The 144,179-nt window shown below is 41.7% G+C and overlaps 1 protein-coding gene and 1 pseudogene across 2 annotated transcripts; both read left to right on the top strand.

Annotated features, from left to right (window-relative positions):
• Positions 1 to 43,474: 43,474 nt before the first annotated feature.
• On the top strand, positions 43,475 to 106,012 carry CDH17 (cadherin 17). Of its 2 annotated transcripts, XM_042973061.1 has the most exons (18): positions 43,475 to 43,513; positions 47,700 to 47,770; positions 53,533 to 53,631; positions 68,138 to 68,272; positions 69,201 to 69,339; positions 71,762 to 71,920; positions 72,024 to 72,223; positions 74,752 to 74,883; positions 75,192 to 75,342; positions 81,225 to 81,440; positions 85,191 to 85,267; positions 87,175 to 87,366; positions 92,303 to 92,547; positions 96,046 to 96,176; positions 98,807 to 99,046; positions 102,903 to 103,019; positions 103,157 to 103,270; positions 105,429 to 106,012. In XM_042973061.1, the coding sequence occupies exons 2-18, from the start codon at positions 47,723 to 47,725 to the stop codon at positions 105,527 to 105,529; spliced, it is 2,496 nt and encodes an 831-aa protein (XP_042828995.1). In that variant the 5' UTR covers positions 43,475 to 43,513; positions 47,700 to 47,722; the 3' UTR covers positions 105,530 to 106,012. The 2 variants fall into 2 exon arrangements, with proteins under 2 accessions (XP_042828995.1, XP_042828994.1); XM_042973060.1 differs by lacking the exon at positions 105,429 to 106,012 and having other exon boundaries at positions 103,157 to 103,377.
• On the top strand, positions 58,847 to 58,943 carry LOC122235210 (annotated as a pseudogene).
• Positions 106,013 to 144,179: the final 38,167 nt, after the last annotated feature.

Below are 144,179 nucleotides of genomic sequence, written 5' to 3'. Positions count from 1 at the left end.
CTTCAGTATATGCCCCAAATGCCGCTGCGGTCAGTGGTCTTATTTATTTTAATGTCTTTCAGGGAAATGAAGTATTCAAGAAGTGCACGTCTTTTCTAAAAGTCAAGACAAGTTGTAATAAAGAAATTTTTGTTTCAATGTTTATTTCTGAGAGAGAGAGCACAAGCGGAGGAGGGGCAGAGAGCGAAAGAGACACAGAAACCCAAGCGGGCTCCAGGCTCTGAGCTGTCAGCGCAGAGCCGGAAGCACGGTTCAATCTCACCAACCATGAGATCATGACCTGAGCTGAAGTCAGACACTTAATCGACTGAACCACCCTGGCGCCCCAAGACGAGTTGTAATTTAAGTTTGCTGGGATGGTGGTCAAGTAAGTCATGACAAAAATGTGCCTGTGTCTTCTGTTGTGCTGGAGTTTTTAACTACTTGAATCAAAGCAGAGAAGCTCTCCTTTACTGTCAGGCTTTTAGAAAAATGGAAACACAGGGGGACTGAGAATTGCTCTTCCTGGTATCACCGGAGGCCCTAGGGCAGCTGTTTGGGAGAAATCTGGCTGCCTTGTGCAGAATTTGAAAGTTTTGGAAGGCGCTTTCTTGAAAGGTGTGTGAAATTTTACATGCATATTCATACACACACATATACATGCATGTATACATATATATGTGTTTATACATGTTTATACATGTATACCTGTGCATATGTATGTGTTCAACACACACACATCCACGTTTACAGCAGCCTTGTTTAAAGGCAGGGAGTTGATGTGGTCCAGACGGCAGATACTCTGAAATAAATATCTGATGAGGGAATTACAGCCTTTTGACGAGTGTTGGCAAAGGGTACCTTACCAGGAGCACCCCGAGACACAAAGCGAGCGCAAGTGTGCAAACATCAGAAAATGGGCGAGGCACAGGGTTGCGAGGAGTGCAACTCAAGCAGTCAGTCAACTTTTATTTGACAAACAACAACAACAAACGCCATCGGGTGTACTTGAAAGCAGTAATTTCTTTTTTTTTTTGTGAACGTCAGGCTGGACAAGGCCATGAGGTAGGAGTGGAAATCTTATTTTTAAAAAAGCCAAAGGAAGTCGCCTTGCGATTCATCTATTTGATTAAAGATGGAACTGGTGGCCTGCCATGATGTGTTTCACTATTTGGAAACAGCAGTGTGAGGAGCTTGGGTTATCTGAGCAATGGTTGGGCAAAAGCCTTTCTGAGCCTCGGTTGAAAAAAAGTGAAACCAGGCCCTCCAGGTGTCTTTTGGGTAAGAATTGCAAGACCATGAATAAGCAACCCTGGCCAGCAGGCTGGTGGCCCCGTGTATACCTTCTCTTAGCACCAGGTGAAGGGCACATTTGAATGGTCACTATTAACCGTAAATTCTGCAAGTCACAGCCAAGATTATTATTGATAAGGATAGTAGTGCTAATTGTTACAACCGTTTAAGTTAGCATTTCTTAGGTGAAGTACAGGGGGCCAGATAGGGAGCCACGGTTCAAAAACAGACCACAAGAGAAATTGAAATTGAGTTTTGCACAAGTCCTGGACAAAATACCAACCAGGCATTCCTCGGGGGGCCGCATGGGGAGGTCAAGGCAGGGTGCAGGCAGAAAGAGAAGCAGGCCCTGGGGCATGTGCCTTTATTAGAGTTCGTGCTTTGGGGTTCCCAGGCTAAGGCCGGATTGGTCAATTCCAACCAGAGTTGGCTTGTCTTAGTACAGCTACTGAAACTTACCTGTCTTAGGCTCAGGCTTCTGGCAGATGAAGGAATTGTGCAAGAAGTGTTGATGAGTGAAAATATCTTACATCCAGAGAACATTGGTCTTGGAGTTAAAAAAAAAGAAGCCTTAGATACTAGCCCTGGCTTTGCTAGTTACTAGTGAGCTCGAAAATCCTCATATAAAATAGGAAAAGCGATATGAACCTCGCAGCGTTTTTAAGATGACAAAATGTGATAAGTAAAAGTGTTTTGGAACCTCAGAATATTCAAACCTCTACAGGGTTATTAAAGTGTTATACACATATGAGGTGGTATTAGGGCCTGTTGGCACATCACTTACTTCAACAGTGTTTGAGGGAGAATTACAGTTACGCGTGTGACTGGCAAGTGGGAAAGATCTTTTGAAATAGGTGGGTGTCTCAGTGCCCTCCCCCAGCTTACCCTTTGGACCCCAGAATGTAGACATTCGCCTACTTTGCTGATATATTGGACTGGCCCTGATCGCTGTCTCTTGGAATGTGTAAAGCCAGCTGAAAAACATTAGCAGCTGGGAAAATGCCAATGCTATCTCTTGCGGCAGCAGAAGAAAGGAACTCTTCATTTGATTTCCTTAATTGTGTCTTTGAGAGTCTCTGTACAGACAATGGGCAATGAGAAATGCTATTTTAGGTGTTGAAGATGAGGACTTTTGACTCATAAAAAATCAGGTTGATAGTGACCTTGTCCATTCCCTTGCTTTTATGCAGACAAGTGCTCCATGCAACAGATAAATGGGACGTGAGGGTTTCACAGGTGCTTTCAGTTATAATTGTGCATATGAGAAAGAAGACGGAAATGGACATAAAGAATCCACTTCCTTTGTGACTGAGAAGGAAGATGCAGACTGTGAGGCTCTGTACACGAGCGGCTGGAAAGAGGGGATGAAGTGGCCGAGAAAAGGGTCCGTTCTGGGGTCCAGTTGCCTGGGTTTGATCCTGGCTCCCAGCTGGGAAACCTGGACAAATAACTTAATCTTTCTTAGGCTCAGGTTTTTCATCTGAATGAAGAAATCGAGGAAATGAGTTACAAAGTTATCTACTTCTTAGTTCTTTACAGGAAATGGGAAAATGCATACAAAGCCAACTGCTGGCACATGATGAAAAGCTCAACGTTTTTAATTATGTTTTATTACTTTCTTTATGCAAATGAAAACTAAGAGCCTTCAGAGATTAGTCTTAGGAGGAAGCCTGCAATGAGGGAGGGGCTACTTAACAAAAGACTTCTACACTATTATCCTAAATTGTCATCTTTCCCTTGGGCAATCTCAATGCCATTCTGGCCCGAATGCCCTGGCCAAGGGGTGGATCAAACTCCCTGCCAAAGGAGTTCCGCTCAGTGGCTGAGAACCGCTAAACATTTCAAAAAGCCTTTTTTAAGTTCTGAGATTGCTAAGCAACTTGTGTTCTGCGTGTAAACAGTACAGTCTATAATGGTGGAGGTAATTAGCCCCCAGTCCCTGGGGATGCATATTGGGGTGCATTGTCTCAGTCCTCTTGCCTGAGTCTCTTATTTCCAACCTTGCAAACCTGCTTCCAGAAGAAGGATCCTTAGGTTCTCCCACTTGGGAGCTACCTCATCGATATCTTGATATGAAGGCCCAGAGAAGCAGGTGTCTCCTCTGCGCTCTGCTATTGCGTGCTTTCTCTCTGAATCCTCGTTTACTGACTGACACGAAGCCCTCTTCCTTCCCTAGATAACTGGCCCAGTGTTTCTTCCCTGCATTAGATGAGACCCTTGCTCTCTTCCACCCTGGGATTTTATCCTTGAAGGTTCAGCCACAACATGACATACTGGCCTTTCCCAAAGGATATTCTCTGGGATCCTTGCTTTGTGTGTTATTCATGTGCAGTTCTGGTGAAAGGGAGAAGTCCGTGGTCAGATGCATCCAGGGAAATTTTGGTTATAGAAAGTGAAATAGGCTTCTTTTTTATTGTGATAAAATATGCATAAGATGAAACTTACCATTCACTGTGTAGTTCAGTGGCATTAAGTCTCTTCACATTGTTGTGCAACCATCACAGCCACCCCTCCTCAGAACTTTTCCATGTACCCCAACTGAATCCCTGTGTGCATTAAGCAATAACATCCCATGCCCCTTCTCCCGAGCCCTTGGCAACCACCCTCTACTTTCTGTCTCTGTGAATTTGACTATTCCAGGTACGTTGTATAAGAGGAATCATATGATATTTCCTTTTGTGACTGGCTTGTTTCATATAGCATAATGTCTTCAAGATTCATCCATGTAGTAGCATGTGCCTGAATTTCATTCCTTTTTAAGGCTGAATAATGTTCTATTGTATGTATGCACAAATGTATTCTACCTTTTGTTTATCCATTCATCCATCAATGGACACCTGGGTTTCTTCTACCTTTTTAAAATAAAAATATTGTTCTTCTTTTTTTTTTTTATTTTGAAAGAGAGAGACAGAGAAGAGCATGCCTGAGTGGGGGGGAGGCAGAGAGGGAGATCATGACCTGAGCTGAAACCAACAGTCTGAGGCTCAACCAACTGAGCCACCCAGGTGCCCTTCAATTCTTCTGAGAATATACCCAGAAGCAGAATTGCTGGATCATTTGGTTAATTCTGTCTTTAATTTTTTGAGAACTCTCCATGCCATTTTCCACAGTGACTGTACCATTTTATATTCCCACCAGTGAAGTGCAGGCCTTCACTTTCCCCGCATTCTTGCCAGCACTTCCTATTTTTTTTTCTTTTTTATGAGAGCCATCCTGAGTGTGAAGTAATGTCTCATTGTGGTTTTGATTTGCATTTCCCTAATGGTTAGTAACATTGAACACCTTTCCATGTGCTTATTGGTCATTTATATGCTATTTTTGGAGGAATGTCTGGTAAAGTCCTTCGCCCATTTTTAAATTGGGTTATGTATTTTTTGCTGTTGTTGAATTATAGGAGTTCTTTATATATTCTGGATATTAATCCCTCATTAGACATATGATTTGCAAATATTTTCTCCCGTTCTGTGGGGTTTCACTCGGCTTATAGTGTTCTCTACTGAACAAACATTTTTAATTTTGATAAGTCTAATTTTTTCCCGTGTTGCTTGTGTTTTTGGTGTTATGGCTAAGAAATCGTTGCTGAATCCCATGTTATTAAAGTGTTTTCTTCTAGGGTTTCATAGTCTTAACTTTTATGTTTAGGTCTTTGATCTATTTTGAATGAATTTTTGTATAAGGTGTAGGGTAAGGGTCCAACTTCATGTTTTTTGCCTGTGGAAAATAGGTCTCTTGCTTCATCTAGAGTTTTTGGGTTGCAAGCAACAGAAACAGACAGAGGCTAATAAATGGAATAATTCTAGATAGTTTGTAAGAATTAAGGGAAAACATGAATGGTAAAATCTCTGGAGGTACAAAATATGACTCAGCTCCAATAATCTTGTGCGTGTGTACTTCTGTGCTGGATATTGTGTTTGGCTGTGTACCTGTAAGGGAAGTATGTGTGTGTGTGTGTGTGTGTGTGTGTGTGTGTGTGTTGAGGATGAGGCAGCATTGTCACTGAATGGTTTCAATAAGCAAAGCCACATGAACTTCATGGTTGAGTGGGGCGAGGGGGAGGGAGGGAGTATTTCCCTAAAGGAAAGCTAGAATGCTGTTATAAAAGTGGGGACAGATGGGGAGGGGTACTGAGCAGGCCAAACAGTAAATGCTTCACCGAAAAACTTTCTCAGAGCTGCGGTACTACATCGTGAATCCCTGGTAGGGAGGAACAGAGTATGCAATGTTTCTCGCATCTATTGGCCCGAGACACCCTTTAGTACGTCTTTCAGAATTAATGTTCCATGGGACGTGTTTTGGGAAATGATCTCACATGCTAATAAAAAGAACTCTGTACTTGTACAAGAGCGAATTCAGTCCTGCTTGGCTTTTTTCTTCAGTGTGTAAATCAGACCCATCTTACATAAAAGGCGAGGACACATGTCGCACACGTGCAAGTGCTGAGCAGCAGTGGGTTAGGACTTTCCAAGGTCATGCTGGGAAGCTGAGAGTCAGACTTGAGGAATTCTTTCATAAACTCACAGCTTGAATGATGACCTCACATAAGCCAAGCAGAAATATGGTTCATGAATTTTTTTGGTGGGCATATTATCTATGTGATGAGTACAAATTTCTCTGTGACACTGAGACGTGAAGAATGACACATTTCTTTATTTTTTAAAGGAAAATTACATCTAAGCCGTTCCTCAGCAGGCTGGTCTTTTTGGAAGACCTCCACTCCTTTGGACTATTCATGAAACCAGGGGATTTGAGGCCAAAATAACTGGTCTTTAGGGAATGGTTACCTTTATCCCTACTGTTCTTTCTGATACTCATTCCCCACCCTGGGTGCTGGTCCCCAGCATGTATTGGGCACCCACACTCTGGGTGGGTTCCTAAGATGCCCTCTACTGTATGCTTCTTCCCTGACTTCAGGCTTGGCACAGGACTCTTAGTGTGGCTTCCCAAATCTCTTAGCATCCTGCCTCTGCAGGTGCCCAGGAAGCCACACCCCAACTGAAGTCCGCTAGCCCATGGGGGTGGCATAGTGCGAGCCTGGGACAGCCCTGCAGGAACCCCATCTCCTCCACAAGCTCTGGGACTCCCATTTCGTTTGACATCGAGTAATTTCTGTTTCTTACCTCAAAGCATCAATGCCTCTATTCCCTCCTCTGGAACACAGTGATCCAGCACTAACCCTTGGGGTAAGGGGATTGCAGACTGGTAGTCAAATTCAGTGCCCCAGGGGTTTTTTAAGATCCATGGCCCTGTCTCCAGAGGTTCTGCTCCAGTACCAGAATGGGGCCCAGAGCAAGCTCCCCAGGAGAGTCTGATACAGCAGGTCTTCTGACCATACTTTGATGAGCATTGGTCTAGACCTTGGGACAAAGGGCTGACAAGTCTCCAGCGGGTAGAAAGAGCTCAGTCTTTGAAACTCTATAGTTGGTCTCCCAGCTTCCAAAAATGGACAGCATACTTCTAAAGTAGCAACAGGGTTCAATAGGGTTCAGTGTTCCTATCCTGATTAAATTCGCCATGACAAACCTGTGTAGAGCTGTGTTCTGGAAGTCCTTGTAAATACAGAGGAGTCTGGCAATTGTGGCCTGACAGGTATTGGCATGACCTTGGCCAAGTGCCTGGTTTGCTAAGTCTTAGTGTCTGACAGGCTTGTGGCTTGACGTGATTAGGAGCAGATAGATGTGGGGGCTGGGCAAGGGCTTGTCTTCCCCAGGGCACAGCTGGGAATCCAGTCACTGATTTGGGAACCTTCTGTGACTTTCAGAACCAGTGCCTTTTATTTTCTGTTGCTTCTCTAAATTCCATGTCGGCACCCATATTTCTCTTTTTTCACAAATCCTGGAGTTCGAGAAATCAGTGGCTGTCCACCAGGACTGGTCAGGTGGAAATGACTGGTTTTTAATTCCAAAACGTAGGGCCAATTGGCGGGCTGATTTGGGACTCTCTGAAGACAGGTTTTGGAAGGGAGCAACTGGGGTTTTTGTAGGAGCCCTTTAAGGCTCTGAGGGTCAGGGTTGGGATGAAGGACCGGCTGAGTACAATAAGCTAGGACCAACGAGAATGGGCAGTGGGAATATTCCTGGTGCTCAGAATGGTGTTTTCTAGAATGTGAACCAGCAGGCAGGAAATTGGACACATGGCACCTGCCTCAGCCCTTCCTCGAATGTCTGGTCACCTCTGTGCTTCAGGGTTTTTTCTTTGGTAAAGTGAAGTGTGTTGGGATAAATCTATTAACTCGAAAATAAACATTTACTGAGCTTTGGTTAGGCACCAGGCTCTGTGCTAGAGGGATGTGACATTAAATACAGCAAGGTACACGCCCTTGTGAAGATGATTTCCAAGGTCTCTTGTCTGAGTCTGTAAAGTAACGCCTCCCCTACGGTAGTCCTTAAACGCTGCACTTTCACATGCATAATCATGCCTGCACTGTGAAATGTGTTGTCCTTCCCACGGTGTGGGTGTCAGATGACTTGTCTAAGGCCACACGGCTACTAAACAGTGCAACTGGATTTGAATCCAGATTTTCTGATTGTCAGTCCTGTGCTCTCTGCCCTGTAGCTTGCTGTCTATGACTCTCCTCCTTAGTATCTATGATGCTCCCTCCTTCCAGATTTTTTCCACCCGGTGGAAAAATAGCTATCATTTTCCAAGCACTTACTTTAGGTCCTGCTACATGCATTCTCAGGGAAATCTCGCAGCAACCTCAATAGGTACAATTATTATTGTCATCTCACAGAGGAGGAAACTGGGGCTCAGAGAGGCTGAGGGTCTTGCACAGAGTTGTGCAGCTTATCAGGGGCATTTGATGCTAGGTCTGCTCTGGGGCTGTTTTGCTATACTGTCCTCTGGAATCTTTGAGACAGATGACTGGGGGCGCAGTGGACTCAGTTCTGTCCTGCAGAGATGAAGTTTGGTATGGTCTTTCCTGGGCCCCTTGTGAAGAGGCCTTGGCCAGGGCCCGCTTTTGGGTTGAAGGCCCTGAGACCGGAGTCATCATGGGGGAAACTTCATGTCAGACATCCGAGGCTCCTGAGACACCCCCAGGTCCCATAGATCTAGATGTCCCAATCGAAGTCAGCTGAAAGGTGGGAGCACCCTGTCGTTTTCCAGAAGAGATGATGTGTGCTGGCTGGGGAAGCTGCTTCTGGGGACGGAGGCCCTCCCTTTCTCCCTGTGCCCGCCATCCTGGGCTCCCTGCTCCCACACTCAGGCCAACCAAGAGGACTTTCCTCTTCCTAAAGCCTGCCCGTGATGCTCTCTTTATCCAGCACTTGAAAGCTCTGAGAACGAATTAACCTCTGGCGGGGGAGCACCCTTGCCTTGGGGCTTCTGCTTAGCCTCACGCCATTGTGGGAAGGCTGAACAGTAGTGGGGTGCACCCCTAATATGCATATGGGGAATGTATGTTTAAAGGGACTACATCTTGGTCATCTCACTAATCACTGACAGAGGGAGCCAGGCTTCAAAGCCCTGACCTTAGTTTCTGAAGGCAGGATGCCGAGCTGGCCCAGCAACGTGGGTAAGCATCATTCACTCACACCTGTGGTTTGCTGATAGGAACTTTATCTCGTCCACGACAACCCTGTGAGGCAGGGAGTAGTGTCCCCATTCTACAAATGAGGAGCCTCACACTTGGAGAGGTTCACTAACCTGCCCAAGGCTGCTCGGCCAGAGGGCCGAAGGGCAGGATTCAAACTCAGGACCTTCTCATTCCCTTCACTGTGTCCTGCTCTATCTTCCTGTGACTTTCCACACTTGTAGGGTTCAGAGTAAGGTTGAGTTCACCGGATATGAGTGAAGCACAGATGGTCCTTTATGGTGGGTGGCTGGTAATTGGGGTCCTAATTGCCCATCAATGGCTGACCCTCCAGGCCCTGGATTTTAATTATCTTGCAAGCTGCTGTGATCAGCTTAGACTCACTTGTTAGCAACAGGAAGTGTGTGGGCTATGCAGAGGCTCCAAAGGGACCTTCTAAGGTAGCCAGCAGCTCGGGGACAGTTATGGATAGAGTAAGCAGAGCAGTCCGGAGATGAATCCACAAGCCGTAGGTCTCCGGGAAAGGAGGCTCTGAAGGCTGGTGAAGTCACCCTCAGGTGACAGATGCTAACGGAGGAAAGTCATGGCCTTCGTAGAGATGGGTGTGAGGCATGCATGTGTGAGTCACCGCAGGAGAGACTCACAGGCATGATCTGAAACCCAGAGACCAGAACCAAGATGTCTCCACAGCTGCCCTCCCATAAAATACATGATTAATTATAAGAAAACTTCCTTACAAATGTGAAGCTTGAAACTAGTTTTGCAATTAGGAAGAGGAAAAGGTGCTTCACATTCAACTAATTTTTATCTGACCTGTCTGGTCTCCTAAGGCAAGGCTCTGCTCGTGCTGTAAGGATTACATTCTCCGCCAGGGCCTAAGGGGGATTGCAGCTCTGGGTCTTTCCAGACTGCAGAGTGTGTTTGTGAGATGTGCAAACCGAGCAGATGGGCATCTAATGAGCTTAATTGTCCTCTTTCCCACCCTCTGGAGATCCGGGGAGGTAAAATCAAGCCTGTACTTTTGGAATCTGAAAGAGAAATCAGATGGCACAGTTTTTTTTTTTCTCAAGAAAGCATCATTCATATATGTGTGTGTGTGTGTATACACGTGTATATATATGTGTGTGTGTTTTAATGAAGAAAGTGTAATTCTTAAACGGGGAAATTTCACGTGTACACAGATGATTTTGACCTTGCACTGGCAGAGAGAGAGAGAGAGAGAGAGAGAGAAACACAAGACATGAATGGGGCTCCTTCTGGGTGCCTGATATTCCCTGTGATCCCCCCTCTTTAGCATGCCCATGTCTTGGTTTCATGTCCCAGACAAGGCGGAGGATCAGTGAACATCCTGGAGTGCTTGAGGCTTGCTCTCAGTGTCACAGACAGGTGCAGTCTCTGGGGAAGAAGTGCCACATCTTGGATGGAATTAGATCACTGGAGTGAGGGGGCAGGGGGGCGATGCTAATGCGACCCCAGGCCGGTCCCAGCTCCTGACCTGAGGGCCTGATCCCACCAGGTCCGGGAGGGCAGGGTGGTCACAGGGACCCTGAAGCACTGGCTTTTGCTGGAATTAGGGTGGACGGGATGAGGGAGGCCAATGGAACCGTCCACTAGAGTGAAACGGTCCCCATTTGAGTGGGACGGGACGATTTAAATCCGGTGGTTTGGGGGTCACTTTACCTAGCCTTCAAATAAGGCCAGCATGCTGTGAATCACCACATCCTGGAAGGCCTGGGGGTTTGGAGTTTCAAGAATAGGTGGTCAGAGCTCTCGCCACCTAATTAGATTTATCCAGAGAGCCCTCAAGGCAGAGAGGCCTGGTTCCACTTCCTTCCTGATGAGTCATCCTGGGGAAGTTATTTAACCTTGTAATCCTTACCCTTATAATATGAAGGTCATAAACATCTCCCAGTTAGGGCTGATGTGACGAATAATACCAACAGACCCTTGGGGCTGCTGCAGGTGTGTTCCTGAGCCCTCCAGCCTAACAGACTCACCTTTTCCTTTGATATCCTGGAAGGCTCACTTGAGACCTGTTCCACATTGTCCTCTGAGTTCTTGGGGGGATTTGTTTTCCTCCTAATGGCCCCCACTTTGATTTCCTGCTTCTGCAAGATTTTCAAGCCCCTCTGCACCTCTCCTGCTGTGACTGTGCTCCTGTTACTCATCACCTGGATCCCCTTTATTCAGTGGGAAATGTCATCTACCAAGGTGGTTGTGTCTGCAGATTTGGGCCCCATTGTGGGTGGTGCAAGAGGGTTTACAGCACAGACCAGACAACCTAAAACAGGATTAGATGTCAACCTTCTTGTGATCCTCCACTGTTCTACAGGCCATCCCCCTAGTCATCTGTATTGGTTAGCTACTGCTACATAACAAATCATCCCAAAACGCAGTGGTCACAATTCTGTGCATTAGCAGTTGAGGGTCAACAATGTGGTTCTTCTGGTTTCAGCTGGACTCTCACGTGGGTCTTGAGTTAGTTGTGGGTCCCTTTGCTGATCTCGGCTGAACTCTCACATGTCTGGTAGCTGGACTGGGATGCGTAGGGTCTGTTTCATGCGGTCTCTCAACTTGTAGCAGATTAACCCAGGCTCACACACATGGAAGTGAGTGGAAGCATGCAAGGTCTCTGAGATCTAGGCTTAGAACAGGCATTGCGTCACTCCCGCTGCATCTGCTGGTCAATGCAAGCCACGGGACTAGCCCAGGTTCAAGACTAGGAGAAGAGGACTCTAGTTTTGGATGAGGGGAGTTGCAAATCATATTGCAAAGGGTGCGCATTCGGGAAAGAGTGAAGTGTTGTATCCGTGTTTTGTAACCCAGCATACCACCTTTTCTGTCAGGGTCTCGCCTTCTGTCCTGTTTGTGGATCTTTAGTCTTTCCTCCTGGACTGTCTAGATCTCTTTCCAAATATTCTCTTCTCCCTGTTCTAGGGTTCCCAACTCTTCTTCCTACTTGAAGAAGACTCCAAAGTCTCCTAACGTTATGATGTAGGATATATGACTTTTTTTTTCTTCCCAATCATGTTCACACACACAAAAAAATGGTCTTAAGTGTGTTGATTAAAGTAAACCAGTCGTTCTCAACCTGCTTGGGCATCAGAGTCACTGGCAAAGATCTTAAAATTACTGATGCCTGAATGTGAGGGTGATCTGGCTGTGACATCTGTCACCCCATCGATCGCCATGGTTGATTTGGTTGTTCTGGCTGTCTAGGCGGATGTCCTCTTTCTCCCTCGCTGCTCCTTGTGCGTCCCTCCCGAAGCTGCGTGCTTGGTCTAAGAGGACGACCTTCCCCAATAGAAGAGGATCTTTCTTTGGTCAAGGATATACAAGTAGCTGCACTACCCTGCTATAAACTCCAAATAAGCTCTCAAGGTCCATTAGTAGGAGAACATAGGGTAGTCAAGCCTCCAAGACTCCAGACACAACCAAATGAAGTATTAATATGGTAGTCTACCTTTCTTTTTTTTTTTTTTAATTAAAAATTATTTTTTTAAAATTTTTGAGAGAGATACAGAGCACAAGCAGGGGAGGGGTAGAGAGAGAGGAGACACACAATCCAAAACAGCTCCAGGCTCTGAGCTGTTAGGATAGAGCCCGATGTGAGGCTCAAACTCACAGACTGTGAGATCATGACCTGAGCCAAAGTCAGAGGCTCAACCAACTGAGCCACCAGGCGCCCCGGTAGTCTACCTTTCTTTAAAACAACAACAACCACCAAAGATGGATGCTTGGGTCCCACCCCCAGGACTGGGAGTAGGTTTTGGATACTGGTATATATATATATATATATATATATATATATATATATATACACACACACACTGGTATATATATATGTATATATATATATATATATATATATATATATATATATATAAAATTTTAACTAGGCTCCATGCCCATTGTGGGACTTGAACTCACAACCCTGAGGTCAAGAGTCATATACTTTATGAGCCAGCCAGGTGCCTCTGGATGTTGGTATTTTTATTTTTATTTTATTCATTATTTCTTAAATTTTTTAATGTTTATTTATTTTTGAGAGAGAAAGACAGAGTGTGAGAAGGGCAGGGGGCAGAAAGAGAGGGAGACACAGAATCTGAAGCAGGCTCCAGGCTCTGAGCTATCAGCAGAGCCTGACATGGGGCTCAAACTCACAAATAGCTCATGACCTGAGCTGAAGTTGGACACTCAACCAGTTGAACCAGCCAGGTGTCTCTGGATGTTGGGTTTTTTTTTTCGGGGGGGGGGGATGTTGGTATTTTTAAAAACTACAAAGTGGTTCTAATATGTAAGTAGGATAGAAAACCACTGAAATAAACAAAAACACCATGTATCTCTGAGATAAATTTTGCTCCTTCCTTAAAGTGTGGACATTTTAGAAGCTGTTTTTTTTTTTTTTCCTAATCAGTGAATTCCCTCTTTGTATTACATTTGTAAAGTGTCCAGTGTCGTGCACATGCTCACTAAGTATGAGCGATCATCACTATGACTGGTGCTATCATGGGCAACATAGTGTGGTGGTAAGGAATGTGGGCTTTCGGTCAGCCAACTTGGTCTCCGCCTCAGTTTTCTCATCTGTAAAATGAGGGTAATTAAAATTCCTACTTCACAAATAAATACTATGATAAGTAATATAGTATTATGGTGGGTATTATTTAATACGTCTTAATGATTGTGCTTAGACCCAAAGTAAATGTTCAATGAATGCCGGGTAATGTAATTATCAGTGTGTTCATTCAGCACCCCAGAGTTTATTAAGCTTAGTTTGCTTTCTTTTGGATCCAGTTTCCAAATCAAATGTGATGACAATGGATAGAGAGAGGTAGCAATAACATAGAGAGCACAGTCGTGTTGGAAGAAGGCAGAAGAGAGATATTTCTATTGCTCGGGGGAGCCCTCAGCTCTGGCAGCTCCAGATTATTAAAAGCACTAAGAAAATTCTCTGGCAAACTTGGGTATCTTTCTTCTTTTCCAAGTTGACTTTTCTTCAGCCCAAACATTTATTTTAACGGAGGCAGCCTCAAACTTGTGCAATTACTTGAGTAGAGCCTAATTGGCACATTTAGCTCCATTTGAATGTCCTGGAGATAATAGATGTGAGCAGGGATGCAAAGATCTGGCAGGGGCCCGGGCCCTGGGCCAAGTGCCAGCATGGATGTGGCAGTGGACAGACAGCATAATGAGGGGTGTGGGCGGGACAGAGGACACCTTGGAATCACAGAGTCACTGGGACCCTTTGGTATCTAGACCCACACGTAAGGAAATAGAATTCTGGAAGAATTAAGCATCTCGAAAGTCACATGAATGGTGACGGGTAGAGCTCAGACCAGGGAGAACCATGGAGATTTTAACTGTCATTGTGTCCCTCCTTGTGCTAGGCTTGTGTTGGGTCTTTATCTTTACTGCTTAGTTATACCTCATAACTCCAAGAAGCGGGGATCATTGGTTCCTTTTTGCAGTTGAGAGAATGAAGGGTTCTAGAAGGTATGATGTCACAGCAACTAACAACCTAGGTCACAGCACAACCTGTGACACCACAAGAACTGTTGAAGGCATTGGAATGACATTAAAAAAACCTCCCATACGATTTTTATTCGCTTTGAAACAGATTGCTCACCTGTCTCCAGATGCCAAATGAGATTATCTCCATGGTATGGTTTTAGGAAGACCATAAGTGAAAAACAAAAAACAAAAAACACCCCAAATCCTTTCCAAAAAATGAAAATCAGAAAACCCAAATCTCACTTCAGTTTCCTGTCATCGTACTCATGGATATGTGGAAAGAAATTAGAGCTCAGTTTAAGGTTTTAATTTCTGATAAAATAGAATCATTCTTGAAAGAAGCTAAAATTTAATGTGACCCGAAGGAAACCATGAAGTATAGGAGAATGATCTCATATTTTAAATAACGAATTTGGGTTAAAAGTTGGCCCAGCCAGTACAAGTCACATATATAGGAAAGTGCCAGAAGAATGGCATGGACAAAATCTTATTTTGGTGGGAAAAAAGTCCAAATTATGAAATATTTAGGAAATACACAATGTTATTATGGTCTCTTTTATAAACCAATGCATGTGATATTATTGTGAAAAATACGATGTGAGAATTAAAAACTAATAAATCTCAACAGTCCTGATAACTGTCTCATAAGCAGAAAGCAATTACAAAGTTAGAATGTAATTTACCAACTTGGGAGTCAGACCTCCTGGTTTCAAATCCTGATGGGGCCACTTTACTAGTTGTGTTACTTTGTACAAGTTTACTTAACTTTTCTGGGCCCATTTCCTTATCTAGAAGAATAGTCCTAATGCGTATGTAGGTGCCTCATAATGTCATTTTGATATCTGAATGTGTTCATGTGTTATTTTCTTCTCCTTACAGGAATCCTCCCCTATTATTGCCTTGTTACAAGTATATGTCTTTGAATTATGGCAACCACTTTCCTGGCTTCTGGTCATTGTCTTTGCCTAGGACGGTCTGGCAATACTTCTCTTCGACTCTAATTTACTACTTGCACATGGCTGCCCTGGCTTGGACTAATAGCTCTTGCACTGTTTTTCAGATTCGCCGTGATTTTCAGAGCTTTGGCAAATGTGCACAGACTGGCTCACTGCTTGCTGCAAGAGGCACCGCGGAAGGGAACGCAGATTCTCCTGGTCGCTCTCACCAGAAGTTGGCCATGGTAGATGTGGCTTGCCCCACACGTGCCTGTTGAGTGGTGCCCCATACACTGGTGCGTTATTTTCATGTCTGCACCTGGCGGGCATGCCTGTGGCTCTGCTGAGCACTCAGCCTCTTGCCCACTCTCCAGGCCCCTGGTCCTACTTGAGATCAGGCACTGATCTCCTACTGAGATCAGGCACTGAGAGTAGGGTTATCGGGGGGGGGGGGGGGGAGGCACAGGAAGAAGAAGAGACAGACTGTTTTCCTAGCCCAAATACCAACACAAACTTTAAAAGCAAATAGCACGAAGATTCTACTACAATCTTCTTCTTATGTCTCTCCTACTCAATATTTCCACCCTTGAAACATGAACCACAAACAAGGGTAGATCTTAGCATAAACTAAAGACATGGTTTCTGGGGGCGGTGGAGGGGGGCCCTGGAGCAGGTCACCCGGGGTGCTAGAAGGGTCAGTTAGAGATCAAAGCGCAGCCTTGCCACTGGCTGCTTGCCTTTCAACGGCTCTTTGGAACAGCTTCGCCACAAACTATGAGCCACCGTTAGTCTAAGTTTGGGGTTGGCGGAGATAAGACACCTGGCAGATGGCCTGGTGAGAGCCTTTCCAGGGCCTCCTTAAGAATCTGTGACAAATGATGATTGTCAGGAGGGTGTGACAGATTGGGAGATATGGGCGTGCCCTGCTACCAAGAGCTTCCCTAAATCTCTTTCGAAGAGAGGGTATAGTTTGCAGTCTACTGCCATCTGCATGAGGATTGCTCCCCACAGTTACCCTAATTGCAGATGAAACAATCGTTTCACAGATGAAATCATGAAATCATTACATGTTACAGGAAATAGAACATGTAATATTGCACACTTACCATCACAAGTTCCTTCTGTTATAGGCATTTTGTTGGGACTTCATGTTTTCCGTACTTCTGACACAGCATAAAGAGAAATCACAAGTAATATGGAATTTGAAGACCTGTGTTCATATTTAGATTCTTCCATTAGTTGATCGATGCTAAGGCAAATCACTTAACTGAAAAGAGTTCCTCCATCTGTAAATGAGAATACAACAATATTTAGCTCACGGGTTTTAAAAATAGCATCTTAGATACATAATGCTTATTTTCTCAATCAATGGATTGTTTTTCTCATTAGAGAAGAAGAGATAAAATCATACCTTGGAATCAATGCGGTGATGCTCTCATCAGGCATGTGGCCTCTTGGGAAGGTTCCACAATAACTCCGGTTCCTTCTAGATGCTTCCTTCCTCACTTTGTGATGAAACTTGCTCAAGTGTGTATGTGTATGAGAGAGAAAGAGAGAGAGTGAGGGTTAATTTTATTTGTCAACTTAGCTGGGCATGATGCTCAGATATATGGTTAAACAATATTCTGGATATTTCTGTGGGGATGTTTTTGGGTGAAATGAACATTTAGATTGGTGAACTTAAATAAAGCAGATTGCTTTCCCTAATATGGGTGGGTCTCACTCAATCAGTCAAAGGCCTGGATACAACAAAAGATTGATTCCCTCTTATTCCTCTCTCCCCTTCAGCCAGAGTAAATTCTCTTAGCAGATGGTCTTTGGAACTTCAACGTTGGTTCTTTCTCATTTTCAGCCTGTTGGCCCACCTTGCAGATTTTAGATATGTCAGCCTTCATAATTGCATGAACCAGTGCTTTAAAATAAACCTCTTTTCTTTTTCCTTTTCTTTTCTCCTTTTCTTTCTTTTCTTCTTTCTTTTCTTCTTTCTTTTCTTCTTTCTTTCTTTCTTTCTTTCTTTCTCTTTCATCTGTCTGTCTTTCAATATCTTTCTATATAGATATACATTTTATTGGTTCTGCTTCTCTGGAGAACCCAGACTAACACAGGGGTAGTGAGACAATGAAAGCATCAGTATTCTCTGCTGCTTTGTATCAGCTGAAGGACTTCACTTGAAAACCCAGCTCCTAGCATATTTCACTGAAGATTTTGCATTTTAGGAATAGTCTTTTTGTCTTGTGCCTGCTTTTTATGTATTTGCTTATTTGGGATAAATTAAAAGCAGTACATGAGGAATAGTTTGGTGGTTATTAGATTGCACTATGTTCAAGTGAATCTTAGCTCAAGCTAAGACCAAAGACACACACCCACTCCTCTTCTGAGGACACAAGCCCATTCCTCCCAATGTAGTTCTATTTTCAGGACCTACAAGGCAAGGATTATGATGTTAATAATTATAATATGACAATAATAACAATAGTGGCAACCTAGGATCCCTTACCGATTGTGGGCATATATAGGACTTTACATATATTATTTCCTTAAACATGAGAGCAGATTTGGGAGGTCTCCCCAAATGTACCGAGCAATCATTTTCTGCCATATTCTTTCCAACTCGGTTTTAAGGCTCTTTTCTCCAAAATCTTCCAGTGATGGAGTAAATATTTTGGCAGAGGTCATATTTATCTAGATGCAATGGCAGAAAACCCAGTGTGGTCAGAGAATGTGCTATTCTGGGTAAGGAAGTATTCTGGTTGTATAGATTTCACATAGCCATATGCAGCTGAACATTTATCAGATAAATTTAATTCAATAAGAGATATTTAGAGCTCTGCCTCTCTGGAGTATAATTGCAGTTTGATGAGTCATAAACTTTTTTAGGATATTTCGCTGCCTCTGGGTATCTTTACGGCCATCAATACTCATTGTATTGTATCACTGCTTTCTAATCAATAGGATGCTAAATAAATGAGCTCTTATTGCATTACTTGCCACAGGGGAAAGGGCCTGGATTTGTCTATAAAAATATCATTCATGATCTATTTAAAAGTGATATAAGGTGACGGGAAAAGGAGATGTGAAATATGCTTCCATTGCCCACCAGCACCTGCCAGGCTTTCTGAAAGCTTTGCTCCTGGATTTGCTGCCAGATAAATGACCAAGGCATGAGTTGTCTTCTGAACTCTCTTGCCTTGTGTAACAAGGTATTCATCCTGTCCATCACGGTGCTGTTGGCCTTTACTTTAAGGATTTGGACTTTCACCCGGGAAATGTTCTGTGAATTACCCCTGCAGTGACATTGACCATCAGTGTCCACAAAGTGCTGCTCTGGGGCCTGCCAGAGTAGAGAGTGGAGAAAGGGTTTTGTAGGCAGACTTCCCTAGGTTAGAAGATGAGCTAAGTCACTTACCAGCTCTGTGACCCTGAGAAAATTATTCGACCTCTCTGAACCTCCTCCGATTTCCCTGACCACTGGAAATATAGAACCCCAAGTCATGCTGTGAGAGGCTAAAGACATCCCCACAATGGCTGAAAATTCGTGGGGCTTAGTCACAAGTGGGACCATCTGCCCCTTCGCCCCCTACATCCTCCTTACTCCCAGGTCACCGGCTCCTGTGTCTGCACGCGCTCTGTTTCACTCTGTGGCCGCCTGGCCATGAATCCTAGCTTTACATTTAGATGCTGACACAGGAGAACAGTTTTTGTGTTTCAATACTAATATTTTAGGACTTTGATCTTCAAATTTACTGTCTAATTCAGGAGCTTTCATTTAAATTTTCTGAAAGGCCAGACCGAGAAGGCAAACCAAGAGGATTCAGCACATGGTATTATGGTTGAATAGTCAGGCAGCTTTCCAATTGGAATGTGCTCATGACTGTCTTTAAAATTTTTTTTAAATTTTTTTAATGTTTATTTATTTTTGAGAGACAGAGACAGAGAGAGAGGGAGAGAGGGAGACACACACACACACACACACACACACACGGAGCATGAGTGGGGGAGGGGCGGAGAGAGAGAGGGAGACACAGAATCTGAAACAGCCTCCAGGCTCTGAGCTGTCAGCACAAAGTCTGACGCGGGCTTGAACTCACAGACAGTGAGATCATGACCTGAGCCGAAGTAGGACGCTTACCCGATTGAGTCACCCAGGCTCATGACTCTTTTTAAAGAAGTAAATGCCCTGATTATTTAAACAAACAAACAAACAACCCCACCACTTAGCCATTATTGACCCAGATCCTTGCTCAAGAACAAGAAGTTAGAGAGAAGATCAGGATGTGTGTGTGTGTATGTGTGTGACCTGATTTTTCTCATCTTAACATTTTCTAATAGAAGAATTCAAATGCAAACAAAAGTAGAGAGAATGACGTAATGAATTCCCATGTACTATCACCCAGCTCCCCCCTGTCACCAGCTCACGTCTGATTTTATTTCACCTCTGTTCCCCTGCATCTCACAACCCACCCTCACAGCCCAAATGGGTTCTTCTGAAGCAAGTTCAAGACAGCAAACCACTTAATCCATAACTTTCGATATGTATCTCTACATGGTAAGGACTCTTTAAGAACTGAAACCACATAACTGTTATCACACCTAAAAATGGACAACATTGGACTTTTCCTAGTTGTGTCATTTCCCTACCCCCACACTTTAGAAAGAATTGGTTGTTTCCATCAGGTCCAAAAATTCTCTTAAATTTGTTTTAATCTACAGGTTTCTGCTCCCTCTTCCCTGACCCCTTTCAATTTATATATGGAAGAAACATTTGTCCTGTAGTTTTTCATATTTTGTGTTTTGCAACCTGAGGTGTCATTTCATCCATAACCTGTTCCTCTGACCAGCATTTCCTATAAACTAGCTGTTAGACTCACATTCTAGAATTGGAAATTTGATCTGATGCAGGTACAAATTTTCATCGAGAATTCCTCCTAAGCTGACTTGTATAACATCTCTCAGGAGGCACATAGTGACCAGTTGTCTGTTCTAGTTCGTCATCTCTGTGTAGATCCATTATTTCAAGTAGGGGTTGCAAAATGATAATATGCTAATTCTATCATTCCTTCATTTATTAGCTGGAAGACTTTTATAAAGAGAAACTTTTCCTTAAAAATTTATTTTTTATTATTTTATTTTTTATTATTTGATTCCCCTGAAATTCAGCGTGTATAGGAAGGGCAGGTTAAATCCTTGATTCTTGCCCTGGATTTACACCTTTCCAGAATAGTAAATTGGTTCTTTAGCACCCTCCAAAGGTGATCAGCGAGTTCTTGTTGTGCAGTATAATTACTACCACCTGGATCTTACATATTTCATGTGTTTCGTATTGGAGTCATTATTCTTACTGGTTCTCAAAATTTTCCATCGTTTGCCTGTGAGAGCCTCTTTCCTGTTGGCTTCTGAATCTTTGATACAACTCCAGTAGTTTTTGAGAACTTCTTTGCTGTCCAGTATGACAAATGTTCAAGCCACATTCTGTGGATTTCCTACTGCAGACCTGAAATCAGCAATTTCTCCAAGGAGGCTTAGCTCCTTTTGTGAAAAATGATATTTAAAGATCACGAACTGGTTTTAGGCTGCCCATTGCTTACAAGTTGGTCATTGTTTCTAGGTTGTTTTGGCGGACAGAATGACAAAAAAATATTTAGCAGAAAATACATCATGAGTTTCTGCTAATATTTTGAATTTGGATTTAGTAATGCAAGGTTTTTTTTTAATTTAACTTCTTCGATTTTGTATTTGCATATTTTCACTCTTCTGCCTAAAATCCTGGTTCCAAACAATATTAACATAATTACTTTCTGCTTTATGATGTTTCAGAATCATAATATTAATATCATTACTAACAGTATGGTATTTGAAAACAGTGTAAGATTCTTTAAAGTTATTTTTGTCCTTAGGAACTATCCCACTAGGGATACGCAGTCAAATTACTGTTTTAAAATTACTTGGATTAATTCCTCTCAGTAGTCATGTTGCCAACTCCATACATAGTGAAGTTCACTTGTTTTATTTGCTTTCAATTTTTAGGAATTGCTCTCCTTTCATTTTGATTTAAGACTGTTTTATAACTATGTAAAGAATTTATGTGGTTCCAATGTCGAATCTATAACACTAAGTTTTATCAAGAGAAGTTCTAACTTCCCTTCTTCTCTCCACTTTGGTCCCTCTCTTCCCCTACGGTAACAATTAAACAAATGTGGTTTATTCTTCTATTTTCTAAAGTACAGATGGTTCCAGACTTATGGTGGTTCAACTTACTGCTTTTTCAGCTTTACGATGGTGCAAAAGTGATCCACATTCAGTAGACGCCGTATTTCAAAATTTGAATTTGGCTCTTTCCCCGGGCTAACGATACGCCAGACGATCATGTCTCACGATGCCAGACAGGGACACCCACAGCTCCTGGTCAGCCAGGAGGCCATGAGAGTCAATAACTGATATACTCACAACCATTCTGCACCCATACAACCATTTTGGTTTTCATTTTCAGTATAACATTCAATAAATTACATGAGATATTAACACTGTTATAAAACAGACTTTGTGTGAGATGATTTTGCCCAACTCTAGGCTAATGTAAGCGTTCTGAGCAAGTTTCAGGTCGGCTGGGTTAAGCTCTGATGTTGGGTGGGTTATGTGTATTAAATACATTTTCCACTTACGATGTTTTCAATTTATGATGGGTTTATCATAAATCAAGGACATTCCATAAATCAAGGAATATACGAATAAGCAAATGCCTACAAATGTGTTTTTATATGTGTACATAGTTTTACATACATACAAATATACATATTTGTATCTTCCCCTTCTTAGATATAACGTAAATGGTATACTATATATACTTTTTAAAAATGTTGTTTCTTTCACTTAGTGTATCCTAGAGCTTGCTCCATAATTGTGTATAGAAATTATCCCGATTCCTTTTAACAGCTGAAAAGTGTTTAATAGATATACCACATTGTATTCAACAGAACCTTATTGGTTGACATTTTGATTGCTTTCAGTTTTTACTAGTAACTAATGCTGCAATGAATAACCTTATACATAGATCTTAGGAAATTTTTTCCAGTGTCTCAACGGGATATTTTCCTAGAAATGAGATTTCTAAGACAGAGGGTAAATGTAATTCTGTTAATATTGCCAAATTCCCATCCACAGGGTTGTATCATTATGCATTCCCCATAGCTCTTCAACAGGCCTTGTATTTGGGTTTTTGTTAATATGATAAATAATTGTTTTTAATTTACATTTTTCTCATTATTAGTGAGGTACAGAATTTTCTTCTTCATATGTTTTAGGGCCATTTGCATTCCTTTCTTATGAACTATTGTTCATATTGCTTGTCCATTCGTCTACTTTCGTGGGGGATCTTTTTTGCTTCTATTTTTAGCAGCTCTTATACATTAAACATATCAACCCTCTCTCTATTATGCAGTGCCTGTATTTTCCATAGTTTATCTTTTCTTTTTACTTTGTTCTTGGTGTTTGTGCCCACGCAGATTGTTTTTAAAAATTAATATTATTGTGTTTATCAATGTTTTCATTGTTTTTTGAGGTTTTGAGTTAGGAAAGTTTTTTCCATTTCCTGGCTGTAGAGGAATTCACCTTCTGGTACTTGTATGGTTTTCTTAACTTTTTTTTTTTTTTTTTTAAATTTCTGATCGACTTGAAACATATTCTGGTGTGTGGTGTGAGGAATGGATCTTTCCCACATTCATGCCGGTTTTTGGCCAGAGCTGAGTAGCAGCAGCCAGGCAGACTTAGCTGTTTGGTTAGGGCCTGGAAGGTGGTTGACTGAAAGATAAAGTCTTTTCAACCGCAAAATTCTGTGGTTCAGAGTCAGAACTCATGAACTCCTGTAGTTAAGAGTCAGAACTCACCAATATCTGCAGCTAAGAAAGCAAAAATCCCTCAAAATTGTCTACCACAAACAAAAAAATGTTAAAAGTAATTTGTATGACGTCTCTTCAGAATTGAGCACAAATAGAGTTGGAAAAAGCCTCTAAGAATCCGATCTGTCTGTAAGTAGAAGAGCTTCTATACTTCAGATACCAGTCAGGCAGAGAGCAAAGCTGACACGATTTTATGAATTAATAAGCCTGGCCTGTATTCCAGGTAAGGGAGGACCATTCTACCCTTATCAGAGTTGACCAGAGGGCTGCTTCCAGAGTAAGATCATCATCTTCTTTTTCTAAGAAGCAATTTGGATGCTCTGGGGTGGGGGATGGTGTGCTTCAAGGGAGGCATAGATGAAACAAGGTTGGACATGAGCTGATAATTGCTGTACATGGGGTTCATTACATTATTCTCTCTACTTCTGTTTATGTTTGAACTTTTCTATCACAAAATGTTAAAATGAGAAAATTCAAGTCACACACACACACATACACACACAGCCTGGATGAAACATTTGGTGTGACTATAGACTACAGATACTTCTGTGGGCCTTCTGCCTATCTGTGAATCAAATTAATCACTAGCAGAAAGATTATCCTAGATGGATTTCCTTAATTTAAACCCCTGTAGAAAAGCCTTTATTAAGTTACACTTTAATGATATATCCTTTGATTTTACCAATGGTGGATGTAAAAAATGTCCTTCTAGAGAATGTTTCTGCATCTTTTATACTCTCAATGCAGAGAGATCTTACACTGTTGGATCTACTCTCTAAAGTTGGAGGTTTGATCTGATTCAGGTACTTTTTTTTTTTTTTTCAACATTAGTCCTGCATACACAGCATTACATGCTTTTATTGGGAGGCATATGGTGACCGGTTCGTCTATTTGTGATGTGGCAGCCATTGCTGGTCTTTGCCTAGACTTATCATTTCAGTAGGGTTTGAAAAATGATAACATTCAAATTCTATCATTCTCACTTCGTTTATTTATTGAAAGACATCTTTAAGAGAAACTTTTCCTTGTGACCCTAGAGTTCTTTCTCATAGAGCATGGCAGACATGACTTCAGCTTGGAAAATGCTAAGGGAAGCAACAACCAATTGCTACCATCTCAGGAAAATCTCAGTGAGCCCAGGAGTCTTCGGAAATGGAGAGCTTGGAATTTGAACAGAGCACTCTGGATGAATTTATATAAATATGTCCTGGAGGGAATATAGGAGCACACAAATACATAGGACTGGTTAACATTGCCTACTTAAACATTAGAGAGTTTGCCCAAAGCAGCAATTCTAGTTTTGATATAAATTCTCCAGAGCTGTTTTTGAGATTGTTATAAAACAGAGTTGGCCTTTAAAAACACTTTTTAATTGAGGTATAAACAACATACAACATTGTGTTTGTTTCAGGTGTGCAAAATAAATGATTTGCTGTTTGTATATATTGCAAAATGATCACCACGATAAATTTTTTTTTTAATTTTTTTTTTTTAACATTTATTTATTTATGAGACAGAGAGAGACAGAGCATGAACGGGGGAGGGGCAGAGAGAGAGAGGGAGACACAGAATCGGAAGCAGGCTCCAGGCTCTGAGCCATCAGCCCAGAGCCCGACGCGGGGCTCGAACTCATGGACCGTGAGATCGTGACCTGAGCTGAAATCGGACGCTTAACCGACTGAGCCACCCAGGTGCCCCAATCACCACGATAAATTTAGTTATCATTTGTCACACACACACACACACACACACACACACACACACACACGAGTTGGCTATATACTAAGTCCCCTTCTGGTTGGTGGCAGTAAAGCCATGGCAAGGCCAAGTGATAATAGAAAAGGAATGGTCGTGGTGTCCTGAGCAGGAGCTGTAACTAGGACATCCCTATAAACCAGGAGCGGTGTACAGAGTGGCAAAGATCTTGGGTCACTGCATCTGAGTTCAAATCCTCTCTCAGTGATCTACCAGCTAAGTGCCTTTGAGCAAGATAGTTGACTTCCCTGAGCTTCAGTTTCCTCAGTTGTAAATGGGGCTTGGAGGTTGTGATCTGCTTTTCAGACTTGTGCACATTAGAGATAAAGTAAGCCAAGCACTTTTCCCAATGCCCAGCACAGAACAAACATTCGCTAAACAGAGAAAATCGAAGTAACTGTTTATTTCTTAGAGTAAACAGTTGAATGAGAATCAGGGCTCATCCTGAAATCCAGTAGACGAACACTTCAGGTGGCAAACTAACTTTTGGAGTAATCAGATGGGTTACATTTGAAAATTGTTCAAAGTTTCTGATGGGGAGTATTGCCGGCTCCACAAAAGATGAACACATTGCTGTAGGGCTGTAGAGTCAGGACAACCCCCTAGTCAGCTACCAAGAGAAATCAGAGTCCTCACCATGCTTCCAGAAGCCATTTGGTGAGAAATGCCATGTCCAGATTATGTCCACTACAATGCCTCATGATTCATCTCAAGCTTTCTCACTGATGCTTGCTGTAGTTTGTTTTTTTGTTTGTTTTTTTTAGTTTAGCTTTTAAAATAGAAACTTACATGAGGATTTGAACTTAACTTTCTGTGGCTTCCTTTGTATCTGGTTTGGTGTGGTAAAGACACCAGGTTTTAATTTTAATTTTCTAGCAGCCTTTGTAATATCATGACATAGGGTGACTCTCTTCTTAGTTACTTACTTAGGCTTGTGACAGATAAGGCTGATTGCTGTTGGTTTCTGGTCTGAGTGTGGTTGGGAGGAGCAAATGGGAAAATATGCTTAAGGCAGGTGGAGTAGAGTTGAAACCTCTTTAGAAAAATAATTAACGGAAAATGTTAGGAATCTCCTCTTTCCACCTTCGATATATATTTAAAATATATCGGTCCCATTTTTAGACGGTGTTCAGAGCTCCCTACAAAAACCCCTAATACACCTTGGGTTTTTACCCCCTTGACTGGGCTATTGAAGTAACGAGCACAGAGTGGAGGGTGCATTATTGAGGGTCTAGTCTAAGATTTCCCAATCCATGCTGGTGATACATATCGAGGTCAAAGAATAGCATTAGAATTGGGATTCAGATCCCAATTTGCTAGTCTCTAAAGTCTGTAGTCTTAAACACTCTGCTTAAAGAATAGTACACTGGAAAAAAAAAAAAGAATAGTACACTAATTTGTCATGGAGCTGGATAAAGACAGGGAGAAATAAGTTCCCACTGCCTGTGTCAGGCTCGGGGGAATGTGCCACTGGCACTGTGACCCCCAGACCGGCTCCCTGGTAATTCTCCCCACACTCTTTTGCTTCATGACCAAAAAAGAAAAGGACCAAAGAATTTTGTATGCCAAAGAGAGAAGAAAATTAATTTTCAAAGTCCAAGGTCCCTGTAGACTAATGTTAAATTCTAGAACGAAGATCCTCAAGTCAGAATTGTTATGTGGGGAGCCACATGATAGCCTAGTAATGGAGAGGATATTCAGTCATTGAGAGCAGGGTACATTTTATTTTATTTGTTATTCTTTATTTAAATTCAAGTTAATTAACATACAGTGTATGTATGTTGAGTGTAGTATTGGTTTCAGAAGTAGAACCAAGTTATTCATCACTTACATACAATCCCCAGGGCTCATCCCAACAAGTGACCTCCTTATTGCCCATCATCCATTTAGCTCATTTCCTGCCCATCTTACTTCCAGCAACCTTCAGTTTGTTTTCTGTATTTAACAGTCCCTTAGGGCGCCTGGGTGGCTCAGTCGTTGAGCGCCCAACTTCGGCTCAGGTCAGGATCTCACAGTTTGTGAGTTCAAGCCCTGCGTCAGGCTCTGTGCTGACAGCTCAGAGCCTGGATCCTGCTTCCAATTCTGTGTCTCCCTCTCTCTGCCCCTTCCCCGCTCATGCTCTGTCTCGCTCTGTCTCGCTCTGTTTCCCTGTCTCTCAAAAATGAATAAACGTTAAAAAAAAATAAAAAAAGAGTCTCTTATGGTTTGCTCCCTCTCTGTTTTTATCTTTTTTTTTTCTTAATGTTTTTATTTATTTTTGAGAGGGAGAGAGACAGAGTACAAGCAGGGGGAAGGGCAGAGAGAGAGAGGGAGACACAGAATCCACAGAAGGGTTCAGGCTCTGAGCTGTCAACACAGAACCTGACGCGGGGCTCAAACTAGTGAAACTGCGAGATCATGACCTATGCTGAAGTCGGACACTTAACCGACTGAGCCACCCAGGAGCCCCATATCTCTGTTTTTATCTTATTTTTCCTTTCCTTCCTCTATGTTCATCTGTTGTGTTTCTTAAATTCCACATATGAGTGAATGCATATATTTGTCTTTCTCTGACTGACTTATTTTGTTATGGAAACTCGTCTGGATCACCAGGCAGAAGAACCAAGTGGCAATTGAGATCTTGGATGGAAGGAGGTTTATTTTACACCTGTGGGCCCAGAGGAGATCATTCTCCAGAGATCTGAGCCCAGAGCATCAACAGAGGGGACAATTTATAGTCTGTTTCTTCCACATTCCTCATTAGCAGTAATTTGGCATCTGAGACAAGCAGGGTGGGAACAAGTACCCGGAAGGGAAGTTTTCAGGCAGGAACTGAAATTCCCTTATCAGTCCTGTTGGGCATCATATAACAGATTTTTCCCTAACAATTTCACTTAGCATAACACATTCTAGTTCCATCCATGTTGTTGCAAATGGCAAGATTTCATTCTTTTTGATCAGTGAGTAGCATTCCAGTATATACATATATATATATATATATACACACATATATATGTATATGTATATATATATATATATATTCCAGTACACACACACACACACACATATATATATATATATATATATATATATACCACATCTTCTTTATCCATTCACCAATCAATGGACATTTGGGCTCTTTCCATGATTTGGCTATTGTTGATAGCGCTGCTAAACATTGGGGTGCATATGCCCCTTCAAAACAACATTTTTGTGTCCTTTGGGTAAATACCTAGCAGTGTGATTGCTGGATTATAAAGTAGTTCTATTTTTAATTTTTTTGAGGATGCTCCACACAGTTTTCCAGAGTAGTTGTATCAGTTTGCCTTTCTACCAGCCGTGCAAAAGGGTTCCCCTTTCTTTGCATCCTCGCCAACATCTGTTGTTTCCTGAGTTGCTAATTTTAGCCATTCTGACAGGTGTAAGTTGGTATATCTTTGTGGTTTTGATGTGTATTTTGAGGGGAGGGTACATTTTAGAAAGCCCCCTGAGCCAGGGATAATTCAGTTACTGCTAGGGGCAAGGCGTGCCCAGTGTTTACGTAGAACTCCTTGAGCAATATTGGTCATTAGGCCTGACTTGTCTGAGCTGAGCTACAGCAAAGCTAACCACTTCCTAATTAGCTCTGAGAGAGGGTGACCTTCCTCCAGAGCAATTGAAAGACAGCAACCGAATCTGAAGCGGCCAGGTGATGCTTTTTTGCTCCATGACAAGGGAGGGCAGGAGGAACCCTGGGAGGCTATCAGCAGGGAGAAAATTTGGGTGGGATATGCTCAACGGGATAAAGTGGTTGGTGTTGCTGTTCATGGAGATGGTACCCCGGGAAAGTTGCTCAGCTGGGATAGAATTCCCAGGGAAGTAAGTCAGGAAATGTGGCGTGGGAGGGAGAGCTGGTGGGAATGGTATTGGGGTGAAAGTATTGCTCATTTGGCTGTGGATCTGTGAGCTGATCAAGCTGCTTGGTGAACTGGAGCCACCCTGTTTCCAGGGTGTTCGTAGGTAAGTAGGGCCGGGTGGGAGATGGGGTGGCAGGGTCTGTAGGCTGTAACTTGAGCTCAGCGATGGCAAGCTCTTAAGTGCTTGGATTTTTTTCTCCCCTACTCTTACCTGGATTCAAACCGTGGAGCGTCTATTTTTACCTTTTTTGTCCCTCAAAAAAAATTTTTGTTTTTTTTGTAGAGTAATAATAGTAGCTACCTCACAGGGTTGCTGCAAAGATGAAATGATATCATATAGAGAGCAATTAGAAATGGGCCCGGGCAATTAGAAATGGGCCCGGTTCTTCACCTCAGCTGTGCCTGGGCACCAAGGAGAACTTTAAAAAGGATTGCTGTCGGGTTTCACCAAAGACCAACAGATCAGAATCCCTGTGATAGAGTGTAGCCATGTTTGAGAACCCCTGCACTAATTATTTGTATTTAGAAAACTCTTTCAGGGGGTTAAAAAAAAGTGGTGGGTTTGGTTAACTTTTTGTCAAGCCCTGTGTTGTTAACTGTTACTGGTTTTCTTTCATATTAAGTGGTAACTTAGGGAAGGTATTGCCACTTCTTGTATTGCCATACAAGTGGTATTGCCACTTGTAAATCTGCTTGGAAACAGTCCCGGTTTCAGGCAATTCCCTGTGTCTCTTGATTAGGGAGCAGCACTGGGAAGAGGGGCCGCCTCTGTGAGAGGCTGGTCAAGAAAATCGGATTTAAACAAGGGGCCGAGGGGCCGGTGGGTAAGCGGGACTCCAGCCATTTAGTTAAGGATGCTCTGCTGGGCCTTCTGCATGCTTTGCTAGAAGGGAGATCTGGTGCCCTGAGCACTTGCTGATGAGGCCAGAGATTCGGTCTCCAGGAGATTCCATCCTCCTCCCTCTGCACTGTGGGCTGCTCCCATGGACTGGGCTTCAGCAGGGGAATTCAGTGAAGATTGATTTCAGTTCCTGTATTTCTCATAGATGTGAGATTTCAGTTCCTGTATTTTCTCATATAGCACCTGGAAAATTCCAGACTTAAGATAACAAGGCTTTTCCAGAAATTCTCCTGGGTTTTTACTGAGGCTAAGCTTAATGTTATCCCGAGCGGGAACACCAAGGAGAAGAAAATTTTCTCCTCTTTATTTCTCAAGTAACTAGGTTTAGGCACCTAGAAAGGCAGGCGGTGAGATCAGAGGTTTATCCAGTGTTGAACTGGCTGAGCTGAAACACTAAGAAACAGACCCAAGGGCTCTGTGGGCACATGGTTGTTTCCTCCTTTCTTCTTTGCTCAGGGCAAAGATAATCTTCAAGTAGGGAAATGCTTTTATTCACATTATAAAAAGGAAAACCTATAAGAAGAGATAAACTAATAAGTAAAACAAATATATTTAAGCAAAAATAAAATGATTAAAACATCCCAAAATACCTGTGATGATAGAACACAAATGATCTGTTTCAAAGGGACTGGATTGAGGTGACTGAAAGTATTTAGCCTAAGTCTTGAATAGGGTGGGATTGGTTGCAGGGAAAACTTCCTTTTTTTGGTAACACATTTATTGAGATAAAATTCATATGCCATAAAATTCAGCATAGAGTTCAACAGTTTTTAGTATATTTATAGAATTGTGAAGCCATCATTGCAATGAATTTTATTTTATTTTATTTTTTTGTTTATTTATTTATTTTAAATTTCTTTCTTTCTTTTTTTAAAATATAATTTATTGTCAAGTTAGCCAACATACAGTATATACTGTGTGCTCTCGGCTTCGGGAGTAGATTCCCATGATTCATTGCTTACATACAACACGCAGTACTCATCCCAACAAGTGCCCGCCTCACTTCCCATCACCCATTCCCTGCCCCCCCACCCATCAACCCTCAGTCTGTTCTCTGTATTTAAGAGTCTCTTATGGTTTGCCTCCCTCTCTGTTTGTAACTATTTTTTCCCTTTTCCTTCCCCCATAGTCCTCTGTTAAGTTTCTCACATTCCACATATGAGTGAAAGCATATGATTTCTGTCTTTGACTTATTTCACTTAGCATAATACCCTCCAGTTCCATCCACATTGTTGCAAATGGCAAGATTTCATTCTTTCTCATTGCCAAGTAGTATTCCATTGTATATATAAACCACATCTTTATCCATTCATTAGTTAATGGAGATTTGGGCTCTTTCCATAATTTGGCTATTGTCAATAGAGCTTCTATAAACACTGGGATACATGTGCTCCTATGCATCAGCACTCCTGTATCCTTTGGATAAACACCTAGTAGTGCAATTGCTGGGTCATAGGGTAATTTTTAACTATTTTTAACTTCTTAAGGAACTTCCATACTGTTTTCCACAGTGGCTGCACCAGTTTGCATTCCCACCAACAGGGCAAGAGGGTTCCTGTTTCTCCACATCCTCGTCAACATCTGCTGTTTCCTGTGTTGTTAATTTTAGCGATTCTGACCGGTGTGGGGTGATATCTTAATGTGGTTTTGATTTGTATTTCCCTTAAGATGAGCAACATTGAGCATGTTTTCGCGTGTCTATTAGCCATCTGGATGTCTTCTTTGGAGAAGCGTCTATTCATGTCTTCTGCCCATTTCTTCACTGGATTATTTGTTTTTCGGGTTTTGAGTTTGGTAAATTCTTTATAGATTTTGGATACTCACCCTTTATCTGATATGTCATTTGCAAATATCTTCTCCCATTCTGTCAGTTGCCTTTTAGTTTTGTTGATTGTTTCCTTTGCTGCGCAGAGCCTTTTATCTCCATGAGGTCTCAATAGTTCATTTTTGCTTTTATTTCCTTTGTCTTTGGAGAGATGTTGAGTAAGAAGTTGCTGCAGCCGAGGTCAGAGAGGTTGTTGCCTATTTTCTCCCCTAGGGTTCTGATGGTTTCCTGTCTCACACTTAGGTCTTTCATGAATTTTGAGTTTATTTTTGTGTATGGTATAAGAAAGTGGTCCAGTTTCATTCTTCTGCATGTTGCTGTCCAGTTCTCCCAGCACCATTTGCTAAAGAGACCATCTTTTTTCCATTGGATACTCTTTCCTGCGTTGTCAAAGATTAATTGGCCATACATTTGTGGGTCAAATTCTGTGTCCTCCATTCTATTCCATTGGTCTATGTGTCTGTTTTTGTGGCAATACCATACTGTCTTGATGATTACAACTTTGTAGTAGAGGGTAAAGTCCAGGATTGTGATGCCTCCAGATTTGGTTTTCTTTTTTAACATTACTTTGGCTATTTGGGATCTTTTGCGGTTCCATACATATTTTAGGATCGTTTTTTCTAGCTCTGAGAAGAATGCTGGTGCTACATTGCAATGGATTTTAGAACATTTTTATCACCAGTAAAAGAAACCCCGTACCCTTTTGTTATAACTCTCTAGCCTCATGCCCCATGCCCTGGCCCCAGGCAACCATTAATTGTACTTGACCTCAAAGGTCTGGATTCTTTTACATAGCATAATGTTTTCAGTGTTCATCCATGTTATACCACATGTCAGTACTTCATTCCTTTTTAGGGATGAATAATATTCAATTATCTGGATGTACCACACTTTGTTTATCCAGTCATCAGTCAATGGACATTTGGGTTGTTTTCACTTTTGACTATTATGAAAAATACTGCTGTGGACATTCATGTGCTTTTGTCTGCTTTTGTGTGGACATACATTTTCATCTCTCTTGGATAGATACGTAGGAATGAAACTGCTGGGTCGAATGGTAGCTCTATGTTTAACTTTTTGAGAAAATATCCATCATTGTTTTCCAAAGTTGCTGTATCATTTTACATTCCCCCTAGAAGTGGAAGATTCTGACTCCTCTCCCTCCTTTCCAATACTTGTTGCGATCTGCCTTTTTATTGTTTTAAGTTTATTTATTCCGAGAGAGAGAAAGAAAGAGAGAGAGACAAAAGAGAGAGGGAGAGAGAGACTCTCAAGCAGGCTCTTCACTGTCAGCTTGGAGTCTGATGGGGGGCTCAAACTCATGAAACTTGAGGTCATGACCTGAGCCGAAACCAAGAGTCAGATGCTTAACCAACTGAGCCACCTGGGTGCCCCGCCCCTGCCTTTTTTAGTACAGCTGTCCTACTGGGTGCGAAGTAGCATCTTGTGGTTTTGATTTACATTTTGCATATGTGTAATGATGGTGAGCTTCAGTTCATGTTCATGTTGGCTATTTGTGTACCTTCTTTAAAACAATTTCTGTTCAAATCCTTTGTCCACTTTTGATTGAGTTTTGATTGTAAGGTGTTTTTTTTAGTGTATTCTACATACAATTCCCTTCTTAAATATGAGATTTGCAGTATTTTCTCCCATTATGTGAGTTCTTTTCACTTTCTTTTCTTTTTAAAAATTTTGTTTGTTTATTTATTTATTTTTGAGGAAGAGAGACAGAGAGTGAGTGGGGGCGGGGCAGAGAGAGAGTGAGAGAGAGAATCCCAAGCAGGCTCTGCTCTGTGAGCATGAAGCCCAACATGGGGCTCAAACCCACAAAGCATGAGATCATGACTTGAGCCAAAACCGAGTTGGTCATTTAACCGACTGAGCTACCCAGGTGCCCCTCTTTTCACTTTCTTAATACTGTTCTTTGAAGCAAAAAGTCTTAATTTTGAAAAAGTCTAATTTGCTTTTTTCTATTGTTACTTGTGTTTTTGATGTCATATCTGAGAAGCCATTGACAAATCCAAGGTCATGAAGATTTACCACTGTTTTCTCCTAAGACTTTTATAATTATAATTTTAGCTCTTACATTTAAATCTTTGATCCAGGGGCGCCTGGGTGGCTCAGTCGGTTGAGCGTCCGACTTCGGCTCAGGTCATGATCTTGTAGTCTGTGAGTTCAAGCCCCGCGTCGGGCTCTGTGCTGACAGCTCAGAGCCTGGAGCCTGTTTTGGATTCTGTGTCTCCCTCTCTCTCTGCCCCTCCCCTGCTCATGCTCTATCTCTCTCTGTCTCAGAAATAAATAAAACATTAAAAAAATTAAAAAAAATCTTTGATCCATTTTGAGTTAATTTTTCTGAGGTACGGGTCTGACTTCATTCTTCTGCATGTGGGTAACCAGTTGTTTCATTACCATTTGTTGAAAAGACTATTCCTCCCCCCCCACCAGGAAATACTTAAGGACAAAATTTTCAGAGGCAATCCGATGTTTCTAATCTAATCTCATCTAATGAGAGATCCACAAACAGAGAATGGAAACTGATATTTACTGAGCTCCTAGTATCCAGGCTACCGAGTCCTCCTAGGAAAGATTGGTGAATCCCAGGCATATCCATTGCCAGTCTCTTATTTATACCTATGATAGAGATTACTAATCAATCACAGCACTGTCTGGCTGAGACTTGATGACTGCCAGGGCTGACACGAAGGAGTGGTGTCCCAGGAAGATCAGTTTGGGAGGAATTAATATAGTGAGGTTAATTTTGACTGTGTTGAGTTTGTTGTGCATATGGGTGGTAATAGGTGGTTGGATATAAAAGACTGAAGCCCAGGCCAAGGGAGAGGTATGGGCAGAGAGAGACACTTGAGTCTTTGGCATGTAGATGGGAGCAGATCCAATCTCTTAGAGTGAGTGACAAGGCAAGATAAACTGGGAGTCTGATGAGCCTACAAATGGGGTCAGAAGGGACTGGCTTGAGAGGTAGAAGAAAAACCAGGAAAGAGTACTGGCGAGGAAACCATGGAGAAAGGGCGATTTAGGGAAAACATATGATAGCATCAAATGTTGGGAGAAGTTTGGTAAGGTGCAGATTGGAGAGTATCTCTGATTATTATGAAGTTTTTCAATTATTTTTTAAAACTTTGTTTTGAGAGAGAGAGAGAGAGAGAGAGAGAGAGAGAGAATGAATCCCAACCAGGCTCCACACTGTCATCGTGTGGAGCCTGATGTGGGGCTTGAACCCATGAACCATGAGATCATGAGCTGAGCCGAAATCAAGAGTTGGACCCTTACCTGACTGAGCCACCCAGGCACCCCTGATTTTTCTGATGGCTGACTTTGGCCTTTTAAAGTTTAGTCAATCTGATTCTCTGACTTGGAAGCTAGAGGCTGGAAGTAGCATAAAATGCACAGGGAAGCCTTGTTTGGGAACTTGGCTATCTTCTATCAGGAATGGTGTCACACAGGGAGCTTTCTTCCTATGGATATTCTTATTACTCACATGGAACTAGAAGGAAAATAATTTGACAGATTCTATAGTTGTGGTGAATAGGTTGGGCTTTGAATCAGACCAGGTTTGGAGTCCTAATTCTATAATCAAGCTGTGTGATTTGGATAAAAGGTAAAACTTTTGTTTTCTACCTATAAAATGGAATCTACTTTGTAGACATGTTGTAAAGATTAAGTGAGAAAACATTTTTTAACTGATAAGCTGATATGCGATGAACATAGTCATATAATATTGCTGAGAAAGAATGACTAAAAGTTATACATATATACTTTTAAAAAAGACTTTATAGATTTAAGAGGACCTTTTACATACATTATTTCAAAATTTCTAAAGAAGCAAACTCCTTTTAGAGCCATGCTAGTGGAATCTTGTCATTGATTTCAGGAAGTAAAACATACAAGCGGGAGCTATTTGATTTTGTAGAACAAGGTCATTTTATTTAACTAATGGGAGGGCAGAGGTGTTAAGAATTTCGCTTAGCCTCACTGACCTCATTGCCTTAAACATAGTTATGTTGGCTGTGAGACAAAGGAGAAGGATTTTTCCTAGACCTGCTGATCCACTGAATATGCTAACCATTGGCATGTGACGAGATGGTTTCACTTTCAAGGTCCTCAAGATAAATAAGGCTTACAGCAACCATGGGCTTCCTAAGGGATCTGAGAAGGAGGAAGTCCATCTAGACAGTGGGTTGTACTGGATGCACACCTAGAGACAAATGGAAAGCATAACACAGCTCAAGAGAAGCCCAGAAATGAATATCAGAAAGTCAACAGAAACCGGATAAAGTGTGACACATTTGACACAAAAGTGACGTTGCTTCTCCTCTTCAGTGTGGATTCCCAGAGTGACTGAAGGATGGGAATCAGAAATCAGCCTAAAAGATGACTTGACTTAAGAAATCTTGGGCTATTGGCTTTTATTGTTTAATTGGAAACCTCATTTTGAGTGGAAGAAGTAACCTGATTTTTAGGTAAATCTATTCAATTGTGGAGAAAAAAATAAGGACTTGTTTGTGTTTGGAGGGAAGGCTACTACTGGTTGTTTCATGTCGACTTTGAAGAGGACCCTTGAATTGTAGAAGCAGGTACTGCCAGATTGCATCTTTGGTCACACCTTCTGAGTTATTTCTTAATGTCTCCTGAGGCTGGTTATCCGTGAACTGTGTCATTGCTCAGACGTGGATCCCTGTGGTCTGTCTGTGTTTGCGATGGAATTGACAAAAATTTGTCGATTGAGCCTTCTGTACAGACACTATGCTAGATGTTGGGTGTACAAAATATGGACAAACAGTCTTGATGTCATGGAGCCCACACTCTAGAAGCAGTTGAATACATAGAGTGTTTCCCCTTTTTGGCTTCTGTTTGTCTTCTAATTTACTTCTCTACATTCAAAAGTTCAGATACTTGTTTGGAGATGTATTGAGTATGAATTAACTTCTTTTGGTACAAGCCCACTTCTTTTCTGGAGTGAATACAATGATACCTTTTATGACATCTGATGGCTTCTGCGGTCAATAAAACCTACCTAATAGGATGGTTAATGTTTGACTGAAGTCTGAAGGGAGAGGCTGGGGAAGCAGAACAGTGCGGAGGGAGTGTTCTCCAGGGAGATTCTCAAGCCCCAGCAAGAGTCTCAACAGCTGAATGGAAGAAAATAACTTTTAACGGCCATTTTGTTATTTACTTACAGAAAGGTAAGGGTTGACATGTCTTAACTATGTTGATAATGTACTTCTTCAAGAATGACAAAACAGATGGTGGAGGGAGAGTACTTAAGTTGCTGGACAAATTTATTCCTTGAAGAGTGCTACGTAGCTAGGAAGGGAAGGGAAGCTTATTTCTGGTGTGACAAGTTTTGCTTAGGGAGCATAATTTCTTTCTCAGTTTCTTTTAATTAGTCTCTATTTTATAAATTTAATGAAATATCTTTGGTTGAATCAAGCTTGGCAGTGTAAACAAAGAAAATATGGAGTTTTGGGATGTTTAAATGAGTATTATACCCATTCTTTCTGATTAAAATATAAGAGCGCCTAGACCTAAGATGCTCTGGAGCTCTTGTATTCCAGAAATTAGAATTGGAATCTCATTCTTACAAAGTGTTCTCTCTCAGATGTGGTCTTCAAAAAATGAGCATTCTATCTACTTCTCAGAGACTGAGATTAAACTTAGGATTCTTGGGACTGTCTGGGACACAATGGGGGAGGGGAAATGCATAGGAGAAAAGAAACCCTTTTCTTAAAAAGTATTGGATATAAGAATTGAAAACAACCAAAAAACAAAACAAAAACAAACAAATAAACAAACAAAGAGTTGGAAACAGACAGACCTGCAAGCAAGCCTTGGGAAAGCAAGACTTATTGTATGTGTTGGTCAGCTTTTGGTATTTCTTTCCACCTCATTGGTAGATGTACCATCTGCTAACAAGTGATTATTTTGAGATGTCAAGTTGTGTACAGCCTATTGTGTCTTCAAAGGTCCGGTCTCTGCCTCTGTCTTGTTTTTTTCTTTATTATGGGTGACTTCTGCGGGACAGATGCTGTCTCTGATGTGGGATGCTGAACAGGAGATTAGAAGAGCAATACATTCTCTGATATTTTCTTGTTTTTATTTTTCTTCAAAAACTTAGATAGCAAGTGAAAAATCATTTCAAAGAGAAAGAAAGCACATGTTTAGGTGACAAGAAAAATGGATGACATTTAGCTCTCACCAGGAAAAAAAAGAATCACTGAGTAAGGGTTTATCGCAGATTGCAGGGTATATAGTTTATGAGTCTTCAGGGTTGGGCAGATGGGTTAGGCCAGTTTCATCATTTACCAGCCAGCAGGCATTGAGCAGATTGCTTAAGCTCCCTGGACCTTAATTTTCTCATCTATAAAATGGAGATACTTGCCTAACCAAGCAGTTGTGAGAATAAATTAGATAAGCTTGTAAAGAATTTGGTACATGGCTTGCCATGTGGTAGCTGTTCAATGAGAGTTGGCTCTCCTGTCCATTAAAAAGGTCAAGTAGATGATTCAGGTCAAGCTGAAAAGTTGTTGTTTCATTTCCTAGGGAAAAACAACAGTAATGTTACAGTAATGGCATTTTGGGCAAGAGAGCAACAGATTCTATTCTAAGGACATGAAATCCAAAGATATAACAGAATGATGAAACAATTGGGCTTTGTTTTTTTGTTGGTATGTTTTTATGAGAGGCATTTAAAAGCCCCTCTGATGTTTTGTATATAGTTGATGCTTGAACAACATAGGTTTGAACTCTGTGGGTTCTCTTAGGAACAAATATTTTCAATAAATACAGCACAGTCCTATAAATGTATTTTCTCTTCTTTATAATTTTCTTTATATTTTCTTTCCCCAACTTATTTTGCTATAAGAGTACAGTATCTAATAAAACATAGAAAATATGTATTAATTGACTGGTTTTGTTATCATAAGGCTTCCAGTCAACAGTAGGCTATTAGTAGTTAAGGTTTTGGGGAGTCAGAAGTTGTATGCAGATTTTTGACTGCACGGGGGTTTAGTGCCCCTAACCCCTGAGTTGTTTAAGGGTCAACTGTGTAAGTTTTTCAGTGGGTGTGGCATCCTTTGAAACTTGCCTCAGTGACCCCTGGGAAAAGTCATTGTTGTTCAAGATGAAGGTTACCTTTCCTGTGCCTCCTCCCTTCTTTTATGAAAAGCAAAATATATGCTGGCAGGAACTCAACTTAGAAGTCCCTGGAAAGGAGAATGCACCCCCACTTTTCTTCCATGTTAAGAGAGGTGACTCAGAGAAGGAAAGCTGAGCACGAATCATCCTGCTTCTTTTTCCAAAGGCTCACAGATAAGTGCTTTTATGGATGTTAGTTTACATGGATAAAAATCTATAGATTTAACTGTTGGCATAAAATTGCATTCATTCAGAAATCCTTGGTCTCCAGCCTAGACTGGGGCTCATTCTGTGGTCTACTCAATGATTCAACACGGAAAAAGTACTTCAGTTTGTTACGGGAGTATCTATCTACCTATTTGTTACTTGTGACAACAAATAGCCATGTTTACTGAGGTACAGTAAATATAAATGTAATAAAAACAGATATTTACTTAGTGGTTGAAGTAATAAAAAAAAAGTTGATTTTTCACTTAAGCTTATATAGCAGCCCAAGCTATGCTCGGTTAGTGTATGTGGCACAAAGAAAACTTAATTTTTCTTAAAAGATTCTCTAAGACTGACATATTGAATTTTCTCATCCATGATATTCTGACTCAATAATTTCTTACCATATTTTAATTATTTTTAAATATTAAGACTTGTGTTCTTGACAAAGAGATAAAGAGAAGTCAAAATGGTAGATTTGTAGTTTTAAAGAATGTTTAAACTAAGGATGAACACCTCTTCTGTTCATCCTAAGGAGGGTTCTGTGCTTGATCTGTGCAGTCAGATTGGTGCCCCTTCCTCAACCTCTCTGAGCTTAGTTTCCTTCCCCATAGGATGACAACAGGACCTACCTTATAGGATTGTTGTGCTATTTATTTTTTAAATTTATTATTACTATTTTTTAATATTTATTTATTTTTGAGAGACAGAGAACAAGTGGGGGAGGGGCAGAGAGAGAGAGGGAGACCCAGAATCAGAAGCAGCCTCCAGGCTCTGAGCTGTCAGCACAGAGCCTGACGTGGGGCTTGAACCTGTGAACCGTGAGATCACGACCTGAGCCAAAGTCCAACGCTTAACTGACCGAGCCACCCAGGTGCCCTGGATTGTTGTGCTATTTAAATGAAATAAGTTATCCAAAGCGTTTGACTTAGTAAATGCTCATAAAATGCTAGCTGATTAGAAAAAAATTTTTTTTCAACTATAAATAAACTAACTCACGAGAGATTTCATAGTGGCATGGTATTCTTTGTTAAGATAGAATTAAATTCATTTTTCTTTTACTCTCTGACTCATCCCAGCCGCCAATTATGATTTAATTCAGGGATTGGAAAGTGAACCTGCTATAGTTAAGCATGTCTGTACATTTTTGTCATGAGAACCCCTGCCTCGGGGCTACTTTATAAATGAGCTAGTATTACAACAAGTGTTTTAGGGATTTTTGTTTTGTTTTGTTTTGTTTTAATCTCTGTGTCCAAACCCATTGGGATGAAATCTAATTTAGATTTACCTCACAAGGAATTTCTAAGACCAGAATGTGTGATTTTATTATACTGGCAAATGCTTGTCTGTGTCCTTAATAATACACAAGTCACTGTTGTATCATGAGAAAGCACTTTGTCAAAAGCAATTCAGCCATCTTTTATGAGAAATAATGATTCCTAGCCTCCTCTTTAGGCCAGGGAAGGCCCTTACGATGTTCTGACAGATACGGAGGAAAGCACATCTTTCCCTTGTGGCCTCCCGGGGTTTCTGAGGTGTCAACCTGCACATCGCAGGGAAAGCAACACTGACGTCTTACGGCCAACCTGCCTGACATGTCAGGCAAGCACCATGACTAGGCATCCATCTATGCCCATTGGGGCCCTCCCTTCCCTTTGACCTCCCCTGACAACCTTCTCATTCAGGGATGGGGCATCCTGTGCGACTCTGAGGAGAGGGCTCCTCACTCCCGCTGCCCTTCCCTTACTCCCTTCCTGGGAGTGTTGGGTGGAATAAAGCTAGGCAGGAATAGGCATAAGCACATGTCTCAAAATGTTTCTTAGAGCTCATTTCTTCTTTAATATGACTGATTCCAGTAGTCATTTGTATTTAAATTGATCACATAAATTGAAAACATTTTAAGTCCTGGGGGAGGCCGTCTATCTTTCGTGAGCCCATTTATCTTGACCACGAACCTATTGATACAAATAATCACTCTCAGTTTTGCAGACATGTAAATCCAGATTTTCATACACTGAAATATTGGCATATCTACGTTACAAAGCTTAGCGAGAGAACAAAGTGCTTCTATTTGTGTGCCTGGGGGTGGGCGTCCATCCCTCATTTTCTTTTTTTTTAAAAAAAAAATTTTTTTTTCAACGTTTTTTATTTATTTTTGGGACAGAGAGAGACAGAGCATGAACGGGGGAGGGGCAGAGAGAGAGGGAGACACAGAATCGGAAACAGGCTCCAGGCTCTGAGCCATCAGCCCAGAGCCTGACGCGGGGCTCGAACTCACGGACCGCGAGATCGTGACCTGGCTGAAGTCGGACGCTTAACCGACTGCACCACCCAGGCGCCCCCATCCCTCATTTTCTTCTTTCCTTCCTCCTAAATCAGTCTGAAGGATGAGGCAGCGGCCCTGCTTTTATGCCTGCCTGTTTCCTTCTAGCTTATTAATGGCCGCTTTAATTGGGTCCCTAATTTGTCAAGAGTGCAAATTGGTCAGATCTTCCTGTGATTTTTCTAGACCTTTAGAGATGTAATTGGTGCCAGGGATTTGTGAGCAAGACCGACAAGGTGGGCATGATTGATCTGAACATCACTTGATGAACAATGGTGTGAGCAGGCTTTTAATCTGATCTTTATTCATATCTGGCCTTGCTTTATAATTTATGGGGCTCTTAGCAATATACAGTGCAGAGATGAAAGAAATGGTACACAGGATATATGGTGCTGTTGGGTCCTGGCAGTATTATGAAGTCCAGTCACATCCTTTCCTGCCCACATCACCTATGAAAACAAATTTTCTAGTCCTTCCCTCCTGCACCTCCTTTGTTCTTTAGAAATGCATAGTTCAACCTTTGAGCAGGGTAAATTATTTGAATTCAAAGCCCTTAATGCTTCATTTTTTTTTTTTTTTTCTGTTAAGGATGAGCGATGACTAACTCTATTTGAGGGTTGCCTTTCTAGCTTTTTGCAAGGGGGAGAAAATCAATGCTTGTGTGTTGAGTTACTTGAAGGTTTGGAGACTTGGGATCTAGAAATTCCACGTCCTTACTCAGATAAAGGGGGAAATGACAAGAGTGTCTAAAAATGCCTCTTGGAGGAATTGGCGCCCAGCAGGAGAATCAATCAAGCTTCGAACGGAGCCCTGAGAGGCCTGCCATGGGCGCTGCATGTATAATAACTGAAGACAGCCCTTTCTGAGGCCACCTCTGTCCTGGAATGGCAGTGTCTTTCTTAGTCAAAATCAGAGTTCCTTGGTATATTAGTTTGATAGGGCTGCCAAAGCAAAGCACCACGGATGGGGTGGCTTAAACAACAGACATTTATTATCTCACAGTTCTGGAGTCTGGACATCCAAAATCAAGGTGTCAGCAGGGGTTGGTTCCTTCAGAGGGCCATGAGGGTCTGTTTTTGGCCCCTCCTTTCTGCTTCTGGAGGCTCATCTTCTTCTTATGTCTCTTCACATTGTCTTCCCTCTCTGTGTGTCTGTGTGTCCAAATTTCCCCTTTTTATGAGGACACCAGTCAGATTGGATGAAGGCCTACCCTAATGACCTCATTTTAAGTGCATTACCTCTGTAAAGACCTTGTCTCCACATAACATCACATTCTGAGGTCCTTGGGAGATAGGACTCCAACATACGAATTGGGTGTGGGCACTATCCAACACATAACACCTGGCTTGGTTAAAAAATGGGAGACCGCTGGGGCACCGGGTCAGTTAAGTGCCGACTTTGACTCAGGTCATGATCTCGCAGTTTGTGGGTTCAAGCCCGGCGTCAGGGTCTGTGCTGACAGCTCGGAGCCTGCAGCCTGCTTCAGATTGTCTCCCTCTCTCTGCCCCTCCCCTGCTCTTGCTCTGTCTCTCAAAAATAAATGTTAAAAAAAATTTTAAAAAGGAGACTGCTAAGGTGAAGGTCAGCGGGGAAATGAGGAGAGATGGTACCATACGTGAATACGTGTTCTGTAGGAACTAGATCTCCTAGGCTAATGTTCCTCTGAGCAGGGGGCGTCATATCAGTTTCTGACGAGGAAGAGCAGCAGAGTTTTAAAAAAAAAGGAAAAAGAAAAAGTTTTTTGAATTTTTGGGAAGATGTGTAATGGATTAAGTGATACTAGATGTCTCATTATGTTTATGAAAAGAACATGGGGGTAGAATTAGCCAGGCAGTGTGATCTCGGGCACGTCTCTTAACCTCTTTAACCCTCACCTTTAGATTTTTGATCTTTAAGAGGCAGATTTTAACAGTACCTGCTTCAGAGGGTTCTTACGAGAAATCAATAAGGTAACGCATACAGAAGTCTTAGCATGTGCATGGCAAATGGTTTTCAGTAAGTGTTAGCTGCCTTCGTGCTATTCTTCCGGCTGGACACAGATTCAGGACGCAGAGGGATTTGTGTTTTGTGGGCTGTGGTGAATCAAGGCATTGGCCGTAAACAGCAAGGCCAGCAGCCCTGATTCTGTATTTGCCGATGGTCCATGGTTAAAGCAAGTGGTGGTGGCTTTTCAAAATCCCCCTTTCCCACAAAACCTTTGACCTGTGTTGCTAAGGATGTGCTTGGCCTCACAGATAGTTGCCATAGAAACTGTCTGAATTTAGTCTTTGTGCCTGAGGGGAACCCCAACAAATAGCAAAAATTCTAAGCAGATCTTTGGATCAACCATTTCAGGTAGGGCAGCTAAAATGTCACTGAATTATCTAGAAATACACTCCAATCCTTTTCTAAGCGGTGTTTGTGAGGAAATCTATCAAGTGTGTGTGGCGTGGTGGTTTTAGGCAGTTGCGGTTATAAACTATGGTTTTCCTCCAGCAATATTATGATCCAGCATGTGATATTCATTAGTGGAATTACGTCCATGCACAGAGGAAATATAGGCAAGATTTGTTTGAGGGGCTAAAGTCCTCCTCTGGCATAATCCCAGCATTAGTGCCTTTTGCCTTGATGCATTCAGATAAAGGCTTTGTCTCACGGCGTCGCTTGGTTGTGAAGGCTGCTTCTTGAGTATTATGGGGGCCTCCAAACGCCAGGGATGATGAAAGGAGACGTTCTCCAGGACAGTGCTGAAAGCTCTGACTAAGGGAACGAGGTGGCAGAATGAATTTTTATGTGATGAACGCTGTTCAAACTAGTAACTCATTGAACCCCATAAATCTCAAAGGTAAGTACTATGATCATCCCTGATTTACAGAGGAATACAGACAGGTTGCTGGAGGAGCCAGGATCCACACCAACCAGTCTAACTCTGGGGTCCGTGTTCCCAACAACCGCACTGTGGGGTATATTTGTCTGCAGATAAATCATGGAACCCTAGGCACGGCAGCAGAGAGCAATTACTTCTCTTGCTCACTGGAAACCTTTCTGTGAGGGATAAGACTAGCTGTGACTGACAAAATAAGGGATAAGTGCATTGCTACTTTTACATTTTAGATTCCTTAAAGCATCCCAGATGGTGGCCTGTCTGAGCATCTGACTAAAATAAGGCATTTATTTTATTTTCATTTGCTTTTCTATCATTCGACTTATATGTCTTTGGGAGATTAAAGGCACTAAAGAAATCAGTTCAAGGAAGAGGTGATGTGTATCTGCCAGTCCTTAACCTATTTACTGAGCAGAAATCTGTTAGTGTATTTAAAAGAGAAGCAAACCTTTTCACCAACAATAAAAATGTATTACTTTGCATCAAAACAAATCTTTAAATTCCAAATTAACTTCCTTTAACAATTTATGTTTATTCTGAAAGCTCTTATAGATTGGACAAAATTCATAGGATATCAGTGTTAGACAATTAAAATGTTTTAGAATTTAACAAACATCTGTTGAGGGCTTAATATATGCAAGGCATAGTATGACAAGCTGTGAGAGGTAAAAAAAAAAAATTTTTTTTAATTAGGCCTCATGGCGCCTGGGTGACTCAGTTGGTTGAGTGTCAGACTTTGGCTCAGGTCATGATCTCGCCGCTTGTGGGTTCGAGCCCCGCCTCGGGCTATATGCCAACAGCTCAGAGCCTGGAGCCTGCTTTGGATCTGTGTCTCCCTCTCTCTCTGCCCCTCCCCCGCTTGTGCGCACTTTCTCTCTCTCTCTCTCTCTCAAAATAAATAAACATAATAAAAGAATTTTTTAAATAAAAAAATAAAATTAGGCCTCTGTCTTGAAGGATTGTGCTTCCTAGTAGAGGAAATAACACGGATATATAAATAAATGATTAAAAAACAAAATGCAGGAGGGGTTTCAAGAGGAAGATACATCTGGCTGAAAATCACTGACCATTTCATTAAGGAAGTAGGATTTTGGTTCTAGCTCTGTGAGCTACCCCTTATTTGCATATCCCAGTTCTTAGCATGGTATCTGGCATATGAGAAGCTTTTTATAATAATTCAATGCTTTTGAAATAAATGAACAAGTTGGAACTAGAGATGAGGTATGACAAGTAGTATGAGTAGAGGTCAGGAAGGACAATCTTAATCCAACTTCCTGATGCAAATATTATCTGTCCCTTTATTGCAGCTGGCCTTGTGCTGGGTGGGGAGGACAGCAATCCCCGAAGCATGGAGACAGGAAATCTCGGGTGCAGAGTCCATCCTGGTAGACAGCTTTACTGAGGGTGGGAAGGGAGTTGGAGATAAGGCTGGAAGAGTAAGTTGGGACCAGTATTTGAAAGCTCTTGAATGCTGTGGAGCTTGAGGTGAATGATCCCCAAGTGTGCCATCATCATGTATATTTTCGCTTCTCTTACAAGTATTTTTTATAATAATAATTATTTTTTGTTACTTTTTTTTGAGAGAGAGAGAGAGAGAGAGAGAGAGAGCATGCACGCACAAGTGGGAAAGGAGCAGAGAAAAAGGAAAAGAGAGAGAATCTCAAGCAGGCTCCACACTGTCAGTCTGGAGTGCAACGTGGGGCTTGAACCGACAAACCATGAGATCATGACCTGAGCTGAAACCAAGAGTTGGACACTCAACTGAATGAGTCACCCAGGCACCCCTTCTCTTAAAAACATTGGTGACAGCTGATCATGTGAATTTTTCCAATGTGAAAAAAACAAACCTAGTTAGATTTAATCATTGATTCATTTATATATATATATATATATATATATATATATATATATATATATATTTAATATTGCAATATACTTCAGTCTGGCATTGTTATTTATTTCCATATGTTTCCAAACCACATAAGCAGTCTAAAGCAGTAGAAAAATGTCTTGTTTGTGTTTAAGATAATGAGCCAATTCTAAAATGATGTTTGAACACAACGACCAAATTAATTCTGTTGCAAAAGCTCATTTCTAAACATTCATAGAATTTATGAATCTGATTTTCCTGAAGGGTTTTGATTCTAGCTCTTCCTTAACATAGCTGTAGAACCTTGGGAATAGTTGCTTCATTGATTTAGCATGTAGAAACAATATATACATTTTATATATCTCCATACCTCTATTCCTATATCTGTATCTCTGCAGCTCCCACATTATATACAGTACAGTAGAAAGAGTTGAAAGAGGTTTAGGTCTTTGGGATCTGACAGATCTGGCTGGAAGCAATGCAATGTCCCTTTCTAGCTATGTGTTAGGCAAATCACTTAACTTTGAACTTCCATTTCCTCATATATAAAACAAGTATAACATTTCCTAACTCATTATGTCTGTGAGAAACTCACAGGCTTTCTGACTCAGAATCCACTGTCTACATCACTGTTACACTGTTTGTAAAGGCTCCTCCCAAATCTACCTCCTAGATGTTGCTTAATAAATGCTTATTTCCATCTTTATCTCCTAAGGCATTTGCGAGGCTAAAATTGTGTAGTACATTTACCTTTTTAAAGTTCAAATATGGGAGCTCCAGTGGCACAATCGGTTAGTGTGTGGTACTTATAAAGTTCAACTATAAGCTATCCAAATGTAAGAAATTTAAAATGTCAGGGACTACATTTTTAGAGTGGTTAGAATTTCAATAACCATATTTTCATGGTGACTATATTAGTGATATAAGTTCATTGGAATTTTGGTGAAATGGGTACATGTTCCATTTTACCAATTTTTTTGGTTTTGTTTTAGCAGTCCAGTATTATGATAGGCAACAACTCTGCTTTATAGTCCATGTGGAAAATTTATATCAGATCTTAAAAATCAGTTCGTCATGATGTGTCTCAGAGTGAAAGTTATAATGTTGAAAAAATGTGAAGCCACAAGAAAGAAAGGAATAATGCTGAACAGAAGAGAGTAAGGACAGAGTTTGGATTCTTATTTGGTTGCTTTTGGAGTATTAAGAAATACACTTAGGCATATTGCCTTAGGCATATATACTTAGGCGTAGGAAATATACTTAGGCATATTCCCTTAGGCATATTGCCTAGTTAGCAACAGTGTTTAGAAGACCGAAGTGTGGCTGGTGAAGTCTTTGAATGAAGGATGATGAACGTTCTTGGGTTCTTTCTGCTCGAGGAAGCTCATGTCTTTGCAACTTTGAATCAGAATCACTAAAATTTTAGTATCTGTTATCCTGGCATTTGCCAAAACATATCTTTCCCATGCATACAATAAAAGTGAAAACTATACTTATTTTCTACCATTTAAGACCCTTAAATGGAGAAGATTATAATAAAGTGAAACAGGTAAAGAAATGGAATAACTATGAGCTTCTTTGGGGATTTTGACTTGTGTGTTGCTATGGATGAGGCATCATAAAGCTTCTGGAAGGCTGGGTGGTTCCAAAACGAGAAGAAGTTGGCCTTTAGAAATCCCATTCTACTAGGTTTATAACTGGATATTGTTCAATGATCCTTTCTGGTTGGAAATATGTGATTTTAACCGACTGGTAACTAATCACTTTTATCTCTGGTTTATTCACAGAAGTTTCAATACAGAAAACCACAATGATGCGAGCCCAACTCCATTGCTTGTGTCTCCTTACACTTTATTTGGTAAGAGAAGAGGATGCTCTTTATTTATTTGCCAGAATATTTTCTGCCATTTTCTACCTCATACCAAGGAAACGATGATTATCATCACCTAAAAAAAAATCTATCAAAATTAAATTGTATACAAAGGACACGTAGTTTGCCCCACTGTGATATTTTTGATGAAATGGCTACAAGTCAAATGTCTACTCTTCAACCAGGGAGGTATTTTCTCCTCAGCTCTTAAGAACCAATACCACTTAATGGGCAAGGTTTAAAACAAATCTGTCTATTCATGTTTAGATCTTCATGTATAGCTCAGGGACTCTGGAAAGAAAAGTATACTGTACATATATTAATGTCTATATATACTAAATATATTTATGTGTATGTAGTGTATATATATATACTTTAGTCTATGTCCCTTAATCTTGACTTTTTTTTTTTTTACTTTGACCATGAAAAATTACCATGGGAATATTAAGAAAAACATTTTCTCTATTTTCAACCCTGCTCTGTTTTGTACTTTTATCCCCTATATATGGTTTGGAGTTTTCTGGTCAAAGTTGTCTTCAGCCATTTGTTGAGTCAACCCTGTTGACTAACAGGCTTCTAGAAATTAGAGCTGGATGGACTCTGGAGAGACCCAGCCCTCAATCTTGGGTAGATAGTGGGGTGTCATTGTTGTTTTATTCATGAGTCTCATAAAGGTCATACACTTGCCCAACAGTCTGTTGTATTAGGGGGCAAGATTATGGGGAAGCATCTGCTTTCTCTTTAGAAGGAAGTTGCTAGACCCTCACATTTCAAATCTTGTTTTTTTCTTCTGGAACCCAAAAATAGCATCAAATTCTAAGTTCCTGGGAGCCTCCTAGAGTCCTCAAAGTTCAGAATATTGACATAATGAAACAGAGCCAAACTTGTAAACCTACCAGAGCCTTCCTCCTGGGGGAGGGAAGGAAGCTGTGGTTCCAACTTTATGAGCGATGTGCCTCCTCACAGACTGGGGGCTCAAAGCCAGACACAAGAGCTGCTTGGAGTATGTCAAACATCCCCTCTTAACCTGTCTCCTCTTCTTACCCTATTGAATGCCCTTTGCTATCTGTCTTATCACAGGTGGTAGTGAAGTCAGACCTAGGTACAAAAGTGGCAGTGCCACTTACTAGTGATAGGAGCTTGGGTGAGATAGTTAAGTTCTGAACCTCAGTTTTCTGCCCCATGAAATGGGTCTCAAAAGAGTACTTGCCTTGGGGCACCTGGGTGGCTCAGTCAGTTAAGCGGTTAAGCGTCCGACTTCGGCTCAGGTCACGATCTCACTGTCCGTGAGTTCGAGCCCCATGTCGGGCTCTGTGCTTACTGCTCAGAACCTGGAGCCTGTTTCAGATTCTGTGTCTCCCTCTCTCTCTGACCCTCCCCCGTTCATGCTCTGTCTCTCCCTGTCTCAAAAATAAATAAAACGTTAAAAAAATTTTTTTTTTTTAAAAAAAGAGTACTTGCCTTATTGGTTGTTGTGGCCATTAAATGAGCTAGTGCATTTATATAAAGCCCTTTGGTCAGTGACCGGCCCAGTCTAAGTACTAGATAAATATTGCCTATTATTATTACTGCAGCATTTTAAATATTCAGTGTCTACATTCATATGGACCTTGACTTCCATGAGGAGAACTATCTTTTAGTCATCTTTGCAGCCTCAGCACGCAGCACTATGCCAGGAACAGGGTAGAAATTAAGTACATAATCATGGACTTCTATTAGGAGACAGCAAGATCTAAGACAAGATTCTATCATGATAATTTGATAATAGTGGGCTTATCTTGTCTGAGAAGGCGATATGCATTTTTTTTTTTCCTGGATAAAACGTTGGATATAAGTTTTCCTTCTCTCTACTCTCAGGCCAGTGGGATTTCTACCTAGAGTAAGAAATAGTGCCCAAACCATTGCTGGCAGCAAGAGCCTTGCCCAGGAGATAGCCACATGCACAGCCGTGTCAGGTGAAGGAAGGGAGTTGCTACCATCCACCCCACCACCCCCTGTCATTTAAAAAATTTTTTTTAATGCTTATTTATTTTATTGAAAGAGAGAGAGAGAGAATGAACAAGTGGGGGAAGAACAGAGAGAGAGAAAAAAAAAAGAGAATCCTAAGCAGGCTTCATGTTCAGCCTGAGGTGGGGCTTGATCTCCCAACTGTGAGATCATGACCTGAGCCAAAATCAAGAATCAGACACTTGACTGACTCAGCCCCCCAGGCGCCCCTCACCCTCAGTCATTTGTTCAGCAAGTGGCTTTCCTGTTCTCTCCTGAGCACTGGTTTCCGTCAGCGGAATGAAACATTGCATGAATATATTGCAAGGGCCCTGAAGAGAAAGCAAGTAAGTGACCAGGGTTTGGGAAGGGGTGCTGAATAGTTAGGTAGGGAAATCAAGGAGAAGCCACCTGTTTTAGAGTTTTGCCTGGGATTGTACTTCTTCTAGAAGTAAGGAGGGTTTGGCATAAATACTATGTAATTACTGCAGAGAACTCTTGATGGGAAGTACAAGGAGGGTGGCTACAAGGTAGGCAGACCTAGCAGTCCCATGTATCCTTTGCTGGTCTGGAAGGGTGTGGCAACGTGGCTCAGAGTTGGGGCTCGGTGGTGCCACAGAGCTGGCTTCATCCCACATTCTCTGTGTCTCCACTGTGGCACTTTTCTGGACATACTTTCCTGATCTTGTTGAGGAGCAGAAGAAATGATACGTGTGGAGGGTCTAGTCCCACAGCTGCTGCACAGGAAACATTTAAAAAATGACAGTTCTATTCTCTTCCCTTCCTTTTACTTCGTGCAGGATGGTAGGTGTTACCTCTCCAACTCCTGCATGAACCCTCTTTTCTTTCTTGTTTCCCCCACACCACCTTTCCCAGTTCGGGCAATGTGGCTTGATGACTCAGAACACGCACACGCATTTTGAAATCTTTATAGCCCAAATAGAAATGTTAATGGGCATGTAGGGAGATTTGCTGCCCTGTTACGAGAATGCAACTTTGAACCTTGCAACTGAGATATACCCTCCTGTCCCGAAAGGTGAGCCAGCTTGTCCTCGCAGGAAGAACACAGCCCTGTTTGTGAGGTTTGCTCGACTAATGGGAGTTTCTTCTGGATGCCATTACTAGTGTGAGCTGCTGAAAGACTGGCCGCTTGCTGATATGAGCAGAAAGTTGATGAAGGCAGTTTGCTGTTAAATCATGATCCCACAGAAACCACTGCTCTTATCTTGTACAAACCATGGTGGTGCCTGGACATCTGCACCCAGTTCTTGTGTCCTGCCCTCCAGAGGATATGTGGAAAAGGAGTGCAGGGGAGAAAGAGCCCCCAGAGGAAGATATTCCTTTAAAGGAATTGATGAGCTAGAAGTCTATAACGTTATTGTGTCAGTTAAGGATGCTTTTAGTATAGGCAATAGAAAGTTCAACTTTGGAGTGGCTCTAGTAAGTCGAAGTTTATTTCCTCAGATAACGAGAAGCCTGGAGTGGACAGCCCAAGGCAGGTTTTGCATTTCTGTGATATTATCAGAGACTTGGGCATCATTCTCTTCGCTCCACCATTATTTGAGCTGATTTGTTCCCTTGTGGTTTCATGATGGCCACCACAGCCATAGACATGCGGTCCATGGTCTGAGCAAGAACAACGGGGAAGGGGGGTGACAATGCTGGCCACATCTGTCCTTTTTCATTGGAAAATAAAAGCTGGACCAGAAACCCTCCAGTAGACTTCACCTTTTGTTTCAGGAGCCAGAACTAAGTCACTCAGCTCCCTGCTAGCTGCAGGGGAGTCTGGGAAAGAGACCTCTTGGCTTCCCGAGAGAGAGAGGTTGGTGATGGCTGGGGGCAGCTAGTCCACAGGCCTTCCACAATCTGAGGGAGTGGAGACCAAATTCCAAAACCCTCTGTGTTTTCATCTGACAGACAACCAGTATCAAGTTAATCGAAATTCAGTGAACCAAGGGATATAGTGGAAGGCCTTCCCCCAAACTCTCATACTGATTGTTCTTGGTTTATTCTCAGCATGTCCATCCCAAGAGTGTACTTGCTCTCCCTGAAGAAGTGGCAAACAGTTCTCTTCCCCCGAGTTCTTCACACTTCTTTTTTATTTATTTATTTATTTATTTATTTATTTATTTATTTATTTATTTTTTAATTTTTTTTTCCCAACGTTTTTTATTTATTTTTGGGACAGAGAGAGACAGAGCATGAACGGGGGAGGGGCAGAGAGAGAGGGAGACACAGAATCAGAAACAGGCTCCAGGCTCCGAGCCATCAGCCCAGAGCCTGACGCGGGGCTCGAACTCACGGACCGCGAGATCGTGACCTGGCTGAAGTCGGACGCTTAACCGACTGCGCCACCCAGGCGCCCCTCTTCACACTTTCTTGACTTTACCTCTCCAGCTCCCCAACCATCAACTCCTCATATTATACTTCTGATCCTAACCTATCCCACCCATGATTTCTACACAAGTAGACCTGAAGAACCACAGAAGAAGCATTGGGTACGGGTGCTAAATCCCTCATTCCAGAGGGCGCCCTCTGTGGGTGGGTTGATGGCTGGCTGTCCCCCTGTGTGCCACCTGTCATGCTCTGTCTCACTTTAGAAGGATAGTTGTGGTGGGACATGGAGGGATGGCAGGGGTTGCCGCTGGATGCTCCCCATCCTCCTGGGTTGGGAATGGTGGGAGTCATACCCTCCTGTACATCCTTGATGTCACCTGTTTTCCTGTCAGATTGTCTTGGTCCTTTTTTGTTCCCTCTGGTAGGTAGTGGGGCATAGCAGCTGAGGGCAGCCATTGCAGAGTTGCAATGGGTTAGAATCCTGCTTCCTGTCAGCACCTGGGCAAACTGCTTACCCTCTCAGCAACTTAGTCTCATTGCCTGTAGAATGGAGCTGGCAGTAATAATTTGTCCCCAGGTGGTTGTCAGGATTAACTGTTTTTAGGACTGAGTTCAGCACATAACTAATTTCTCTTCTTACTGTCCCAGCCACCGCATACTGCTATTCCAGCCTGAATTTGGGTGCCTGCAGAGGTTTCTTGCCTGTCAAATTCAAGGTCTTTTGGCTTTAGAAATGTCGTAGTTACTTGAAGTAAACATTTTGTTCTTTTTTTTTTTTTCCTGTATGAGCATGGATTGCTAATCAAACGTTAAAATAGTAAGCTTTTCTTGAAGTTACAGTTGTACCAAGTAAGCACTGTACTCAACACATCTAAATATTTTTTTCCCTTATAAATTTAGTTGTCCTTGAAGTGACCATGAACTCTAGGGTGCTGGGAATCTTCCATAAACATCCTTCTAAATGAATAGGAGTGGAGGAAAGGTGTTTTAAGAAGCTGATTTAACACCGTGTTGTATTTAGAAGACAGAGTGGCATTGTGGGCAGATAGAAGCTTTTGTTCAGTTAGATCTTAGTGTGTGTGCCCTGACAACCACTTAAGGCATTTACTCTGGGCAAGTAGCTTCACCTCTGTGAGCCTCATTTGTAACATGGGAGTGTTAATATTCTCTCTACAGGGGGATTGCTTGAATGGTTAAAGGAGAAAAATAGCACAAGACTCATGGCAAGCCATCTTGATATAGTGAAACTCAACAATATCAGATCTCTTTCTATCTGTTTTGACTATACTTTGCATTGTTTTGACTAGGTTAGAATGTTATGTCTTCTATATCAGTCCTAGAAGCCATAATAAAATTAGCAAGTGGCATGTATATATTCATAATGATGGGTATGCTAATTTTCTTTTTTTTATTTCCTTTTTTAACAGACAGCTGGATATGGCCAGGAGAGGAAGTTTAGTGGACCCCTGAAACCCATGACATTTTCTATTTTTGAAGGCCAAGAACCAAGTCAAGTCATATTCCAGGTAATGGCTACTCTTGATCACTGTCACCTTCATTTTACAGGCTCTCACAGTGGACTTTACTCCTTAATCTACTGTACAGCAGGAAATAAAATAGAGGCATGGCAGATCTCATTATCAAGAATGATTTCAGAAGCTAAGTTAAACAGAGAGATGGGTGGCCTCAGTATTGTAAGGGGTTGTACGTGACATTCTCATTCAGACTTCTTCAACCATGTCTGGGGAAAATGCTCCCATCCCTGGGGGTGCGGAGCTTGGTGCCTATAGGCACTGCCTCTTCCTCAGGGTGGGAAGGGAACAAGTCCCTGGAGTGGGATGGCCATCTGACTATCCATCCAATGAGCATGCTGCTTGAAGCATTTAAAGATGCAGATTCTCTGGAGTAGCACTGGCATGGTGTGCTTTTCCTTACTATCTTCTCTGAACCCATCCCTGGGCCCTGGCCGGTGGGTTGGCCATGCTGGGAGGCGGTCATCTCATGTAGATAGATAACTGAGAAAAGCATCAGATTGAGGGTGGACTGTAGATGGAAGTAAGAGACTCCAGCTATAAAGGGGACCGAAAAAAGGCAGCAGCATGGACACCTGCCCTGTGCTGCCAGAGGAAAAAGCGTGTACCGAGGACTGGCAGTATAGAGTAGGTATTCCGTGAGCATCTATTGAACTTTCTATTGAACAGAATCAGGACCCCAGAGAGGCAATCTCCAACTTACAAACTTCACAGAACTGGAAACTGGCTTGGTAAGATGATTCTAGTCTCTGAGTATCCCAGTCAGTGCAATCATTTCTTGGGTTGCTCCACGTCTTTTTCGGTTCTTTTTCCATTAGCCAGCCACCCTACAAAGCCCATCTCTTCTTGGCCAGAAATGATAGTCCAGTTGTCATGGCTGAATGTTTCTTACTTATGGGTGAGTGTGTTGGAGGAGAGGAGTAGGAGACGAAGGGGATTTCCTTCCTGGGATCTCAGAATCTTTGTGTTAGAAAAGACCTTGGAGACTTTTGGTACCAACCACTTGTTTTACAGATAAGGAAACTGAGGCTTAAATAAGTTATTGGCAGAGTTGAGATTAGAACACAGATCTCCTGATACCTGTTTGGAGATGGAGATACCATACTCTCTCCATCTTTGTATATGGAGAGAATGCAGCAAACCCAGTTATGGTAGGATGTGCTTTGAACTCTTTATTGCAATGGTGCGGAGGTGTTGCACAGATACTTTTATTTGGTACCACTGGAAATATTCTTGCCTGGAGTTTGGGAGACACAAAGCAAGCTCAGTGCCGCACGAGGCTGATCCTTGGGTTGGTAACATATCTTAAAACAAAAAAGAACTAAACAGCCACAGACTTCTTTCACTGAGGATTTTCAACTAGCTCCAGTTCAGTACTCTAGGGGCTTCTAGATCATAAGATAATATAATACAAATCTAAGATAGGTCATTTTTTTCCTTGTAATGAGATTTAGCTTACACACCATAAAGCCTACCATTTAAAATGTGCAAATCATTGATTTTTAATATATCACAGAGATGTGCAACCATCACCACTAATTCCAGAACATTTTCATCAGCCTCAAAATGAACCCTGTACTCATTTGTAGTCCTCATTCTCTTCTCTTCCAAGCTCCTGGCAAACACAAATCTACTTGCAGTCTCTATTTGCCTATGTAGACATTTAATATAAATAGAATCATACATGTGAACTTTTGTGTATGGTTTCTTTTACTTAGCATGTTTTCCAAATTTATCCATACTCTAGCAGATATTAATACTTATTCCCTTTTTATAGCTGATTAATATTCCACTGTATGGATATATACCACATTTTGAATGTCCATTTTTCAACTGATGGACATTTATGCCTATTATGAATAATGCTATTATGGACAGTCATATACAACTTTTTGTGAGGACATATATTTTCAATTTTCTTGGATATATACCTAGGAGTAGAATTGCTGGATCATAGTTAATTCAATGTTTAACTTCTGAGGAACTGTAAAACTGTTCTCAAACCAACTGAACTATTTTACATTCTTACCAGCATTGCTTATAGGTTCTGATTTCTCCACATCCTTGCCAATGCATGTATTTATCTGTTTTTATTACAGCTATCCTTATGGGGGTGGAATGGTACTTTTTGTGGTGTGGGTTTACATTTCCATAATGACTAATGATGTTGAATATCTTCTCATGTGCTTATTGGCTGTTTGTATATCTTCTTTTTTTTTAAATGTTTTTTTTTTTTTTTTTTCCCCTGGGAGAGAGAGAGACAAAGAGAGAGAGAGAGAGAAACAGAGCACGTGTGGGGGAGGGGCAGAGAGAGAGGGAGACAGAATCCAAAGCAGGCTCTGGGCTCTAAGCTGTCAGCACAGAGCCTGATGCGGGGCTCAAACTCATAAGCCGTGAGATCATGAACTGAGCCAAAGTCGGACGCTTAACTGACTGAGCCACCCAGGCGCCCCTGTATATCTTCCTTGGAGAAATATTTTGCCTATTTTTAAACTGGGTTATCTTGTATTGTTCTAAGAGCTCTTTATATATTCTATATTACAAGTTCCTTATCAGATATATGATTTGCAAATATTTTCTCACATTCTATGGGTTATTGTCTCACTTTTTGATAGTGTCATTTGAAGCACAAAAGCCTTTAATTTGATGGGATGTTTTCCATTTATTCAGATCTTCTTTAATTTCTTTCAACCATGTTTTATAGTTTTCACTTTACCAATATTGTATTTATTTTTTAAATTTATCTTGAAGTATGTTATTCTTTTTGCTCCTATTGTAGATGTAATTATTTTCTTAATATCATTTTCAGATTATGCTTTGCTAGCATGTAGATATACAATTGATTTTTTTATACTGATATTTTATTCGGCAACCTTATTGGACTTGTTTATTAGCTGTATAAGTTTTTCAGATTCCGTATGATTTTTCATATATAAGATCATGCCGTCTTTGATTAGTTTTACTTCTTTCTTTCCAATCTGGATGTTTTTTTATTTCTTTTTCTTGCCTAGACCTTGAATAAAGCCTAAATAGAAGTGGCAAGATTGGGCTTTTTTTTTTCTTGTTTCTAATCTTTTGGGGAAAGCTTTTAGTCTTTCATCATTAGTTATAAGGTTAGCTGTGGGTTTTTCTTAGATGGCCTTTATCAGGTTGAGGAAATTACCTTCTATTCCTGGTTTGTTGAGTATTTTTTTTTCATGAAAGAATATTGGATTTTGTCAAATGATTTTCTGCCTCTGTTGAGATATTAATTTGGATTTGTCCTTTATTCTATGGACAAATCCATAGAATTTGTCCTTTATTCTATGGGGTATTAAATTAATACCCCCAAATCTATGGGTATGTCCATAGATTTGTCCTTTATTCTATGGGGTATTAAATTAATTGATTTTCATATATTGAACTAGTCTTATATTCTGGTATAAATTCCACTTGATCATGGTATATAATCATGTCAGGATGATACTATCCTCTTAGAATGAGTTGGGAAGTATTCCTTACTCTACTTTTGGGCTGCATTTGTGAAGATTTGGTTTTATTTTTTCTTTATGGGTTAGGTAGAATTTACCAGTGAAGTCAACTGGTCCTGGGGTTTCCTTTGTGGGAAGTTTTTTGATTACTAATTCAGTCTCTTTACTTGCTATAGTTTTATTCAGATTTCCTGTTTATTTTTTAGTCAGTTTTGATAGTTTTCATCTAAGAATTCATCCATTTCACCAAGGTTGTCTAACTGATGGGTAAATAATTACTTATCATATTCTCATTAATCCTTGTTATCTCTGAAGGTTGGTAGTGATGTCTGCTTTTACATTCCTGATTTCAGTTATTTGAATCTTGTTTTTGTTTTTTTTTTCTTGATAAGCCCAGCTAAAGATTTCCCAATTTTGTTGATCTTTAAAAAAAAAACAAATTCCAATTTTGTTGCTTTTTTTTCTCCTTTGCTTTGGTATTCTCCATTTTATTAATTTCCATTCTAAAAAAAATTTTTTTTAATGCTTATTTATTTTTGAGAGAGAGATAGACAGAGGACAAGCAGGGAAGGTGAAGAGAGAGTGGGAGACACAGAATCCAAAGCAGACTCCAGGCTCTGAGCTATCAGCACAGAGCTCAACGCGTGGCTCGAACCCATGAACTGTGAGATCATGACCTGAGCTAAAGTTGGATGCCCAACTGACTGAGCCACTCAGGTGCCCCTCACTAATTTCCATTCTAATCTTTATTTTCTTCTGCTTGCTTTGGGGTTAGTTTATTTATCTTTTCCTAGTTTCCCTTTATTCATCTGTTTCTAGTTTCTCAAAGTAAAAGATGACTGACTTGAGATCTTTCTTCTTTTATAAACATTTACAGCTAAAGATTTAGCTCGAAGTACTGCTTAATCTGCATCTCATGAGGTTTGGTCAGCTGTGTCTTCATTTTAATTCATCTAAAAGTATTTTATAATTTCCTTAAATTTTTTTTTATGTTTTTATTTTATTTTATTTAGTTTAGTTTATTTTTTAACTTTACATTCAAGTTAGTTATCATATAGTGCAACAATGATTTTAGGAGTAGATTCCTTAATGCCCTTTACCCATTTAACCCATCCCCCCTCCCACAACCCCTCCAGTAACCCTTTGTTTGTTCTCCATATTTAAGAGTCTCTTATGTTTCTGTCCCCCTCCCTGTTTTTATATTATTTTTGTTTCCCTTCCCTTATGTTCATCTGTTTTGTATATTAAAGTTCTCATATGAGTGAAGACATATGATATTTGTCTTTCTCTGACTAATTTCGCTTAGCATAATACCCTCTAGTTCCATCCACGTAGTTGCAAATGGCAAGATGTCATTCTCTTTGATTGCCGAGTAATACTCCATTGTATATATATACCACATCTTCTTTATCCATTCATCCATCGATGGACATTTGGGCTCTTTCCATACTTTGGCTATTGTTGATAGTGCTGCTGTAAACATTGGGGGTGCCTGTGTCCCTTCGAAACAGCACACCTGTATCCCTTGGATAAATACGTAGTAGTGCAATGGCTGGGTTGGGGGGTATTTATAATTTCCTTTTTGATTTCCTCTTTGACCTGTTGGTTATAGGGTGTGTTATTTCCACATATTTGTGATTTCCCCAAATTTCCTACTGTTTGGTTTCTAATTTTCTTCTGTTGTGGTCAGAGAATATATTTTGTATGATTTCAGTGTTTAAAAATGTATTGAGATGTGGTTGCTTCAGCAGCACATATACTAAAATTGGAACGATACAGAGAAGATTGGCCCCTGCACAAGATGGCATGCAAATCCACAAAGCGTTCCATACTTAAAAATAAAAAAATAAAAAAATAAAAATGTATTGAGACTTGTTTTATGGCCTAACATATAATCTATCCTGGAGAATTTCCATGTGCATTTGAGAAGAATGTGTATTAGGGTTTTGTTGTATGGAGTGTATTTTGAGTGCATTTTGGGGTCTGTCGGTAGGTGATCTTTGTCTGTAATTGTTATAGTTTCTTGATGGATTGGCCCTTTATAGAATGTCCTCCTTTGTCTCAATTAACAATTTATGTTTTAAAGTCTGTTTTTCTTCTAAAAGCAGTCAGGCTTAATTTCACTCTCATTTTGAAATGTAGTTTTGTTGGATATACAATTTTAATTGGCAGGTTTTTTTCTTTCAGCATAGTCTCCATGAGAAACCAGGTGTTCATTTCATTGAGGATGCCCTTATGTAATGAGTCTTTGCATTTTCAGCATTCTCCCTTTGTCTTTCACATGTTTGATGATGTGTCTAATTTTGAGTCTCTTTGAGTTTGCTATAGTTGGATTTAATCCAACTTCGTGGATGTATCATATTTTTCTTGAACTTGGGAGGCTTTTGGTCATTCTTTCTTCAAATAATCTTTTGGCCTCTTTTGTTCTTTCATTTCCTTTTTTGACTTTCACTACGCATGTGTTTGCTTGATGGTTCTTCATTGGTCTCTAGGATTCTGTTAATATTTCTTCATTCTTTTTTTTCTCTCTGTTCTTCACATTAGATAATCTCAATTGATCGAATATCAAGTTCACTTATTTTTTCTTCTGCTATGTCAGATCTACTGTTGAACTTTCTATGAATTTTTTTATTTTAGTTCTTATACTTGTCAACTCCAGAATTCCTATTTTTAAAAAATAATTTCTATGGGGTGCCTGGGTGGCTCAGTCAGTTAAGCATCTGACTTCAGCTCAGGTCATGATCTCACAGTCCGTGAGTTTGAGTCCCACATTGGGCTCTGTGCTGACAGCTTGGAGCCTGGAGCCTACTTTGGATTCTGTGTCTCCCTCTCTCTGCCCGTCCCCTGCTCATGCTTTGTCTCTCTCTGTCTCAAAAATAAGCAAAACATTAAAAAAAATTTTTAAAAATAATCTCTATGTCTTTACTGATATTCTCTCTTTGGTGAGATATCATTTTAATACTTCCCTTCAGTTCTTTAGAAATAGTTTTATTTAGTTTTTGAGCCTATTTAAAATAATTTAAAATCTTTATCTAGTAAATGTAACATCTAGCCTTCCTCAGAGGCTATTTCTACTGATTGCTTCTTTTCCTGTATATGGGCCTTACATTCTTTTTATTAGCATGTCTCATAATCATTTGTTGAAAATTAGACATTTTAAAGAATATGATATGGAAATTCTAGAAATCGTATATCCTCCTCTTTCCAGTGTTTGTTGCTGTTTGTTTGTTTAATGACTTTACTGAATTAATTTTGTAAAGTGTATGTTTTTTGTCATGTGTGGCCATTGATATCACCAAATGATTGAACTGAGATTTCATTTGCCAGGGAGTTCTGTGTGCACGTTGGACACACCTTCAAGAATGTGGTAAATAGTTTACAACTCTGCGTTAGCCTTCACTTTTTGCTTGCACAAAGTCTCAAGGTCAGCCAGAGGTGAGATATTAGGGCCTTCTCTGGTCTTTCTTGAGTAGGTACACAGCCCTACTTGTGAATGTGGCTTTCTACACTCCCAGGAATATATGGAAGATTTTCAATGCCCCCTAGGGTCATCTTATTTCCCAGATTAACCTTTTAAGTATTTTGGTCAGCTTCTTGTTTATATTAAATATTATCACTGCCTCAGGTAGCTGCAAAGTTGAATAATTGCTGATAATTATTTTTGACACATTCCCCAAGAGAAAAATTGTTTGCAGTGAGTGAACTCCCAAATTCCTCACACTGTATTTCCAGGAAACTTCCAGATAGGTCAGATAACAGCATTTCTCTGGGAGTGGGGCTTTGGGAAACTCAAAACCCTTTCTCCCTTCTCCATGGTACTGTGGTTGTGAGGCTGTTGGATTTCAAGACTACTGTATACCTTTTTTTTTAATTTTATTTTTTTAAATTTACATCCAAACTAGTTAGCATATAGTGCAACAATGATTTTAGGAGTAGATTCCTTAGTGCCCCTTACCCATTTAACCCATCCCCCCCCACAACCCCTCCAGTAACCCTCAGTTTGTTCTCCATATTTATGAGTCTCTTCTGTTTTGTCCCCCTCCCTGTTTTTCTTGAATAAGGGACAATGGAATTTGGGCAATTCAATGTAATCACAAAGCTTGGTTCTTATTGACAGTAATTTTCTTAAATAAACGCTCCTTGGATTTTGCAAGTTTTTGGTTAATTTCCAAGGTTCTGATAAAGTTTATATTTATTTATTTGCATTTTATTTCTATATTTATTTACATTTTTTTTTCCAGTTTCTCATTGCTTTCTGGAGGAAAAGTTTTGGTTTTTTTCCAGATCATTACTCTACCTTTCCCATTGACATCTAAGACTTTTCCTTAAAATACAAAATAGTAACACTTTCATTTAGTAGATAAATAACATAATATCAACAAGCAAACACTCACAAAAAAGTATTCACCCACAGTTCTACCCACTTAACACATCAAATATATTTTTTTTCCATTTCTTGCCCACTGCCATGAATGCTTTTGGTACTATTACAACCATAGTCTAGATTTACTCTTATATTCTCCTTTTGTTATTTTTCATAAATCCACTTTTTTCTTGTGCTGCTTCATACTTTATAAAATGAACATTTTAATTATTAACATTCTATCAACTTTATTATGTACAGTAGTAATTTTATCATCTTTAGTTTTTGATCATTTAAGAATTTTCAACTTTCCAATATTGTAAATAAGGCTACTTATACTATAAACATGTAGCTTACTGTTTAAAAAATATTTCTTTAGGATAAATTCTGTTTGGTGATGTTTTCTATCAAAGGCTACATTTTATGCCTCAAGTTATTTTCAAAAAGATTGTGCTAACTTAAATTTCCACCAATAATATATATGTTTCTTTACATCGTTTACAACATTGGCCGTTATTAGTTTTTAATGTTAATAAATAATATAAAAATGTATTAAAATGATTAATGAGGCTGAGCAAACTTTTATGTTTGCTTCATTTTATGTGAATTTTCTTTTTTTAAAATTTTATTTAAATCCAAGTTAGTTAATATATAGTGTAATAATGGTTTCAGGAGTAGAATTTAGTGATTCATCACTTACATTTAGCACCCTGTGCTCATCCCATCAGGTGCCTTCCTTAATGCCTGTCACCCATTTAGCCCATACCACAACCCAACACCCCTCCAGCAACCCTCAGTTTGTTTTCTGTATTTAAGAGCTCCTTCTCTGTTTTTATCTTATTTTTCCTTTTCTTACACTATGTTCATCTGTTTTGTTTCTTAAATTTTATACAGGAGTGAAATCATAGGATGCATCTTTCTCTGACTTATTTTGCTTAGCGTAAGACATTCTAGTTCGATCCACATTGTTGAAAATGGCAAGATTTCATTCTTTTTGATCCTTGAGTAATATTCCATTGTGTGTGTGTGTGTGTGTGTGTGTGTGTGTGTGTGTGTGTGTGTGTATCTTTATCCATTTATCAGTCAATGACATTTTGGCTCTTTCCATAATTTGGCTATTGTTGATAGCACTGCTATAAACATTGGGGTGCATGTGCCCCGTTGAATCAGCATTTTTGTATCCTTTGGATAAATACCTAGTAGTGCAATTACTGGGTTGTAGGGTAGCTCTATTTTTAACTTTTCGAGGAACCTCCATACTGTTTTCCAGAGTGGTCGTACCTGTTTGCATTCCCAGCAGCAGTGCAAAAGTGTTCCCTTTTCTCCGCATCCTCACCAATATCTGTTGTTTCCTGTGTTGTTAATTTTAGCCATCTGACAGGTGTGAGGTGGTATCTCAATTGTGGTTTTGATTTGTATTTCCCCGATGATGAATGATGTTGAGCATCTTTTCATGTGTTTGTTGGCCATCTGGATGTCTTCTTTGGAAAACTGTTCATGTCTTCTGCCCATGTTTTCACTGGATTATGTGTTTTTTTGGATGTTGAGTTTGATAAGTTCTTTATAGATTTTGGATACTAATCCTTTATCTGATATGTCATTTGCAAATATCTTCTCCCATTCTGTCGGTTGCCTTTTAGTTTTGTTGATTGTTTCCTTCACCTTGCAGAAGTTTTTATCTTGATGAGGTCTCAGTAGTTCATTTTTGCTTTTGTTTCCCTTGCCTCGGGAGACATGTCTAGTAAGAAGTTGCTGTAACCAAGGTCAAAGAGCTTGCTGCTGGTTTTCTCCTCCGGGATTTTGATGGCTTCCTATCTTGCATTTAGGTCTTTCATCCATTTTGAGTTTATTTTGTGTATGGTGTAAGAAAGTGGTCCAGGTTCATTTTTCTGTATGTTGCTGTCCAGTTCTCCCAACACCATTTGCTGGAGAGACTGTCTTTATTCCATTGGATATTCTTCCTGCTTTGTCAGAGAAGAGTTGGCTATAGATTTGTGGGTCCTTTTATGGCTTCTGTATTCTATTACTTTGATCTATGTGTCTGTTTTTGTGCCAGCACCACACTGTCTTGATGATTACAGCTTTGTACTACAGTTTGAAGTCTAGAATTGTGATGCCTCCAGCTTTGGTTTTCTTTTTCAACATTACTTTTGCTATTTGGGGTGTTTTTTGGTTCCATACAAATTTTAGAATGGTTTGTTCTAGCTCTGTTAATAATGTTAGTGTTATTTTGACAGGGATCTCATTGAATGTGTGATTGCTTTGGGTGGTATCAACATTTTAACAATATTTGTTCTTTTGATCCACGAGCATGGAATGTTTTTCCGTTTCTTTGTGTCTTCTTTGTTTCTTTCATAAGCTTTCTATAGTTTTCAGTGTATAGTTCTTTTATCTCTTTGGTTAGGTTTATTCCTGAGTATTTTATGGTTTTAGGTGCAATTGTAAATGGGATGGATTCCTTGATTTCTGTTTCTGCTGCTTCATTATTGGTGTATGGAAATGCAACTGATTTCTGTACATTGATTTTATATCCTGCAGCTTTGCTGAACTCATGTATCAGTTCTAGCAGCTTTGGGCAGAGCCTTTCAGGTTTTCCATGTAGTGTATCATCATATCATCTGTGAAGAGTGAAAGTTTGACTTCTTCCTTGCCAATTTGGATGATGCCTTTTATTTCTCTATGTTGTTTGATTTACTGAGGTACAACGTCCAACACTATGTTGAATAACAGTGGTAATAGTGGACACCATTTTCATGTTCCTGACCTTAAGGGGAAAGCTCTCAGTTTTCCCCCATTGAGGATAATATTAGCTGTGGGTTTTCATATATGGCCTTTGTGATCTTGAGGTGTGTTCCTTCTACCCTGACTTTCTTGAGGGTTTTTATCAAGAAAGGATGCTATATTTTGTCAAATGCTTTTTCTGCATCTATTGAGAGGATCATGTGGTTCTTATCCTTTCTTTTATTAATGTGATGTATCATGTTAATTGATTTGTGGATATTGAACCACCACCACAGCCAAGGAATAAATCCCACTTGATCATGGTGAATAATGCTTTTAATGTGTTGTTGGATTTGGTGGGCTAGTATCACGTTGAGAATTTTTGCATCCATGTTCATCAGGGAAATTGGTCTGTAATTCTTTTTAGTAGGGTCTTTGTCGGGTTTTGGAATACCAAGGTAATGCTGGCCTCATAGAATGAGTTTGGAAGTTTTCCTTCCATTTCTTTTCTTTTCTTTTTTTTTCTTTTTTTTTTTTTTTTTAGAATAGCTTCAAAAGAATAGGTATTAACTCTTCCTTGAATGTTCGGTAGAATTCCCCTGGGAAGTCATCCAGCCCTGGACTCTTGTTTGTTGGGAGATTTTTAATTACTGATTCAGTTAGTTTACTGATTATGGGTCTGTTCAAATTTTCTTTAAAAATTTTTTTGATGTTTATTTATTTTTGAGAGAAAGAGAGATAGAGAGGGAGGCAGAGGATCTGAAGCAGGCTCTGTGCTGACAGCAGACAGCCTGATGATGGGCTCGAACCCACAAACCATGAGATCATGACATGTGCCAAAGTTAGGTGCTTAACTGACTGAGTCACCTAAGTGCCCCCTCAAATTTTCTACTTCTTCCTGTTTCAGTTTTGGTAGTTTATGTTTCTAGGAATATGTCCATTTCTTCCATATTGACAATTTGTTGGCATATTAATTGCTCATAATGTTCTTTTTTATTGTTTGTATTTCTGCAGTGTTGATTGTAATCTTTCCTCTTTCATTCATATTTGGGTCCTTTTTCTTTTTGATAAATCTGGCTAGAGGTTTATCAATTCTGTTAATTTTTTCAAGCAAACAGCTCCTAGTTTTGTTGATCTGTTCTATTGTTTTTTCAATTTCCGTATCATTGATTTCTGCTCTAATCTTTATTATTTCCCTTCTTCTGCTGGTTTTGGGCTTCATTTGCTATTGTTTTCCCAGATCTTTCAGTTGTGTGGCTAGGTTGTGTTTTTGAGACCTTTCTTCCTTCTTTAGGAAGGCCTGGATTGCTATGTACTTCCTCCTTAGACTGCCTTTGCTGCTTCCAGGGATTTTGGACTATTGTGTTTTCATTTTCATTGGCTTCCATATACTTTTTAATTTCCTTTTTAATTTCTTGGTTAAGCCATTCATTCTTTAGTAGGATGTTCTTTAACCTCCAAGAATTTGTGGTCTTTCCAAATTTTTTCTTGTGATTGATTTCAAGTTTCATAGTTTTGTGGTCTGAAAATATGCATGATATGATATTGGTCTTTCTGTACTTGTTGAGGGCTGATTTGTGACCTAGTATGTGATCTATTCTGATCTATTCTGGAGAGTATTCCATGTGTACTGGGAAGAATGTGAATTCTACTTTAGGATGAAATGTTCTGAATATATCTATTAAGTCCATCAGGTGCAGTGTGTCATTAAAAGCCATTGTTTCCTTGTTGATTTTCTGCTTAGATGATCTGTCCATTGCTATAAGTGGGATGTTAAAGTCCCCTACTGTTATGGTATTATTATCAATGAGTTTCTTTCTGTTTGTGATAATTAATTTATATATTTGGGTGTTCCAAGTTGGGGTCATATATATTTACAATTGTTAGATCTTCTTGGTGGATAGACCCCTTAATTATGACATAATACGCTTCATCTCTTGTTACAGGCTTTGTTTTAATATCTAGTTTGTCTGATGAAATATGGCTACTCTGGCTTTCCTTTGACATCCATTATATTATACGTGAATTTTCAATTTTTTAAAATTTAATTCTGGGGCGCCTGGGTGGCTCAGTCGGTTAAGCATCCGACTTCAGCTCAGGTCACGATCTCGCCGTCCATGAGTTCGAGCCCCGCGTCGGGCTCTGGGCTGATGGCTCAGAGCCTGGAGCCTGCTTCCGATTCTGTGTCTCCCTCTCTCTCTGCCCCTCCCCCGTTCATGCTCTGTCTCTCTCTGTCTCAAAAATAAATAAAACGTTAAAAAAATTTATAAAAAAAAATAATAAAATAAAATTTAATTCTTTAAAAAAAATGTATTTATTTTTTTAATGTTTATTTATTTTTGAGACAGAGAGAGACAGAGCATGCGCTGAGCATGGGAGGGGCAGAGAGAGAGGGAGACACAGAATCGGAAGCAGGCTCCAGGCTCTGAGCTGCCAGCACAGTCTGATGTGGGGCTCAAACCCATGAATCATAAGATCATGACCTGAACCAAAGTTGGACTCCTAACTGACTGAGCAACCCAGGGATCCCATGAAATTTCTATTCTTGTGGTCTTAAAAGTGCTATAACTATTCCATGAATAATTACTGATATTTTCTTCACTTCTGAAAAATCAATTAAGATTGTCATATAGAATTTTATCAAGTTGAAGCCACTTTTAAATTGCTTTCTTAACATTAAAATGTCTCTTAACCTTTGTCATAATGTTTAGAAGAACCAAATGACATCTTTTTTTAATCTTAGAAATCATGTTATCCCTTTTAATGTTTCTTTTCTTTTTTTAGTATAATTTATCGCCAAATTGGCTACCATACAGTGTATGCAGTGTGCTCTTGGTTTTGGGGGTAGATTCCCATGGTTCATCGCTTACATACAACACCCAGTGCTCATCCCAACACGTGCTCTCCTCAATGCCCATCACCCGTTTAGAAGCCAATAATGTTAGGGCACCTGGGTGGCTCAGTTGGTTAAGTGTCTGACTTTGGCTCAGGTCATGATCTCACAGTTTGTGGGTTCGAGCCCTGTGTCAGGCTCTGCACTGGTGGTGAAAAGTCTGCTTGGGATTTTCTCTCTCTCCCTCTCTCTGCCCCTTACCCACTTGTGCTCTCTCTCCCTCTCAAAATAAATGAATAAACCTAAAAAAAAAAAAGAAGCTGGTAATGTTATAGCTTTCAGATATTCTCAGAAAAATCTCATCTAACTACAGCCACAATTTAAAGCATCAATTTACTTTTATCAATGTGTTAAATTATATTATACATTGTTTCTTGAGGAAATGTATTTTATTTTTATTTATTTATTTTTTTTTTCAACGTTTTTTATTTATTTTTGGGACAGAGAGAGACAGAGCATGAACGGGGGAGGGGCAGAGAGAGAGGGAGACACAGAATCGGAAACAGGCTCCAGGCTCCGAGCCATCAGCCCAGAGCCTGACGCGGGGCTCGAACTCACGGACCGCGAGATCGTGACCTGGCTGAAGTCGGACGCTTAACCGACTGCGCCACCCAGGCGCCCCGAGGAAATGTATTTTAAAAGATAAATAGTTAATATTCAGGCGGATATTTATTTATTTATTTATTTATTTATTTATTTATTTATTTATTTAAATGTTTGTTTATTTTTGAGAGAGAGAGAGAGAGAAACAGAGTGTAAGCCAGGGAGGCACAGAGAGTGAGGGAGACACAGAATTGGAAGCAGGCTCTAGGCTCTGAGCTGTCGGTGCAGAACCTAACACGGGGCTCAAACCCATGAACCACAAGATCATGACCTGATCCCAAGTTTGATGCCTAACCAACTGAGCCACCCAGAGCGAACTTTTCGAATGCACCACGTTAAAAGCTCAGGTCTTATTTAGTGATTGTACAAATGAAAACGTCACCTTTTCTACAAATTCTGCAACATTGTTTTTTCCTTACAACCTAATCTGATTTTTGCTTTCTTCCCCAGTTTAAGGCCAGTCCTCCTGCTGTGACTTTCAAACTAACTGGAGAGACAGATGGCATATTTCAGATACAACCGGATGGACTTTTGTATCATAACAAAGCCCTGGATAGAGAAACAAGAGCTGTTCACAAACTCCAGGTGAATTGAAACCAGACACAGGAATCTAACTCCAACCTCTCTGAACATCTTTTATCTTAGAAGAATCACTGGCACCTGCATCTCTTTCACAGAATCCTGTTACGGCTCTCTTGACATTAATGTCATGCTTTGCAAACCTCATTTGACAATTTTTTACCAACTACAAAGGGATACCCCTTTGGGTATGGCAAAGGTACCCCTTTTCTTCAGGCTTTTTAACCAGAGTAACCCAATTTAAATTGCCAAGGCCCTCAGAAAGCATTGCTTGCCCATGCATGGCCATGCTCAAGTACCTGGATCAAAACCAAGCCAACCCTTCTCTGATATTTCGCTGGTATCTTCCTTTGGTTGTTGTGTGGGTTCTGGATCCACAGAGAAGGCAGCATCAGTGCTAGGACAGACCTCCTGTGGGCCTTGCAAGAAGCAGAAGTAACCAGTGGTCAGAGGATCTGACTGAAGATAACTTCTCCCTCTTTGTCCTCCTTAGTTTTTCATGGTTTGTAGCTGAATACATGGGAATGGCAGAGAACTAATTGTAGGAAAAAAAGAACAAGCAAAAGCTTCCTGTCTGGTAACTTCTATTGGCTTTGCAGGTTGACCACTAAAATGCTCTGTAAGAGGACATGGCACTTCCACAGCCTTAAGGGTCAAAGTGTTCTTATCTAACTGACTCCAACTATTTAGAAAAGAAGTACGTCCAGTGTCCAGTATATCCTACTGCTGGAAGAACAAAGTCATGATTAGCCAGATTTAACAGATAGGGTCCCTGTTTTAGTACCTCCCAATATAGGGCTTTTATGGGTGTCTTTCACCCCTATAGTCACAAGGCTATTGGATCTTTGATGTCTAATTTCCTTCAACTGACTTTTGAGTGTGTGATATGAAGTTCAGACTCATCACGGTGGTTTCCTTTTCCTTTCTACATCAGGTCTCCACCCTGGATGCTTATGGAGCCACAGTGGAGGGCCCAGTTCCCATCACCATAGAAGTGAAGGACATCAATGACAATCGACCCACGTTTCTCCAGCCAAACTATGAAGGCTCAGTAAGACAGAATTCTCGTCCAGGTAAAAGGCAGGAGTCTGGAGATATTTATGGAAAGGTAGAAGAATAGCAGGCAGGAGGAGCAGATTTGTATGGCTAACAGCTGCGGCTATCACTCATTGAGCACTTCCTGTCATATTTAAATTTCACGACAGTCATCTAGGAGTTAGTTTATTATCTCCATTGCTCTAAGACATGGTTCTCAGCTTTGGCACTACTGACATCTTGGACCTGATAATTCTCTTTTTGTCAGGGGCTGTTCTGTGCATGTTAGGATGTTTAGCAGCATCCCTGCCATCTACTCACCAGATGCTGTTAGCAACCCCTCTCCCCAAGCTGTGACAATAAAGATGCCTTCAGACATTGCCAAATGTCACCCGGGGGACAAAATCTCTCCAGTTGAGAACTATGATTCTAGAATGAGCTTTAGAACACCTTAGAGCTGGGAGCACCTGGGTGACTCAGTTGGTTGAGCATCTGACTCCTGGTTTTGGCTCGGGTCATGAGTTCATGGTTCGTGGGTTCAAGCCCCATGTTGGGTTCTGCACTGGCAGTGCAGGAGCCTGCTTGGGACTCTCTCTCTGCCCCTTTCTGTCTACCCCTCCTCCACTTGCTCTCTGTCTCTCTCTCTCTCTCAAAATAAATAAATAAACAAACAAACAAACAAACAAACAAACTATATAAAAAAAGAATACCTTAGAGCTCTAAGACACTCAAGAATACTCTAGGGAAGTGAGCTCAGTCTCTTACATTCTCCCAGAAATCTACACGTTTATGGTCACTGCTGGCTCCCAGTTCTTTTTCTTCTCTGACTTGCAACTCCTGCTTACAGTCCATCCCTTCACTGTGCTTCTACCCTTCATTTACATTAAAGCCCCTCATCAAGGCATTATTGAAGATTTGGGGAGATGAAGGAGCATTATATCATAATATGAATATGAAGAAAACAAATGTGAATATTAGACTTCTGAGTTTTCATAAAGACTCTTGGCCATTTCCACCAACTCAATGTCAAGTTTCCCTCTGTGTTACTTAATCTTGTATCTCTTTCTTCAGTGCCACTTCTAGTAACTCAGGAAGAACATTTCTTCCACTTTATCATGTGCAGCAATTTCACTTTCTGTCCCTGAGACCACAACCAAAGACTCACTTATGAATTCTGCTAAATAAGAATCTTCTTTTTTTTTAATTAAAAATTTTTTAATGTTTTATTTATTTTTGAGACAGAGAGAGACAGAGCATGAGCAGGGGAGGGACAGAGAGAGAGGGAGACACAGAATCGGAAACAGGCTCCAGGCTCTGAGCTGTCAGCACAGAGCCCGACACGGGGCTTGAACCCACAAACTGTGAGATCATGACCTGGGCCAAAGCCGGACGCTTAAACGACTGAGCCACGCCGGCACCCCAAGAATCTTCTAAGTCTTACCCTTTCTCTCTTCACCAATAGGGTCTTCTAGATCAGTGGTTCCCAACATTTTTGGTCTCAGGGCTCCTGTGTTCTTTTAAAAATTATTAACAACTCCAAAAATCTTTTGAATATGTGGATTATATCCAGTGATGTGCTGGTAAATGTTTAATAGCTATCTTTCTGAGGGGAGAAGCCCTGATTTGTAACATTTTCCAATTTCTGTGGTATAAATACTCCCAACATGGCTTATTTTAAGCTACCAGTGGTGTTAATAATTGGTTCACAAAGTTTCTGGAAATTCAACCATTGGCTTTCAAGAGCTGGCTCTAGGACATCACTGATTATCAATATTTACCATATTAGAAATTTAAAAAATTAATTCATTGTAAGTAATAATAAACATTTTAATGAAAATAACTTTTTAAGGACAAAAGGAATTATTAAGAATAGCTTTGTTTTAATCTTTGCACATCTTTTTAATAACTGGATTAATTAACTGAAAGCAGTTGGATTCTTGTGTCCTTTTCTGCACCCATTCTGTTGCTATAGGCTGTTTTAGTTGAAGCATATGAAGAAAAACTGGCCCCACACAGATACGCAGTTGAAGAAAGGAGGAGTATTGTAATAGCATCCTCAGATAACTGTGGATATTCTTTGATACTACACCAGAACTCAACAAGTGGTGGTTTCTTAAAGGCTGGTGACAATGTGAAATCTGAAACTATACCAAAGCCTTTTTTTTGATACTCCTTTATGCTAAAATCCATCAAATTATCTTGTGCTTGACTGGACCTTTTACATGTGCATGACTCCATCAAACCTAAAATAATCTCAAAGACCCCTACAAGTCCCTGGACCATATTTCAAGAAACCCCATCCTAGGGGAAGGAAGCAGAGTAAAGATTTATTTCCCCACTGGTATAAATTATGGTACCTTCTGCCATCCTATCTCTGCCTCTTAGAAGATAAAAGTGGCTATGGTTGGTTTGGATTTCAATTAACATATTTTTCTTCTCTGGATATGTTTTGTTAAACAGGAAAACCCTTCATGTATGTCAATGCTACAGACCTGGATGACCCAACTACTCCCAATGGTCAGCTTATTTATGAAATTATCATCCAGCTTCCCAAGGTCAATGATGTCATGTACTTTCAGATCAACAACAAAACAGGGGCAATTTCCCTTACCCTAGAAGGTAAGTCAAATGATGCCCTCATAAGACTGAGTCAGGAAGAGGGACGTAGATCTGTGTTACCCTTGGAGACATTTCCTTTTCTCTTCTCTCCTACTTCTCATAGGATCTCGGGAATTGGATCCCATTAAGAATCCTTCCTACAGACTGGTGGTCTCAGTGAAGGACATGGGAGGCCAGAATGATCATTCCTTCAGTGACAGCACATCTGTGAACATTATGGTGAAGGAGAATATTTGGAAAGCACCAGAGCCTGTGGAGATTGTAGAAAACTCAACTGATCCTCACCCCATCAAAATCACTCAGGTAGTGCCCAAGGAATGTCTCCAGACTACGAGATAACTTTTTTTTTTTAGTTTATTTATTTATTTTTGAGAGGGAGAGGGAGAGAGGGAGAGAGAGAGAGCGCAAGCAAGGGACACAGACACAGACATGGACACAGAATCTGAAGCAGGCTCCAGGCTCTGAGCTGTCAGCGCAGAGCCTGACACAGGGCTTGAACCCACAAACTGCGAGATCATGACTTGAGCCAAAGTCGGATGCTCAACCAACTGAGCCACCCAGGCACCCCTCAAGACAATGAGATAAATGGCCTCACTTTGTAGAGGCCCTCTGTCATGGTCTTCACTGATATATTTATTGGGTACATTTTTACATAGCATAATTATAAAACAAACTAAATAGACAAAGTCTCTGGCCCTGAGTCTCTGGAGTTTATTAGTTTATTATCATGGATAAACCCTGGACTTTACCAACTTGGATTCAGATACACACACATACACACACATACACAAGCTTTAAAAAAGAATTGTACTCACCTTCCCTTCCAAGTAGATACTACTAATATACATGATTTGAATAGGAGTTGCAAATATTTTTGAAAGACTGCTTCTTATTCTTGTGAGAAAATCTCTATCCAATAGACTCATCCCATCAGAGACTGAGGGACAGACACAGGACTGGCTAAGAGTAGGAGTCAAGTAGGCAACCTGTACTCTTGGAGACCACCCTCCTGCGACTCCATCTCCTATATGTGCCTCTACTCTTCATTCAAATGTCCCCCTTCTTCCCACTTCTGTGGTTGGTGCTCTTACCCTGGGTCCCCTCCTACCTTAGATCCTGGAAATCCACCTTCAGGTCCACCCAGATCTGATATTTTCTGTAAGATCAGGGGGTTCCTTGACGTGAAAACTGTGGGTTAGTGAAAGAGCACTAGATTTTGAAGCAGATAACCAAAACCACATGCCTCCTCCATTATTTTAATGACTGATCATGAATAAGCCATTTAACTCCTCTGAGCCCCAGCTCCTCTTCAATAAAATGGGGATAATAATACCTCTCTTGTTGTTGTGAAGAGTAACCCAGCAACAGTATTTGTGAACATGGATAAAAGGTTTTAATATTATGAGTCTCAGTCTGTAGTTCCCCTAAGATATTTTTCTGAATGATGTTGTTAGGGGTCCTGGATTGGCCCATCCCATCATACCTATTGTCAATCTTAAAAGGATTTTTATTTATTGAAATATTGAATTAATGAACTTCACCTTCGGGGTGAAAAAAAAGAATGAAAGCAAGAGATATTCTGCTTTATCAGCTAAGAAAATGTGTCAGGACTCACAGCCATGCAAATTTCAGACTTGGGGTCTTTACTAAAGTCTTATTTATTATGTAGGTTATCCCCACAAGGACTTAGAAATGCTAAAAAGAGCACACGTGTTTGTTTGTTCTCAGGGCTGTCAATGTAAAGAAATTCGAGGTGCTGCACCTAATACCCAGGCCTGGGGAAAGTGCTTTGGGTGTCTTGAGACCCAGGAAGAAGAGTAGAGGGAAAAGCTCAAGAGAAAAGAAGTCAGACTGAATTTTTAGGACACAAGGGGAGCTCTCTTAGAACCAAGAACATGGTCTTTGGCTTGACAGGAGGGTGGTGTTTAAACAGCTAACAAGGGGCAAGGGTGGTTCCTTGATACCCTTCCCAAGCTGGTCTGAGAGAATAGTTTAGTCTGGAAATTTCTCATAGCCATAGAGAAATTTCTCATAGCCATAGACATTGTGCCCTGGTTTCCTCACTTATAAAATGGGTATAATAGTCTCTACCTCTCCACCTCATGGGGCTCTTTGAAAATTTAATGAAATCGTACATAAGAGTGTTTAGAATTGTGTCTGGCATGTGGCAGATCCTCTGTAGGTGTTATTATAAGTATTAGAATGTCAGAGAGGCCAGGCTGTGTCTCTAGCAAGTTGACTGATCTTACCATTCAGTTTATTTTTTGCCAAGTTGTTTACGAACAACACTAGGAGTTGGCAGTTATTCTTGCCTTTGGAGTCTCTAAGACTAAATATTTAGGGGATGAATGTGCTTTGTTTATGTACTATTTGTCTTACTTAAATAATGGCATGGAGAAGAGTTTAGAGTGTCTCCTACTGCTTTTATCATCGCCATTGTTGAGTTTCAGAAACTTGTCCTATGTCATGGATTTGTTCTCAGATAGTACCAGCTGCAAAGTACGTTTTGTTTCTTGAACTAATGTTTCATGGATATGAAGTCTCCATGGTCAGACCTCCAAAGGAGCAACCCACAAATTCTTTAAAGATTCACAAAGACCTGCTTTAGAGAAGAAAAACACCCCTGTGTGCTTTTTTTGAGCAATGTAACTTGGTAAAACAAGAAAACAAAAGGCTTAATTTTGGTTGAGTATGAAGTAGTTCTAGGAAAACACAGACATAAAAACAAGATCGTCAGAAATTTCAAATTGAAAACCGGAAAATTGTTTATCCCTTTCCGGTTTTCTTGGTCCTGATATATCTTTTCTCGCAATTCACTCTGGGCCCTGTAGGTGCAGTGGAATGAGCCGGGTGCACAATACTCCTTAGTTGAAAAGGAGAAGCTGTCAACTTTACCGTTTTCAATTGACCAGGAAGGAAGTATTTATGTGACTCAGCCCTTGGACCGTGAAGAAAAGGATTCGGTGAGTAAGTCTGGGAGGAGTTTCACAGATAGCAAGACGGAGTCCAGTGCCTACGGACAACTAAACGCAGAATCGATTTTACATAAAAACAACAACGACAACCAGAGCCCCAAACCGTGTTCTGGACCCCAGTATATTATTTCTCTCAAAGACATGAGAGCACCCCCACAGATCCAACTCATTTCATTTTTTCTCGTCTTCCAGCTCTAAGTAAATTGAAAATAAAGGGGTAAATCCAAGCTGTTTCCTCTGCCTTTTAAAGGGGATGATGGAGGAGTCCTGTCTTAACACTGATCTTCCTGTTGTAGTATGTTTTTTATGCCGTGGCAAAGGATGAGATGGGAAAACCGCTTGCCTTCCCACTGCAAATTCGTGTAAAAGTGAAAGACATTAATGATAATCCACCTACATGTCCATCTGCGGTGACCGTATTTGAGGTCCAGGAGAATGAAGATATAGGTAAGAAAAGAGAGCTGTTCGAAGCTGTGTAACTCTTCACCATATATTACCTCTGTAAGCCCTTTCTCCTCTCTACCAGGTGGTGGGTGGGCAGGTAAGCCTGGTCGGGGATCGGTTGTCCATGTCTACACAGCGCAGAGATTGAATACACTTTGGACTCCCATAGGTACAGTATTTTGGCTCAAACGTATGTGGGTGGTGCTCCGAAACTGGAGCTTTTATGACTACGACCACCACTATATTGCTACTACTACTACCCATTTACTACTACCAACTACCCCTATTATCATAACCATTTATGGATGCCAGGATCCTGTATACATATATAAGGTTATCTCATGTACAAGGTTGTCCCATCAATTCTTATTTGCCCTTCTGACAATCTGATAAAATCTCGTCAAACTTGCTAAATGATTTAAATGATCATTTACATCCAATGTCAGATACCTTACAATAAGTAAGCACTACGAATGCAAGTTGGCTTTTGACCCTTGAGTCTCCCTCTCTAGGAATCAAATAATTGTTCAGGAAGACGGTAGATGAAGCTCAAGTCCTACCTATTTTTGTCCTTTCGTTCTCAATTTGCTTTGTTTCTTTTCACTGTGTTGAATGATAGCTTTGGTTTTGTACAGAGGACAGCTGCTAGGAGAACATTATGATGTCTGGGAGGTTTTTTTTAGCTTTATTTATTTTTAGAGAGGAAGAGAAAGAGCACATGCATGGGAGGGGCAGGGAAAGAGGGGGAGAGAATCCCAAGCAGGCTCTGTGCTGTCAGCATGGAACCCAATGCGGAGCTCAAATTCACAAACCACAAGATCATGACCTGAGCTGAAACCAAGAGTTGGATGCTTAACTGACTGAGCCACCCCGGTACCCCTGATTTCTGGGAGTTTTAGGACTTCCCTGGATTTGGCACAATGCTTGTCTATTACCCCATGGTAATGAGCCCATTGGTTGAACAGTCTGGCATTTCTTTTCTTTCTTTCTTTCTTTCTTTCTTTCTTTCTTTCTTTCTTTCTTTCTTTCTTTCTTTCTTTCTTTCTTTCTTTCCTTTCTTTCTTTCTTTCTTTCCTTTTCTTTTCTTTTTCTTCCTTTCTTTCTTCCTTTCTTTTTAATTTTATTTTTTTAATTTATATCCAAATTAGTTAGCATCTAGCGCAACAATGATTTCAGGAGTAGATTCCTTAATGTCCCTTACCCATTTAGCCCATCCCCCCCTCCCCCAACCCATCCAGTAACCCTCAGTTTGTTCTCCATATTTAAGAGTCTCTTATGTTTTTTCCCCCTCCCTGTTTTTATATTATTTTTGCTCCCCTTCCCTTATGTTCATCTGTTCTGTGTCTTAAAATCCTCATATGAGTGAAGTCATATGATATTTATCTTTCTCTGACTGACTAATTTCACTTAGCATAATACCCTCTAGTTTCATCCACATAGTTGCAAATGGCAATATTTCATTCTTTTTGATTGCTGAGTAATACTCCATTGCATATATGTACCACATCTTCTTTATCCACTCATCCATCAATGGACATTTGGGCTCTTTCCATACTTTGGTTATTGTTGATAATGCTGCCATAAACATTCGGGTGCCTGTGTCCCTTCAAAACAGCACACCTGTATCCCTTGAATAAATACCTAGTAGTGCAATTGCTGGGTCATAGGGTAGTTCTATGTTTAATTTTTTGAGGAACCTCCACTGTTTTCCAGAGTGACTGCACCAGTTTGCATTCCCACTAGCAGTGCAAAAGAGATCCTCTTTCTCGGCATCCTTGCCAAAATCTGTTGTTGCCTGAGTTGTTAATGTTAGCCATTCTGACAGATGTAAGGTGGTATCTCATTGTGGTTTTGATTTGTATTTCCCTAAAAGATACTTTCTTTAAATTTTATTTATTGAAATAAAATTGTTGTTGCCTGAGTTGTTAATGTTAGCCATTCTGACAGGTGTAAGGTTGTATCTCATGGTGGTTTTGATTTGTATTTCCCTGATGATGAGTGATGTTGAGCAGTTTTTCATGTGTCAGTTGGCCATCTGGATGTCTTCTTTGGAGAAGTGTCTATTCATGTCTTTTGCCCATTTCTTCACTAGATTATTTGTTTTTTGGGTGTTGAGTTTGATAAGTTCTGTATAGATTTTGGATACTAACCCTTTATCCGATATGTCGCTTGCAAATATCTTCTCCCATTCCATCAGTTGCCTTTTGATTTTGCTGATTGTTTCCTTTGCTGTGCAGAAGGTTTTTATTTTGATGAAGTCCCAATAGTTCATTTTTGCTTTTGTTTCCCTGCCTCTGGAGAAATGTTGAGTAAGAAGTTGCTGCAGCCGAGGTGAAAGAGGTTTTTGCTTGCTTTCTTCTTGAGGATTTGGATGACTTCTTGTCTTACATTTAGGTCTTTCATCCATTTTGAGTTTATTTTTGTGTATGGTGTAAGATAGTGGTCCAGGTTCATTTTTCTGCATGTCGCTCTCCAGTTTTCCCAGCACCATTTGCTGAAGAGACCATCTTTATCCCATTGGATATTCTTTCCTGCTTTGTCAAAGATTAGTTGGCCATACGTTTGTGGGTCCATTTCTCGGTTCTCTATTCTGTTCCATTGATCTGAGTGTCTGTTTTTGTGCCACAGGCTGGCATGTCTTGAAATGTTTTTGTCTGTTGTTTTGTGCAAGATTAGACTGCCACTCCTAGGGCCTTGCTGTCCTTGTAAGCAGACCCTTCTATACCTTGTGGACCTCCTTACCATTTTCTTTTGATCTCTCTACTCTTCTTGCTACACATTTTTGGCACAGTGGGTGCCGTTCTGGCAGCTTGATGAGTACTGCTCCTGTGGCTTATTTGCTCAATACTCATAGTTTTGTTTTGTTTTTTTTCTTTTCTTGCTGTCAGGAGTCCTATATAGATTAACCTATTGTCTGCGTGTTCTGCTCAGGTCCTCTTTTTTTCATTTATTCTAATTCTTGCTGCAGTAGGAAGGGTTAAATGACAGCTTGAAGGATTTTAGTTAATTATAAGGAAGAATCTTCCAACAGTGACAGTTGTGTAAGAATGAAATGTATTACAATAGCCAAGAAATACTTGTGGCATCGCCCTTTTTGAAAACCTCCCAACTTTCTGGTCTGTGATGCTAAATGAAGGCAGAGGATCTTTGAAGAACTTTCCAGATGATCACTCAAGTTTCTTTGTTTAGGGCCTAACATTTAGTGTATTAGTTGTCTATTGCTACATAACAAATGTCCCCCAAACTTCACAGTTTCAAACAAATGTTTATTATATCAAAGTTTCTGTGAGTCAGGAATCAGAGTGTAGCTCAGTTGGGTACCTTTGATTCAGAGGGGAAGCTTGGGTGTGGGGGGCAGTGAGAGCTCGAAAAATGGTGACCAGATGAAAGCCAGTATTTTTATAATCTAATCCCTGAGGTGCCATCCATCATTTTGCCATATTCCATTCATTAGAAGTGAGTCACTAGGCCCAACCCACATTCAAGAGGTGGGGGTTACACCAGGGCATTAATATGGGAGAGGTCATTGGGAACAATTTTAAAAGCTGCCTACCTTTGGGAAGAGGATAGTACTAGCTTTCTGAGACTGGTGAAGAACTCATTGTTGGTAGAATAAACTGTTCGGGGGCCCAGGGGATATTTGCTTCTCTAAAGGTGAGAATTTATTTTGTAGCTATATTTCACAAGGTGTCAAACAGTGGATGTAATGGGCCAGGAATTCTTATAAATCAGCACAGATTGAGTCTGTTCTCTATATTTAGCGTAAACAAAGATTTGGTATCTTTAGTGTCTTTTATTAGCCAAAATCTCGTAGGACTCATGTCCCCAAGTTTTAGCAATGCCAATATTAATTCTGAAATCCCACTCGTTACCAAGTTCTCGTAAAAGTATCTCGTAAAAGGCCCACCTCCCTGCCCCACCGGCCTCAACTATTTCTGAGTGCCCCAAGAGATGCTGTATATACCTCTGAATCAATTCAGGCTGCCACCTGCTCCTGGCCTTTGTCACTCAGAGACAAGTAAAAGGGCCCTCCTTTTACTTCTGGCCCACCCAAAACGTTCTCTGCTCCCACTAAGTAGCATCCTCTACTGGAATTTCCCCAGTCACTGATGTTGATAGTCCTCATGGTGACTCTGACAGCTGGAATTTTCCTGTGGGGCGGGAGAAGAACAGTGTCCTCTGTGTTACACTTACTTGCTGAGAGGAAAGGTCCAAGGCAGGGCTGCTCAGACCACAAAGGATCACAGAATTTAGTAAGATACTCTTTCATTCCAACACACATATTTTTAAGGGCAGATGTATGCCACAAAGGTGACTTGGTTATAATGAAATCAGAAATAGCAGCTACTGCCATATTAGATAAATATTTGCCTATGCCCTGTAGATCATAATGCCCCCTCCCCAGCCCATGAGACACATCTACATGTGTCTGGTTCCATTATAGACAAAACATACATGCTTCTCTACCTCTCCTGTAAAAAAAAAAAAAAAAAAAAAAATCTCTAAATTTCCATGTAAGTCAGTTGATTCAGACTGATTGGGGAAGGGGTGAAACTTAACTCCACAACTGGGATGTATTCAAATTTTAGCCCCAAGGTGGAACTTTTACTGCATGTTGAGAAACCCACAGTTCTCATTTCACAGAGCAAGATGATCCAGAACCTATTAGAACTCACTCAGAATTAGAGGGAGCAGTGAGTCATAGCCTCTGACTTCTGGAACTCCCTGGACCAAAACACTCACCAGCATAAAATACATGGGGCTATAAACTGCACCAAGGTGGGGGATGTGTGTCTGTTCTTTGCCCTGTGTTATCTTTGGGGTGGGGTCAGTCTCTGCAACCAATGCATAAAGTTGCTTAGAAGCAAGCCACAGTTGACTCAGCCTTGTTTCGTTATACCATTTGTCTTGTCTATTAGTGTCCAAGGGGGGGCCATAACAAATGACCACAAAGTTGGTGCCTTCAAACAACAGAAATGTATTCTCTCACAGTTCTGGAGGCTAGAAGTCTAAAATCAAGGTGCCAGCCATGAGAGAATTCTTTCTTGACTCTTCTAGCTTCTGGTGGTTCCTGGCATTCCTTGACTGCTTAAGGCATCACTCTAGTCTTTGCCTCCTCCTTCACGTGGCCACCTCCTCTGTGTGTGTCTTGTGTCTTCTCCTTCTAATAAGAACAGCAATCACTGGATTTAGCCTACTCTAAATTCAGGATGATTTCATCTCAAGATCCTTAACTAATTACATCTGCAAAGACTCTATTTCCAAATAAGGTCACATTTGAGGTTTCAGGTGGACATGAATTTTTGTAGGACACTATTTGTTATGGGCTGAATTGTGTCCCCCCTAAAACGCATATGGTGAAATCCTCAGTATGTCAAAGGGGAAATATTATTTAGAACTAGGTTCGTTAAAGAGGTAGTTAAGTTGAAATGCTTCCATTAGTGTGGGTCTTAATCTAATATGAATGGTGTCATTCTAAGAAGAGAAAATCTGGACTCGGACATGTACAGAGGACTGGCCATGTGAAGACATGGGAAGACGGCCATCTGGAAACCAAGGAGAGAAGTCTTAGAACCAACCAACCCTGCTAACTTCTTGATCTCAGATCTTTAGCCTTCAGAAACTGTGAGAAAGTAAAGTTCTGTTGCTAAATCTATCCAACCTGTGGTACTTTGTTATGCTGGCCCTGTCAGACTAATATACTGCTCGATGTACTACACTATGGAAAGAGTGAGAGGAACCAAATAAATCTAAGAACTTTAGTCTGCTACTCAAAGTTATTTACAGCACTTTCTAGGAAACTGCTTATCCAGTGAAACCCTTTTTAATACAGTAGATTAAATAGAGCCTGTAATGAATGGATTCCCTTTATTCCTTCTCCACAGGTAGCAATATTGGGACTTTTATTGGCCATGACATGGATGAAGAAAATACTGCCAACAGTGTTTTAGTATACAAAATTGTGGATCAAATTCCCAAACTTCCCAAGGAAGGACTCTTCCTGGTCCAAACCTACTCGGGAGTGGTCCAGTTGGCTGGGCAGTCCTTGAAGAAGCAAGACACTCCGCAGTACAATTTGACAATAGAGGTGTCTGACAAAGGTTAGTATCATGTTCACTGTCAAAAGTGAAATACTGTTTTCCTTCCAGTTGCGATTTGTTAAGCTGCTCTAATGCCTGGGTGTATTATAGAATGCCATTTGAGAGTTCTTCCTTCCTTTATAAAACACACATGGAACATAGAGGGAGTTGGCCCAACATGGTAAAGGCCAGAGTTACAGTTCAGGCATCAGAACCATTAGACCACAATACAAACCTAACCTTGAGTGGAGGAGAGAAGGAAAGAAGGCTGGTGGGAGTACCATAGAACATTAAGAGTAAAAAAAAGGAAAAAATGAAAAGTTGGCCAAGGTCATTGAGGAGTCCAAGGTTAGCCATCAAAAGAGTCTATGATCTCCTTGAACATGCCTGCCTTGGCATGCCTGCCTTGCTCGGTCACTGGCTGGGGCAGCCCATGGGAAGTGAGGCCTCAATGCAAACGTGCTGATGGATTTCAAAGCACAGCAGCGGGGCCATTGTCAATTAAGTTCCCTGTTGTTGGAAGTCAGCAAGGCACGTTCTCATGGCTGCTGTGATCACGAACCAGCCTGTTAATTGTATTTTTCTATTCTCCCTTTCAGACTCCAAGGACTCTATTGTATGAAAATGGGGGAGCAATACACTTGGGGGAGTTCTGTTTTCTCTCAGCTTCCAGTTGGCCACGTGACATCACCAGGAGACATTGTTCCTTATTCCCGTACAATTTCAAAGCAAGTGGTTCTTAATCTTTGTCGGTCCCAGGACCCTTTGAAACTCTGATGAAAACGGTGCATTCTCTAAGAAACGCACACATTTTCAGACAAGTGTGCATAGACATACAAAAACACATGTATTCATAGCCAGATTTATTTGAGGGGCACACACACTCCTAGGTTAAGAATCTTTCTTTGAGTTAACTAGCACCGAATGTCACACGACCAATAGTTCAGTAACTGTTGAGCTAGGAGTCATAGATTATATAGGTACAGAGAAGAAGAGAGCATCATTTGACACTACTCTTCACCTTTCCCCCTTTATATGGATATTGATATACTGAAGAGAATTAGGGTTCAATAGGCCTCTACTACAGACTTTTTGGAAGTTAGTAATTTGGCAAATATTGAGGGCCTGATATATGTCTAGCATTATGTTAAGAGGTACAACAGAAGTGAGTATAATAAATCATCCCTTCCTATGATGAATTAACAGTTTCACGCCTTTAGCCATCCATTCTTTTGGCAAATAGTTATTGAGTGCTTACCTTGCATGAGATACCATTCAAGGTACTGAAGATACATAGATGAATAAGACACAGTGTCTGTCCTCAAGGAGCATTTCATGATAAAGGAGATGGACATGTGAATAAATACATTACAAGAAACATGCACAAGGTAGCCCATGAAGGAAATGAGTGACTCAGTGGAGGGAGAGGGCAGGTAAGGCTTTCTGGAAGGGGTTTCATTGAACTGAGTTTTGAAGGATGAATATGACAAGTTATAAAATAGTGCAGGGCTTATAGAGGAGAAGAAATTCCATCTGCAAATGCATTGAGACCTGAAGCAATTTGAGGCTGCAAGAGCATAAGGTGGAAATCAGATTACAAATTTTCATGTTCGTGAGTACATCTATATAGAAAATGTGGACCAGATCATGAAATATATTTATTCATAAATATATACGTGTGTATGTGTGTTGTTGGAATGAAACATTCAATTGTACACTACTCTAGCCTAGAGACTAGGCTTAATTAACATAGCTTTACATAAAATCCTGGCTCACTGTTGGCCCAACTTGAGGTTTGTGCAGAGCGAGGAGCCAGCAAATTCAGGTCCTGAGACCACCCCTCCTCCACCCTCCCTGCACCAGCCCCGCCCCCCACCACAATGTTAGCTATTCTTGTTGTCTGCAAATATTCCAGGGACTGACCCCAGCTTTAATCAACATCCATCATTATAGTTCGAATGTTATTATTTCACAAGCCTGGCCTCATGTCCGGTGCTTTGAACACCATTTATGCCTGAGTGCTTGTCAGGATCCTAGCAGCAAACAGTTCCTCAAAAGGAATAACCAAGAAGAATTTAAAGAAGGGGTTATTTGCAAAGGTTGAAGGCAAGGTTAAGGAAAAGCAATGGGAGGTGTGAAGCATAATAGACGGCCTGCCTTCCACGGAGGCGGAGGCGGGGTGGGAAGGGGCAAGGGAAGGGAACATTCCCGGAAGGAGCAAGACCTGTACTTGTACCTATAGGAGAGGCTGCTGGCAAAGGGGAACTGCCCCCGACTTCTGTCCTCCCCCCCCCCCTCCCATCTCCTGTCACTGCTGCCATTGGCAGCACTCAGGGTGTCCGTCACATAGTTAGTTTCTGAGGTCAGCCTCCTAGGGCACAGAGCAGGGTGAAGGGTGGAGAGCAGACAGAGAGAGCAAAGGGAGCACATGGATTTGAATCCTGGCTCAACCACTAGTTAGTGTGTGACCTCGGTTAGCTTATCTAGCTTTTCTATCCTGCGGTGTCCTCATTCGTGAACTAAATGAGAATGATGATAGTACTTACGTCACGAAATTAGCCTGAAGATGAAATGAGTAATGCTGGTAAATCACTGATAACAGTGCTGAAGATTTGTGTTGGGATAAGAAGCTCAGTTCTGTTGTTGTTGACATTTCATTCATTCATTCATTCATTCATTCGTTCGTTCATTTATATTTAAGAGAGAGAGTGCTCTCTAGTGCAAGTGGGGGAGAGGGGCAGAGGAAGAGAGAGAATCCCAAGCAGGCTCCGCGCTCAGTGCAGAGCCTGACACGTGGCTCGATCCCATAACCCTGGGATCATGACTTGAGCCAAAATCAAAAGTTGGATGCTCAACCGACTGAGCCACCCAGGTGCCCAGTTATCAACATTTTATAGAAAAACTAACTGAGGCACAGAGTCCTTGAGTGACACACACCAAGCTCTTACACATCTGGTAAGTGACAGAGTCAGATTTTAACAGTGGGACTCCAGAGCCCTGAGTCTTAGCCATTATACAACATAATATATCATGGCTTAGAACCATGGGGACCCCAGAAAAGAAAGTTGTTCCTCACTCTGGATATTTCCCAGGGCACCCCATTCCCATCTGTATTCTGTGCTCCTCTTGGACCTAGGTTGAACCTGCTCTCTCTGACCAGATATTTGAATAGTCAAACCCACCCTCAAAGCCTGTGTTATTTCCCAAAGGGTTCCATGAGCTACCTCTGACCCCCCTCACCTCCTACAGGCTGGGTAGCCAGGCTTTTTGGAGAGGGCTAACTGTAACACTTCCTCCCTCATTTGGAGGAAAGGGAACAGGCACCCGACTTTCCCACCATAGAGGACAGAGAAGCAGGATGGTAAGTACTGGAAGTGGTCAGAGAAGGAAAGACAGCTAGCTGGGCTACTCAGGGAAGGCTTTCTGGAAAGATAGTTTTGCACTAGGCTTTGAAGGCTACGGTTGGTTGCTTCACAGGAAAAAAACCCAAACTGTCTTGATCAGGACAAGCCTTACTGAGGAGGGGGCATATGTTCCATGTGCCTGGAACGCCCAGAGGAACTTCTTCCAGGGCTTTCTCCAGCCTCCTTTTGGTGACCTGCTTGTGGGTACAGGTGGGGAGCAGAGAATTCTGTTTCCACAAAACTGCATGTCAGTAGCAGAATTCTGGCTGTGGCTGTCACTTGCCTTGCCAATGTTTTTCTTGCAGATTTCTAATATTAATGCATGATTTCTAACGAAAAATTATTGTCATATGACTTTGCCTTTCAGATTTCAAAACCCTCTGTCACGTGGAGATCAATGTTATTGATATCAATGATCAGATCCCCATCTTTGAAAAATCAGATGTGAGTAGTTTTCATCTGTTTTTTCTTTATTTTGTTCATATTACTTGGCCCTTACTTCTGCGATAAAGACACTGTAAGTAGTTAGGAAAAATTCCAGACTTTAAAGGTAGCTTTAGGCAAACTGGTAACAAACCCAGACACCATCCTCAGTGGAAATCTTCAGGGAACAATAGCATTCACTGTTATAGTATATAACAGCATTTATAAACAGAATTTTATAAACTTCTACCAATGGCTCATTTCTTCCAAGGGCTTGCTTAAAAGCTGCACCCACAATCTTTGTCAAATGGAATGGAGTTGAATGGCTAATTGCAATTTGTCATTATATATTGTGTGACAATAAATGGTCTCAGACCAGCATTTTTAGTCAAAAATGTGATGTTTGGAATATTGGCACTTTCCACTCCTTTTGCAATAATTGGGTAAGAGAAAGGAGAAGAAAAACTAACCTCTCAGTTAAGCTCAAGAAGGATGTGCTTAAGACATTTGCAAGAATTACGAAAATTGGTCAGAAAAAGCAGGAGAAAAAGGATCAGTAGAGAACGTCAAGAAAAATACTTCACATATTTTGATTTGGGCTTTAAACTTGGGGTGGTTTTACCACTGCTTCCCTTAAAAGGGATGTCTCTCTTTATTCTAGAGCAGAGGGAAGCCCATTTGACTAGATTGTTGGTCATGTTTGAAGTCAGTTATGGGACGGTCCAGAGCCCTGTGATGATGATCACAAATCAAAATAGGGACAAGGCTGTGACAAAGAAAGGGAATTGATGTATGAGAGGGTTTGGGGCGGCAAGAGGTGTGACTGAATATAGCTTGTGTAGCAGGCACTGGGGCTACACAAACATGGGGTAAGGAACCCCTTCCTTCTCAGTCTCCAGGAGCCCTTCCTTGTGTTGTGGTTTCCTTCTGGTCCATCTGGACAGTGCTTTCACACTGAGGACAAGAACACCCTGCTTTGAGAGTTGGAAATACAAAGTGGGCTCTTGAGAGAGTGAGTGGGCTTCTGTCATTGCCCCAGTCCTCCGCCTGGGCCCTGCCTATTACCATCTTTAAGATCATGATGCCGAGAGAGATGATCGGGGGATTTTCAGTGGACATGGTCTAGGCCAGTGAGTAAGAACACAGGCTTTGGAACTGGACAAGCATGGGCTTGAGTCCCAATTCTGTGACTCACTAGCTGTATGCTCTTGGGTGGGGTTTACCCTTCCAATCTTCTGTTTTTCTGTCAAATGGAAATGATAATATAGCTACTCAATGGAGTGTTTTATTGCTTATCTTTATTGAGTACTTATGTGCCAGGCATTCAGGGGGTTTACATGCTTTATCTCTCTCAATCCCCACAGCAAGCAGGAAGTAGGTCCTACTATTATTTTCATTAGACAGATGATCACCTGAGACATAAGGAAATTAGATGACTTGCTTCCAGTCACCTGGCTCCTGAGTGGCAAGCCTAGGATTCATCCCCAGGCTGTTTGAGTCCAAAGTTCAGGCTCTTACCCTCTATTCCTTGGTGGATTACAGATGAACTAAAATAACGTATGTAAAGTGCCTGCCACAATTTAGGTACTCAACACATAGTAGCTATTTATTTATATGATCACTAGTATAATAATTTCAGTTAGTAAACATATTGGATGTGAGAAGGGGAATCTATTTTAGAGTCCTACCAGTAGCTCTGAGACCTGTTTCTTGGTGCAATGGATATCAGTCTACAAGTATGACTGAAGTCAAAATCAACTGCACCAAATTTATCAGTAGGAAAACATGCTCGGTAAGTATTGATACAAACTATGACGTGTGTTCATTGTGAAACCAAAGAGACAAATTTGCCCTTTGGCAACTGTGCTTGATGAAGAGGACATTCTCATCTTCTTCTCCTATTTTTTTTTTTTTTTTGTTGTTGTTAGTATGGAAACCTGACTCTTGCTGAAGACACAGCCGTTGGGTCCACCATCTTGACCATCCGGGCCACAGACACTGATGAGCCATTTACTGGGAGTTCTAAAATCCTGTATCGTATTATACAGGGAGACAGTGAGGGGCGCCTGGGGATTGACACAGATCCCCAAACCAACGCTGGATATGTCATAATTAAAAAGGTAAATAGCCCCATTAGTGGAAGTTTTCTTTTTGATAAATCAAGTTACTTAGGACGGTGTAAGGATCTATGAGCAGAGGTAATGGATTAGCAGTGACCTTGCAGGTGTAGTGAGGGACTCCTAGAGCACTCAGTCATTCTCATCCACCGGAAAGACAGAAGGCCAAGATTCTAGTTCTGCGTCTGTCACTAACTCAGCAAGTAACCTTTGTGGAGGGAGGGAGGGTTGCCATAGAAGATATATAAAATATAGGATAAATGATATTTTAGAATAAGGGTATCCCATGCAATATTTGGGACCTATTCATACTAAAAATAATGTTTGTTGTTTACCTGATATTCGAATTTAACTAGGTGTTCTATATGTTTATTTGTTAAATCTTGGGAGTGGGGAGGTTTTGCTTAGGGCTTTACTTTGCAAGTATGGGATGTTAGACTGGATGAGCCCTATGAGCCCTTTAGGCCGTAGACCCTCTATTCTAATGTGTCATCCATAGATTCTTCTTTAATAATGGCTGGAAATTGGTATATCTCCTTCCAAGGTTTAATAGACAAGTTTATCCTTTCCTCCTATCCTTCCTGCCAACCCCCTACTTTCATCTTTTATGATATTGCTGAACTCACTGGCTCTCACTTTATCTTTCCTTCTGTAAGGACTGGGAAGTCTAGAGCCAAAGTCTAAGTACCATAATCTACCATATCCATAGTAGAAAATGGATAGAAGCATGGGGAGGAAAGTGTTAGTGTTGAAGGGAGCCCTAGGGCAGAGTGTCAGGATTCTGATCCTATTATTACCATATACTTCACTTCTGACGAAGGGCCTCGTTGGGATCGAGCGGCAAGGTTTGTGTTTGGACCAACTCAAACCATTAGCATCCTGTCTCAGTCTGACATTTGGAAAAGATGATGTTATAACTACCCACCCCCCTCCTTCTTCATGGCTGTCTATGTGGAGAAGAACCACAGAAGGAACAGGCAAATGAAAGGACAGTTTTCAGAGTTGGCAGTGGGTGCTCCAGGAAGCGTGCTGACAGGGACAAACAGCTCCCAGTTTGTCCAGGACCAGAGCTCTTTGGAGATCTATGAGTAGAGGCCTGTCCATCTCAGTACGAGTAATTTCCACATGTCAACATTTCTTTGTGGTGGCTTTTGTGAACCAGCTTAAGTTAACTTGACCATTTGTGGCTATTGGGCACCTTTAGGGAGGTGTTGGTGACCCCGAATGATCAGTGGTGGGTGCAAGCTGTGAGTATCCTCCCACACAACCCTGGCGTGAGGAGGTACGTTACAATCACGCAGGCCTCTGACCTAAATCTTTGTCACATCCTTATTGTGTTTGTGGTTGTATTCCAAGTGTCTGGAATATTGCGTGGCGCATTGTAGAGTCTGATAAATATTGGTTGACTGAATAAATAACTGAAGTCTGCACCATATACACAAAAAGAATCATCCAGCTTGTGCTGTAGTCCTGTGAAGTCCCAGCTCTCCGTCCCTCAGGCACTGTGATGCCAGTATTCTCGTGAGAGGATTTGTCTGACTGTCCAAAGAAAGAGGATCCTAGACAGAACAGAACTGGAGTTCCAGAACTCGGAAGGGTATAGGCTGCTAGCCTAGCCAGATGCTCACACTGTTGTTCATGTGATGACTGAGAGATTATACCACATCTTAAACCAGACTACATGTCTTGGAGACCACTAATATCACCCCATCTCTTTGTAAGATCACTCTGCCAATTAACGAACCTTCTAGGGCTGCTTGAGGTAGTTGTGGCTCAAGGCCTGCAGTAGCTGCAGCGTGTATCTCTGATTAAGATCTTTTAAATGCTAAGCAACAGCTCACCCTAAGGTGTAGATTCTGGGTTTAGGATATACCAAATGTTAACCAATAGCCCTTAGGATGTATGTATTCACTATAACAGTTGTGTGTATTTATACTGTTCTTAGTGTTTTAAGTAAATTAGACCCTGTAATGTGGTTACTCGTGTGTGTCTTAGGCTTCTAATTCCATATCCATTAAGCTGCTAGGGGAGTACCATTGCTTTTGAACCATCGTGTCAATCATCTTTTAACGTTTAAATTTTTTTTTTTTCAACATTTATTTATTTTTGGGACAGAGAGAGACAGAGCATGAACGGGGGAGGGGCAGAGAGAGAGAGGGAGACACAGAATCGGAAACAGGCTCCAGGCTCTGAGCCATCAGCCCAGAGCCTGACGCGGGGCTCGAACTCACGGACTGCGAGATCGTGACCTGGCTGAAGTCGGACGCCCAACCGACTGCGCCACCCAGGCGCCCCTGACGTTTAAAACTAGTTGAAAAAACGGGGCACCTGGGTGGTGATTAAGTTCTGCTGATTATCGTTTGCTAATTTAGCATCTTTCATTTCTAATTTTTTCCCTGGAAGATGTGGGTCAGTGTTTTTCCTGGTGTGAAAGTTAAGCACACTGATCAATAGCAGGCTGCTCCTTTCTCATTTGGTCTTCCATTCAGTAAGTGTTTAAGGAGCACTGACGTCCTCTCGTTACCGGTCTCCCTGTTGGGTGCTTCTGCAGTTATTTTCCTAAAACACAAATCTGACCTTGTCAGTCTTGTGCGTAATGCTTCTCTTTGCTCCTCAAGGATAAAGTTCCAGCTCTTTAGCTGGACACACAGTCTCCCCTCTCATCTTTTTCTACTCTCAGTCTCACATGTTCTTTCGGGATAACACAGGCTTCTTCCCATTTGCAGACATGGTGTCTCGTGTTTTTATCCCCCACTTCTGGGGGCGGCAGTGATGGGGTGGGAAATCCAGGGAGGCCATGTAGGACCCATTTGGTGAGAGGATAGGATGCCCGTTCTCTGTCTGAGCACATGGAGAGCTGAGCTGCCTGCATGAGCTTGGACTTGGCTGGACCAGCAAGGAACAGAGTACATCCTTTGTCCACATTGTAGGCTTGCTCTGGGGCTGTTCTATCTGCCAGGATTTCTCTGTTTGATGCCCCTGTCTTCATCCCCTGAGATAAGGAGTGGGTCCCTGGGAGTCAGAAGCTCTAGCTTGCACCCCACCTTCAGGTGGGGAGCTCTATCAGATCACTTGGAGGTGATCAAAAAATCATTATGGGGCCATGGCCTGCAGATAGGGCGTGCTTATCTCTGTAAACATCCTCTCTTTTACATCTTGTCTAGCTTACAAAATTTTATAACTGTGTGTTATATCCTGTCAATTGCTTCTTATTTTCTATCTCAAATGACCTTGAGTCTTCAGACATAATCCTTTCTCTTCCATATGAACAATCTGTCTATCATCCTTTCTATTGCACTAGAAATTGTGTTGTGATGTTGTGTGTGTTTGTGTGTGCATAGAGGAGAGGGGTTTCTGAAGAGTGGGAATTTTCCCCAGAATCTCTTTTCTACTGGGGCTCTCAAGAGCCCAAGAAGGACCAAGTCCTTCTCATCTTTATATTTCTTGACTGATAACACAATGGATACTGCATGCCAAGGAAGAGTGGAGAAACAAAGGTGAATATAACACAATTCCTCCTCTCAGAGAGCTTATGCTCAGTAAAGATCTAAAATAGATAACTAAACAATGAGATTCCTGAGGCAGGTACTGTGAGATTACAGAGGATGTGGAGCCCGTCCATCTGGGGATAGCCGGTGGGGACTTGGAAAGCTGATGTGGAGAGGACAACATTGACATTGAGCCAAGTCCTGACTGAGGGAGAGAACTTTTTCTGATGTTAGGGAAGGGCAGGCCAAGCTAATGCGATGGTGTGTAAAATCCTCCATGAGTTTTTCTCTTCCTTGATCTTAGCCAAAAGGCCAAGAAGCGATGAGTTTTTCTCTTCCTGAATGGATATTACCATTTCTGTTTAACTGATGAGCAACTGACATAAACCAAAGTTAAAAGACTGACAGCTCACCAGAGGTCCTGGGTCCTACAGGCCTGGGAGAGTGAACAAAACAGTGTGGTTTCCACAATCCATGATGTACCTTTCGGGCTTTGCTTTGGTTCCTTTGTTTTTGAGGTCCTGGGTGCCACTGAGACTGTGACTGTATCCTCTCCCTGGAAGAAAATTCACATGTACACAAATATAAGTATTTCAATTTTGGTTTCTAGGGCTTCACAGCTTCCTAGAAGCCTTTTAATCCCAGATGAGAAGCCCAACTTTAGGGGCTATCACTCTTCAGCAGGCCTTTAAAGTTAGGATTCCTCCCCCACCCCCAGAATCATGGACTCTGTGCCTTGAGAGAGACCTTAAAAGTCACACAGAACCAGTTACTTAAATGATATGTAAGTTCTTTCTAGGCTAGCCTATTATATCTTGTTTAACCCTATTCTTGAAAGCTACCAGAGTTGGGAATTTACTGGTTTTTGAAGCAACTCCTTGTCTTGGGTAGCTCTGTTATGTGCTTCCTCTTATTACACTCAAATTAGTTTCTTGATTCTTGATTCCTGGCTCTGTCCAGCATGGTCTGGAACAAGAGTGGATCCTCTATCTTTTGATTTTTCTCTGCTAACCTCTGCCACCCTCTATGAGGTTAAGTCCTTTATTTTGGGGTTTGGATCCCGAGGTCTCTGGGAAATCATTCTCCATGCAATGTGAACATCTCAATATGAGCCTTTCCCCATCTGTCTTCTGGGAATTTTCTTGATAGAATTAATAAATTTCTGCTGAATGAATGGAGTATCCCAGGGCTAAGTAAATTTGAGGAATGCTATATTGATTTCCTCTTTTAGGAGAGTCAGAATGCATATAGCATATTAAAAGCTCTGATAAGTCCTTTAGCAAAGTCTTTTTTATGGTTCTGTTATCATTCCGAGAAGTAGGTTTTTGCTGACACCAAATTGGGAACTGCTGCTCTGTAAGAAAGTTTTTAAAGGACTTTTGGGACCGAATCTTTTAAGAGAGCTAATCGTCCTCCAAATTAATTTTTCCTCTTTTTTTCCCCCTACACAGCCTCTTGATTTTGAAACAGTAGCCATTCACAACATTGTGTTCCAAGCGGAGAATCCTGAGCCTCTGGTGTCTGGTGTACATTATAACACCAGCTCTTCTGCGAAGTTCAAGCTTATTGTGACAGATGTGAATGAAGCACCCCAATTTTCCCAGCGCATATACCAAGCAAAAGTCAGGGAAGATGTGGCTGTAGGCACTAAAGTGGGCAACGTGACTGCCAAGGATCCGGAAAATCTGGACATAAGGTAGAGGAGAGCAACGCTGGGCAGGCCTAGCTGTGCTGGGACCATGGCCAGAGGGGAGGAAGAAGGGCTGGGAGGGGCAGAGAAGCTGGCCTGACTCCAGGGCTCTCCCCTAAGAAAGCAGCCAGTGATCTGAAGCTCTATCCTAGGGTCCATGGTGAACTTAATCTTGGTTCCAACAGTCATCAGTACCCTGTGGGCATCAGTGAGAATCCAGGCCCAGGCAAGTGGGAAGCATGTCAGCTTCCATCCCAGCCCACTAACTGCAAGTTGTGGCTGAGAGCTGGTGAGTTCAGCAGATGGGGTCCAGAAGTTGGTCGACCCAAAGCCAGTCTCTGTGTCTGTACCAGCCACGGGGGCCAGGGTTTGGGAGAGAGTTCTAGCCCAGTCCCTAAAATGGACTGAAGCTCTAGACAGAGAGAATGAAGCAAAAACCCAGTTGGACAGACTCAGTCATCTGATATAAGGGAATCTTCTGGATGCAGAGTGCCTACATTTCTTGGATCTCTGGACAATAGTTCTGGGGTGACAAGACTCATTCCAGAGCCTACCTCTGGAGAGGTCAGTGCCCAGGCTGAGGCGGTTAGAAAAAAAAGATGTAAATCTTTCCATTCTTAGTCATTTTTTCCCAGTGCGACAGGACTTACACAGATTTGCCTTAGAAGTGAACAATGATAATTTGCCCAAGATATATATATATATATATGTGTGTGTGTGTGTGTGTGTGTGTGTATCCATATCTGTATCAATATTTGTAACTTCTTTAAGATTGTATAGTTAACAAGCACATAGATAGGATTTGAGCCCAAATCTTTTGCTTCTGCGGCATGACAAATACTTTAGCATGCCTTAAACCACTGCATGTGGTTAAGAATGACCTTAAATTCCTTAAATTTCTTGAAACATTTGAGGGGAGTCTTGCCTCCCAGTGAGCTGTCATTTAAGTACTTAGGATTACTTCTAAGACCTTTTTCTGATCGTCTATCAAGGAATAAATTTCCCATCTACAATTTCACTCTCTACATCCTTCTCTGGTTCCATAAAAACAAACATAAGGGGCGCCTGGATGGCTCAGTTGGTTAAGCGTCTGACTTCAGGTCAGGTCATGATCTCACGGGACTGTGCTCTGTGCTGACAGCTCAGAGCCTGGAGCCTGCTTTGGATTCTGTGTCTCTTTCTCTCTCTTCCCCTCCCCTGCTTGTGCTCTGTTTCTCTCTCTCAAAAATAAGTAAACATTTTTTTTTAAAGGCAAACATAAGAAAGAAAGAAGAGTGGGGGCTGTACTGTGTGGTTTAGTGTAGGTACTAATATATACATCAGAGCCACAAATTATGATGGGGCACAAAATATTTGTAATTTACGGCCATTTATTGTTTAACAAATGCTTCTGCCTTCTTCATGAGAATGCTATAAAGATTATTAGTCAAAGATAAGTGAAAAAAAATTTGAGTTTATGAGTAGGGAAAACAAAGTCATTTAAGAACATTTCTTGGATCAAGGAAAAGATATACATGCTATTAAATTGAGATCAGGAAGATGAGGAAGAAGACCGAGAAGGGGAGTGTCCTGTAAGAAGACAAATGAAAAAAGGCATTTCAAGAATGAGGAATAATCAATATTTCTGATGCTAGTAATATGTCAGTTTAGAATTAAGGATGGCTCCAAAGTTTTTGGCCTGAGTGCATTCTTTTTCTCTCAGCCCCCAAATTTATAATCCATCAGCACCCACTGGGTCCTAATCCGACCCACCAGCAAAAATGAGAGATCCTCTCCTTGAAATATATCCAGAATGCAAATGCTTCTCACCATGTCCACCATGGTCCAGACCACCATCCTCTCTTTTCTGGGTCCATCCCTGCCCACTCCTCCAGCCCACCCTGCGTCCACCTGCCACAGTCACAGTGGTCCTTTTAAAAAGTGGATCAGCTCAAAGGACTTCACTGAAAACCTTCCAAAGAGTTCCCATCTTACTCAGAATGAAATCCCAAGTACATAGGATTTCTTCTTCATCAGCTGTACATGCAGCCTAACAGTGCTTGGCATATGGAACATACTAATATTACAAAAAAAAAATTAATTTGATGAACTAATACACCCTGGCTTTTTAATCATTCTCTTGCTTCTGGGCATATAGGTTGTTTCCAGTATTTTTTTATTATATAAAATATTTTGAATATATACATGAATAGAATTCTTTTTTAACCTTGATTAAATTGTTTTTTATTTGGGGGAAAATTTCCAGAGGTGGTATTCTTTGGCCTAAAGATATGGATATCCTTATGGCTATGTTGTGTTGCCTCTCAAAAGGCAACACTAATCGGTTTTCCTGTGGTTCTAGTCTTGTCTCAGATTCATCTCTCACACACCTAACAACAAGTTTCATTGAAAACACAAATATGACTAGATCACCTTCCTGCTTAACAGCATTCCACGGCTGCCCATTGCTTCCCATTATCTGGCTCTTTCTACTTCCCTGGTTTCATCTTTTGCCATCCACTGCTTCCCGTTTTTATCCCAACACAGCTGGGATGTCTGACCCTCTCACACCACCAGGCTATTCCTTGGTCTCTTTGCATTAGCTCATGCAATCGCTTCTGCCTGAAGCATCCTGTTTCTTGCCTTAGTTAACATCTCCTGCTTCAGAAAGGCTTCTCTGGGGTGCCACAGGGCCCCTCTCATTGTATTTACCACATTTTATTGGAATTATCTATTTCTGTGTCTGTCTCCTCCATTGGCCTAAGAGCCTGTTTTTTTTGTTTGTTTTTTTGTTTTTGTTTTTGTTTTTGTTTTTGATAATCTCCTCTCTTGTTCTACAGCCTGATGTTTGCTAAGCACTCAGTAGATGTTTGTAGAAGGAACAATTCACTGTGCCACCAGCAACCTGAGTATCCACCCATTCCCTGGCATCTCTGCCCCTGGGTGTTCAAGTTTTCTTAGAGGGAGTGGTTTGCTAATCAGTTTTAAAAGATGTTTCCAGAGGGCACCTGGGTGGCTCGGTTGGTTAAGCATCTGGCTTCGGCTCAGGTCATGATCTCACCATTTGTGGGGTTGAATCCCACGTCGGGCTCTGTGCTGACAACTCAGAGCCTGGAGCCTGCTTCGGATTCTGTGTCTCCCTCTCTCTCTGCCCCTCCCCCGCTCACACTCTGTCTTTCTCTCTCCCTCAAAAATGAATAAACATTAAAACATTTTTTTAAAGATGTTTCCAGGCTGTCTTAATTAGAAACCTTTGATTTGCAGAAAAGTTTAACTTCTTTGCTCCAGAATTTGTGACTATACCTTTTCTAATAAAACAAGTATAACTACAAATCTGTAAGGATGAGGACATCCTCCTTTTGAAGATAGATGAGATGCAAATAAAGCATTAATAATATTGATTAATTATCCTTGAAATATGTTATAAGTGATATGCAAGGGATAAGGCATAATAATCCATAGACTCTCATCACATTTTCACACAGACTAATGTGGGTTTTCTTTTGCTCTTTTTACTTTATGAAGTTATTCTCTGAGAGACAACACAAGAGGCTGGCTTAAAATTGACCCTGTCACTGGCGAGATCTTTACCACGGCTCCTCTGGACAGGGAAGCTGAAAGTCTGTATCGGGTGCAAGTGATGGCGACCGAAGTAGGTGAGAAAGAAAAAAGGAGCAAATTATTAGGTGGTACGTTAATAGACATGGGAGGGAAGATGGCGTGGGCGGGAAACTTAACTGGGTCAAATTGTCAGCCTATCTTAGAGTGGAAGGTTGATAAGGGTACAAAAGTGGAGTGAAGGGCCCACACCTTCCTGGTTCTGTGCAAGGTGCGGCCCACGGGTGCCCCTGAACTGGGCTCTTTCAGGCAGGGGTGCACCTGCAGGCTGGCTAGGCAGCAAGAGAGCTGCTGCCACTCGCTCTTGTTCCTGGAGGGACTACAGCTTCTGGGCAGGTGTCTGTGTCCCCGCTGAACTCCCTCCCCTTCCTCCAAAGTGCTTGTGGGTTTCTCTCGAGAGCAGGGCCAAACCACTGCTCTGCTGACCTAGACCATTACTTGTTCTTTCAGCCTGCGATTGCAGTGGTTCAGGTCTGATCCTTTCTGAAACAGAAAATATTTTTTAAAAAAATTTTTTTTAAGTTTATTTACTTATTTTGAGAAAGAGAGAGAGAGCACAAGCAGGGGAGGGGCAGAGAGAAGGAGAGACAGAATTCCGAGCAGGCTCAGTGCCATCGGTGCAGAGCCCGATTAATGTGGGGCTCAAACTCACAAACTGTGAGAGCGTGATCTGAGTGGAGATGAAGAGTTGGACGCTTAACCGACTGCACCACCCAGGTACCCCTGAGACAGAAAGTGTTTTATGCCATGTTGTCAACTTGGATATGTGCCAGAATCACCTGGGAGACTGTTCAATAAGGTAGGAGGAGTTCACCCCTGGAGATTCTGATTCACTAGGTTTGGCTGGCCCTGGGTATCTCTGTTTTGATGAAATCAGGTGACCATTTGAAAGAAAAGACGTATATAGATGAGCCCAGGATGTTTGAATCATTCTGCAGAATCTTTGCATTCCGTTGGATCCCGTTGTGGTGCTATATATCCCCACTGACTTTGAACGTAGAGTTCCAGGGAATTTAAAAAATTAAAATCAACATAAATCCACAGGAATAGCATGCTTACCAGTGATAAGGCTGGTGATTAAAACATGAGGCTTCTTTGCATTTAAATGGAGTTTTCTAACTTAGAGTAGGAATTCTGTTGTTCTTATGCTGGTTGAAGCCTCTAATTAAATAGTAAATATATCTGCCTGGTTTACCAGAAAATGAGAATTGAACAAATTGGGACTAAATAAATACAGTTTTAGACCAAAAAAAATATATAAATAAATAAACTCTCAAAATGTGAGGCCCAGGGTTGGGAGGTGGAATGGGGAACATTCCAGTGGATGGAAATCATAAAAATGGCCCCTGCCTGTGAAAAGATTAAGAAAAACAAAAGCACCACAGTCAGATTAAGCCAATGAGGGTAGAAATGCCGAAGTGTGTGCCAAATTTGGAACGATTGTGTGCAAGCAGACGGGCCTTGCTGAAGTGGGGGCGGGGCGGGGGGGGGACGGTCTTTCTCCCTTGCGTGTTTCCACAGATGCACATTCCATTATCACATTGTATACCTTTAACTCTTGATTTAAAAGCTCCCGAGTAATCAGGAAGTTTCTGGCTGAGCCTTTGTGCCACGCATTCCACTACAACATACCATGGGGATTAACGCTTGACTTTGGATGTGTCCTAGAGGCCTCTCACATTTTAGAAGTTTCACAAATCAAAATCAGGATTCAATGCTCTGCACCCCTTGTTGGCTCTGAAATGATGCCTGAAACGACCTCAAGAGCACAGTGTCTTTTCCCCCTTTGGTTAAATGTGGTCAGGGCCCTAGAAGACAGTTGAAAAGCAAAGCAGGAAGACAGGGTTCACTGGAATTGAAACGGGATGGGGTCAGAAATTGTGGAACTGGTATCTGTGATTGATGTCAGGGAGAATGAGGAGAGTCAGTGTTTATGTTGCCCTGGCATCCTTGTTTCAAGCACTCAGTGTGACAACTTAATCCTCATACAACACTTTGGGTAAGTACTATTATTGGCCATATTTTATGGACGAGGGAATCAAGGCACTGAGAAGTTAAGTAACTTGCCCACCATCACACAGCTACCAACCATTAAGGCTACAGGGTCTAAATCTTTCACCACTACACCACAGAAAATAACATTTGCGCAGCCCTTTACTGTTTTCAACAAACACGACACATGGGATCCTCACAAAGTCACATGTTGTACAGCTGAAGAAACGGGGTGTAGAAAACCACAAACATGCCCGAGTCAGTGCTGAGGAGCGGTTGTGGGCTCTAGAGTCAGACTTCCTGGGATGGAGGCCTCTCTACTGCTGTGTGACCTTGAGCAAGTCACACGACTTCTCTGAACCTCAGTCTTGTCATCAGTAAATGCACATCGGAGTTGTTTTGAAGTAATACGTATAAAATATTAGTGTGTAAATCTTAGTTATTATTATCATCACTAAGACTTTTTAACCAGGAAACGAAAGCGGGTCTGATTCTAAAAGCTTGTTATCTTTCTACTACTTCAGCATACCAACTGCTTTAAGAGTGTGTGTGTGTGTGTGTGTGTGTGTGTGTGTGTGTGTATTTATTTATTTATTTTAAAGAAAAGAAGGTATCTTGTCACGTTATGAGGAAAATGAGAAAGCTGATATCATGTTTCAATCCCTTACTTCCTTAGGCGGCTCCTCCCAGAGCTCCATAGCCAGTTTCCACCTGACCCTCTTGGATGTCAACGATAACCCCCCTCGGCTAGCCAAGGAGTACACGGGCTTGTTTCTGTGCCATCCCCTCCACCAAGAGGGGACTCTCATTTTTGAGGTGACTGATGATGATCAGCGGTCATTTCCGAGTCCACACTTTTCATATTCCCTTGTCAGTGAAAGCTCACAAAATGACTGGAAAGTTTCGAGAGTCAATGGTGAGTTGAACAAAACACTGACGGATGATAAAATTAGTTTTTATTTGCTTTGGTGTGCTTGCGGTGGCACTCAACACAGAGTTTTCCCCCATGCTGCACGGAGGAAGCTCATGCTTTGAGAACCTGTAGAGGGGAGCTCTCCAGGGGGAAGAAAGCCCTGGGCTTCGGAGGGAGGAGAGATTAACATACAGCATCCCCCTTAGTGTATAGGGGCAGTTGGACAATCTGAACAGCATTTGCAAAATTTCCAATGGCCACCGAGGGACAGATTTCATAATGGTTTTTAAAAACACCTTCATGGAAAAATAATTGTCACACAATAAACGGCACATATTTAAAGTGCACAGTTTTATAGAAATTGATAAATGTAGACCCCATGAAGCCCTCATCACAATAAGGATAAGAATATTTTCACCACCCCCCAAGATTTTTCATGCTCCAGCTCTAGGTGCAGTCCTCATTTCCCACCCCACCCCCACCCCGCCAGTCCTCCACCCCCCATCCCCGGGAATGGCTGCTCTGCTTTTCATCACTATAGATTAGTTTGCATTTTCACGAATTTTATCTAAATAAAATAATACAGTATGTGCTCTTTTTGGCTGGCTGTTTTTGCCTTAGCTTACTTATTCTGGAATTTCTCCATGTCATTCTGTGTATCAATACTCATTCCTTCCGATTATGGAGTAGCATTCCATGGTAAGACGCTCTCACAGTTTGTTAGCCATTCACTTCTTGACTGTCACTTGGTTTGCTTCCAGTCTTTGCTGTTACAAATGAAGCTGCTATGAGCATTGTGACCAAGAATTCTGTAGGAGCATATGCTTTCATTTTTCTTGGTTAAATACCTAGAAGTGGAATGGCTGGGTCATATGGTAGCTGTATGGTTAAAGTTTTCAGAAAATGGCAAATTGCTTTCCAGTTTGTAACGTTCTACATCGGCAGCAGTCTATGAGGGTTCTGGTTGCTCAACATTCCTCCCAATACTTGCTCTGCTTGGTTTTTTTTAATAGTAGCCATTTTAGTGGGAGTGCAGTAGCATTTCATTATGGTTTTAATGTAAGTTTCCCTAAAGACTAATGGTGTTGAGCATCTTTTCATGTGTTTATTTGCCACCCATATATCTTCACAGGTGGAGGGGCTGGTCAAATTTTGTGCCCATTTGAAAAATTTGGCTGTTGGCCTTCTATTGTTGACTTCTAGCATTCTTTCTATAATCGAGGTATCAGTTCTTTGTCAGATATATGCTTGCAAATATTTTCTCATGGGTTATGACTTGCGTTTGCATTTTGTAACAGTGTCTTTTTTTTTAGTTTTTTTTTTTTTTTTAACATTTATTTATTATTGAGAGACAGACAGAGACAGAGCATGAGCAGGGGAGGGGCTGAGAGACAGGGAAACACAGCATCCAAAGCAGGCTCCAGGCTCTGAGCTGTCAGTGCAGAGCCTGACATGGGGCTCACACTCACTAACCATGAGATCATGACTTGAGTTGAAGTTGAGCTTAACTGACTGAGCCACCCAGGCGCCCCTCCAAAGATTTTCTACATGGACAATCATATTGTCTGCAAATAATAGCATTTTAATTTCCTTTCCAAACCAGATGACTTTTATTTCTTTATTTTTTTATTACTGGCTAAAACCATCAGTAGAATGTTGAATCAAAGTAGTGAGAGTAGAAATAAACTGATCTTGGGAGAAAGCACTTAGGCTTTGACCATTAAGTATAAAGTTTGCTATAGTTTTTTTGTATCAGATCAAGGAGTTTATCTTCTGTTCCTAACTTGCACAGAGGTTTTTTGTTTTGTTTTGTTTTTTGTTTTTGTTTTTTTTTTAACTAGGAATGGATGCTAAAATTTTCATGTACTTCTTTTGCATCTATTGAGATGATTGTATGGTTGATTTTTTTGGTCTATTGATTTGGTGAATTGTGTCAATCAACTTTTGGAATCAACTTCTAGATCTTAAACCAATCTCTTCCTGGTATAATGCTTACTTGGTGGTGAAATATTAGCATTTTTATGTATTGCTGGATTTGATTTGCAAAAATTTTAAGGATTTCTCCATCTGTATTCATGAGGGATATTGGTCTATATCTTTCTTTCCTTGTAATGTCTTTGTCAGGTTTTGATGTCAGAGTAATGCTGCTTCATCGAATGAGTTATGAAATATTCTACTTCTTCAATTATCTGGAAGAGTTTGTGTAGAATTGTTTTTTATTTCTCTCTTAATGTTTGGTAGAATCTACTATGAAGCCATTTGGACCCAGAGTTGTCTTTATAAAAAGTTTTAAGTAAAAATTCAACTTCTTGGGGCACCTGAGTGGCTCAGTCAGTTAAGTGACCAACTCTTGATTTCGGCTCAGGTCATGATCTCATGGTTCCTGAGATCGAGCCCAACGTTGGGTTGAGAGCTGATAGCATGGAGCCTGCTTGGGATTTTCTCTCTCTCTCTTCCTCTCTCTCTGCCGCTTCCCTGCTCATGCTCTCTCTCCCTCAAAATAAATAAGCTTAAAAAATTCAATTTCATTAATAGATACAGGGCTATTTAAATTATAGATTTTTTCGTGGTTGAACTTATTAGTTTGCGTCTTTTAAATGATTTGTCTGTTTCATTTGATTTGTCTAATTTATTGGCACAAAGTTATTTGTCATATGGTTTTATTATTCTCCTAAAATCTACAGACTCTGCAGTGATATCGTCACCTCATTCTGATATTGGAAGGTTGTCTCTTTTTTTTTTCCTGATCGATCTGGCTAGAGGTCATTAATTTTACTGATATTCTCAAAGAACCAGCCTTTGATTTCATAGATTTTTTTTCCTGCATTTTTGTTTTGTATTTCAATGCACAGATTTTTATTATTTCCTTTATTCTTCTTATGTTGAATTTAATTTGTTCTTCTTGTTTTATTTTTATTAAGGTGGAAGCTGAGGCAATTAATTTGGAAAGTTTTTCTTTGTTATTGTGGGCATTTGGTGCAATAATTTTATGTCTTAGTGTCATGTTAGCTGTAGCCCACAAAGTTTGACGTGTTGTTTTTCCATTTTCATTCCATTCCAAATACTTCCTAATTTCCCTTTAGATTTCTTCTGTGACCCATGGCTTACTTAGAAGTGTGTTATATAGTTCCCAAATATATGGGGATTTCCCACATCTTTGATTATGGATTTCTAACTTAATTGCTTGGCAACCAGGGGACAATTGGCTAAAATACTTTTAAATTTATTGAGACTTCTGTCTCTCAGTACTTTGAAGATGTTTTTCCCCCGGTGTCCTGGATTGCACCGTTTCTTCTTTGTTCCCTTAAATGTAATTTATCCTTTTTCCTCTGGATGCTTTTAAGATTTTCTTTTTCACACACACACACACACACACACGCACACACAGGATGATCTTTCTCACTAGTTTTAAGCAATTTGATTATTATGTGCCTTAGTGTCACTTTGTTTTTCTTTTTCCTGGGATTTACTAATCTTCTTGGATCTGAGGACTTAGAGTTTTTACCTAATTTGGAAAATCATTTAGCAGTTACGTCTTCAAATATTTTTTTCTTTTTCTAATTCAGTGTTTCATTCAGTCTAATGTTATAAAACATAGCTACAGAGCTATGATAGTTAGTAGTATTTATTCTACAGAGCAATCATAAATTGAGAAATTAAAGGGTGCTTTGGCATCCTGTTTGACGTTATGGAAGGCAATGTTGAGTGGTGATACTTTGGGTAATTTAACTCATACTTATATCGAATAATTTCCTGGCCAACCATAGTATTATATTGCAAAGGTGAGCTTTATTCCTGTTGATACATGGGTATGAGGTTGTGTTTTTATGTCATTCATTTTTTCCCCCTATTCTGACAGGAACTCATGCCAAACTTTCTACCAAGCACACTAACTTTGAAGAGGGACTTTACAGGGTCCCAATCCGCATCAGTGATGGTGGCCGGCCACCGTTGGAAGGTGTAGTCTCTTTACCAGGTAGGTACTTTGCCACAGACAACTTGGGATAATGTCTGTCACCATGGGTAGTTTGAGAGAATTCCTGTCTTTGATATAGGATTTTGCAAACTTTTTGCTTGAAAATATATTTTACCAAATACTGTTTTGCATTTTAGTTACTTTCTGCACATGTGTGGAAGGACATTGTTTTCAGCCAGCAGGTCACCAGCCTGGGATGCCCACTGTGGGCATGGCAGTTGGTATACTCCTGGCCACATTTTTGGTTATTGGTGAGTATAATTTCTCAGATTCAAGGATTCCTGTTCTGGGCCTTAGAAACCTTCACCTCAGGGTCTGTCTTCGGGGCTGGTCTGCTGGCTGCTTACTGACGTTCTAGGCAAACAGCCAGGAATATGCATTACCAGCAAACCATCAGACTCTCCTAGTTGAGATCTGCTGCCTTAATACCACCCATTACCTATCATTGGTTAGTTGGGAAATATCACACAAGAGGCTTTAAAGCATAAATTGTTATGTTTTGTGCCTAGTGTCCAAGCTTTTGTGATACAGGAGAGAGAGATGCAGTAGCTGTGCCCCTGCTATGCGGCAGGCACGGTGCTTGATGTGGGGGATAGGTGATGGGCAAGATATACACGGATCCTACCCTCACAGAGCTTACAGGCCAGTCTACCGTTGTTGGAACAGGTAGAATTAGCCTTCCGGTGGAGACGCTTACATACCCAAAATGTTGCAGACCTTCCCTTAGAGTATTATCATGATGGTAGACTAATTCTTTGTTACCCCAGAACAAGTCGAGCTTATCATGGGCCTTATTCTGCTCTGGCCCTGGCCAGGCTAAACAGCAGGGTCCACACTTCTAGCCGTCTTCTTTTTTTGTGAAACGCTCAGTGCTCAAAGAGGTCCTCTTTCAATTGTTGTCCTCACCATAAGTTAAATATTAGAAATAGATACTTCACCAAGTCACATCCACTTTACTGAAGGGGTTTATACCATTTCACATCCCTTCTCTTTGAAAAGGAAGGCTGGGATTATTCTAAGAATTCTTACTCGTTCTCTTAGCATTTGGTCTTTTCTGCTGCTATCCTCTGATTCGCAGCTCTAAAAGGGACCTCATTTCCTTATACCATTCCATCCAGATTCCTCATTATCATGACATGGAAGGGCCTTTGTGACATAGTCACTACTCATCCTAACATATGCATGGGGATCATCTTTTCCCCCTGATCACAGGCTGGTGCATACCCTTTCATACTAATTGAGCTAGACTTTTGAGTTTTCACTCACTTAAGCTTCCTTCTACCTCTATGCCTTTTCTTATTCTCTCCTCCCTCCCATCTTGAAAGGATTTTTTGAGTTTATGCACCAAATAGCAGTTTCTCAGATGACCATGTAAAGCCATAATTTTGCCACAAGTTAGACTGGGTAAGTCTGGGGATATCTGGAGCTAGAAGTAATAGGATCTTATAGTTTCATGCCCTTACTTTTCTAAAAGTAGGGTTGGAATTAGTGCAAGATTCTTTTTTTTTTTATGTTTATTTTTTTCTTTTTGATAGAGAGAGCAAAAGCAGGGGAGGGGCAGAGAGAGAGGGGGACAGGGAATCTAAAGCAGGCTCTGCACTGACAGCTTGATGCAGGGCTTGAAACCGCGAATCATGAGATCATGACCTGAGTATGACCGGATGCTTAACCGAGTGAGCCACCCAGATACTCTGGAATTAGTGCAATATTCTTAATGGGTCTCTGAGTATCCAGTCTTTTCTGCCACGATTCCTCCTATAAATTTACTGCAGGTTAATTTCCTTAAAACAACTCCCCTTTTCCATATTGGTCTCTGGTTTATAGTACACATTTACTGCTAAAACGCACAATGTAATTTTGTAGGTGTTCAGAGATAGGAGGAACCAGAAAGATTAGGGAGTCTACTCAAGCTGGAGCTATGAGGAAGGCACCAAAGAAAATGTGATAACTGGTGTGGACACACCCGAGCTTTAGGTAGGCGAACAGGTCAGAGAACAGCTTTCTGGTTGTTCTCACTGGACTATTTCCTCTAGAGAAGAGGATGAAGGACTGGAATCAACGTTCACTGAGTAGGTCCAAAGTTCAAGAAGTCTGCCAGATGTTCATGCTCTTAGTCAGCCACATACATTAGGTCCTATATTTCTTGGTAAAGACCCAGCAATAGCCACCAGCATAGATATGATTTGGGAGTTGATACATACTTACTGAACAAGATAAATGATAAGCTTATGAACCCAAGGAAGCCAATGCCTAGAATCCCTTATTCACCAGGACAACGAAACTTTGTTGACCCACAGAAAGAAATGAAGTTACATGAGTCACTTTTTCCTACCCGGGTATTACTTCATAAACAAATGTGATAGTACATTTTAAGATTCCATCTCTTTGACCTTGAATTTTCTCTTTTAGGTATAATTTTAGCAGTTGTGTTTATCCGAATAAAGAAGAATGAAGGCAAAGATACTGTCGAAAGTGCTCAGGCATCCGAAGCCCAACCTCTGAGAAACTGAATTTGAACAGGAATGTTTGAGTTTATGTACCAAGTGCTATTTCAGTAACACAACCATTTAATCTCATAATTTTACTTTTTGTCCAACATGTGCTCTGTAATTTTTTACAGATATACCCTCTTGCCCTTTAATATTTTATTACTCTTTGATATTTCATGTGCTATAGACATTAGAGACATTTTCCATTTTCCCATGACACTTTCCCCTCTGCAAAAGCCTTCGCTATTTATCCAAAGCCAAAAATGTATGTGTTTTTTCCCTTTAGGGAAAGATGGACTGATGAACTCTTCTGTTCACTTTCTCCTTATCGAGATTTATCAGTCCTCCACCACAGAACTTCCTGGATTCCACTCATACTTTCTCCCACTTCTATCCTATGTCTCCTTCCTCATGTCTCATTTGGTATTGTACTAATTTTAAGACATTTGTTGGAGACCAGGACAAAGGGAAATCTCAGGAAAAAAATAAAATAGGAGCGCCGTCCCTTGGTGTGAACAGACACTCTCTTGTGTTAGTAGCCTTCTTTGGCTCACTGTGGCTCATAGTGCTCTTCATTTGAGGTTCGTCCACTTGGGAATGGCACAAGCCACACAGGCCCCTTTCATCAATCTTGGTGCAGAAACCAACCACTGACTAGACTTACTTACTACCTACCATGCTTACATGCTGCACGTGTTTTCTTTATGTGTATATTAATAGTTTTGGTTACTGTATATTTAACGGTAAAAGAAAATATGAACGCATGAAAGACGTAGTGACAAAAACCAAGAATAAATGTTGGCTACGGTTTTGTTTCTTGAGCTCTTTGGCTCTACTTGCCGGTTCTTTGCATTTGTTGAGGGAACACCTGGAGAGCCATGGTTACTTACGGTTTATCAGAACTGCCTCCCATGTAGAGTGGGTCCGTAAGGAGGAGTGTCCAATGAAATAAAAACTCACTGCTTTCAGGACCATGGATTGGGTTCAAGACAGATATAGTTGGGATTTAAAAATTTTAAATAAGAGAACCTTAGACATTTGGAAGCATTTTGAGGTCTGATGCTATTGTCTTGCTCAGGCTTTGAGCCTTGAAAGCATTCAATATTACAAAACCTCTCAGAATTTCCAAGAATTTTTTGGAAGAGAACTTGTATCTGAAAAGGTGCTCTTAGAATGGCAGCTGAAGCAGGCCATGGAGTTCTGTTTTTCCTAAATAATCCTTTTTGTGGACTCCTATTATATTTTTTATGGGCAAAAAAGTAAAACAAAAGAAAATATCCAAACCCTAAGACCTGATTTTGCTTTCTTATTTAGTATCTTGTACTTCAAACTCTTACCTGTTTTTTTACATGAGGCTCATTGAAAGTCTTGTAATGGGTAAAGTTCTCCCTTGTCTCACTGTACATTAGAAGGCAAAACAAAAATCCAAGAGTGCCAAAAGAAAATTTACTTCACAAATTATACCCCAACCTAAAGAATAGTCTTCCTCAGCAACTTCTATAGGTATATTGTGTGTTTTGATCAAGAGTGACTATGATGTGACATTTAGGTCACGTAAAATTGCATCATTTCTTGCCCTGCTCATTTTCAAGAAATCCTATTATCATTATTGAAAGACCAAACCATCCAAGGCAGTTTTCTGAATTGGGTTCAGGGATCTAACCTGCCTCAATTCAGTGTTGTTCTCTCTGGACCAACTTGTACCACCTAATAATAGACTGATCACACAGAATCTTCTCATCTAAAATCATTGATTAGTATTCATACTTTTCTTGCTGTTCTGTTTGTTTGTTTGTTTACCATGGTGAGCTCTTTCTTTCAACCTTTTCTTCCTTCCATGACCAGATCCTACCCATTTTTAAGGTCTTTAAGATCGATTTAAATACTGGTCCCTTTGAGAAGCCTTCTCTGATTTCCTCCAGGAGATCAGGCCTATTACCTCATCTAAACTTCCACAGTGTGGTGAGAAGAATTGTTCGGCCAGGTTCCATCCCCTCTTCTGGTTAGGGTAGCTCTATTTCCACTGGGAAACATTTCCTCCACCCCTCACCTAATCTATATAGTTTGGGTAGAGCCAACCCCCTGTGTTTCCTCATCCTTCCAGTTTTAGAGATAGGTACTTTATCTCACTAAGACTTCTAGAATTCTAGTTGGCACTCTTAGAAAATAGCTCTCTTCAAGTGGAATTTGCTAATCGTGTAGGAAGTTAGCTTAGAGCATTCTGATCACCACTACAGTGAGCTTGTCCCTGAACAAAGGCTATAGAGAGTTAAGAGATAAGAGGAGAAATTCAAAAGATGTTGAGGACGAGCATCCAGCTTTGTTTGAAAGCAAACTTGCCTTGGACTTTTCTATCCTGTGAGCCAGTACATCCTTTTTAACTTAAGCCTTGATGTATTTCTGGCCCTTGCAAGAAAAAGAGTGGTATTTGAACCTTGCTTATGGCCCTTCTCATGTTCTACAATTAGAGCCCATTTAATCTCTGCAACTGGTCGGGGACTTCTCACAGTCCTTGCAATGCCACTATGACAAGTCTTGGCTCATCGTGGCTCCTCCATAGTTTTTTGAAGTATGCATAAATGAAAGAGCTGATTCATTTTGGCCACTTATGCTATTGTCATTTAAGTGCCATTCATTTGACAAAATTGGAACTAATTCGTTCTTTGTGTTCACTTACCCTATGCTCAAAGACATCTGAAGTCCCACTTTACCGCCCTTCTTTCCCTACATACAAACCCTGATGCTCCATTCAAACATCCTCAGAGCTGGCTGTGGTGGTTCATGAGGCCTATGAATTAAAAAACCCCTGAGAATTTCTGGATGGTTACGAATAGCTGTGAGATGAGGGTCTCGGTGGTGGAGGTGGGAGGAATAGGTGACAACTTTTGTGAGCAGCTCTGTTGGAAGTCTCAAAGGCTTCTGGGGAGCAACACATCTGGAGTGGAGATCTCTGGGTATTGGTCCCTAGTCTAAAGGACCCACAGGCAGGAAGCGGAGATTACCTCTGAGGTATCTAAGGGAAGAAGGAACTGATTTATTTCCAAGATTCGGTGCAACGCTATATGCATCATGGGAGCTTGTTAAACTTGGAACCTTAAAAGTTATCCAAAATGATACAACATCTTGTAATTCAACTGAAAAAAATCAGTTTATCTAGTTTTTAAAATTTATTTTCAGAGAGAGAGAAAGACAATCCCAAGCAGAGTCCTGTGCTATCAGCACAGAGTCCAATGCAGGGCTCGAACTCATGAACAATGCGATCATGACCTGAGCCAAAATCAAGAGCCATTTAACTGACTGAGCCACCCAGGCACCTCCAGTTTAACTACTTTTAGGTGTACAATTCATTTGCATTAAGTGAATACATATGGTTGTGCAACCATCACCAACATCCATCTCCAGAACACTTTCATCTTCCCAAATGAAATTCTACCCATTAAACAGTAATTCCCCATCCCCTTCCTTCCCCAAGCCTCTGAGAACCACTATTCTAACTTTCTGTGTCCGAATTTGATTATTCTTTGTACCTCATATAAATGGAATCCTACCATGTTTGTCCATAATATCAATGTTTTAAAATAGTAGCAGGAAAAAAAATAGAATTCAAAACCTAAAAGTTGTCTCATGAGGAAACTCTCAAGACCAAGGCTATTTTTGGTTTTGCCTGCATCCATATGTATCACACACATTGTATACACTTAAATATACATTTTACACACATGTGAAGATGTCCATACAATGGATATGTTTGTTCCCCAGACACCACACATGCTGTCATTGCTCCTAAATTTCTCTTCACAAAAGCCTGTCTCGTTCTGACCGAGGCCCAAGAAGTGTGGTCAGGTGGTGGGTGACCAGCTGTTTACTACAGGGGTTCTCGGTGGCTGCATGTTCAAATCACCTGGGGGAGTTTTTCAAAAACACTCATTCCCAGGGCCTCATCTCCAAATGAATTAGCATCTCTGGGCAGAGGGCCGTGCCTTTAGCATTAAAAACAAAATCTCTCCGGCATGAATCTAATGTGTATCCCCAACTGAGAACTCTTCCTCCAGACGATCCCTGGAGGGCATAGTCAGCACCTAGGTGGGGTGGAATGTGATCCTTTTTAGGGTCTGAATCAGCATGCTTCTTCAGAACCTTGGCTCCCCAGTCCTCTCAAATTTCTGGGCACCTTTAATCCTAACCAGCCCTGCCCAGACCCCTTCCAGGTGCAAACATGTCCCTGACCCAGAGCTCAGGGAAGGGGGGTTGGGGTGGGGTGGGTGCTGGCAGGAGAGCCATTCGTTGGCCCACAGAGATCCTTCAACTAAGAGCAGCCTGGTGCGTCCAGGCTCAAGTCACTCTGCCACCGCCTGGGAGCCTGTGAACTCCAACCTAGAAGCTGAGAAGAAAGAAGCCTTTGCAGCTGGAGAGGGAGCGTCAATGCCTAGCTTTTCACCGTAGATAAGTCTCTCAAAAATTACTCTAAAAATGTGCATCTGTGTAAAGTCACCCTCCCGTGTCTGTGCTTGGAGAGTTGGCTATTTATTTATTTATTTATGAAATGCTTTTGTTTATTTTTGAGAGAGGGTGTAAGAGAGAGAGAGAGCACAGGCAGGGGAGGGGCAGAGAGAGAGAGAGAGAGGGACATACAGAATCCAAAGCAGGCTCCAGGCTCTGAGCCGTCAGTACAGAGCCCGATGCAGGGCTCGAACTCACAAACCATGAGATCATGACCTGAGCCGAAGTCGGATGCTTAAACCGATTGAGCCACCCAGGTGCAAAGAGAGTTGGCTATTTAAAGAAATATTATCAACCATGCAAAACACAAAGAACATTTTTTTTAAAAATACAAACAGTTACCTTCCATTTTATTGGTTTTCCATTTTTACATACTAACATGGTACAGGATCCATTTGGCATTTCAAAATGATTTCCTGAGTACGTGTTATGTGTTAGTCATTTGTAAGCTATCTGGGCCTTTCCGGCAGGGAGGCCTCCTGAGATGATATACTTCTAATGGGTAAAGGGCTGTCCTGGAATTCAGGTCTGGTAATGGTGGTGGCTAAAGCATAAGCCAAACTTGAGGCCTCTATGAGTTGTCTCCAGTAGTCATTGGTTTCTCTGGGCAGAAACCAAAGCCTCCTTTTTTCATGTGGTCCTTGTCCTGAGAGAGGCAGTGAGACAGGAAGGCCAGGTGAGGAAGGGGCAGGCCATAGAAACAAGTGCCCATCTGATTGAGAGAAAGCATTATTTTCATTTTTTCCATGGCAACAACTGGGCTGATGTGTAACTCCAGGATTTGAAAGGCTACCGTTTCAAAGCGGAGAAGGGTGTGCACATGGGAGGTGGGAATAAAAATAGCATGTGTGTTGACCTAGCATTTTTAGCTACTCTTGAATTAAGCACAGGATTGGGAGGAAACAGAATCTATTCTTGGTAACAGAGTATAAAACGGGGCTTCTTTGGCTCCTGGCCAAGAAAAGATCCCAATGACAGAATTTCTGGCGGCTCTGCTCAGACACAACCCAAGTGAGGCATGGTCTGGTTGGCGGAGGGCACAAAGAACCGAGGAAATGTTCTCAAGGTTTCCAGGTCCACCACAGGGCAGGAGGGGAGAGACCGTGGCTCAGGTTCCCCGCTTAGTTTTGCCTTTTACAGCGGGGTTTCAGACAGCCTTTCTGGGGCCTCCAAGGGAGAAGGGGTTTTCCTCAGTAAGCAAATATGGCTTTGTGCATGCTTGCTGAAATCCTGACACGGTTGCGCCCAATGGCCCTGGGTTTTCAGTGGGTTTGAGGTCTTCCTGGGCTGTTCCACATCCTCTTGTCTCTGCTGCTTCTCCTCTGGCAGCATTGCGCTTGACGAGGCAGGAGACGCAGAAGCACTGCTTGGGTCCAGGTAGGCATTACTGTGTCCTTCAGGAGGGGCCCTCTGAGAAGCAGAGGCCAAGGTGGAATTAGACAAGGAAGAGACTGAGGGAAGGAAAGGTCTGTGAGGGATTTAGGGGAGGAACAGGAGAAGGCGGGGGGCGGGGAGTGTCCCACACCACATAGAAGTTCGATAGCTGTTGAAGAAGAGAAGGAAGGAAGGAAGATGGATAGGAAGAATCTCAGGCCTCTGTGTGGTCCAGCTCTGAGAGTCTGGGTGGGGTTGATGTTGAGCCCCGAAGCAAAGATTGTCTGTCTGTCGGAGCCCATATTGGACTGAAACCACCTGTCCTTGGAACCCCTATTGTCTGGGTGGCTGACTGGGGGTGTGATGCCGGAGGTGGAGGTGGGAGCAAGCAGCTGGGTGCAGGAGCCTCTCAAAGAAAGAGCGGAGCCTCTGCTCCTATGACTGTCAAGGTTAGTGAGTTCTTTTGCTCTTTTACTTATTTGTCACGTATTTATTAAGCCCCCAGTCTGGCCAGTTACCACCCTAGCCACCAGGAACACAAAGAACAGTAGCCAATAATTCTACAACGTTAAAGTGTGCCAGGCACTATCCTAAATGCCTTACAATATATTAAGTCAGTGACGCCTTACAACTACTGGCTGAGGGAGATACAATTTTTATGTCTAGTGCACAGATCAGAAACCGCAGTAGAGAGAGGTTAAGTATGTAACTCACTCAAGGTCACGTACCAAATAGGAGACCCCAGCAGTGTGTCTCTGAAGCCGATCCCCAGAGCTATCATATTTATCTAACGTAAGATGCCATCTGTTGTAAGACACGTTATTATTTCATATGATGCTAAGAAAAGAGAACTGTCAGTTGACTGCACCATGCCATTGTTCGTAAGATGCATCCTCGAGTTCAGAGATGTTAAAATGTGAAAAAATGTGAACCTTGATTCGACAGTTATTGCACAAAGTCACTGCCTTTGTTCTCACGGACTCCACAGTCACACAGGGGAGACAGACCATTGCCATGCACTGCGGTGAGTATCAAATGTCACCAAAGCAGAGCACACAGATCACTGCAGTGGCCAAGAGAGGAGTGAGTCAGTGCTTTTCCCCCCCCGCGGTGTCTAAGAAGCCATCACAGGGGAAGAGGCATCCAGCTGCGTCCCAGGGTTTCTCCAAATAGAAAAGGGAAGGGTGGAATTGGAAATTTGGGGTATTTTAAGGGCCATGGTTGATAATGCTAATGCTAATCATAAAACACCAATAGCGAATCATTGATTAAGAGCTCATGATGTGCCAGGCTCTGTGTGAAGGGCTTTTCATGCATCATACATTTTAATCCTCACAGAAACCCTAGGCGAAAGCACTCTTAATAGTCCCATTTTACAGGAAAGGAATCTGAGGCTCAGGAGGTGGACTGATTTACCCCACAGTGCACAGCTTGGAGGAGAATGAAACAGGGTAAGAATCTCCAGAAGCCTGGCTCCCAAGTCTCAGACTTTCATTGCACTGCTGGAACACCTCTGAGAAGCAAATTGGTTTGATAACGCTGTATGGTATAATTGAAATTTGCTAAGAGAGAAGAACTGAAATATTCTCACTAAATAAATAAATAAGTAAATAGGTAAATCCATGAGGTGATGGATGTGCTAATTAACTTGATGGGGGAATCCCTTCATAATGCATACTTATATCAAATCATCACATTGTACACTTTAACTATCTTACCATTTTATTTGTCAGTTACACCTCAATAAAGCTGAAAGAAAAAGAAAGCCGATCAGCGATGAGATGTGCTCACCAAAGTCATTCTCATCCACTGAGCTCCCCATTTCCTGGGAAAAGCATGGATGAGGGCTGGACGTGATCAAACACAAGGATTGAGGAGTGGCTGTCCTGAGTCCTGACTCTGAAGTTGGTCAGATAATGAATGATGGGTGGGGGGTGCTGGGGGTGGGGGTGGTGCAAGACTGGAGCCTCTCAATCATTTCAGCTGTCTAGTATTTGCTGAAAGTTTACCCTGAGCAAAGGTCTGTGCTGGGCGTTAAGGGGATCACTGAAGGGAGGCATGGACTGGGCACCAAAGTTGAATGAATATAAATGTAACATTGGGGTCCAGCTGCAGCCCTGCTCACCTCCAGCCTCAGCTCCTGCTTCCTCCCACCTTGCTCGCTTTAGTCACGCTGGCCATCTGCACTTCCTTGAGGAGGCCAAAGTCCTTCTACTTTACAGTGCTGTTCCTTTACAGTCCTGTTCCTTTACAGTGCCTCTGCCTGGAATGTCCTCTAACCTCTGCCCTTTTTGTGTGGCTCACCTTTGCTCTTGTTTTAGGTCTCGGTGTCCAGGTTGCCTCCTCTGAGATGTTCTGCTTATTATTTTCTATCATAACACCTGCTAATTCCCTCCCTCACACTTTTCATAGTGTATAATTGTGTCCTTTATTAGTCTGAATCTTTAGGGCAGAGACCTTGTTCACCGTGGTGTCCCAGCACTGGGCATGATGCCTGGCATATAGTAGGTGCTCCAGTTTTGGATGGATGAGTGTCTTAGCTTAGAATATGATTGAGGAGCCAAGATCTATGTCTAGGACACAGAAAAGAGTTAGCTGCTCAACTGCTCAAAGAATGGAAAGATTGATGTGTGCATTGAACAGTATGGGCAGAATTCAGAGACTTAGGGATGGCCAGGGAGGAAAAATCAGTGGAAGGGGGTAGGGGCAAAATCCAGTCTGTGGGAGGACAAAAAATAGTTTTCTCTTTCCGCAGGTTTGAAGCACATTCATTTTCAGTATCTGGAATCATCCTAGCTTTCCTTAACCCCTGGGCTCTCCTTCTACTTGTTGGAACATGGGCTAAGGCCCCAATGGCCAGTTGCCCAAGCTTCTGTCCCTGGAGTGCTTTGTGGGCTCCCTTGGGAGACTGAACACAATATTGGGACTGAATTCTCATGGCTTCTCAGCCTAGGAATGGGCACAATTTGGGGAAAACCATCATGGATGCTATCCTCATTTTTACTATGCATCATGGACCAAATGACTCCCAATGTCCGGAAAGGACCTCAAATGCCCATATTTTAGAATTCCTTTGAGGATTTTAGAAGTAGAGATAGGTCTCATCAATTACAATATCTTTAGTCAGCTATTCCTGGTTGGGTTTTTTCCCCCCACACAAAGATAAAATAGAGTACATAATTTGATTCACTCACTGAATTATGTACTTGCAGAGTTTGAATTTCATTGATTTCCATACCATATATTTTGAAGGTCAAGACATGTTGCCCTTTTATGGATTAAAGACCTAAATGTGAGGGGCACCAGGGTGTCTCAGTCAGTTGAGTGTCCAACTCTTGACTTCAGCTCAGATCATGATCTCACAGTTTGTGGGTTCCAGCCCCATGCGGGGCTCTGTGCTGACAGCATGATGCCTGCTTGGGATTCCCTCTCTCCCTGTGTCCCTCCCCTGCTTGTGTGCTCTCTCTGTCTCTCTCTGTCTTTCTCCCTCTTTCAAAATAAAGAAGTAAAGACCTAAATGTGAGCCCTGAAACCGTAAAAATCCTAGAGGAGAACACAGTCAGTATGTAACCTCTTTGACATCAGCCATAGCAACTTCTTTCTAGATATGTCTCCTGAGGCAAGGGAAACAAAAGCTAAAATAAACTATTGGGACTTCATCAAAATAAAAAGCTTCTGCGCAGTGAAGAAAACAATCAACAAAGTTAAAAGGCAACCTACAGAATGGAAGAAGACATTTGCAAATGACATATCTGATGAAGGACTAGTATCCAAAGTATATAAAGAATGTATAAAACTCAACACCTCAAAACCAAATAATTCAATTTAAAAAAAGGGCAGAAGACATGCATAGACATTTTTCCAAAGAAGACACCCAGATGGTCAACAAACACATGAAAAGATGCTCAACAGCACTGATCATCAGGGAAACGTGAATCAAAACTACAATAAGGTACCACCTCCCACCTGTCAGAATGGCTAAAATCAACAACGCAAGAAACAACAGGTGTTGGTGAGGATTCAGAGAAAGGGGAACCCTCTTGCACTGTTGGTGGGAATGCAAACTGGTGCAGCCACTCTGGAAAACTGTATGGAGAGTCCTCAAGAAGTTAAAAATAGAACTACCCTGCAATCCAGCAATTGCACTACTAGGTATTTACCCAAAGAATACAAAAATACTAATTCGAAGGGGTACATCCACCCTGATGCTTATAGCAGCATTATCTACAATAGCCAAACTATGGAAACAGCTCAAGTGTCCACTGATTGATGAATGGATAAAGAAGATATATATATATATATATATATATATATATATATATATATATAAATTGAATATTACTCAGGCATAAAAAAAAGAATGAAATTTTGCCACCAGCAATGACGTGGATGGAGCTAGAGAGTATTATGCTAAATGAAAAGCAGTCTGAGAAAGACAAATACCATATGATTTCACTCATCTGTGGAATTTAAGAAACAAAACAAATGAGCAAAGGGGCAAAAAAGAGAGAGAGAAAGGAAACCAAGAAACAGATTCTTAACTATAGAAACAAACACTGATGGCTACCAGAGGGGAATTGGAGGGTGGGGTAATGGGTGAAATAGGTGATTGGGGTTAAGGAGTGCACTTGTGATGAGCACAGAGTGATGTATGGAAGTGTTAAGTTACTATATTGTACGCCTGAAACGAATATATATATTGTATTATATTCATATGTACATATGAAACTAATATATATATTAGTAACATAATATACGTATGTTACATAACTGGAATTAAAATAAAAACTTGAAAAGGACTGTTTAGGTAGAATTAATAGAAGTTGGAAGGAACAATAGAAAAAGTAAGATAGAAATAAGAGTTATTATGATATTATTGTGAAAATAAAGGGAAAAATAAAAAGTATAATTTAAAAAAGGAGACTCACTACCATGTTATACATGTTCTGCCTGATGTTCAACAGACATTTATTTATCTTACTTGTCTAGTGTCAAGTCTTATTCTTATTATTTATTCATGTGTTTGCCTCCCCGGACCCCACCCCCATCAAGCACACACTCTGAGGTCCTTTAGGGCAAGAAATCATGTCTTATTATCATCGTAGTTCTGCTGACAGCAAAGAATCCTCAATAAAACAACTTCTTGGTAAATGTTGAATTAAACTGAAGAGTTCCAAGACCTTCTAGAAGTTCGGTTCTCTGCTCTTTTTAGCAGAGCACATTGCCTCAGTTTACCTGAGTCCAAAGTTGTTGCCTGTTAACTATATAAACCAGAATTTCTGTCCTCCTTGTCAAAGACTATTAAAGAGCAGAAATCTCACTTTAGCCTTAACTGATCTGTGACTTAATTTGGGAAGCCTCTCCTTGCTCAGGATTAGACATTATTGAACAAAGAATACAGAAGAATGAACTAAAAATAACTTTCTGCTATAATGGAACAACAATTTAAAAATTTAAGCAAAACTCTCTGCCATAAACCTCAACCCTTTAAGAAGCTTCTAGCTGTTTGAGAATTTGAAGGGAATATTAATCGCCACATTTCAGCCAAGGACAACACCATGTGATTGAGCTAGGAATGAAATCATTTGGGTATGTATTTTCTGGAACCCAGCCCTGAATAGTTTTCTTCTTGACATACGTCCAGCTCTTTAAAACAGCTTAACGTTAGTAAGGCTCATAGCTTTTGAGATAAAATCCTGTCTAGAATACAAAAGAAGCATAGAGAATGCCCCAAGTGAGGGAGAGAAAAGAAAGGAAGAAAGCATTTGTTGAGGTCGAGAGAGCATTCACCCTGATAGTGCGTGATGAAGACTGCTTTGTTAACGAGAGCCTCACCAAAAGAGTCATCGTGGTGGCTGACGTGATATTTACTCCCAGAATTAGGACACTTTGAATTTAGCTAAGAATCATCTTCAAATTCATGCACTATTCACATAATCCACAAATTACTATGTATTATTTTTTTATCCCTAATAAGCAGGCAGAAAGTAGCGGTAACATCCACTGCAGCCATTATTCTGGCAGCTTCCTTTCCATTAATCTTCTTGCTCAACAGAATCCTGTCGGACCTTCGGAAAGAGTTTTGGATGCTCCCAGACCCCAGGTTCAAGGGTTCTTCCGCCAAATGATTAGTAAGTAATGTTTATAGTAATATCTACCCCCCTAGGAATATTTCTGTCTCCGTTGTTTTACCATGATCAGAGCCTGATCCTAAAAACCAAGTGGAAAACATTTTAAGAAAACAAAAGGGATGAAAACCCCTTTGTGAGGCCAGATCTGTGGAATTACAGACAGACTTGGTAAAGGCTCTGCAGCAGCTGGGAACAGTCAGCCAGAGAGTGCTGCAGAATTCATAAACCAAGTTAAGAGTTTTGGTGCCCTGGAAAAAGCTCTAAAATGTTCCAATCATTAAATTACTCGACTGAAATCATTTTCAGATGAGCAAATTCAGGACAAACATTACCAACTTTTTAAACTACATCATATGTTCCAAAAGCAAAATGGAAAACAATAAAGCGGAATGGTCTGTTCTTACCCCACCTGTTTATACAGGTAATGTCAGATTTAATACAGAAGTGGTGTCAAAAGAAATCTCTGATATGTTTGTCCTCAGAGCCAATAATATGACTCTAGAAACCCGGGGTCACTGATTCAAAGGAATTTAATCGGTAAACGATTCTGCCAAGCAGAATGGTTAATGTCAGGACATCTAATACATGGTGGCTACTCAGACAATGTTCATCTCAGGGATACATAAATCCAGGGGAAAGTGACACTTGATGAAGAGCATAAGGTGAAAACTTGAAGTTTGGCAGAGTAACGAGGGCCTGTGGCAGAAGAGAAAAACAACAGCCAAATAAAGGTAAGGCAAACACTCGCAAACTGAGGTGTTGACAAAAAATTAGAGAAGACCATCGTAAAAAGGAGTGAGTGGCTGATAAGGTCCAATGTAGTCATACGCCTCGGAAACCGGACGGGTAAGTGTAAAGAACATTTAACAACAAGGTGGTGATCTGGATGATAACAGTTAACAGTTTGCATCCGAGACTCATTCAGTAGGCAGCCTCTACAATTGCCCCCCAACTCCTGGCATCACCTGCTTGTGTGCCCTGACCCTGAGGGTGGGCTGGAGTTAGTGCCACAATCCTGGTGAATGGAATCTGGCAGATGGGATGGATGTCACTTGTGATAGTGGGTAACAGAGAGACTGTGGCTCTTCTCTCAGGCTGTCCTCTGACTTTCTTTCTCTCATTTGCTTGTTCTGGAGGAAGCCGTCTTGTGAGCCACCCTGAAGGCAGAGTCACCTGACAAAAAAAAAAAAAAAAAAACCCTGATGTTTCTGGCCAACAGCCAGTGTAGACCTGAGGCCGGCCGCAGCCATGTGTATCCAAGGGCATTCCTGCAATCATTTACCATGTTAGGAATATGTGTTACTAGACATAGATTTCTTCCATTTATCTCGAGAAGTACCATGACATTATTGCTGAAGATCGCTTTGTAGCCATTCTCTCACCTACCAGCAACGAGTGGTGGCCCTAGGGACTTGAGGATGGACACAGAAGACATCTTCCCTAAATCACTGGCTGACTTAGCTCCTTTTCTCAAAGCTTGGAGTCAGCTCACTATTCTAACTGGTTTCTTGTATAGAAGGAAGGACTCTGGCATCATTCAGGTCCACCTCTTACCAGCTGGCTGTGTTAACACTGGGGAAATGAGTTAAACAAGCTTTGCCTCAGTTTCCTCACGAAGAAAATAAAGATGATAATGGCCCCTCCTTAATAATAACAGTGAACATTTATTGGGAGCTTACTGCGTACTAAACACTATTTAAGCACACTAAGTGTGTCAAACTCATTTAATCTTCGCAACTCTATGACATAGACTTTATTATTATTATTGCATTTTATGATAAAGAAACTGAAGAAAGGGTAAGAAGCTTCCCTGAGGTCACACAGCTGGTAAGGGGGCAGAGATTGGAGAGAGGGTTACTGTCATGATGGACCGCCGTAATGGTTGCATGCGAGGCCCAGCTTGGCACATAGTAGGTATGTGCCGTGACAAATGCTAGGTGTTATTTCTAGGTCACCTTCTGCCCATGATATTGCCTCAGAAACAATCACAGAAATCTGTCGGAGGCCACGAGCGAGGTAAGTAGCACAAGTTAAAGCACTGAATCTTGTTATTAAAACCAAGTTAGTGGGATGGTGACATGCCAGAGAGGCAGTTGTGGGTTTTCTAGGAAGCCGTCAAGTAGAAGCAGCCAGCGGAAGCCAGGCACGGAGCCAGTGTGGATGGACAACTAAAGGCACGCTCCGGAGAGGAACGAATGCTGAGCTCTCACAATGGCTGGAAGAGGTCTAAGAATGGAAAAGGGGCGACTGTGCCACCGACCCCACTCCTTTCTAAGATAATCTCCAGTGGTCTAATCCTTCCGTTTTTCCGTCTCATAACTGCAGAGTCATTGGCTTTCTTTCTTCCCCACAGATAACCCCACTCTATTCATGTGGATTCTTAGAACATTTTTTCCATTCCCCAAGACGCACTTAGGCTAACCCTGCTCTTGATTCCATCTGCAGCCAAGCTGAACTTTATGGATCTTCACTTGTGTTGCCTCCAACCCTGTTTAAAACTTGTCACTGAGTTCCTATTTTCTCAAAGATGTTTCCTGCAATCAAAAAGATTTATTATTTAATTGGACTTCCATGGAAATAATTTTAAGTGTCCCCCCCCCCCCTTCTTTACAACTCTTCAGGACAGATTTCTGTTCTGATGTTTTTCAGAAACAGGGCTTCTGGGGACTGTGTTGTGATTTGTGATATCCGCCGAGCGACGACTCCTTCCTTTTACAGAGGCTTTCCTTCTCTGACCGAGGTTAACCCCCTACCTATACCCTTGGTGCCATCTCCTTCTTCCTTCCTTGAATCTACACTTTGTCTCTGCCTCACCATCACCCATGTCTCCCTCTCCTATGTCCCCCCCCCTCCCCAATTTCACTGGCTTCCTGTCTCTTCCAGTCTCGCTAATCCCTTAGCTCTCTTCCTCTTTCCTTCCTGCGGTGGTCGAGTCTCTCCAACAAGTGGTATCACTTATAATTTCACTTCCTTGGTCCTATTACCCTCTAAAAATACCCTTTCCTCCATGGCCGATGGCCTCCTGATTGTCAACGTCCATAACCATCCCTGATTTTGTCCTCTGTAATCGCTGGGTAGCACTTGGTGTTGTTGACCCACCTCACCCTTTCCTAAATTTCATCTCTTCTGGCTTCTCTTTCTGGAAGTGGTGATTCCTCCAAGCAGCTATCTCTGACTTCCCAAAATAAGATGTGACTTCCTCCTCTCTGTGATTGTATGTGTCTATGTCATATCTTCATATCTGCCCTTATAGCTTATAAATTCCTTGAGAACAGTGACCTTGTTTTTATAACTCTCTCCATGCACATGTATACACATTCCACCTGGAGCTAATACAATGGCCTGCTCAAAGCAAGTATTTAACAAACATTAAGTACAGATACAAACATGGTCCCAAAATTCAGGATGCAGGCTGAATGTGGTCCAAAAATGAATTTAATTTGGCCCACTGAAGTGATTTAAAAAGATTTGAGTTAATGATCAGCATTTAAAAAATGGGATATTTCCAAAAAAGTATTTAAAAAATAAGAATTGGGATAGTTCACATAAAAAACTAGGATGTCTTGCTCATTTGCTTTGGCAAGTCTGACTTAATCTGGTCTGGGTCCCCATTCCTACATGGCAACAGTTAGCAGGATCTGAGTATCCACTGTCACCTTGGGTGGGACACCTGTGTCCCAGGTTTTCACTTCACTCATTGACATTTTCTTTATGGTCCCTCTAGGCACTTTTGTATTATGAACTCTTGATAAATGAACCAAAACAACTGGATTAAGGAAAAACAGACTCTTCAGTTTGTCTGTCAGTTTTCCTATTCGCTCTGTTATCTGGCTACCTATTAAGAATTTGGAGTGGATGGGAAGCTGGAAGTCTCTCTGAGCTCCATATAACTGGCTTGGATCTGGAGATAATGCTTCTTTCGTGAAGCCTTTCATGGTTACTCCTGCTGCTACAGAATCCTCAACGTCAACACACAATACACACACACACACACACACACACACACACACACACGTCTTTTCCTACATATATGGTTTAACTTCAGCTGCCTGTTGTCAGCGTTTCCCCTACCACACCTTCAATGCATCTTGAGGTCTATTTCCCTTTATGCACATGTTAGTGAGCTTTTGGTTGGTGAGCAATGGAGGAGGAAGAGCCTTGGTGGCGACAGAAAGAAGAGAAGGAGGAGTTTGGAAGGGATGTTCCCCTGGGCTGGCCCTATGGATGGACTGTGCCCTTTGGTGAAGAGGGAGAATCCAAAACTAACACAAGCATCTGGAGGGGCTCTGGGTAGAGCTGCCCAGATGCACCAGGAGGCACAGAGTGGCTAGAATTGTAAAGGGGTCCCTTTTGGCCTTTGCAAAGAGCTTTTGGCCCTCTCTTCACCCGGAAGTCTGGAGGGTTTGGAAGTGGAAGAGATAGTACTCTTGGCCTTCTTGTGATGGGCTGTGAAGGCAACAAGGCTCGCCACACTGAGGGCAATGTCGATGACAGGGAGCAGAAAGGGAAGAACAGAGCAAGTGTGCAAGTTAATAAACTGGTTGTAGGTCACTTGTGAAGCATCTTCTGGTAGCTCGCTGGAGTAAATGGAGGACATCTTGCTGAGGTCCTGCCATTACACAGATGGGGGCTACTGAGCTGTTTGACATTGGTTTACAGGGATTTGTGTGTTCATCTATATTCGTTGGGATATAAAGTCGGCCTCTTCAACAAAGAGACCTAAATAGTAATTTAAATGAAAAGTTAACTTCTTTTGTGGGTCAAAGTTCAGGGAGATGGTCCAGGGCTGGTATGGCAGCTCCATAATCATCAGGGCCTTAGTTCCTCCTATGTTGCTGCTCTTCTGTCCTTACGATGTGGCTTCCACCTCATGGTTCTAGATGGTACCTCCCGCTCCTGCCATCACGTCTGTATTTCAAGCAGCAGGAAGGAAAAGAAGGGGAAAAGGCGAGGTCTTTGCTTCTTTTTAAAGGTACAGCAGGGAAGGTGCACAGAACATTTCTAAAGTCCCACTGACCAGAACTTTGTTACAGGGCCACCCCTAGCTGCAGGGGAGGCTGAGAAGTACAGTGTTTGGCTCCGTAATCATGCACCCACTTAAAAATTCTCTCTCTCTAGGAGAAGGGAAGAATGAATATTGGATTTCAAATAGAAGTCTCGGCTACAACAGCTGTCTCTACTAGACTGGAAATTCACTAATGACCAGGTCTTTGGCAACATTGATTCTACCAAGTGCTAGCATAATATGTGTGTGCATAGTTGACGGCTCATTAACCAGATCCGCCATGAAATCTGCTCTTGCTACCTTTGTCCTACAGGCTAGTCATGGAGTTAGTGCCATCCCATGGCAATGTCAGGGAGGGGCTCTACACAGAATCCCCCAGTGCATACAGCTGCTAATGAAGACAACAGAAAAGTTCTGGGTAGGTGTGTGTTTGCTCGAAGAAACACTATTTATTTATTTATTTATTTAAAATGTTTATTTTTGAGGCGCGGGGGATGCAGGGGGAGAGGCAGAGAAAGAGGGAGACACAGAGTCTGAAGCAGGCTCCAGGCTCCAAGCTGTCAGCACAGCTATGTGGGGCTCAAACTCACGAACCGTGAGATGGTGACCTGAGCCAAAGTCAGGGGCTTAACTGACTGAGCCACCCAGGTGCCTCTGGGGAAACCCAATTTCTAATCATCTTTATAAAAACCAAAGAGAAACCTCAGCCGGTAAAATCAAGAGACAAACAGCTTGTGTTTCTCCACTGATTTATGACACAGGTTTCCTCAGCGTGGCTCCTTTGCCACTTACCAACAGATAGATACCGGGAATGTCTTCTTCCATGGCCTAAGGCTATTAGTGGAGAGCAAAGAGCTTTTCAACTAAAGATTGTGCACTGCAAAATTCCAATCCTACAGGAGATTTGGCTGAAAGGCTCGTTGCTTGAGGGTTTCCAGCCTTCCTTGAGGGCCTTGTTTCTAGACAATAAGGATTCCTGGCCCCAGGGCTGAGGTGTGTTTGGGGACTTTAGAAGGGTGAGTGTACTGACCTCTCAGCCCTTGCTTTAACTGTGCAGCCCGCCATTCCCCGAGGTGTTGCCAAGAATTTTTTTCTGAAGTACATGGTTTCGAGCATATCTTCTGTAAGAACAAGAGTCCTATTGACAAACGCAGCGACGTGGAAAGAGTATGGATTTAGAATAAGACTTTGTTTTTTGTTTTTTAAGTTTATTTATTTATTTATTTTGAGAGAGAGTGGGTGAGGGGCAGAGAGACTGGGAGAGAGAATCTCAAGCAGGCTCCACACTGTCAGTGCAGAGCCCAACACAGGGTTCAAAACCAGGAACCGTGAGCTGAGCTGAAGTGAAGAGTCAGACCCTTAACTCACTGAGCCACCCAGGCACCCCAGATTCACTTTGTAGCAAGCCCCCGCTCGACCACATAGGTAGGGGACTTCGGGCAAGTCCTGTAACTTTATAGACCCTCAGTTTCCTCATCTATAAAGTTGGATGCATGCCTCAGCAGGATCGTTAAAAGAATGAGATCAGCTAAAATCATCTATCAGAAGAGCACCTTGTACATAGAAAAACTCTGTGATGATGTTATTTTTATGCTGCTTTGACTGATGAGGAGGCCGTGCCTCGGATCCCTCCCACTGTGTGGGAAGGAACATTTGAAGAAGAGTCGCATTAGCTCCCTTCTGATATTGCAGCCCCCACGTCTGGCTCATTGTTTCCGTGGCTCTCCTCCACAGCCACGAATGGTCCATTCTCAGGTTAGTCAGCAGATTAGAGCTTGGCATTCGAGTCAGAGAGACCTCGCTTTGAAGTCTGCTCTGCAGTTCTTGAGTTACTTAGCTGTCTGCGTCAAGACTTCCAAGTGGGAAAATACAGCAGTGTATCAGTTAGGGTGGTTTTGGCTGCAAGTAGCAAAACGATACGACTCACATTGGCTTAAGCAGTCAGGACATTGATTATCTTACATAATAGGATGTCCCAAAGAATGCAGATTTCAGGGCTCTTTGACTCAGTGGCTCAACTGTGCTAGCTAGGAAGCCAGTCTTTACCTCTCCTGGCCCCTTCCGCCCTCATGCTGGCTCTGCCTGGTTAGCTATATTCTTGCAGCTGATCTAAGCATCAAATATTAAGGAAACTTTTCTAAGAAGTGCTCCAGGAGCATTCTCCTCCCAACTCACTTTCTAGATGAGAGTACACATGGCTGTGGTGTCTTTCTTGACTGGATGGGGGCCCCAAAACATGATGATCTGTGGAATCCAGTGGCGTGTGGCAGGTGGTGAAAGAATTCACCTGAGGCAGAACAAAGACGGTAGAAGTGTATTGAATACACTACAATGGAATGGCCGGCAGGACAGCAGAGACTGTGTGCAATGAGGCAGTGGGTGGGGCTGTTTTTAAAAGAGGAAGGTCAGGGGGTATGGGGACATATGGAATTTTTCCTTTTTTGGTAACTGCCTGGTTGTAAGTAGCCCATTGGTCAGCTAGGGCTTAGGGGTATTTTGAGGTGGGTTGCCCGATGGGTCTGACAGTATTCAGCCAGGGAGTCACTGTGGATCCTTCTCCCCTACTCAGGTTTCCATTGCTCAAGCCTGTTCCCTAAAAGTGGCCTCTACAGTGGCCATTCCTGAACCAAGTACTGGGAAGGGGATAGGCTTACCCTGAGATAGATCAGGCCCATTATTGGAGCAGGGATGCGTGTGGTTTTCCGGAGGCTGCACTTGGGGAAAACAAAACTGACAGTGATAAAAGAGAGGGGAAAATGGATGTGGAGTGGTCCCTCTGCCAGGATTCCATCAGCCCATCAGGGTTATAAGAAATATGGTAATGAAAAGGAAAACTCTCCCTTTATTCACTACTCACTGAATACTTCTGTACTCCAAGTGTGTGGGGTGATTTTTTCCTTTATACCAAGCAATTCTCTGATTCTTAGTGGACACCGACTAGGTGTCCTACAAATTTAACTCAATTTCATTCTATTGGCACAATCTACCTGGAGACAGTATCAGATCTCACAGGTGAAGGGCACAGTCCCCCCCAGACTGTCCCCAGTTCCCATTTTGAATGCCAATCACCAGAGCAGGTTACCACCTGTGCCTCTGGGCTATAAATCTGGGGTTCTCATGACCCCCCTCTTGGGTTTGATAAGTTGCTAGAGTGATTCATTGAACTCAGAAAGACAGTTTACTTACTAGATTATTGGCTTGTTATAAAAGGATACAACTCAGGAACAGCCATATGGGAGAGATGCACAGGTAAGGTATGGGGAAACGAGTGTGGTTCCATGCCCTCTCAGGGCTCACCACCCTCCCAGCACCTCCATTTTCAGCAAACCGGAAGCTTTAGGGATTTTAACAGAGGCTTCATTACATAGGCATGATTGATGAAGTCATTGGCCATTGGTGATTAAACTCTGTCTCCGGCTCCTTTCCCCTCCTGGGAAGCGGAAGTAATGTGGATAGTGTGGGGCTAAAAGTTCTGACCCTCTAATCACATGGTTGGTTTCCTTGGCAACCAGCCCCCATCCTGTGGGCTTTCCAAAAATCACTTCATTAACATAAACTCAGATGTGGTTGAAAGGGGCTTGTGTGGAACAAAAGATTCCCTTCCAGCCTTTATAGCACTTATCACTTGGCAAATTACATGGGTTTGAAGAGCTCTGTGCCAGGAACGCTAGACCAAATATGTATTTGCTTTTGTATCACAATATCACAGGTAGTGAGTGCTTAATAAAGAATACTCATTAGTATTATTGCTCTCTTTTTTCCCTCTGCCATCAGGCTCTCTTTATTCTGGATCTAGCTGCCTCAAGATCCAGATATGTGCTCATATGGACATTCCTAAAACGTGGCAGCTTCTGGTATCAAGCAGAACTATGGGCACTTTTTTTTCTTTAAGTTTGTTTATTTTGAGAGAGAGAGAGAGAGAGAGAGAGACTCCCAAGCAGGCTCCACACGCTGTCAGTGCAGAGCCACGAACAATGAGATCATGACCTGAGCGGAAATCAAGAGTTAGATGCTCAACCAACTGAGCTACCCAGGCGCCCCAGAACTGTGGGGAATTTTAAACAGAAGGGACAAAACCCCTTCACGCATAACCATACAGAATTCTCCTTAGGACCTTTATTAGTCACACGTGTCCTTGAAGCAACCCCGTGGGCCTCTCGCTGTGCTTGCTGTGTTGGGGGAGCAGAGGGCCTGGCACAGTCCTCAGAGGTTGATCTATGGCTGCAAGAGCTTGGCCTAGCAGGTGATGAGCTCTCGGCCTTTATCACTAACCCCAAGGCCCTCACTCCTCTTTCTTTGCTAAATCCAGCAAACGAAACCATGTGCTTATGATTCACAACATCCTTTTTGGCAGTTATCCTGAGCAAAACTGACTGTAATAGGAACAATATTATGAAAATATTAATCTGATATAGTTTTCATTTGCCTGTAGTCCTTGAGTCATAAGTCTGAGCATTAAGCTTATTACTCAGAGAAAGAGGGCGTTTGTGGCTAAAAATAGCAAAATGCTGTTTCTCATAGTCCATTCTTGGGTATGGGTTTCCACTTTAGAACATTCCAAAGCATAGAATGGGTTATTTTTTACAAGGCCATCTGGCTCAAATGCCTGCTCTTAAGACACGTTCCTCACATTTCCTAGTTGGAGGTAAAGGAAAACAGCATCCCATAATAACTCCCTGGTGAGGGTCCTCTTACCACCCACTCCCCAAAGTAGGTTCCTTCACTCTTTTCTCTGGTCTCGTTGCTTTCATTGTACTATTCCCTCCACCTGGCTTTGCTTTCTCCTTGCCTACCACTTTTTTCACCCTTCCTTCAAAACACAGCTCAAAGTTCATCTTGAGGAAAACTTTCTTGAACAGCCTTGAATTATGCAGGTCATTTTGTTGCCGGGTGGACTGCCGGGCCCTGAGACCTCTGCCCAACCCAGCCAGGGATGTCGCTGGAGGCTCCTGGTCGTCCTAAGAAAGAATTAGAGGACAGACTAGACACCAGGGGTGAATGGAGCAAGCGGGGACGTTTACTAAAATGGAAGTACACCCTCGAGATGTGAGAGCGGGTGAGCTCAAGGGAGGTCTGAAAGAAGATGTCTGGCGTGCAGTTGTTTACTTCTGCCATATGTATCTACTCCCAAGACAACGCTATAGCAATAGTACACGTGATGCGTAGAAAAAAATGGAGGCGCGACCAACCTTGTTAATTGGACGTTTCATTCTAATCACATAGATGGTATCCTAGTGAGGACAGAAGTGTCAGGTGACAGAGACAGAGGTGTTCAGAAATTTGTTGCTTCCTTTCAAAATGTAGTAAAACCTGCCAACCAACCAGGAGAAATTCCAGCCGTTGCTTCCAGAGGTTCTCTTGTGGCCTTTGAAGTTGATGACTAGGTGATACACAGCCTCATCAGTGTTCTGACCTTGTATAACACTAGCCAGGAGTACTGGTCATAGAGGCAAGAATCTGCTTTCTTATCTAGCTCTAGTGTTAAGAACAAGCCCTCACATGGGTAGGAAAACAAAGAAACTGTCTATTAGAGGCAAGGCAGCACCCAGAACTCATCTTACTTGGCCCCAAAAGTCCTTGTCACAGATTCATTAGCCTCCCTTTGGGGTGTCTCCTTAGATGTAGCTAATGAACATTTTTAACCCAATAAATATATATATATATACATATATATACACACACACACACACACACACGTACATATGTATGTATATTCCAATTATCCAATCTTTTCAACATGCTCAAAAATATACAGAGATTCCACAAAATTAAAACAAGACACCACCTATTTCTAAAGCAAACACTAAATATATATTGTGTTGAACTGATTAATTCACAGGATTTACCAAATCCAAAGAGGCAGAGGGGCACGTTAGAATAGCTGAGATTATGAGATACTGAAGTTATAGGACTTTTGATTGAGGTTCAATATGGCTTCCACCCCAGATATTAGTAATCAGACTAGCATTTTTGGACTGGGTCCTTTGTTTTACACAGACTTCATTTATCCTGCCTACAGGATTGTCCAAACCTTCTCCCATCTGCTGGGACTTTCTATCTAATATTTTAAGTTTCCTTTTCTTTTAACCAAATGCTTTACAGGAATATGACCTTCTCAACGTTTAGCATTTGAGTTTCTTGTTTTGTATGCCTTTTTATGAGGAGTTATTTTTTTTAAATATCAGTTCTGTAATGCTTTTCATTTCTTTACCTAAGCATTTAATGTAATTAATAATCAATAACTGCCTATTAGGTAAGTTAGTGACTACTTCATCCCCTCCAAACCCTCTTGTAAGTAGTTAAGTCTTAAGATATTGTTCCATGAATAATTCAGTGAAAATCTGTCCTTTTGTTAAATGTAGATAGATGAGCATGTTTAATAAGAGAATAACATGGGGCACCTAGGTGGCTCAGTCGGTTGAGCATCCGACTTTGGCTCAGGTCATGATCTTGCAGTTTGTGGGTTCGAGCCCCGCATCGGGTTCTGTGCTGACAGCTCAGAGCCTGGAGCCTGTTTCAGATTCTGTCTCCCTCTCTCTCTGCCTCTCCCCCACTCATGCTCTGTCTCTGTCTCAAAAATAAATAAACATTAAAAAAATGTTTTAAAAAAAGAAAGAGAATAATGCACGTGGTTTCATCCAGTTCTCTCCAAAGGTCCACATAGCAGCTCTCAGCCAAGTGACCTTTCCCTTTTGTCTCACCTTGGCTCCAGAAAAGGAGATGTGCCAGTGACAAATGATATAAGATTCTGATTTGCAAGTTTCCTAAACTTTCTGGAATGAAATGCTGACTCACCGTTAGAAATGACCATTTTTTTTTTAATGTTTATTTATTTTTGAGAGAGACAGAAACAGATCGTGAGTGGGGGAGAGGCAGAGAGAGAGGGAGACAGAATCTGAAACAGGCTCCAGGCTCTGAGCTGTCAGCCCAGAGCCCAATGCAGGGCTGGAACTCAAGAATCCCGAGATCATGACCTGAGCCGAAGTAGGATGCTCAACCGACTGAGCCACCTAGGCGCCCCAAAATGACCATGTGTTTTTTGTTTGTTTGTTTGTTTGTTTTTTAATGTATGAAATTTATTGTCAAATTGGTTTCCATACAACACCCAGTGCTCATCCCAACAGGTGCCCTCCTCAATACCCATCACTCACCGTCCCCTCCCTCCCACCCCCCATCAGCCCTCAGTTTGTTCTCAGTTTTTAAGAGTCTCTTATGCTTTGGCTCTCTCCCACTCTAACCTCTTTTTTTTTTTTTTTCCTTCCCCTCCCCCATGGGTTCCTGTTAAGTTTCTCAGGATCCACATAAGAGTGAACACATATGGTATCTGTCTTTCTCTGTATGGCTTATTTCACTTAGCATAACACTCTCCAGTTCCATCCACGTTGTTACAAAGGGCCACATTTCATTCTTTCTCCTTGCCACGTAGTACTCCATTGTGTATATAAACCACAATTTCTTTATCCATTCATCAGTTGATGGACATTTAGGTTCTTTCCATAATCTGGCTATTGTTGAGAGTGCTGCTATAAACATTGGGGTACAAGTGCCCCTATGCATCAGTACTCTTGTATCCCTTGGGTAAATTCCCAGCAGTGCTACTGCTGGGTCCTAGGGTAGGTCTATCCGTAATTTTCTGAGGAACCTCCACACTGCTTTCCAGAGCAGCTGCACCAGTTTGCATTCCCACCAACAGTGCAAGAGGGTTCCTGTTTCTCCACATCCTCTCCAGCATCTATAGTCTCCTGATTTGTTCATTTTGGCCACTCTGACTGGCATGAGGTGATATCTGAGTGTGGTTTTGATTTGCATTTCCCTGATGAGGAGCAACGTTGAGCATCTTTTCATGTGCCTGTTGGCCATCCGGATGTCTTCTTTAGAGAAGTGTCTATTCATGTTTTCTGCTCATTTCTTCACTGGATTATTTGTTTTTCAGGTGTGGAGTTTGGTGAGCTCTTTATAGATTTTGGATACTAGCCCTTTGTCCGATATGTCATTTGCAAACATCTTTTCCCATTCCGTTGGTTGCCTTTTAGTTTTGTTGATTGTTTCCTTTGCTGTGCAGAAGCTTTTTATCTTCATGATGACCATGTGTTTTGATCCAGGGTCCAATAAACAGGCAGGGATCAGTTGGATTTCAACAACTACCTAGTATGTCTGCAAATAACTGACACTATCTGAGATTGCAAGAGAGATCTGAGGCAGAAATAGTGGCATATGGAGTTCAGAAAATAATTCCCCAATCCAAATTGTATTCTGCTAATCTGCCTCAAAGTACTCTATCTTTTTTAAATCATATATAGCATTTATAATAATTTTAATAACATGTTTGAGTCTTTAATTTGTTAATGGTCATCTCCCCTGCCCATCACGAAGCTCCAAGAGAGCAGGAACTGTTATTGTTATTATTTTTGAGGTATTACTTACATATATAAAAATACACAAATCCTAAGTACGTAGGTTGATGGAAATTTTTATGTGCATATACACTCACATATCTACTACCCACGTTAAGATATAGACCATTTTCACCACTCCAAGAAGTTCTTTTTTTTTTAATTTTTTCTACGTTTATTTATTTTTGAGAGAAAGAGAGAGCACAAGCAGGGGAGGGGCAGAAAGAGAGGGAGACACAGGATCTGCAGAAGGCTCCAGGCTCTGAGCTATAGGCACAGAGCCCAAGGCGGGGCTCGAACCCACGAACCACGGGATCATGACCTGAGCTGAAGTCAGACTCTTAACCGACTGAGCCACCCAGGCGCCCCAGCCAAGAAGTTCTTTTATGTAAGCTCCCAGTCAATATTTCTATTTTGTATCACTGTAGGTTAATTTTGTCCGTTCTTGAATTTCATGTAAATGGAAACATATAGTATGTTTATTCTCTTTTATGTCTGGCTTTTAAAAATTTAATATAAATGGTTTAAGATTCATCCGTATTTTTCTATGTCTTTAGCTTTATTTTTCCTATTAGCATATAAGATTCCATTCCACTATATATCACAATTTACATACCATTCTCCTGTTGATAAACTTGGGAGTCATTTCTCACTTTAGCCCCAGTGAATAAAGCTGCTATGAAAAAGCCTTGGAGAAGTCTTTTTGTGATGTACACATTCATTTCTCTGAGGTAGATGCCTCGGGTAGAAATGCTGGGTCATAGGGTAAACACATGTGTCACTTTGTGCATACTGCTAAGGAGTCTTCCAAGATAGCTGTGTCATTACACGCCTCCCCAGTCCCAACTGAGAGTTCTCATTGCCCCACATCCTTGCCAGCACTTGGTGTTGTCATTCTTTCGGTTTTAGCTGTTCTGTTTGGTGCACAGAGGTATCTCATTGGGGTTCCAATTTGTATTTCCCTAATGGGTAGTTACGTTGAATGAACATCTCTCTCAGGATTATACTTTCTTTCCCACAGTCCGTAAACACAACTATGTGTTGGTTGAGCTGCAACTACTTTGACTAAATATAAATGCAGGTATAATGGAGTTTATACTTCTTGGTTCTGCTGGCCCAGTTTGTAAGAGCTGTCTACTCTAAAGGCACAGAATTTCTATTAGAAGTTTTACCTTTCGGGGTGCCTGGGTGGCTCAGTTGGTTGAGCATCCAACTTCAGGTCAGGTCATGATCTCACGGGTTCGTGGGTTCAAGCCCCGTGTCGGGCTCTGTGTTGACAGCTCAGAGCCTACAGCCTGCTTTGGTTTCTGTGTCTCCCTCTCTGCCCCTCCCCTGCTTGTGCTCTGTCTCTCAAAGAGTAAATAAACATTAAAAAATATATATATATTATTAAAAAAAAGAAGTTTTACCTTTAATTTCTGTGACCTGTGGAGAGATAATCTCACCAGAAGGGATTTTCCTTGTGCCATTATATCTGAAAGTTTGGTTCCACAGAGAGGTTTTGGAGGATGGTACACTGGGTTGAATAGTTTCCTCTTCAAGTTCATGCCCACCTGGAACCTCAGAATGTAATTTTCTTTGGAAATAGAGTCTTTGAGGATATAATTAGTTAAGATGAGGTTATACTGATTTAAGGATGGGCCTTAAATCGAGTGATGTTATGTATATAAGAAGGCCGTGTGAAGACAGAGAAGCACACACAGGGGAAAGAAGACCATGGAGCAAAGACTGGAGCGATGCATCAGCAGCCCAAGAAACACCAAGGATGCCGGAGCTGCCAGAAGCTAGGAAGAGGCTAGGAGGGATGCTTCTCCAGAGCCTTCAGAAGGAACATGGCTCCGCAGACATCTTGATTTCAGACTTGCAGCCTTCGGAACTGTGAGAGATTAAATTTGTGTTCTCTTGAGTCGCCTGGCTTGTGCTAATTTGGTATGGCAGGCCTAGGAAGCTAATACACATGGATTTATGGAGAATTTCATATTCAAGATATGGAGCAGGTTCAGCTGAGAATTCTTAAAAGTACCACGCTATGGTGCACTGATATAGAAGCTCTGCAATGGAAAGAGTAATGCTTCAGATGTGTATTTCTTTTTTGGTTAAACCAAACAATATGATGGGTGCATCATGGAAAGTATATCCTTGATGTGTCAAGATTCACTGACTATCCAGGAATTCAGTCAAGCAATATTTCTGCATTCCATGGGCTCTTAGAAGCTGACTCATTACTGTTGGAGACTTTCCATTTCATTTGCCTCAAAGTAGAATGAAATTTCCTCAAGATAGGGCACAGCACAATGCCTGGCACAAAGATGGCTATCAATAAATATTACTCAATAGACTGTAGTAATTAGGTCTCTTTCAGTTGTAAAGCAGCAGAAACTAACTCAGACTTACTTTTATGGGCTCATATAACTATAAAGACTAGGACACAGGTTGTTTCTGTAGGGCTAGATCTGGGGGCTTACAAGGTTCTCTTTCCATTTCTCAGTTCTGTGTTAGCATCATTCTTAATTGCCTTTCCCCCACCACTCCTTGTAAAGGCAAAGAGAGCCACCAACCGTTCTAGGCTTACATAACTTTCACAGTTAAGGATCTTCATGAAAAAAGAAAGGAGTGCTTCTTTTGTTACTAGTTCCAGAAAAAGTCCAGGGTGCTCTGATTTCTCCTGCTTGGGTTACAATGACTGTGACCAGGGGAGTGGAGAACTCTGGACAGGCCCAGGTCACGTGTGGCTGAACCACAAGGATTGAGAATGGGGAGAGTTATTTCTCCCAAGAGACCTCTGTAAACAAAAAACATATCCATCACTTGCCTGAGCTGTCATTAGGAGTCATCTTTGGAATGGAATGCCACTGCTGGTAATTGCTCAGCCTTCTTATTTATAGACTTCCCTGGTGTCTCTAGAAGTTTCATTCCTATATCACTCAGCAGGCAGGAGAAAGAAGACGATCTGTGACAGTCTTTTTCTGGAGCAAACTTTCCTGGGCCACCCCATCCAAAATCCAAGTAGGCTACAACAGCAGGATCTCAAAAGGTAGAAAGACATGAATGGAAGTTAAAAGGAACAAAGCATTAACATTGAGCCTCATTCACTGCTAGCACACGAAGACCCACTTTAAGATTGGCAGAGCCAATGTAGCCTTGCAAGGACTCTCCAAACTCCTGAGCCCTGGATGAAATCAGATAGGGCGATCGGTTTGAAACAGAAAGGAATTCATGCCTGAAGAATCAAATTAAGCATGACCGAGATGCTTAGCCTTCATCTCTTTGATGATTGAGAATTTTCTTTCTGTCTCCATGGGACAAGAATCAATCAAACCAACATTTTAACTCTTCAATATAAGTAGGATTTAGAATATAAGCAAGTTTACGTTGTATTTTTTAAGGAGAAACAACTGAGTTAGACATTATTAGCAGTGTTGAAATAAGTTTCTAGGCTCCAGATGGAGTCACTCCTGCCCCCGGGGTACCATATCAGCAAACCAAAACTTAGATAATTTCCATGTCCCTGTAAATGCTCTGCTTGACCAGAAACTCAGCGTATACATCTGGTCAGCCAACCCCTAAATGCTAAGCCAGTTCTGAGCTGGCTTTATCCTCATTTCCTTGTTCCTTCATTTTCTATTTTTCTCTTTCTTGTTCCTTATTCTTTATTCTGTAAAAGCTTCTTGCTTTCTGCCCCATTTTGCAGTTCCCTGAACCCCTGGGAACTGAGACTGACTGCTTCATGAGGTGTTAAATAAAGTTTGTTTGTAACCCCTAAACTGTCTTTTAAAATAATTTTTTTTTAATATTTATTTTTGAGAGGGGGAGAGAGAGAGAGAGAGAGAGAGAAAGAGAGCGTGCACGCACACAGGTTGGGGAGGGGCAGAGAGAGGGGGACAGAGGATCTGAAGCCGGGTCTGTGCTGACAGCAGAGAGCCTGATGCGGGGCTTGAAACTCACGAACTGTGAGATCATCACCTGGGCTGAAGTCAGAGGCTTCACTGAGCCACCCAGGCGCCCCTTTTAAAATAATTTTTAGGGGTGCCTAGGTGGCTCAGTTGGTTAAGTGTCCGACTTCACCTCAGGTCATGATCCCGCGGTTTCTAAGTTCAAGCCCCAGTGGGGCTCTGTGCTGACAGCTCAGAGCCTAGAGCCTGCTTTGGTTTCTGTGTCTCCCTCTCTATCTACCCCAACCCAGCTCGCACTCTGTCTCTCTCAAAAATAAATAAACACGAAAAAAGTTAAAAAAAAATAATTTTCAACAGCAGCAAAAATAAACTCTAAAAGATTTTTTTAAAATAATTTTTAACAGCAGCTAGCATTTATAATATGATTTATATGTCAAGCGCTATGCTAATTTTAATAGTTAATATCCCCAACATTCCTGTAAGATAGTTACTCATACCGTCTCCGAGATACTTCTAGGATTTTCCATGCAGCAGTTTACAAGGTTTTTTTTTTAATACATTACAATTTTAAAATTCTATCTCTAGGGTTCTTTGAGTATAGAATGGGGAAGGAAAAGCCAGGTGGCTCCACATGGATCACAAAAGGATGAAACCCAATTACACACATAAGGAGAGAAGCCTTGTCCAGGGCCCCACGTAGCACCTTGGCGCGACCCCCCAATTCCGTGTCCACTTTTGTCTCCACGTCCGGTCTACCGGTCTAGTGACAGACCCCCAAGGACAGTGCGGGTGAGCAGCCGCAGTGATTCAGCAACAGACCAAAACGAAGATACTCTCTGAAAAGGCACTTCCTGGGAACCCTGTCACTATGGGCTCCAGAGAGTGACAGGAAACAGGCAGTGCCGGTGGCTTCCGGGTGTCCTCCTGTGCCATCTTGACATTTCTCAGAGGGCATGTGCCCTGTCTGACTTCTTTCAAAACATACGCTCGATCTCAAATGCTTCTCAGGGATCCTCGAGCCTCTGGCTTATTACAAGAAGTATTCCTGCTATTCCAGAAATAATTTTTTCAGATCTGAGTGCCTGCTAATTAATAGTTGAGACTTGGCCTGTGAAGCCATGTTGGACTACGTCACGACTCTGGAAAATTCTGTTACAGCGGCCTTTTCCCTGATGCTATTATTGTTTTTAAAATGTTATTTTTTGTTAACTGTACCAAAGGATATATTGTCATTTTATAAAAATTAGAAGTCAACAAGTAAAAGGGGGAAAAAAAAAAACAAAACAAGAAACACAGTGCCACCTACTTAATTAATACACTAGCTCATGTCCTCGTAAATATTTTTGCCTTTCCCTGCAAAGGGTTCACACGATGCAAACTATTTTGTGATTTGCTTTTTGCATCTAATAACATTCAACTGAGTGTTTTCCCATGTCTGCAAATGCACTGCTGTAACTCATATACCAGCATAGCGTTCCGCTCGCCGATACAGCTACTCTTAAAGTGAACCCGGTAGGTGCCATATCTTCTGATAACTCCGTACCAAAGCAGACATTCAAACACTTGGTTGGAAAAACTAAGAAAATCATGTTTAATGGTTGTTTGATAACAGTACATCAAAGAATCGGTTTGGTTACTTTGTCCCCTGAGACCAGTGCCTTTTTTTTTTTTTTTTTACTGCATTAACTTAATCGGTCAGGAGCTCCGAGGTTCTGCGTCTAGATCCTAAACGTCCCCGGAAAGCCAAACAAAAATGTGAGATAAACATTTGAGGTAGGTTTTCCTGACGACAGTCAGAGCTGTCTGCTTTGTACTCCCCTCGCAGTGCGGGTGCTGACAGGGACTCTTCGGCCTTGTTGACTGTTCCATCCCCCATGTGACGTCATTGGACGTGGGAGGGAGGCGTGGAGGGGCGCTTACAGCCTGCTGCTCTTCAGAGGGCTCGCTCCTTGAACACACTTTATCTTGTCGCCGAAATAATCTTCTGTCATTTGTAAGGAGACTTCCTGGCAGTAATAGACGCAGTGCCTTCCTCGGTTTTCTTTCTTGTTTTACCGCGTCATGTGTAAGAGGATGTTCCCTTGCTTGCCGCAGCATTAGGCTGTTGGGGAGGGTGGGAAAGAAAGACAGGAGACAGTTTGCTAGAGCTTTTGGCACAAAAATTATCGTCTTCCCTTTCAGGAGATGTAAATGGCCGTTGCTGCTGGAGGTGTGACAGGCAGCTTCAGAACCCATCACCCTGCAGGGCAGCAACACATCTACACAAGGATGTCTTTTGTGAGCTTTCTCCCCAGCCTTCCAAGTGTGTGCTGTTGACCGCTGCGCCACCATCCTGGAGAGCTCAAACAGCAGGGCGACAGGTTCCCTGGAGGTCTGTCCTCTCATCTTGACCCCAAAGGCAGATCCCATGCTGCCGTCTCTGCCTGGCGCTGGCTGTCACAGAGGAGCCTCTGTCTGATGTGGGTACCTCTGTTTCAGACCTGCTTAAGAGCTTTGCCTCTCTGGTCTTTTTTTTTTTTTTTTTTTTTTAACGTTTATTTATTTTGAGAGAGAGAGATAGCAGGGGAGGGGCAGAGAGAGAGAGAGTGTGTGTTTGAGAGGGAGAAAGAAAGAACCCCAAGCAGGCTCCAGGCTCTGAGCTGTCAGTGCAGAGCCCGACGTGGGGCTCGAACCCACGAACTGTGAGATCAGGACCTGAGCCAAAGTCGGACGCGTAACCGACTGAACCACCCAGGCGCCCCTTGCCTCACTAGTCTTTAGACTCCTTGTGGTGAAGTAGATGAGTTGGCAGTGGGAACAGAGCTGACTGTCAGGGACAAAACTGATGGATAAATTCAGAGGCAGAGGCCATGCGAGGAACATAACGCTCCCTTACAGCAAGCTTTCCCCGACACCTTCCCCTGGGGCACACGGCCCATCATCAGGAATGGGAATTAGCTTGTCACTTCTGGTCTGGACCTCCCTCTGGCTGATGGCTCTCAACCTCTCCCTCTAGGTCTAAGCTCCATTCTGTCTTCTCTTAGCTCAGAGGCTTTTGCTCTGGACTCTAAAATTTCCCCCAAGTGATATTTCAGCAACTGCCCTGGACTCTTTCCTGTGTTTTGACTGCGTCATATTCGGCCTGTTTGTCATTGCCACCTTTTCTGACCTTGCCACCTTGGGCTGCAACTCCTTGCTCCCTAGGGAGGGTCCTCCACCTCCAGGCCACCGGCTAGACACCCGATTCTCTGCTGCTCTCTAGCTGTCCCAGAGGGAACTGCAGCGTCTGGGTGCAGAATTAATTCCTGGTGGGCTGGACCCCCTTCTAAAGACCTACTAGGATCCAGGTTCTGTGCAGGCCCAAAGCCCACTAGGTTTGCTTAAAAGCACCACCCTGGTCTGAGACAGCAGTGCCCGGGCCTAGGGCTTTTCTGCACACGTGTTGCATAAGCCCTGGATAAGTTCCGATTACCGGCAACCCTTTCCCACACGGGATTCTGTAGGACAGAAATAGAAGGGTAGAAAGGCAAATGAATAATCATGGGAGCATAATCTTCTCTCTGAATAACTGAAAACCACTGGATTATATCTGACCTCCTTTTCCTGTATCAGCTTTTGTCCTGAGGGAGACAATTACACAGAAGGGAGGGAAAGATCCTTTGTTTATTGCGTTTACCGTGTGGAATCAATTATTGAGAAGTGGTACATTTCTTGACTGGACGGTCACTAACGAGTAGCACTATAGTAATCCTCATCGCAAATGATTCAGAATTTTCCATGAGAAGAGCATGAGACTCTTTGAACCACCAAATTGGAATGAGGGTCCATCTATAATCTCAGCGAGAACGAACAAGTCCCCAGTTCCACCGATAATATGGAAATTACCCACTTAATTATGTCAGCCAGAGAGAAGTGGCTTTTCCTTAGCCAAATTTGCATTTTATTTTGTGCTCTGATGACTGTGGTGGAGGTCATGGAATGTCTAAGAAGCGTTCTGTTCTCTGTGTGCGGATGTTGTGACGGAATCACTTTTAGTTATTCACAAAACGATCTTTAAAAGTAATAAAGAACATAAGACTGCTACCCTCATCCAAAAAATAGACAACGATGTAAATGGTCTTGTGTTTGGATTCTGGGTCAGACTGCACTGTTAGCTGATGACTTGGGACGGCTATTACATCTTGTTAAGAATTAAAAGGAATAATGCAAGTAAAGTGAGCACAGAGAGACACGGTGGGCACAGCAAGCCCTCAACAAAGAATGAGTTGAGGCAAGTATATTAGCTTCCTATTGTTACTGTAACCTTAGTGGCTTAAAACAACACAAATGTAATAGCTTATAGTTCTGGAGGCCAGAAGTCTTAAAATCAAGATGTTCTTCTAGGGGCGCCTGGGTGGTTCAATTGGTTAAACGTCCAACTCTTGAATTTGGCTCAGGATTCCAGGGTTGTGGGATCGAGCCCTGAGTTGGGCTCTGTGCTGAGTGTGGAGCCTGCTTAAGATTCTCTCTCTCTCTCTCTCTCTCTCTGCTCCCTACCTCCTGCTTGAGCACGAGTTCTCTCTCTCTCAAACAACAAAAATTCTTCTGGAGGTTCTGGGGGAGACTTTATTTCCTTGCTCCTCATAGCTTCCAGAGGCTGCCCGCATTCCTACCCCTGGCCCTATGTCACTCTGACTGTGCTTCCACTCTCACATCTCCTCTGACTCTCCTGTCTCCTTCTTTCACTTAGAAGAACGCTTTTGGGGCGGTTGGGTGGCTCAGTCTGTTAAGCATCTGACTTTTGATTTGGGGTCAGGTCATGATCTCACAGTTCATGAGATCAAGCCCTGCATCAGGCTCTGTGCTGTCGGCGTGGAGTCTGCTTGGAATTCTCTTTCCCCCTTTCTCTCTACCCCTCCCCTGTTCTCATGAGTGTGCTCTCTTTCAAAACAAACAAACAAACAAACAAACAATCTAAAAGTAATTTAAAAAAGAAGAACACTTGTGATTGCCTTGGGCCCATGCAGAGAATCCAGGATAATCTCCTATCTCAAAATCCTTGATTTAACCATACATGCAAAGTCTCTTTTGCATGTTAAGGTAACAAATTTACAGGTTCCGGGGACTGGGACAGGACATCTTTTGGGGCGGGAGTGAAGGCACTATTCTGCTCATCTAGCAACTTATTTCACTCTTAGGTCTTTGAGGATATTTTGACAGCACAGACAATGGCATAGCTTGGATAAAACATAGGTTAGAAATGTACAAATGCTCAAGGGTTTTTGAGTTTGGGAGCATAAATGAGAAGCTGTTACCGGCATGCAGGTTGACCACTTAATTCAAAAATGGTTATTTCCCAAACTCCAATTGCGGAAGAACAATGGGGGTGAGCAGATGGGTACAGAATAAAGCTTTTTTGATTTGTATCACAGTCACTGGATTGAAAATGCTGAAAAGTTAGTGGTTGGGCTTGACTTGTGAGTGTTACAGTCCTTGGCCAGGTTCAGCCCTCAAGCATATTCTTCCATGGCCAGTGGTGGCTATAACAGTCCTGACTCCACTCCTGTGATGTCAACCTCTCATGCACTCCTGTATTGTCAAAAGGCATCAGCCAGAGTGGAAGTCAATCAACAACATTAGCCTCCTATCTTTGTAATCGGCACCAAAAAGGAATAGTCATATTTGGAGAGCTGTCTCATTGGTTACTAAGACTATAATGAATGATCAGAATCCTGGGTGATGAGGCTGGGAGGAACCTTGGAAATACTCTGCTCCAAACACTGGTTTTCTAGGTATGAAAACAGGATTTGGAAAGGTTATGCAACCTGCCCAAGTCACTCAGGATTCTAGGAACCTGGGTTTCCATTGAGGTGTTCCTTCCATTGCTACAAAGAGTTGCCAACCTCTCCTAATTTGCATAATTAATGTATTCTTCTCCTTTGCATTTTTTAGTATAGTACAAGCCCTATATGCTGGTCCAGTGTTGATCAAAATTTAGTGGGTATCAAAATCTCTCAGAAGAATTGTAAAACTGGAGATTCCTGGGCTCTACCCCCAAAGATCTGATTCAGTAGGTCTGGGGTAAGGTCTGAAAATGTGCATTTCTTTTTTTTTTTTTTAATTTTTTTTTTTAACGTTTATTTATTTTTGAGACAGAGAGAGACAGAGCATGAACAGGGGAGGGGCAGAGAGAGAGGGAGACACAGAATTGGAAGCAGGCTCCAGGCTCTGAACCATCAGCCCAGAGCCCGACGCAGGGCTTGAACTCACGGACAGTGAGATCGTGACCTGAGCTGAAGTCGTACGCTTAACCGACTGAGCCACCCAGGCGCCCCTGAAAATGTGCATTTCTACAAGCTTGCAGGTAATCCAGATGATGCTGGACCTTGCTTATGGAAGCACTCCTCTAGTCCCTCCTCCACATCCTAGGAGAGAGGGTGGCAGAAATTAAACAGGGAGGAAGATCACGGTCAGTTTCCACCATGCAAAGTACAATTATGCAATAGGACAGCAGTCTTACAAGCCATGCTATTGTCCTGAGAAATAATTTTCAATAAATTTCAATATCTGGAAATCTCTTCTTTTAGCACATAAAAAACACTTAGCAGATACACCTGTCTATAGAGTAGGGGGAATTGCTCTCCCTACCATTATGACTTAGATGGAACACAGAGCAAGGAGGATATGATATAAGGAAGCCTTGTCTGTTTCCAGGCCCAGTCATTGCCAGAAGAAGATGGAAAATGAGAGCTAATTAACGAATGCCACCCAAGGGACTACCTTCTCCAGTCCTAGAACATCCTGGGCCTTTGCTAACTTATGTGGTATCTTCGTGCATGTTAGAATAAGGTGTCTTTTGGATAAAGGGAAGACAACAGGTACCCCTCTGGGATGATCAGTTGGAAAGAGGAGCCCCTTCTCCAAGCTGATGCAGCTCTAGCCAGGTCATGGCTTGGCGAGCAAGGCATGGGCTAGAATGAAACCCCTACTCCAACCACACTGAGGCACCTTGTTCAAGACACAGACTAACCACAGCAGCTTACTGTGCCTCTTCTCTGCCACATCCCTCCCCTTGGATACCGTCTTAGAATTAGGAAGCGTTGAGGCTATCTATGAGCATTATGATTCCAGAGAGACTCAATATACCTAAATGGACTATTTAAATGATGAGAATGCACTAAGCTTTAAGCTGAGATAGGCCTATGATTAAAATTTTTATTCCTCCTGCTTAAAGAATAGGAACTTGGGGAAAAACCAGGCTGGCAATAGACTGAAATCTTTGGGAGATTGTTTGCAAAGATGGCCGCAAGGACTCCTTCCACCCCTGTATGGAGGCCCCTCTGCCTTGTGACTTAGCTTCTCCTCCCCTCTAGAGAAGGAGCCTATTTTCTACCCCTTGAATCCGGAGTTGGCCATCTGACTTTCTTTGGCCAAGTTAGCAAACATGAAGCAAGCAGAAGCTCAAAATGTACTCGAGCACCGGGGCTTACCTTCTCTTTCACCTGTGGACTTTGAACACCATGTGAACAAACCAGATGAGCCTGTTGGAGGATGAGATACTAGGTGCAGGGACCGCTGAGAACTGCAAAAACTCTCCACACAACTGACTCAGTCCAAACCCCTGCCCGAGTTGACTCGACCAAATACTAGCATGGCTCCTAGCAGGATCCTGCTCCTCTTGAGTTTCTATCTAGAAAAGCTCAAGGCGGCCAAAAGAATTGATGCTTTGTTCCAGCCAACACCCAAAGATAGGTCCCTGACTTCCCTTTCTCAGAGCATTTATTTAAAAAAGCTGATGATTATGAATCCTTCCACTGTCCCTTGCAGATGTACAGACATCTGGCCAACTCTAGAGTATCTTTCTCAAGGATCTGAAAGTCATTCCTTTACATTAAAAACATTTCTTTTTTAAATGTTTATTTATTTTTGAGAGGGAAAGAGACAGAGCATGAGCAAGGGAGGGGCAGAGAGAAAGGGAGACACAGAATCTGAGCTGTTAGCACACAGCTTGACCTGGGGCTTGAACCCATAAACCGTGAGATCATGACCTGAGCCGAAGCCAGACACTTACCTGACTGAGCCACCCAGGCGCCCCTAAATTTTTTGGGGGAGGGGGTTTGTTTATTTTGAGAGAGAGAGATAGAGAGCAAGTAGGGGAGGGGCAGAGGTCAGGAGAGAGGGAGAGAGTCCCAAGGAGGCTGGGTGCTGTCAGCCCAGAGCCCGACCTGGGGCTCGAACTCACAAACCGTGAGGTCATGAACTGAGCCGAAATCAAGTCAGACACTTTACCAACTCAGCCACCCAGGTGCCCCTAAAAGTCATTCCTTTAAAATGTAATTATCAAGAATAGGACCTCTGTCTCCCAGTCTGTGGAGGGTGGGAGGCTAACTTTGCTAAACCCAGTTAGCAGACACAGGACCTAACTGCCTTTGCACGAACCACCCTTCCTACTCACTTTTGGTAATTTTTCACTTCCCTGACTCTACCTTAGTCCCTGCTCGCTTCCCCTTCCAATTTCCTCATTTTCCCTTTTATATGCAAACCAGAATTGAAAGCTCTGCTCTTTTCCCTACTGCAGTAGTTATTTAAAAAAAAAAAAATGTTTTTACTGCTTTTAACCAATGTCTGGCTTTGTTTCTCTCTGATGGGCCCACGCTGTCCTGCAACCCTACCCTTCCCAGCTGAGATCCCAGACACGAGAAAAGCTATCTTAGACCATATAACTCCAAGGGATCCAGCCCAGATGAGAAGAACCACTCAACCAGTAATAAATATTTGAGAAACAATAAATATTTGCTCTTTGAATCTAAATTTTGGGGTGGTCTGTTGCATAAGAAGAGCTAACTGATACAATTTAAATTTTTTTTTTTTTTTGGTGCAAACTCAAATTTTAGAATAGGTTAAATTCATGACTTCATTCCACTTGTTATAATATCTTGTATGCCAATCCTAAGAAGGCAACTAAAAGTATGCAAACTAAGTCCATTAGCGTGGTTGGATTGCATAACAAAATACAAGGCAGATGGATTTTTACAACCGTTAATTTAACCTATACTCTGAGTTAAAACAGGCAGACAAGTTCTCTAGGGGAGATAAATATCCACCCTCCAGGCAGGTGAAATGGACTGGCAGCAGGCTGAGCGCTCCAGGTGCCTATCTATTCTATTCAATTACCTCAACATTTCTTGAAGATTCTTACAGAGATATGACACCTGAGTGGGTTGCCGTGGCGTGCAGGCTGGATGGTAAGGAATTAATTACTATCAACTTGTTCCTAGTATATGCTAATATTGCCAATGGCTAACTTGCAAATTAGAGTGGTCCCCAGGTTCTCCCACTAGAATGACTATTCTGACCCACTTGCAGAGTCAGTGCTTTCAGGAGTGGGGAAAGAATGGGGCTGCCAAAATGGCAACA

This window comes from Panthera tigris, chromosome F2 (genome assembly GCF_018350195.1).
Source record: "Panthera tigris isolate Pti1 chromosome F2, P.tigris_Pti1_mat1.1, whole genome shotgun sequence".
Lineage (NCBI taxonomy): Eukaryota > Metazoa > Chordata > Mammalia > Carnivora > Felidae > Panthera > Panthera tigris.
This window is presented reverse-complemented; position numbering and strand designations above follow the sequence as displayed.

Coding starts and splice junctions, on each gene's coding strand:
- CDH17 (XM_042973060.1), top strand. CDS start 47,723: ATGATGCGAGCCCAACTCCATTGCTTGTGTCTCCTTACACTTTATTTG. Junction 72,224..74,751: donor ACCCCATCAAAATCACTCAG/GTAGTGCCCAAG, acceptor TGGGCCCTGTAG/GTGCAGTGGAATGAGCCGGG. Junction 96,177..98,806: donor AGTGATGGCGACCGAAGTAG/GTGAGAAAGAAA, acceptor TTACTTCCTTAG/GCGGCTCCTCCCAGAGCTCC.